This window comes from Zootoca vivipara, chromosome 2 (assembly GCF_963506605.1).
Source record: "Zootoca vivipara chromosome 2, rZooViv1.1, whole genome shotgun sequence".
NCBI lineage: Eukaryota > Metazoa > Chordata > Lepidosauria > Squamata > Lacertidae > Zootoca > Zootoca vivipara.
In genome coordinates, this window is record NC_083277.1 from 98343890 (window position 1) to 98482631 (window position 138742).

Sequence of the window (138742 nt, forward strand, 5' to 3'; positions counted from 1 at the left end):
AAGCAGCAGCCGGGCAGGAATCGGTGGGGCAGCAGCAGAGCTGCAAGCAGATGAAAGCTTCCAAGTCAATTAGTTTACAGTCAGCTTAGGGAGAAGTGCTATGGAAGCAGAGACCCAGGCATTTTCTCTGGGATACTGGGGAACCTCTTCACAGAGCAGGGGCCGGTGGGAGGTTTGGGTACACAGAAGAGCAGGTTCTTCTGGGCCCCGGGTTCCCTGGTTCTTTTGCTAGCATCAACCCAACTAGCTGAACGCCCCAGTTAGCAACTCTCTCCAGTTTGGACACAGGCTGGCAGCGACCAGGACTCACAGGCTTATGGCCGCTTGCTTCATTAAAGCTCCTGCTCTGCTTGTCGCCTTTGCGATTGGAGTGCGGGGAGACAGGACTTCTCCGCAGGACCACAGCCATAGCCCACCCCCTCCTGCTTCCCCAAGCTGCGAGCACCTCTACAAAAGGGCTCCTTGGCTCCGAGCCGGGCTCCCTCCTCCAATCGCAGGAGCAAGTGACGCTGGGCGGCTTTGGCTGCAATCCAATTAGGTTAGCCCTGCAGGGCGACGGAGGAGACCCAAAGACCCAGATCTGTCAGTTCCTCCCTTCAAGACTCGCTGAGCAGGAGCGGGAGGCAGGCGGCAGGCGCGCTCGAGTGCGTAATCGCAACCGACACAGGCACCAGCCGCCGCCTGAGACTTAACCTTTCCAAAGGCGCGCAGGAGGAGGGATGCCGCGCGGCCCCCTCCCCACACCCCCAAAGCGTGGGGCACGCAGCGGCCCCTCCCCACTTGACCCAGGCAGCCGCACTGCAAACCCCTGGCCTGCCTGCATTGGTTCCCAAAAGGAAGGGATGGCTCTGTGTGAACCCATCAACAGGGACCCTTGACCCCCTGCCCTCCCTATTAATTGTGGAAAGGGGGCTGCAGAGGCAGAAGCTCGGCTCAGCTCTCACAAGCAGGGAATAGCACACAGAGAGGCTGGCTTTCCAAGGCCAGGTTTCCCCCTGTGAGCCAGCAGCATGGTGTAGTGGTTAGAGTGCCGGAGGAGCACTTGGGAGACCAGGGTTCAAATCCTCCACCCAAGTTGCCTTGGGGCTGTCAGCTGCTTGGCAGGATTATTGCGAGGACAAAATGGGGAGAGGAGAACCATGCACTCCACCCTTGAGGTCCATGGAGGAAAGGTTGGATTATTATTATTAATAATAATACTGTAATAATAATAGCAGTATAATAGGAGAGGGAGATGTAGTGGGGCTCTGCAAAAAGAAAACAGCTTGTGCCATCTCTGGGGTTCAAAATGCAGGCCCAGGCAAGGAAAAAGAAAACCCAGTGATCTTTTATTTTTGTGACAACAGTCCCCGTCCCCCCCCCCTGTTTTCAGGCTGACCCAGTAGCTTCAGTGGAGGGTGGGGGTGGGGGGAGAGGAAGCAGCCCCATCTGCCTGAAGTGAAGCTCTCAGAGGCTGAAGGTGAAGAGACTCTTACTGGGAGGTCAGAGGGGAGACATGACATCAATTATTCCCGATCAGGCAATGGGAGAGTGCTCGCATCTTTCACCCCCAAGTGTTGGAGCATTTCCTAATGGCCTTTAGTGCCGGCCAGCGAGCGCGCCGAATGGCTTCTCAATTATTCATCGGGAGAAGAGGCAGCTTTTAAAGCGGAAGCTGCATTAGCTCCACGGGGGTGGGGCGAGGGGGGTGGGGGGGCCCCAAGCTGCCAGCAGAGCGGGAGAAAGGAAAAGGGACGCAGACAGGCTGCAGAGCGAAGGGAGGCTGTTGTGCAGCTTTATGAAAACGGGGTGTGTTTTTTTTCTCTTGGACATGTGGCTTTTTGCAAAGGAAGGCTTAAACACACACATGCACAACCCCCTCCCCCACAAAAGACCACCCCACAGACCCCCAGAAAACCCTCCACGCACCCCACATACCCCACAAACAACCCTGCACGAGTCTCCGCCATGGAAATAAGACAAGCAAGTTGTTTATATAGAAAGGACAAATACTGGAAAAAGGAGCAAAACGCTCCATTAGAAAAAGGGGCACCATCCGAACAGCACCCCTGAGTTACTTATGCATGTGGCATCCTGTTTTTTGAGTCTTGTTTTTCCACAGTGTTTCCGAAATACACAACACAGCTAGAGGCATAGCCCTTTTTTCCACTGCCAGCTTGTTCGTTTTGCTCGGAAGGGAACAAAAACTCGGTTAAAATCTGCCCCCTTCCCCTCCCCCCACAACTCAACAGGCCTCCCCCTCCCCCTCCACCCCCAAAACCCGCCTCCCTCCCTCCCCTCCCCCCCAGGCCTGGCACAGCAAAGCCACTTGTCACCAAAAGCGAAAGAAGCTAAACTAGCAACGGTCCAGTGTGATTCCACAACACGGCACCCACACCCACCAACGGCACCTTGTCGGCCATCCAAGTTACACACACACACACACACGTACACACACGCGTGACACACACACCACAGACACGCATCCACAGAGGCCGTCTGCTTGGACGGCTCTGCCTGCGTGCGAGGCTGCCAAGACAAACCGATCAGATCTGCCAGGAATGGGCAGGGATTCAGAACCTGGGGGTGGTGGTGGTGGTGGTGGGAAAAAACACATTGAAATGGGGCAGGGGAAAGGGAGAGGGGAAAAGGAGAATAAATTAAAAAGGGGCCGGGTCTCCATAGAGCAGACCCAGCCAGACACCCCCTCTCCCCAGGGCATGCCCAGCTGGAATCCCCTTCCTCATCCTCCTCCCTGCCATGCCTCTGCTCCAGCCCTCGGTCCGCCTGCAAGGTGTACAGCCAGCTGCTCCCTTCATTCCACCGGCACAGGGCAAAGGTAGTATGCGCAGCCGTCCATGGCGCACTAAAGACGGAGAGCCACGGCACGCGCCCCGCTCACAGGACCACCAGGCTGGGGTTGCGCAGCTGCTGGTAGACGTGCAAGAGCTTCTCCACCGTCGCCTCCGGATCGTTCCCCAGGCACAAGCGGTCGCGCAGGGACTGTGCCTCTTTTAGCAGCACCTTCCGAAAGAAAGAAAGAGGCGAGGAGCGCAGTTGGTGCAAAGGAGTAACAGAATCATAGAGTTGGAAGGATCATCAGCACAGGAAATTGCAGTTGTCCCATATGGGGCTCAAACCTGCAACCTCCAACCTTGGCATTATTACCCTAAACAACTGAGCTGGAAGGCTGGCTTAAACAAGGGGGCAGGCTGATGTCCAACCGGTCTACCACATCCTGTGGCAAGCTCCCTCATTCCTCCCCTAGAGCTAACAGTCCTCTTCTTCCCACGACTCCCCGTTCAGCCCACTATGAACCAGATGTCTATCCCCCCCCCCCCCGGGGCCTTCGGTTATCCCCTTTCTTGCCACTACCCCAAATTACGCAAGCACGGAAGTATTTGCATGAAATTCATTCGGATCGTAGAATCTAATTTGCTTTGCTGCTGAATTTGGGTATGTGTGTGAGAGAGAAGAGAGGAGAGAAGCCCTGAGTGAAAACCTTAGTGCCGAGGATGTTTAACATTTTCAGTTCCTGAAATCATATGGAATGTATTATAAATGTCTGCCTGAAGCCCTGGGCTGAGGGGAGGGTTGAGGGACAGGGAGGGAGGGAGGGAGGAAGAGAGACAGAGAGGAAGAAAGAGGGGGGGGTGCTAATCAAGTCAGGGAAAGCGTAAATAGAACGGAACGCAGCCACTGCCAGATTGGGTCAGCCCAACTGCCTGTCTCAGCCCAGCAATTACAGAACAAGCCATAAATCCATTCGCTGTCATTTAGTCTGTCAACCCGGATTCCACCGTTTGGGTGTCTCTGTGTGGCCTGATGCGGGCGAGAGTCTAAAGAGAAGCCCTGGTTAACTGGTCTGGGCAGAGGCAATTCCAGAGCTCAACGCAAGCAGCTCTGGGGTTGCATGTGATTTGTCTCACCCACCCACCTCCCATGCTGCTGCCGCCGCCACCACTCCACTCTCCAGCCTTCCTGCAACAATCCAGGCACAAGATCTGCTTCTGTGGACCCTGGAACCTAAGGATATCTGGGAGGGGGCTGGTGGTGGTTCAGGGACAGAAATGCCTCTTACCTCGTGGTTGGCTTGGATCTGGTGGAGGTACTGCACACGGACATCTGGGGGAGAAGAGTCCTCGGCTGCTTGCTCCAGAATCAGTGTCTGCATTAAAAAGGGGGGGGGGGCGGACTCATTAAAGCAAGATTAACCAATGCAGAAATCCAGGCTCCTTGCCTTCGAATAAGAGAATCAGAGGACCCACACTTTTCAAAGATGACTGGAATGAGGCAGAACAGGGTTCCTGTTTCTCAAACCCTTTAGAGTGGGGAATAACAATAACAATATTATTATTTATATGCTACCCATCTGACAGCGTTGCCCCATCCACTCTGGGCGGCTCCCAACCAGAATATTAAAAACACAGTCAAACATCAAACAAAAAAAAAACTTCAGACGTTTTCTAAAAGTCAGATAGTTCTTCATTTCTTTGACATCTGATGGGAGGGCGTTCCACAGGGTGGGCGCCACCACCGAGAAGGCCCTCTGCCTGGTTCCCTGTAACCTCATTTCTCGCAGTGAGAGAACCGCCAGAAAACTCTTGGAGGTGGACCTCAGTGTCTGGGCTGAACAAGGGGGATGGAGTCGCTCCTTTGGGTATACTGGGCCAAGGCCATTAAGGGCTTTCAAGGTCAGCAACAACACTTTGAATTGTGCTCGGAAATGTACTAGGAGCCAATGAAGATCCGGTGTTATATGGTCCCAGCAGCCACTCCCGGTCACCAGTTTAGCTGCTGCGTTTTGGATTAGTTGTACAGTAGTTTCTGAGTCACTTTCAAAGGCAGCCCCACGTAGAGTGCCTTGCAGTAGTCCAAGCGGGAGATAACCAGAGCATGTTATCAAGATGTTATTAAAAACATCAAACATTAATAGTAAGCATGTAATCTGTGGCCCGCCATCCCTGACCATGCTGGCCGAAGCTGATGGATGCCAGAACCCCAAAACAGCATCTTCCTCCCTCCCTCCCACTCATCTGAAATCTCAGGTACCTGAATGCGCCTGACTACAGCATGGTGCAGCTGGGACATGTTTTCCATTGGTGAGCTCTGGATTATGATTTCCACCGCTTGGATGGGGCCTGCTGGGTTCAGGTCACTGACAGCCACCTGGAGGATAACGAGGACACACCATTGCCGCAAATTCATCCAAACAGTGCAAATTAAAAAGCCCAGCGACAACACGCCTCAATGGTCTGTTTTCAAAAGAAGCCCACCATCCATTTCCATTTTACAGGGGATGTAAGCAGGTGGCTTGGCACAGCTTGGTGGCGAAGATGCCGTTTTGTCCCCTTGGGTCTAATATTTTGATGCACGCTTCTGCAGATTCTGGGGGGAAATAATCATTTCCCGCCCTACCCTGTTCCACTATTATCTCTCCTCCAACCGTGGCAAGACAGTGCCCAGTAACTTCCCAGAGGGGAGTAGCTTTAACTAACAAGATCCACAGATCGCCCACTTCTCCCCTCTCCTGAATTTACTGAGATGATGCTGAGACCCACCAAACATGGCCATGAATTGGCACCCTGGCCAGCTGAAACGCTGGGACAGAAGCCCCTGCGCCCTGCCAAAACGAGAGGGCTTGTTGTCCGTGCCCCATTGAAATGCACCCTGATGAGCTTAATCCGCAAGGGCCAGCCGGAGCAGAATTAGCACGGCCACTAATCACTGCCGGCGTTATTAACGCTCCCTTGCACAAAGCCAGAGGGGCCGGGTGGTTGCCAGCGCTCCGCCGCTCCTCTCGGGGGGTTTACCGGCCACGGTGGCAGAGCCAGCTAGCAATTAACAGCGGCTATGTGCCGCTGCAAGAGGATTAAAAGGTGGTGGGAGAGGGGGGCAGCCAAAGCTCCTTTCTGATCACCCTCCCCCTTGAAATGCGGCAAAGCTGATGAGCAAGAGAAACCTGTTTATTTAGTGCCCTGGACCAGGCTCCTGCAGTCAAGTGGTAGCAATGTTCATATCTCAGTAACCGAGGGCAAAAAATGGGACCAAACGCTGCTGAGCACTTGGGTTGGGGAAAACTCGGGCCTTTTCCATCTGGCCCCCGGGGGGACTCTGTCCAAACCGGCCCACCCCTTTTCAGACTACCCCTCCCTGGCCCAATGCAGCCTACTCTGCAAAGGTGGGACTCACATTTTCTGCCCTGTCCAGGTTTGCCTCTAGCTGCCCCTGGCATGCAGGCCCTGGAAGTTCTGCCCAAAAGGGCTGCAAAAGGTACCCCTGGACTAGATAGAAGGCTGTTGCACACAGCATGACTTGGTAGAATTTGCCTTTGGGTAAACTAGAGGAGAGGTGGGCAGTCTGTGGCCTTCCAAGTGGTGTTGAGCTGCAACTCCTATCATCCCTGACTGTTGGATAGGGTGGCTGTCACTGGTGGGACTTGGGACTTCAGCAACAATTGGGGAGCCACCGATTCTCATATGCCAGAAACCCATTCAACTTTCCAAGGTTAAACTTGCAAGAGACTTTACTTTGTGAGTGAAGCAACCGAGGAAAAAATGACAGGGGTCAGAAACCAGGGCATTTGCCCCAGCAGTTTCCACTGCTCTTGTTTAACAGGTTGCCTGCCTGCCTGCCTGCCTGCCTGCCTGCCTGCCTGCCTGCCTGCCTCTCTCTCATACACACACACAACTTGCTATAGGGAATTCTCCCTTACCCCTAGTGCTATAGTACTCAGGAAAGGATGCTTTAAGCCCAAACTAGCCACTGTGATTCAGCTACTGCAGTGAGCATGCAGAAATTCCAGCCATGTGCCGGGTTGCTCCATTTCTCTTCTGCACAGACAGCAGCAATTTCCCAACTTGGGAGACGAGAGAAACAGGGTGGGTGGGCAGGACATGCAGAGGTCTACAGGTGTACCAAGGCCTGTGCAGAGCTATGGGTCTCCTCACCCCACACATCATGCAAGGCGTGCAGAAAAGCCTGGCAAAAAGCTGTCATTCACTTGCTTCAAGCTTCCTATCCAGGTACTGTATTCCCAATATTTCTTCTCCCTCTCCCATATCCAGGCTTCTTATAATCTAAGGTCAGGCTCAGGGGTCTTATGAGGCAAGGAGAGACACTACTCCAGGTACCTGAAAGGGGGAATGAAAGACGAGAGCCTAGACCCAAGGGCAGAGGCTGCTGTGCGGAACTTTTCAACATTCTAACCAAAACCCACGCCAGGCTTGGCCAAGGTGCCCACCGGAGGATAACCCTACGCCCGTCTCCCTTAGGCCCAGCCCACGACTCATGCCTTGCCTCTCGGATGTTCAACTGCACTTCGCCTCCATCTGGGGCCAGCCCCCGCACGGCTGCTGCGTCCTGGCTCCGCAGGGCATCCGCCTCGGCGTTATCTGCCAGCAGCCATCGTAGCACGGCGCAGCAGAGCGAGACATCTGAGCAGTGACAGCAGAGAAGAAGAGCAGACACTACCATGAAGCGCGTGTGAATTGTGGGCGGCTCGCGGGTGCAGCCGGCTGCCCCCCCTCCCCAATTTCCACCCTGCGCCAACCACCTGAAGCGCCTGGGAAGCTGCTGGCCGGGATTATTCGCCGCGGCAGCACAAACTAACAAATTAGCAAATTAACAGGGAGCGTGAAAGACCTCATAGCCCCGCCGGTTCTTCTGGTTGTCCCACAGCGCAATATGGCGGCGGCGGGGGGGGGGGCAGAATATTTGCAAGCCAAGCAAAGGGGTGATTTGATACTGGCTGCCAACTTGGTGGGGTGCAAGGAGCGGCCAGTTGCGGCAGATGATCCGAGGCTAGGGCACACACCTGGTTTGTAGACAAAGGACCCAATCCCAAATTTAATGCTTCACAAAAGCACATGTGCCTGCCCCAGGCTGCTCCCCCGGCTGCAGGTGCAGTAGCTCAAAAGGCTGGCGGGAGCTGGATCCACAGTTCCAGCAGATGGATCAAGGGACCCCCCAGATCCTAATCTCACCACCACGGCCATCCTTCTTGGCAAAGGCATTCGAATCTTACTACTACAACAACCCAACCCAATGAGGACAATTATGCAAATTTTTACCCAGCATAATTAACTGTAAATACAGGATTTGATGCTCCTTGGGGAAAATATTTTTGCTTGTTTTGGCAAACCTTGCACGCCAGCCTTGGCTGGAAGTAGGATCTGCAGACTGGGAACTACAGATGAGGAGGGCCATCCTGGTTTTTTTTTGCTAGCGTGTGCCAATGGCGTTATCATTTCTTTACTTCAAAGCCCCCCTTTCTTTCAAATGGGGAGCTGGGTCCAGGTGCAATTCCTCGCCTGGCAGCAGAGTTTTCCTCACCCTGCCCAAGAATTTGGGAATCATTTTCAAGCTTTAGGGTGCTGGTATGCAGCTTTAAATCAGGGAAGAGAGGAAGACCCAAGTTTGCCTCTCTGGTTCGATGTAACTATGGTTCCAGAAAGGATTCTGCAAGGATCGCCTGCCAACAATTTAAAATTTTCACCGCACAGTTGCCTGGCCCTGAAATTAGCCGCCTTCATACTTAGGCGGGGAAAGGTGCTTAGAAAAGTTGTTTGGGGTCCTGCAAGGCCAACAGCTCACAAGCAGAATAATCATCCTCTCCCAGTATCATTCCTAGGCTTGAGCACAGAATACTCAACCTAGGAAAGTTTTTTCTCTCTCAAGGGACACATGCCCCCGGGGATACCATTGCAAGAACATCATTGCTGTGCCACTGATTTCTCTGGAATTCAAAGTAAAGAAAAACATCCAAACTAAGGAATAAACATGGGCACATGCTACTCATTAACAGCCAGAGGACGGGTGTTTTCTGATGTTGTTTTTTTTTAACTAGCCAGGGTCAAGGGGGCTCCTGCAGCAACATCCTTGGGAACGAAAGGATGAGCACAAACATAGCATTTTCCCTACAAGGTTTAGTTGGGGGTAGACAGCCACTGTGAGTTTAAGTCAAACTGTTTCTACATGGTTTGCATTTGGCCTGGAGACAGAGCCGGAGCAAAAGCCCAAGTCGGGCAGCTTGCATTATTCTCATCTGCGCCAGGAGGGGTGAGTTGGCAAACGGAACAGCCCCCAAAGGCAGATATGAATGCTGCTTCCAAAACTGAGGCTAAAGCAGGGGCTGGCCAAGTAAGCTGCCAGGTCTGGGTGAGGACACCCCGAGGAAGCATATGGGAGTTGCTCTGAACTCTTTTCGGAGCACGAGCGGGGTTCTAAACGGGATGCGGTGAAATAAAACGCCAGCTGGCCGGCCGCGGCTTGGATTCAAGCTGCCCAAGGACGGGACAAAAGCAGCCAAATGACAAGGAAGCTCCCCATCTTGAAAACAGCCTCCTCTGCACACAAAACAAGCCACCTCTTTCAGTATGTGTGTGTTTGGGGGTGGGTGGGTGGAGCAAGCATTTAAGAACCGCCAATGCAGGTGGGCTCAGCAGGCACTAAAAACCCTCACCAGGGAGAGGCAGAGAGAAAGGAAGGAGGTCACCTGTGCCCCCAAGCATCACACACCTGCACAGAAGTCCTTCAGGGTGGTTCTCAGCAGCTCAGAGGACACCTTGATCGAGGCCACAGAGGGAGCCAAGTACGCCTCTCCCAGAGGGCCGAGAGCTCTTGGGAGCAGCTCGCCGCCGCCTTCGACGCTCTCGAGGTCAGACTGCATCTGGGACAGCTTCAGGAAGGTGTCGAGCGGGTCCGCAGGGAGGGGGAGGGCAGCTGGAGGAGGGGAGGCTTCAGAGATGCTGCCGTTGGGGCCGCCCAAGCGGAGGCACTGCAAGAGGTCAATGGTGACTTCCTTGAGGGGCAGGCAGATGCCCTCTCTATCCGGGGAGAGGCCCGTGGAGTCGTCGGAGAGCAGGTCATCCAGCAGGTCGGTGGACTCCGAGACCGTGCCCAGGATCTCCCGCAGGCTGTAGTAGAGGGAGCAGGAGACCATGAAGGGCAGCTCCAGCTTGGAGCCCTCAGCAGGGCCCAGCGGGAGGGTCACCTCTGTCTTGTTCCCGGGGAGGAGCTGGTCTATGGGGAAGGTGTAAGTGGTGGCGGAATCGGACGAGTCCTCTTCAAAGTCGCAAGAGCTGGCGAAGAGCTGGACGCAGAAGGTCCAGCCGCGCTCCAGGGTGCACTCGCTGGCGTTCTCCAAAACGCAGGAGACCGCCAAGCTGTCCTGGACCAGGATGTGGCTCCAGTGGGTGGTGATGGTGCAAGAGATGGGCTTCTGGCTGCTCTGGCCGGACAGCAAAGCAGCGCTCACATTCATCACCTGGTTGAGGCACATCAGAGCGCGGTTCTTCTGGTCCACGACCTTCTTCAGCGACGACACTCTGCAGAGACCGGGGGGGGGGGGGGGAGAGGACACACAGTCATGCCGCTGCTGCTAGTGGAGTCTGCACATCCTAATGGATTACAGGGAAGGCCAAGAGCTGGCGTGGATACACAGACAAAAGAGGAATTAACAGGGGGCAAAGGCACTCGCCTGCCAAAAATAAACATGCACAGGAAATCCTGTGCAAGAACACTGGAGAAGACAGGAACCGCCACTCTCCCTTTGCCCAACCCTGCTGCCTTCCATGCCTTTTCTTCGGGGAAATGGGTGAGGTCCGAAAAAGGCTACCTGCTGTACAAGCTGACCCAGGATTCAAAATCATGCAGGGAGCCTGCAAACTCTCTGCTTTAGTCCCCAACTGCGGACAAAGGTGGAGCCCAGCCAACAGAATTAAATGATGGGCCGCATGCCCAAACAGGGCTATAATTGACAGCCTGTGGGCAAGGTACCTGCGGCCAGCTTTTGATCCTCAGATGTTGCCATGAGACTGCCAAAGCTGACCTCCCCATACCAGTTGCTGAGGAAGGAGAATCCCGTTGGCATTGCAAGATATTCATATGAAAACACCCGGTGTGTTGCGGCTGCAAGACTTTTATATGCGCAAAGATGGAAGGACTCATTATTACCAACGATGGAAGAATGGCTGCTAAAACTAACGGACTTAGCTGAGATGGCAAAATCGACATGGTTGATCAGGAAAAAAAAAGTCATTGTTAACATTTGATAGAGGTTGGAATCCTCTCACAAACTTTTTGCGTGAAAAAGAAAATGAAATAACGGCGTTAGGATTTGAGGGTTGAAGATAATGTTTGTTTGTAGAAAATGGCTTCGTTGGGTGTTATATTGGGGTGGATGAAGTGAATATTGTTTATATATAGTGGACAGGCAAAGAATTGGAAGTCCCTTACCTTCTGATCTCTCTCTCTCTCTCTCTCTCTCTCTCTCTCTCTCTCTCTCTCTCTTTTCTAGTTCTTTTTCTTTATTTCTCGGCCTCTTTCTTTATTCCTTTGTCTCCCCCCCCCAACACCGCCTCTTTTTACATTTTTATTGTATTTAGAGTCTTATTGTATTCAAAGTCTTAGCTTGGACCCCCCCCCCCAAAAAAAAAGAGGAAAAAAGATATTTGATGCTAAGTTTTGCATTTTTCTCTATACAGTGGTACCTCGGTTTACAAACACAATTGGTTCCGGAAGTCTGTACTTAACCTGAAGCGTACTTGACCTGAAGCGAACTTTCCCATCGAAAGTAATGGAAAGTGGATTAATCCGTTCCAGACGGGTCCGCGAAGTACATAAACTGAAAATACTCAAACCGAGGCGTACTTAAACCGAGGTATGACTGTATGCTTTAAGTCAAAGGAAAGGGGGAAAAACACACACACAAAGCACCTGGTGTGTGCAATATGTTGTGTGCATGAGGGACAGAGAAGAGGGGGGGGGGAGGCAGAGAGATGCAAAATACCAGACAGCTCCTACCTTTCAGAGACATGGCCTATCCCAGACAGCAGCTCCTTGATCCTCTGCCCAGCTTTGTCAGGGTTCATTTTGAAAGGCTGCGTATCATCCGGGCTGCACAAGCCACAGGTCATGAGGCGGCCTTTAGCAGATAACGCCAGAAGCTCGGACTCACCTGAGGAAAGAAACGCACACAAGAGATGGAGATTGGGGCGGTGGGTGGGGTGCTAGAAGACGGCTTCAGGAGGATGTTGGCCTCACCTCAACCACTCTTTTAAGGTTTTCAGCAGAACCTTGAGATTGACCAATCAGAGAGCCAGATGCAGAGGTCATACACTCCGGATCAAAGCAGGGATGTTGTCGGACTCCCAGCTCCCATCAGCCCCAGCCAGAATGGCCACTGGCAAGGGATTATGGGAGCTGCAGTGCAAGGGCAACACCCACACAGAGGCGGAGCTAGCGGCTCAGGTACCCGGAGGCGGGGCCATGGGGCGGGGTGAGCGTTCCAGGGGGGTGGAGCAAATAGCCCATGGTGGGCTGCTTCCTGGGTGGGGTGGGGGAGCCATGCCGCTTTTCCAGCAGCCTTCCTCCCTTCCCTCTTCCTTTTGACAGCTCAGGGGAGGCTCCCCCCCAAGGAAGCAGCCCGGGAGTAGGGGGCAATGGCCCACCACCCACCTGTGACTCCCAAGCCTCCCCCAAGCTGTCAAAATGAAGGGGGAAGGGGGGGAATGCCGCTGACAAAGCAGAGCAGCTCCACACCTTCCCCCAACGGCTCGGGGTAGGCTGGGGAGTCACGGGCAGGCGGCGGGCCGAATGCCACCCCCCTCAGTGATGACACCCAAGGCAAACCGCCCCCATCACCCCCCTTCCCCCACCCTTGCACCCACAAGTTCTCCTCCTCTGCAGTGAGGAATCCTGAGCCCACCATTTTGTTTTGAGCGTCAGAGCTAAACTGAGATCACAATTCTTCCATACAATAAGCCACTCCCAGCTCTGCCTACTGCTTTCTTTATTTCAGCAGTATATTTCTGGGGTGTGTGTTGAATCCTTGCCATCCTGAGATGCAGCAATAATCCCCCATCTACTTTCTTGCCCGTGCTTGGTCTAGAATTCCAGTACTGGGGCTTCAGGGGAAGGAAGGCAAGTCAGACAAGAATCCTTTCCGAAGCCATATATTTAAAAAAGGGTGTGTGTGTGTGGAGAGGTCTGAGAAACACTGGAGTGCTAATTATGAGGCTGCAGTTTCCTATCTGCACGCAGGAGCAGCTGCAAGGTGTGGTGGGCAGACCATGAACCTTATAAGCCTGTGCTGAAGGTTCGGGAACCGCCATGGCTGCATCGGTGGGAACAAAGCAACTTCGGAAGCTGCCACGCCCCTCACTGGGAAACCGATCGCACCGGGGGTGTGTGTGTGTGTGGAAAGCGATGGCACCTGGAAACAGCACTCCTAGCATAGCTGCCAAGTTTTCCCTTTTCTTGCGAGGAAGCCTATTCAGCATAATGGAATTTCCCTTAAAAAAAGGGATAACTTGGCAGCTATGACTCCTAGGGGGAGTGAGAAAGATGCAGAGCTGCCCTGGGGACCGCGCAAAGGAAAGGGAGCCAGAGGATGGGGAAAAGGATCCTTGCTGCCAGCCAAACTGCGCTCGCTTATCCAGGGGCACAGGCAGGCCCAAGCGGCTTCCCGCTGCTCCGTCCCCACAGAGGATTGCTGTCGGGAGTGGTGCTGAAGTGAAGTGACAGGCAGCCGAAGGGGGGTGGGCTGCGAGGGGACGGAGAACCCGCTTCCGAGAAGAGTTCGGCAGCACTCGGGAGAAGACGTGCAAACTCACACATACATGCTCCCTGCAGAATCCTGTCTCGGCTGAGCACAGGGGCCAGCTGGCCTCTTTTCACTTGGTTCTGTCTGGCCGTGTTGTTCCTCAGTTTTGTTCCCTCTCCTGATTTGCAAGCTCTTGAGATGAGAGAGCTAGCTGAAGAACTAAGCCTGCGGGCAGGGTGGTGTGTGGACAGGACATGGGACAAGGCTATGGGCAAAATCTGCCTCCCTGAGATCTTCAGGATTCAGTTAATAAACCAACAAACCCAAGGTCCTAGTTCTCATGAGCCCACGTGCCTTGTGTCAATGCTATTTTGTCTACCCTCTCAGCCAACGCCATCTTCCTTTCCTGCGCAGTTCAACAGCCAGCACACAAAAGACATTTCCAGCGTTGTAGAAACCCAAATATTCACAATGAAGTAAATGCTGTAATTCTGAGTCTGGGCAACGTCCCTGATGCTGCCCTGATGGGAAGAGTGGGTGCAAAGAGCCCCACGCTTCTTAATCCCATCCTGGCAAGCTAAGCGGCCCCACTCCTGATCTGCTCTGAAGGCAGGAGACAAATGGCAGCTGCTGAGCCTTTATTGATCCTTTTCGAGAGCGAGACGAAGGCTGCTTCCTGCACACAGGATATTAATGCCTCTTGCATGGTGAGCAAGCACAATGCAGCTGTTCCACACAAGGAGGGAAAAAAACCCAAGACTCTGAATGGCTACGCGTTACAGAGCCATTTTGCCAGAGGAGGCAGAGCTCCTGAACTGCCATTCAATTCCGTCTGCTTCTCTTAGCGCCTGGGGTTGCTCTGCGCTGGCCCTAAGCTCCCCTCTGTGCAGGATGCTGAAGAGAGAGAGAGAGAATCGTGGCACCCTGCAGCCAGCACAGGATGGGCACAGCTTCTGCCAGAGGCCTTCATCTCTCTCTCTCTCTCTCAAGAAGAAAGAAGGGCTTGGGATGAGGCTGGAGACATGCAGGCAGGCAAGCTGGCAGGTGGGGGCTCTGCTTCCTTTCCTCCTCTCAGAACAAGAGAGCTCCCCACTCCTTGACTGGCTATGCCCAACTTGGCGGGCTTGGCATGAATGGCTCACAGGGAAATGGGGGCCTTGAGGAGGGATGATAGCAAAGGAGAACTTTGGGGCAGACCCTGAAGATACGGCCCCACACTCGCTCTCAGCAAAGGCCCCACCTTTGGCCAAAGCCTGCTAAGGCTCAGAGTGTGGTGGGGGCTGAAGGAGCTTGCTGACAGGAACTGTGGGTGGGGGCAAGAGTCTCCAGAGCCCTGACCAACAGCTAACGTTGTTGGGGTGGGGAGCACTTGGGAAAAGGAACAGGAAGGTTGGCACAGCAAGGCCCCAAGCTTCCCCCTAGAGCCGCAAGACTGTCTTCCTTTCCTATTTGTGTATTGGCAACTGAAAGGGCTGTGAATGGTACCTCTCTCAGGGCCACATCTGGCCCAGGAGGCTTGTCTGCCAGCGTAAGGACAGATTTAAAATAGTCTGGCCTGTTTTTGGAACCAAATCCCATCCCCATTGGTTCTCTGGCCTGTTTGCGGAACCAAACCCCATCCCCATTGGTTCTCTGGCCTGTTTGTGGAACCAAACCCCATCCCCATTGGTTCTCTGGCCTGTTTGTGGAACCAAACCCCATCCCCATTGGTTCTCTGGCCTGTTTGTGGAACCAAACCCCATCCCCATTGGTTCTCTGGCCTGTTTGTGGAACCAAATCCTGCCCACATGACAGAGAGCCAATAGTGCAGGCCTGATGTAAGGAGTGGGAGGGACTAGAGCCAGGCCCCAGCTAAGGTGCACCCTGGCCACAACTTCCTCCCAACCCGTCCGCCTTCCTCTCGCCATTTACAAGCAGCCATTTTGAAGGTTGCATGTGCGCAACGGCCCCGTGCCCAAGTCACCCCTGACCCTTCCGGCCCACAGAGTAATTCCTTGACCCGTTGCAGTACCTTCCGACTCCCGGGAAGACAAGGAGAGCGCCACCACACTGCAGATGCTCAAGCTGGCGGGAGACAGAGCGGACGGGAGGGTCCCTGCCGCCTCCTCCACCTTCTCGGCCTCCGGGAGGTTGCTGTCCAAGTCGACGGCATAGATGTCGGAATGGGTGCTGTAGTACATGCGGCTCCCCCCGCTACACGCCGCGCACAGGACGGGGCCCTGCAGGCAATACTCGCGGAGCTCTGGGACCTTGACCTCCTCTCCCTGAGCTGCCTTGATGGCCACCATTTTGCCATAGTGACCCAGAGCCACGACACAGTCGCAGCCCAAGTCTCCGTAGGCAGGCAACTCCTCTGCCTCCGGGGACCTCCGCTCTGTCCTCAGGGCCCCGACGAAGACAACCGGCTCCTCCAAGTGGTGGAGGATCTTGACGGGCGAATCTTCGCAGCTGCGGTTGTCAGGAGAGCTCAGGGCCTTCAAGGGCACAGAGCAGAGCTGCCCGTCTGGGAAGCCGCAGAGGATCATGGGAGAATCCAGCATGGCCGCGTCAATGCCAAAGAGGAGGCTGAAGAGAGGCTCTTCCAGCACGAAGCCCCCCGAGTGGCGCAGGCCTTCCTTGTGGTCGGTGGTGCTGGGGGACGAGGCACAACACAGGACGGGGAGGAAGTGCGCCAGAGACAGGTCCCCGTCGTTGTTTGTGCTGGTGGTGATATCCACATGGCTTATTGGTTGGCGTGGCAAGTTCCCCCGGTCCTCAGGGCCCGGGAGGTTGTGTAGATTCATGCACCACCTCCCCTGGACTTGCGAGAGGGTGACCAGGACGTCGTTGAGCAGCGTGAAGGTGCAAAGCGTGGCGTCGGGGAAGGTGCAGGTGTCGGAGCCCATGGGGAGGACGCTGGAGAAGCAGTCGTTTTCCTCGCCATCTGCCCGCTTCGCTAACCTTCAAAGCAAACAAGGGGAAGCTCTCAGCGGAGCCAAAGGGTATAGCTCAGAAACGGAGGTGGAGGTGGCGGTGATTCACAGAGCTGAATTCGGGAGCAGCCAGCTGGATAAAGGAGGGGGAAGCTACTGCTCTGGAGGGAGAGCCCCCCCCCCAGCCACTTAACCCTTTTGCTGCCCCCTGAAGACTCACAAAGCAGATGGGGATCTGTGGCAGAGGCGGCAAGGCGGCACCTCAGACGCAAAGCAGGAGAACCACAAATAAGACAAAGGAGAGTGTTGCACCCAATTGAATCACTGCATGCGAGGAACAACTTCTGCAAGTGGAACAGATCTCCCTCTTCCTCTCCTTGCCGCTGCCAAATCGGCTCCGGAGGGTTGGAGGAACCCCCAGAGTCCGACTGGGGAGGGGCCTGGAGGGGAGATGCAAAGAGGGGAAATTCTGCTCAGGAAAGGTTGTCCTGCACATGCAATGGTTTCGTTGGCTACAACTCAAAAGAGATTCAGACTGGGGCTGCAGCACTGGGGAGGGAGAGGTTTAATATCCACCCCCCTCGCTCTTTTCCCATTTAGAAATCACACATCATGAAACTGTACTATATGGCAAAAGGGACGGGTGGCGATTTTAACTAGGCGAAAAGGTACAGAGGGAGTGGAGAATGCTAAAGACTGGCTTCCCCAGTGCTGCAAACAAACACAAACATGATCATCCCTTTCTCTGACTGCTATTACCATTTTTAAAAATAAAAATAAAAATACTGACTGAGGTTGCTGCTGTGTGGGCCAGTTCTCCGCCTGAAAACTCCAGGTACAGAGTCAGATCCATTGGTCCATCTAGCTCAGTAATAAGAATTATTCTGATTATTTTATTGCCAAGCTGTGCTTCTTCCTTATTATAGAATCATAAAGTTGGAAGGGACCCTGAGGACCATCTAGTCCATCCCCCCTGCAATGCAGGAATATGCAGCAGCCCCATACGGGCATTGAACCTGCATTATCAGCACTACACTCCAACCAACTGAGCTATTCTATTATTATGCTTTATGTTATGTTGTTATAATTATGCTCTGTAAAATGTGTTCTTAACGTTGTACAGCGCCTTGAGATCTTTTGATGGTGGAATAATAATAATAATGTTGCGAAAGCGGCAAACCCAGAAGTGTTTTGCCATGCGCGCATGCGCAGAAGCGCTCTACCATGCCGCACACATGCGCAGAAGTGGTCTGCCGCCGCATGTGCATGCGCACAAGCGGTCCCTCCAGTTGCGGAAACCTCAGGATCCGACCAGAGCTCCAGAACGGATCCTGTCTGCAACCAGAGGTACCACTGTAATAATAATAATAATAATAATAATAATAATAATAATAATAATTCCTACACTGGCTGGCAGCGGCTATCCCGTCAGATAGGACGCTTCTCCCAGCCCTACCTGAACCTTCTGCATGCAAATCAGATGCTCTACCGCTTTATCTTAAAAAGCAGAATGAAGAAACTATAAAAAAGGACAGTTGGCGACAGAGAGAAGTATAAAAACACAATTCTGTACGTGACTACTCAGAACTAAGCCCAACTGAGCCCACTGGGGCTTACCCACAGGTAAAAGGGTACAGGACTGCAATATCAACATGACAAACGAGTGGGTCTGTTTGGATCACGTCAGGGAGGGCACACCGAGATACTGGAGCCATCACTGAAAAAGTTCTAAGCCTGGTAAGGAAGAAGATAGTCTGGTCGCCAACACGGGTGGCAACTTGATAATTAATTCCTAAGAAATCTGGCGCCCCCAGAAACAGGTATGAAACACCTGCCTGATAATGCCCTCTCCTTGTCTCTCACCTGCTTTGGTAGTCCAAGGAAACACAGTAGATACCAACTCCAGCGCACAGGATATAGAGCTGCTGGTGGAGAGGCAGGAGCTCCACGTGCCAAACTTGATCGGGAAACCTGTAGACAGCCTAGGAAGGAAAAAGCCAAGGAAAGGAAAAAGAGAAGGACTTAGAAGGTCTTCAGTAATCCTACAAGGGAAGGAGGGCTATGGGAGCCATCTCCACAACCCCATCCCCTGGTTGAGCCACATTTTGAGCCCACAGGAAGGCCAGGTCTTTGAATACACACCTGGAACAGGCTGTTGATCATCTAAAGCAGTGTTTCCCAAACTTGGGTCTCCAGCTGTTTTTGAACTACAATCCCCATCATCCCTAACCACTGGTCCTGCTGGCTAGGGATGATCCATGGAGACCCAGGTTTGGGTCCAAAGTGACCAGAACAGCATCTTCCCCTAATATAAACCTTCTTCACTCCAAAGAAGCCAAAATGGCAGAACATGAGTCTTGCTTCTTTCTGAGTGCTAAAGCCTAACACATAAGAATGGCCACTAAGAGAAAAATAAAAGATTGGCAATCTCTTACGTTGTTAGCAGCAGCCTGGCATGGTGAAAATTAGGAAGTGGGGCTTTTCCCGTCGTGAAGACACAACGGAAGAAGCTTCACCTTAATTAATTCATTCTGCGGCCAAAGATGTGGGTGCAAAGCCAGTACCAAGTCAGCACCTGCCTGCTTTCAAAGATGCCATGCAGTTCATTTTGAAAATAATCAATAGAATCGCAGATTTGTTAGGGGCCATCTAGTCCAACCCCCTTGCAATGCAGGAATCTTTTGCCCAACGTGGGACTTGAACCCACAACCCTGAGGTTAAGAGTCTCATGCTCTCTACTGACTGAGCTATCCCAGGGCTTCCCCATTGTAATAACACAAGGGGTGGGGTTCACCTAACACACCTCATCAGTTGAAGCCTTGTGCAAGAGGCCACCCCCCCCACTGCTCCCACATGCCCCAAAATTGGAGGAGCCCCAGATCAGGGTGCGGGGGGTGGGTGGTGTCGTCTTTCCATCTGGCAATTCTTGAGCAGACAGAATGTTTGTAAGAGTGCAACGTTGGGTTCCACCCCAAGGGTACCGTGGGAATTTCTCTCCAAAATGCTGTAGCCACATGAAAAATAAGCAGGTTTCCCAAGAGCATCTATTACCTCCTGTATCCTATCCTGAGTCTGGCCAGACACAACATCCTCTGGGTACCATTCCGCATACCCAGTGGCGTGTCATCCGAAGCCGTTATGTCTGCACACACTTTGATTTAACGTAGGCTTCCCTCACATAAATCAGCAGGATCTTATTTTTCCCCTCTGTGCCGAGGATGTACACCTCCTGCCATCTTCTCCGAGGAGCATCCATTGCATTAAGCGGAGTTTATATTATCTAGCAGTCTATATGTAATTCCTCACTTTAAGCTGCTAGCAGTTGCCATTGCTGCTGCGCTCTGCTGATGAACAAGTGACATATTTCATGCAAGATGGGCCTCCATTTCAGGAGCGAAGGAACAGGCAGTAAGTAGCCCCGCGTGTCTGTCTGCAGTAAAAGCTGCAACAGCAACTCGGAGGATTGCGAAGTGAGCCCCTTCTTAAGGATGAGAAATCAGGAAAACGCTAGATGTTCTAGCATCACATGTGATCTGGGGAATCGGCAGCATTAAAAAGAAGAAGTGTTAACCCGTTTGTGACCTACTTCTCTGTGCAAGAGAATGGTGTGGGAGGCTGAGCCAGATATTACCATAATCATGGGTTCCTTAGAAACAATCAAGGGAATAAATTAAAGGGATACATTTAGCACAGTGCTAAGGCTTGTCATGGGCCCAACAGGCAGGAACAGGGGGAAGTGATAGAATCCCTACGAAAAAGACTTCAGTTGCTCATCGACAGGAACGATAGACAGTGCAAATGAACAGAACAAAGAACACCCCATATTTTACAGTTCTAAACTTTGGTTAAACAGAACTACCCCCAGAGGGTAGAAGCAGATTTCTATCTGACAGATGACACACACAAAAACAAGCCCAGACCACCACAGGCAGATGTCAAAAATTGGATGCCATATGTAAGTCGATTATGTAGCACAGACAACCGACCTGCTGCAAGAAAAAAAAGGCTGCTAAGAGTGAGAGAGTGAATTGGAAAGTCGGCAGAAGACCTAATTGAGGATTTAGATGCTTAAGCTCAGGTTGGCACATCGGGGAGCCTTGCCTGTCAATTGCACATGAGACAAACATCCAAAAGCCACAGGTGGTTATGCTGAGATGAGGCGTCCAACAGGTAATAGACAAGATCCTCTGCAGAACCAATCCCCAAATCATTATGTAATCTTATCGCAGAAATAAAGGGAGGGGGAGGGGAGAAACTAGGCTGCTCTGTCTCATGCTACGGTTGCCGAGGCAAGCAGGTGACAAGGCACACCAAATCTGGATGTGTAACTACAGAATCCATTTCACTCTGCTTCTTGCTCTAAATGCCTATGCACATCTTGATGCAGGTACTGCTTGGAAGCTTGCAAAGCAAACCCAGATTTGGTCCCAGAAAAGGTACTGGCTACAATTCAGCAGCTGAATAGATATTCATAGCCTGGCACTCACAGAAGAAGCCCTGTTTTCTTCCATGAGCACATGAATACATATGTGTAAACTCTGTTTACACCAGGCATGGTGAGCATTGTAACCCTTGAGAGGTTGTTGGGACTCTCAGTTCCCATCAGCGCCAACCAGGACAGCTAATAGGAATGATGCGAGCTGTAGTCTGTAGTCCCTGGTTCACACAGCAAAGTTCGTGCAAGTCCAGGGCTCTCAACCGTCTCTCAACCAGATCTCCTAAAGAAATGCCAATTGCTCTGTCACAATACAGCCATAGTCTTCTTCCTCTGAGCACAATGGGGGCAAGCGGGGAGGAGGGAATATAAATGTTCTATTAAAACATAACCGTGCATACAGCGATTACCTTCCCCACCCTCTGGGTTATGTGCTTAAAATGCAATACTTGGGTTTGCTGTTAAGTCACAAAAGGGTGGATCGGTGCAGACACACAAAACACACGCTACATCTTCTGCCCATGCATAGAAGCAGCCAGTAGCTTGTTGTCACCTTCTAAGGGGCGATGAACAAAAAACCGGATCACACAGAAACTGAACTACCAAGACGGTAGGTCAAGCTTTTACTTTGCTGGTGAATTGCCCTCTCACATTCCCAAAACGTTACGTGGCACTCACAATCTGGGTGCCTAAAAAGGTGGGGTGGTGGTGGTGGGGGTTCTGCATGCCGATGGGGCAATTTTAGACGAGGTTAGCAATTAGAAGCAAGGCGAGGATTAGGAAGCAATTCCAGATAAATTCGTGCAGCCTGCAGATGTGTGGCATCCTGTAAAAGTGCCATTAGCGTTTCCAAGAGTTTGCATCAAGCCAAGGGGGGGGGGGGGTGTCCCTGCCTGCCTCACAGCATCTGACCCAGTTTCTCCGCCCGTGCCCCCACTCCCTGTAGCGAAAGGGACCAATCTGGCCGCAGCTTACCTTCATCAACCTCCCCTCTTGGTCGTAAACGTAGACGAACTCGGTGCCATTGGAGAGGTAAATCTGGTTCTCATGGCACAGCACGCGGGGCTTGCCAGCCGCCAGACCCCCCACCGGGCAACAGAAGCCCGCCAGGTAATCCACCCGGTGCCCCACCTGTGCCATGATGGTGCCAGCCTGGAAAAGGGACTCGGAGGAGGACACGCATGCAGCAGGGTCGGGCGAGGAGGCGAGTCTCTTGCCTGGGGCGGCCCCTTCTCTCCTTAAAGCACGTGGGGGGAGGAAGAGGAGGAGGAGGAGGAGAACCAACGATGGAGGCGCCCTCCCCAGCCACACAAAGGGACCAGCCTACCTGGGCGATGCGAGCCCACCCCGACGTGAGCACCCTCCCCTCTTTCTTTCTTTCAAGGGAGGGGGGGGGAGATAAAGGGGGATGAATTAGAAACCCACACGGGGGAGGGAGAGAGGGGAGGGGGCAAACCCCACCAGCACCCCTCCCACGGAGACAACAAAAGCCACTCCCAATACGGTAAAAGGGAGAAGGGGGGGATCTAAGCAACCAGTTCCCACGCAGGCGAGCGATTCAGCCCGCTTTCCCTTTCCTCCCCCCCATCCCGAGCAAAAGGGGCGGGGCTGTTACTGTGGCCCCGCCTCCGCAGCCCACCCCCCACCCCCCGGGGCGCCGCCGCTGCTCTAATGCCCCCAGCAGCTCGCGGACGCGGGCGGCGCCTCCCCTTCCAGGCTCTCGCCGTCTCTCGTCTCCTCGCCCTGCGACTGCCTATAGCAGGCAGGGACGGTTTACGACATGCCGCAAAAAACATATTAAAAAGGGCGGAGTGGGGGGGGGGAGAGGAGAGTAGGCTCTGCGTTGCTAAGGGGGGAGGGCGAAGCTGCGTGCACGGGCAGGTGGGGCTTCTAGAGAACCGTCGGGTTGTGGAAAGGGCACCCCGGGGGTCATCTAGCCCAACCCGCTGCAATGAAGGGGGGTTTCAACTGATCCCCGTGTAATGCAGTGCAGTGCAATGCGTTTCAACTGAAGGGCCTGGATCGCTCTCCAGGGGGAGGACGTAGAGCTGGCCCCGCCGCAAAAGAAGCTGACAGCTGCACTTCTCGTAGTTTTAGGACGGCTTCACGGGCTAGGAGGGGAAACAAGGGCGGGGCGGGGCAGGTGGTAGCGGATGAGAGGTTGGTTCAGATGCCCTGCTCAAACTGCATTTGAGTTATAAATGCAAACGTGGCGGGGAGGGAAATCTGCTTGAAGAAAACTGCCAAGCACGGGAGAGGGATGGAGCGCCCATGTGTAGAGGCAGTCTACCTCTGAATACCAGGCCTGCATGCAGGATCAGACTGCCCCTTGTTCTGGCCCGGCAGATCCCTCTTCTTTGTTCTCTTATAAGCTGCTTAGTTCATTTTCCGGTCGATCCCCAGCTTTCAGGGCTACAGAAAATAGGTGGGTTCTAAGAGCTGGTGGTACAGGCGGGTGCCACTGATTCTTGGCGTAAAAAGAAAAAGGGAGTTATAGCACTGTGGAGCCAGCAGAGAGCATCACTGTCCGCAGTGGGACAGAGCTACCCTTGGGGAAATAAACCAGGATAAAGCGGGAGACTGAGCCATGGGGAGCAGGGAGAAATGTGGAACTAAGGAATCAGGTGCGTTTGGGCCTAATCCAGAGGCTGGCTTCTCCCTTCAGCACAGAATCCAGTCATTAAAATCCTTGTTACTTCTGACCATTATGCCTTCCGTATGCCTTAATAAACTTGTTCATCTCACCACTGTAGCTGCTGCACTTAAAAACCAAAAACAACCATTCAATGCTCTTGCATCAGTCGCAAAAATCGCACAGCCAAAATAAAAAAGTGCAGATTATTATTACTATTATTTGAAGTATTTTTAGTCTGTTCTTAAAAACAAAAAGACAGGTCTCCCAGAATGGCTTGCGAAACAACAATAAGATTGCCAGCCTGAGGGCAGGGACTATTAAAAGGTTAAAGGTAAAGGGACCCCTGACCATTAAGTCCAGTCGCGGACGACTCTGGGGTTGCGGCGCTCATCTCGCATTATTGGCCAAGGGAGCCGGCATACAGCTTCCGGGTCATGTGGCCAGCATGACAAAGCCACTTCTGGAGAACCAGAGCAGCGCACGGAAACACCGTTTACCTTCCTGCCAGTTGTTTAGTCGTTTAGTCGTGTCCGACTCTTCGTGACCCCATGGACCATAGCACGCCAGGCACTCCTGTCTTGCACTGCCTCCCGCAATTTGGTCAAACTCATGTTCGTAGCTTCGAGAACACTGTCCAACCATCTTGTCCTCTGTCGTCCCCTTCTCCTAGTGCCCTCAATCTTTCCCAACATCAGGGTCTTTTCCAAGGATTCTTCTCTTCTCACTTCCTGCCAGAGTGGTACCTATTTATCTACCTGCACTTGATGTGCTTTTGAACTGCTAGGTTGTCAGGAGCTGGGACCGAGCAACGGGAGCTCACCCCGTCGCGGGGATTCGAACTGCCAACCTTCTGATCGGCAAGCCCTAGGCTCTGTGGTTTAACCCACAGCCCCACTCGGGTCCCTATTAAAAGGTTAGATGTACACAAGTGTGGAAGTTTTGTAGCTTTGGGGATTTTTCATGTAGAACTGTTACAGAGAGAGGGAGAGAGCCTGGTATTATAAAAGTTATCAGAGCTAAAGACAGTAATCTGATTTTTTAAAGCCCTATTTAAAACATGTATGCATTTAGAGTAAAAGTACACCATATGAAAAGCTACAGAATGATTCATTCATTCCCAGATTTGGCATTCCACTTCCGACAGGCCATGAGCTGCATCTGTGCAAGTAAAGGACTTCAACACTGTGACATAGTGACTATGACGGATGGCTCCTTGGTGCTTCTGTACGGCCTTAGATTTGTCCATTAGGTCAGGAACAAAGTGGCTTGGGAAGTGTTATATTGAAATAAGGGCAACATTTAAGGAAGCTTCCAATGAAAGCTTTGATAAATGTTCTTAGACGTGATCCATTTGGCAACGAGCAAAGCTTAGACCGATTCTTCATCTTGCTACAAAACACGGGTTGTACTTTGGCTTCTAGCTTAAGATCATAAGCAAAGCAACTGTTATTGGGACAGTGTGTTGCCTCGTTTTGTCTTTATTTAAGGTTACAGTTTAAAAGATAGTGGGGAAAGCATATAAAAATAAAATACGGATACAGGGATTTCAGTGCCAAATGCTTCAGCTGAACTGGAATAGTTGGGAGAGCTTTCCAAATGTTTCATGTTGGTGACACACTGTTTTTAGACATGCATCATTTTGTGGCACGGTAATTCAGTTTTGCTAGCCAGCTGGAGGCTAAATTAACCCCTTCTCAGAGTGTGGGGAAGCGTTTGCACGACACACCTATAGCTACGGTACACACTGCAGCCGACACACGGTTTGGAAAGCTCTGTGTTAACAGCTTGCATCAGGGAAAATGCTGCACTTTCCACTTTGGCCACAGGGCGCCATTTATCGATACCTTGCTGAAAATTCACTCACTTGTACAACTGGAAGAAAATCGCGTGCCCTGCAATGTGGTTGAAAGTTTGGCAACAACAACAGAAAAGCGAGTAGAGACCTTTGTAGACATAGTGCAATATAAAGTGAGACTAAATGTAGCAAAGCTTGGAGGACACCCTTTTCCCCATTTCCATATGGAAACCCTTCCACCATGGAGGCTATCGAGCTGAATCTCTTGCACTTTTATCCCGTATGATTTTTGACCTCTTTTAAGAGTTTACCTGGAGGTGCTTTTGGAGGCCTTAACATGCACGGACCAATGTCTGGCATGAATTGCATAGCTGACATGCTCCAAGCAAACTTTTACCCAACTCTCCAGTGGCGTGCGGTGAAATTTTTCATAAGGGAACATCAAACACCATCTCAGGCCTATTTAATTGCTCATCTTCTAACATTGTGTATGCCATCAAATGCCAGCAGTGCCCTTCAGCTCTCTATATTGGACACACACTGGCTGATACCACTACAGTGGAACCTCGGTTTACGAACACCTCGGTTTACGAATTTTTGGTTTACGAACGCCGCGGACCCATCTGGAACGGATTAATTCACTTTCCATTACTTTCAATGGGAAATTCCGCTTCAGTTTATGAACGCTTCAGTTTATGAACAGACTTCCGGAACCAATTACACCCATGCTTCGGGTTAAGTATGCTTCAGGTTGAGTACTCCGTGGACCCGTCTGGAACGGATTAATCCACTTTCCATTAATTTCAATGGGAAAGTTCTCTTCAGTTTATGAACGCTTCAGTTTATGCACAGACTTCCGGAACCAATTGTGTTCATAAACCGAGGTACCACTGTACCACTTATTTTTTTGGTATGGAGATGTTGTCAGGTATGCTGAATCCCAGGCTTTGACACTTGAAATCCCCTGTGCCTCGCAGCAATTTAAACCTGGTGGGGGGTGGGGGGGTGGGAATGTCAATGATTCTCCACAGCCTTACCTTCCCATCATCCAAATGCTAACATGTTGGCCCTGAGAAGGAGGCTGGGGGGGGGTTAAGATGCAGGGAAATGAAGGCCAAGTGCCCATCAGCCATCCCGAACGTCAAACGTCGAGAGGGAGGAGTGTCTCTTAGCTCCCCAGGGGAATGGGGAGTATTATATAAAACTCAGTTACTCATAACCTGGCTCCAGCGAATCTGTGATGTTTGGCTATCTGGCATTTTGGCACGACATTTCCCATTTCCGAGAAGGGGCCTCGGCTTGTAGAGCCAAGTTGGGGGTGGGCGGCAAGGGAAGACCGATCCTGTTTACAATTCACTCTGCTGGTTTTCTCGTGACACTGGGTGGGAGGTGGATCGTTTATATATTTTTTATTTAAGGGAAAAGCAACATTCCAGGCTAAGAAGCAAATGGCAGTCAGGGGAGCCGACTACCTAATTCAAATGGCATGACTTCGCTTTCCAAGCATGACTAGGTTTCCATCCAAGGTGCCATTTGGGCATAACGTGGCTGAGATTTTCAGTGCGCTGTCACCAAGTATGGCATGTGTACACACGCCTTCGCATAACCTGCATAGGGTCCGCATGCGCGTTTATGGCGCCTGCCACTTTTAATAAACCTACATCTATGAAAAGCAAAGCTGCTCCTGGTTGAACACTCTTTCCGGTATGCGAGAAGAGATTGAGTTTGCACTTAAAAATGGACACACAGGGGAGAAAAAAACTTAATTTGGAGTCTGAATTCAGAGTTATCTGCTTGCTTCTGCAATATGTGCAAGTACAGTTCCGTTGCTATTTATCATCTGCCTTCATTTGCTCCCACTAGCAAGAGGGGGGGGAACAGATGTGATTATTCCTCAGTTGCGTTCAGTTGAGGCTGTACATGTTAATGCTTACGTGAAACTCTAGACCACAACATCTGGAAGGCAAGAGCCTATGCACTGGCATCCTCTGTAAGATTCTGCACCCTGAAAGTCTAGGCATTACTACTTCCTACGACGAAATGTACGGCGTCGGCTGCAGCTGTCAGAAATGGACAGTTTCCTACGCAACTGCCAGACACTTCCTTTGACTGTGCTCAACTACAACGATTACCTTTGACACCGGTGCTGTGGCCACTGCAATATTTCTTCTCAAGGTTCTACGACACTGGAAATGTGCCAAGTGGCAGGACATCACCTTTTCTGAGATGTTCTGTACAATTCTGATAATGCTGAGAAGTGGACTGTGTGCCTCGCTCTTTGGCAGTTCAGGACATGTTCTCAACTTACCGATTGGGTCAAGCTGTGTGAGAGGATTTTAAGGAACAAGCCCGCTTGAGAATCAAACCAGATGGAACCATGCAGCTAAATTCTACAGTCCACAGAATCCATCCTCCCAATACCTTTTGCAATGCAAGCACAGAGTGAAATTGTTGCTGCAGACCCACTAGCCAAGGAAAGGCTTCTATCTAGGCCTCTCTCTCTCTCACTGAATCCAGTCTTTCAGAGGGGAAAAAAAGAGAAGGATAGACAAGACAGATACATTCGGCCTCTAAAGCAATCGGTAAGATCCAGAACTCTCCGGAACAGAGGAGAGGACACCTCAGCAAAGTTTCTACTGTGTTCCACCTGTCAGTGACTCTGTGGGCTTTCTCCCATTCCGGATCAGGACTCTCCGGCGCTTGGCTGGCAAAGGGGCACTTGCTTTCGCCACCTCTGGTTGGGCGACCCCAATGGATCTCTTAGCAGCAGGCTGACTCTGGCCTTTTTTGTTCATCTCATCCACAAAAGACTCCACTCCCTCAAAGCGCGTGGTCAGTTCTCCGAGCCGTTCCTTGAGGGCGTTGAATTCTAGGTATAGGTCATTGAGGGCGTCGGAAAGTGGCTTGATCCTCGAAAGGAAAGAAGCAAGGAAAGGTGTAAAACAGGCATCCCCAAACTTTGGCCCTCCAGATGTTTTGGACTACAATTCCCATCTTCCCCGGCCACTGGTCCTGTTAGCTAGGGATCATGGGAGTTGTAGGCCAAAACATCTGGAGGGCCGCAGTTTGGGGATGCCTGGTGTAAAACAAACAAGAGAAATTCCTCTATAGTGGGCTACATGGAGACAGTTCTGCCCAAAGCAAGGAGCACTTCCACAGCAACCAATAACATACCCTGCAACATTTCTCCAACGAAAACAGGGATGTCCTATTCCATCTTCATTATCTGTGCTATTTTTCTAGAAAAAGAGGTGCTGCAACTCACCACGAATGCCTCCCATGTTCTCTTATAATGATAATGGTGGCCACCTGAGCAGTGGCGGAGGAAGCGCGACCCGCCCATAGGAAGGGATGGGACGGGGAGCGCAGCGCCCATAGGGAGGGATGGGACGGGGAGCGCAGCGCTCATAGGGAGGGATGGGACGGGGCACGTGGCACCCATTCCCGCCCCCTCCATTTTTGCTTGCCTGCCTGCTTCCCGTCCTCTTCCCTGCCTGTCTGCCTCCTCCAGCCAGGAGCACGGGGAAATGGTACGCCAACCCCCACGACTCCCCGGCCAGGTGTGCTCCAGCATGGTGGCCAGGTCGGGGTGTGTGTGCGCGCTCCACTGTGGCTGCGATTGGGCCCGGCTGGGATTTTGTCACCCCACCCCCACCCCCAGGATGACACCCAGGGCGGACCGCACCCATCTTGCTCCACCTCTGATGGACTTCCAACTCCCATGAGCCTTAGCCAACATGGCCAACGCTCAGGGGTGATGGGAGTTGTAGTCCTACAACACCTGGAGGGTAACAGGTGCAACCTCCAAGCTTAAGACTGAGCCTTCACAACAGTGTTTCCCCCCGCCCCACCAAACTTGGGTCTCCAGCTGTTTTTGGACTACAACTCCCATCACTGGTTCCGCTAGCGAGGGATGATGGGATTTGTAGTCCAAAAACAGTTGCAGACCCAAGTTTGGAAGACACTGCTTTTACAACTTGTTGCCCACAAAACTGAAAACAGCCCCTTGGCCCTGCACTTCCAAGATTGCTGCCAAATAGGCTGCTTTATTGAGTCCCAAGTAGGCGGATGTACATGACTGGCTGAACCCAAGATGGCGACTCTACAGCAGGTATGCACAGATCACAGCAGAAGTCCATTTTGTTGCCACCTTTACTACCCTGGCTCACCTTCCATAGTCAGGCAACACAGACTGGTGATCAAAGAGGAGAAGATTCTTCATTTGAGACACAATAGCAAACTTCCAGTTGTCCAGAACCACAGTGAGATTGGCACATCCCCTCATGTTAACTTTTTCAGCTGGAAGAGAGAACTGGGAGTATGAGAGAATATCATAGCAGTAATCCAGTCGTACCTTGGAAGTCAAACAGAATCCGTTCCAGAAATCCGTTCGACTTCCAAATCATTTGGCAACCAAGACACTGCTTCTGATTGGCTGCAGGAAAGCGTTCACAAGAACGTTTGCAAACCGGAACACTCATTCTGGGTTTGCGGCGTTCAGGAGCCAAAACGTCCCAGTACCAAGGCGTTCAGGATCCACGGTATGGCTGTAATAATATAGAAGAACATACACCTTTCTCTGAACTATAGCACTTCTGCAGTTCCATTTCCTGGCTCGGAAAGGGAGGGCTCCCCTGCCATTTACATCAGACCAGAATTTGAATCATTTGTCAGACTAAATAATTGCAAACAAAAAGCACACATATGAAATCCATCCTAAGACAGATGGAATTAGAATAAACTTGGTTTATCAGCTGCATTTTTAAACTATGTAGCCCACCTTGTTCACATCTGTTGATGGATTAAGAAGTTTATATAAAAACCAAAAATACATTCTAATACAAAACATACACAACTGAGAACATGGAAGCCACTTTAGAAACGGAGGTGTTATTATATTCGATGTCAAGACTGCATATGCCAAGGGAGGGAGGGGAATATACAGAACTGCCATTCTTTAAACATTTAATTTTAGGGAACTTGTTTCCCTAGGAGTATATCCCTGGAAGTATATCCTCAAGTATATTGTGGTGACAAGATATGGAGAGTGGGAATGGATTTATGGGTAAATCAAAAAATGGTCAAACAGGATTAAAGCTCTACAGGATAGGGGGGAGGGGAGGTTTAATCTTCTGTCTACGGTTTCAAAAGCATTGCGGATGTATGCAGGGGAGATTTGGGTCTTGTGTTCAAAACCTTCACAGAAGTGGGTTTTTATGCCAACAGTGCAGAAACCAAGCTTACTTTCTCACCTGTCCACTGCGCATTGGCTGGCTAGAGCCCATGTATCCTATCAGTTTTGTGTTAGCCTTGCAAAACCAAGAAGGCAGGACCTGGGCAAGGATAGTAAAACCGGGATATTTGCAGCCCCTAATGCACATTTGCAAATGCAAATGAAACAAAAGACAAAACAAGCTTTGCTTGACATCAGCCCACTCTTTGGCACCCAGCAAATTTGGAACCTTACCTTCAGATCTGTAGTCCCATTCTGACGTTGCCTGCTGCCTCTTTGGTTTGGCGGCGCAACAGATTGCCACCAAAAGCAGTAGGGAGAAGATCTGTCTCATGGTGCTTTTGCAGAGGGACAGGAGAAGGAAAAAAATGCATCAGGGAAGCCTCCCTTCCCCAAATACTAGTTCCGCAACAAAAGTCCCCTTTCCCCACCCCGATCGCTTTGACAGCTCCCATATGGACATTTCCCAGCCGGGATGGTCACAAGCTGTTCATACCAAATGGAAAAGGGGGAAAAGGGCCTCTCTGGCTCTACAGCCATAGCAACGTCACATTCACATGTGTCCACTTATAGGTCAGATCCTGGCAAGTCTGTGTGCATCAGGCACAAAGGGAATGTGGCCCAGTGGTTTGAACCGGTGACGCAAGAATCTGGACCCAGGGTTTTCCTGAGTTGCTTCCATGCCCCCTTGGACAAAACATGCCAATGCTGTGTACCCACAAATATGGCATTAAACCTTCGAGGAGAGAGAAAGGCATGCCCTCCAACATTTCTCCAATGAAAATAGGGACGGCTTACCTATTCCATAATAATAATTTTATTATTTATACCCTGCCCACCTGACTGGGTTGCCCCAGCCACTCTGGGCGGTTTCTACCATATATATAAACATAACATAATTCTGTGTCCAGGGCAGCTGTCTATCAGCTCCATCTGGTACGCAGGCTGAGACCCTACCTGCCTGCAGACTGTCTCGCCAGAGTGGTGCATGCTCTAGTTATCTCCCACTTGGACTACTGCAATGCGCTCTACGTGGGGCTACCTTTGAAGGTGGCCCGGAAACTACAACTAATTCAGAATGTGGCAGCTAGACTGGTGACTGGGAGCGCCCGCCGAGGCCACATAACACCGCTCTTGAAAGATCTCCATTGCCTCCCAGTACGTTTCCGAACACAATTCAAAGTGTTGGTGCTGACCTTTAAAGCCCTAAACGGCCTCGGTCCACTATACCTGAAGGAGCGTCTCCACCCCTATCGTTCTGCCCGGTGACTGAGGTCCAGTGCTGAGGGCCTTCTGGCGGTTCCCTCGCTGTGAGAAGCCAAGTTGCAGGGAACCAGGCAGAGGGCCTTCTCGGTAGTGGCGCCCGCCCTGTGGAACGCCCTCCCACCAGATGTCAAAGAGAAAAACAGCTACCAGATTTTTAGAAGACATCTGAAGGCAGCCCTGTTTAGATAGGCTTTTAATCTTTAATCGATTATTTTATTCTTCTGATGGAAGCCGCCCAGAGTGGCTGGGGAAACCCAGCCAGATGGGCGGGGTATAAATAATAATAATGATAATAATAATAATTACTACCGTACTACTACTACTACAGAACATTTAAAAACACTTTAAAAACTTCCCTATGCAGGGCTGCCTTCAGATGTCTTCTGAAAGTTGTATGGGGTGGCTTCTGTAAATCTGGGGCTGTCCCTGGAAAATAGGGACACTTGGAGGGTCTGGAGCAGCCAGAAAAGCATTTGCTACATCCTTGTAGTGGAGAAAGAGCTGAGAAGGGCTGGCAGCATTGGACAGGAGACATAGCAAACCAGCATCTACAGTAGCGACTGCAGACAAGGAGCAAGGCAGAATTTCTAATCTGTAGCCTTGGGACCAGAAACAGAAGGCTCTCTTCATTTTGACGGGCCCAACAATAATTCTCTGCGTAGTCAGGCTGTTTATCTGGGTTGCTTTACATGATTTTGCTTGGTTGCTGGAAAACGTTGGCTTATCCTTCGCTTGCATCTGCTTCCTACCCGTGATCTCAAGGGTGACCCCACCATTTTAATCCAAAACATGAAGAAATAGCAGATACTTCGCAGGACTGGGCACACTAGAATCTTCTTGGATTTTAACTCAATTCTTTCCTGTTATTTTTGTGCTGACAAGCTGCTTGGATGAAAGGCGAAGAACAGCCGGTACGACAGCTCAGAACGTTTGCATGCTGTCTTCATCCTCAGACCCTTGCTTGCCTCCTCTATTAATTCTCTTCCAAGACATCAGAGCCACTGCAATGGGCCCCAAGAGCATACAGGAGACACTGCTGGGAACTGTGTCCGAATAGGAGGCAGCGATTTGGCACTAGCAAAGGGTACCCCAAGGGACACAGGTGGTGCTGTGGTCTAAGCCACTGAGCCTAGGGCTTGCCGATCAGAAGGTCAGTGGTTTGAATCCCCGTGAGGGGATAAACTCCTGTTGTTCGGGCCCAGCTCCTGCCCACCTAGCAGTTCGAAAGCATGTCAAGTAAATAAATATGTACCGCTCTGGTGGGAAGGTAAACGGTGTTCCACATGACCCAGAAGCTGTACGCCGGCTCCCTTGGCCAGTAAAGCGAGATAAGTGCTGCAACCCCAGAGTCATCCGTGACTGGACTTAATGGTCAGGGGTCCCTTTACCATTTAAAGGGCACCCCACAAACACGGCAACCCCTTTAGAGAACGTTCTCCCCAAATAGCTTGAGAGCCAACAAGGCTCACTGCAAAAAAAGGAGATACTCCTTACCTGTTGAACAGAGAATCAGAGATGGTAAATTGTGGCAGTTGCTCTTTCAAGACCAAGGGTTTTCTTCTCTCTCTCTCTGGCCAAGGTCTGCCTCTCTTCGCCTTATAGCGAAAGCTGCTCTGGAATTCTGCCAAGCCACACAGCAGTCTTCTAATTGCAAACAGATCCTTTGGGCCTATTGAGAGGCCCCCAGGCCATGGGTTTGTTTCCTTCAAAAGGGCGGGGGGGGAGGAAGGAGGAAGCCTACAGGACAGTGGAACAACTCCCAGAAATTGCAAAAGTACAAGTCAGGACACAGACACGTGGAGAAAGAGGGTAAGAGAGGTCTCTCCTTCCCAACTGAACTGCCTTTGGTTTGTTACGGAGCTTCAGTGAGTTTGCAATCCAATCCCACTGCACACGTAGGATTTGGGAGCCCAAGGTCACTGTTGATGCGAAGGCAGAGGCAGGAACCCCTCCCAGAACTTGCTTTCTTTTGGATGGAGTGAAATATTACTTGGAAGAGGCTCTGACCTCTCTTTTAAACTTCATCTCTTTCACTCAGGGTATGGTGGGTCTTCATAGGAGCTGTGAAGTGCCAATATGTGGGTTTTCTACCTGCCTCAAGTTCTCTCCAGCTCCAAGAATTGATTTAGTCAATGCTTTGGTGGATATCCCAGAATTCAGCTGTCATCTTGAATGCTGGCCTTCCTTTATGGAACAGAAATCGTCAGCTCATTTCCATGTCATTTCCTTTTCTGCCAAGTGAGAGTCTTTGAGGGCGGCAACATCATTTATTGCTAGGGCTCTGTCAGCATTAAGACCCTTTCCCATCTAAGAACCTAAAATTTGGACAGGGCCAGGTCACAATTTTCCTAGGAAGCTGGCACTGCAAACTGGCTAGGGCAAAAGCAGGAATCCAGTATCTTGCTGGAGGGGGATTTAGTGCATGTATGGAAACAGGGGAGTTTTCTTCAAAGCCAGTTGACATGTGTACAAGGAAGGCAACTTTCAAAAGCTAATGGGCTTCGGGTGAAGGGATAAAGTGTTGGGACACTTCATAGAAATCCAGAAAACCCATGGCTGCCTATAGAATTCTTTCAGCTTCATATTGAGCAGCTTCCAAGTCCATATCATCTTCAAAAGGATTTCATAAGCTGGACCTAACCTTACACCCCATTGCTAGTGCAATTTTTCAGAATTATGGAAAGTTGCCACTTTGCAATTTGCGAACAAACTTGATGTGCAATTGTCCATGCTGGAGGCTGCAAGGGATCCCTACCAATCGGTGTGTGTATTGGGCACTCTTATTTCCATTGTGTAAGCTTTGAATAGCCAGAAATCTGGCTCTTTAGAATGCACACTCTGAAAAATAAGCATTAAAGCTGCTCACAGTCCCTGCTAGTACCAAATTAGCCCACTCCAACTTTCAGCCCAAACTCACTACCTCCCCTTGTAAACATTCAAAATTAAAAGCCTGACTCCTAAAAAAAGATGGTCAAATGAGAGTTGAAAACCCAAGAATCCTGCAAGCCTAGATTGTTCCTTGAAGCCAGTTAACAAAACTGTACCTTGGAAGAAGTGACTCACTCATTCACCTGCTTCTGCTGTAACCAGGAAAACTGATGTTGGGCAGCATGCATGTAAGGTTCAGGGAGCCTAACAAATTTTGAGTTGCAAGTCTGAGGAATATTGAGTGTTTTACAATAGAACCATCCCTTTTAAAATTTAAAATGTTTTGCTGCCACTTTGTTGTATGGGCAGAAACAAAGCCAAAACAAGGGAGACTGGCTTGCGAAGCACTTTCAGCGAGATCCTTCTAAGCTTCTCCCTCCTAGACTACTCAAGTGAGCTCTTCATCTAAAACAACACTATAAACACCTAAGTGAAAACTTTATGCTTTGCTTGGTAGAGCTCTGAAGAAATGGAGATGAGATACTAAAGCTTTGCCTAGTACAGTGGTACCTTGGTTGTCAAACGGCTTGGCTCCCGAACAAATCATCTCCCAAACGCCGCAAACCAAGAAGTGAGTGTTTCGGTTTGCAAAAATTTTCCGGAAGCCAAACCTCTGGCATGGCTTCTGCTTAAGTGCAGGAAGTTCCTGCAGCCAATCGGAAGCTGCGCCTTGGTTTTTGAACAGTTTCAGGTGTCGAACTGACTTCTGGAACGGATTACATTTGACAACCAAGGTACCACTGTACTGTGTTTTTCTCTAGACAAAGCTTCGCCATCTTCAACAGAAGGGCTGCTGAAATGCCACATTTTGCTCCCCTCCTCCAGTTGCCTAAGTCCCTAGCAAGCATTTTGGGCAGGCAAAGACTACAAGGTTTGAAGTGGGGATTCTCACTGGGGCAGGGCCCTGAAGAATATCCAAAGCCTTGTCTGGGGAAAGCTCTGTTAACCTAAGAGCACAAGTTCAAAACGGATGGGAAGAAAAGCAAACACAAGAGGACAAGGCGGGCAAAATAACAGACCAGGAGGCTTCCATTTCAGATGCTTTTAATATATTTTTTTATTTGCAGGGCTGTTATTCAGTCAACTCCAGTCCAAACCAAACACACACCTCTGCAACCCATAGAATGAAAAGGAATAGCAAGAGTAGCTACAGCCCGGTGAGCTCAAGGAATCTAGTCAAAACACAAACCCAGGAAAGAAGAGAGTAGCACGTCCTGTCAGCAATAACAAGGGCCGGGTGAATTGTTGGTTCAAACACCTGACGGACAAAGCCCAAGCTATTTCCAGCCATGGAAAGGCAGAGACTGCATCACTCATGGCGGCTGTCTGGGAGCCAGGCCTATAGGCCCATAAAGAAAACTGGTAGTTCGGGTGGAGGCACATTTTGTCGGGGGTGGGCATCTAACAAGATAAAAATTACGGGATGCCCTCTGTTCCCATAACCCAATGGATGGCATGAATGTCTTGCTTCTCTGCTATAAAACTGATGGGAGTTGCCTGGGTGATGAGCAGGCTATTTAGTTGTAGAAATACTGCTGTGCAGAAGGAACCGAATGTGCCCTAACACTGCTGGCAGAGATGCTGGGAATTTTTGGACAATGAAAGCACATCTCTGTGTGGCAATGGAGGAGCTCACACATCAGAAGACATGAGGAACTCGAGGGCGTTGCTAAAAATGTGGTCATGGGAAGAGGAGGCAGGTAAGTGTTCTGGAGGCAGGAGAATTTCCAGCGCCTCGGCTGCAATTTGCCTGGATCGCGCTGCAGCAAGACAAAGCTCCTTTCAAGATGCCGACAAATGTTCCATTTAGCTTTCCCTGCTGGGATGCTATTTAAGTCACTAACAGGCACGAGGAAAGGTACTTGTGAGGTTTGCCTGCTCACAGCTACAAAGACCAGGAATCGGCTTTAAATGCAAAGGGATGACAGCATATGGAAATCTGGGGCAAGCAAACTGCTTGCAAACTGCCTGCCCAACCTGAAACAGCCAGGATGATGCTGCCAAATTACGATCTGCTTCCAGTTCGGGAAGCCAGCTGGTCCCCACTGCTTGATTTGGGCAAGAATGGCCCTCTGTTACCTAGCTCTAGCTGAGAAGCACCAGGAGACGGCTGCTAGAGCTCTTTAAATCTGTGGCCATTGTGGCTGAGCTGGACAACTGTAGACACCCTACCAAGTTGAGAAGGCTGTTCTCTCCTCTTCCTCTCTAGCTGAAATAGTCAGTCTGGGACTTAACCCGGGGGGCTACAAAGCAACTGTATGTTCTGCCAGTGCAGGTCACTCAATTTGGAAGCTCTAATCAGAGGCTGGACCGAAGTGATGCAGGCACCAGGGACCCAGCGATTCTGGGGCTAAATGCAAAAAGCATGTCAAGGGAGCAACATTAGGCAAGCTAGCCTGGGGACCCAACTGACCCCTTCAACACAGCTGCCTAGCCCCACTGTGACTGGCTTAAGGCTGGGGGAAGCTTGTGGCATGCAAGCTGACGGGGACAGGGGGGCGCAGCATGACCACATTGCCATGTCCCCACGGGGCTGCTTGACGGCAGCTCCAGGGAAACATGACCACTGGCTGGCTTTCTACAATACTGAGAGCAAAGAAAAGACAAGGCAGCAGCGCTAGGCAGAGGGGCTATGCTGTATCCCTCCCCCTAAAACATCCAGTTCCACCTGCAAGCTGTCACCCGCTGGATGGCACCGAGTGCCCACGACGTGGGTCACTCCCCGCCCCACCCCCACCTGCCCCGACCCTCAAGGGGCATCACCCCAGGAGGAAGAACAGTCCCCCGCCTGGCTAAGGGTTTGCCTCTGTATTTCTGCCAGTTGGTCTGTAAGGGCCGCCCCGAATGCTAAGCCAAGAGGGGGCCTAGCTACGTGGGAGGCTGCACATCTCGCAATGATCTGTGCCCGGCTGGTTCATGAAGGTGCAGTGTTGGCAGCCCCACATGGCAGAGGTTGTGGCGTGTGTCGAACCACCCATGGCACCGTATTCTGGGAGTCCTGGAACCTGAACTCCAACTGTGCCTAGAAAAAAAGATTTTTAAAAAAAACAGGAATCAGGAGGGGGCTTAAGGAAGCTCTGACAAAGGGGAATTTTCAGTTGAACATTACAGAAAAGCGTAGCTTTCTCTAGTTTGTGCAGAGCTATATACCAACCCTATTTTCTCCTCTTCTGCAAGGTCTGTACAGCTTTGAATCCCCTCATAGTATTTGTGAGAGACTTTATTTGCTCTCCTGCACAAGATCAAGTTTGCCGTGTGATTCATCCACAAGGATTACACCCTTGCCCGCAGACCGTTTCACAAATGTTTCTTTCCTTTGGCCAGGGAGACTGCTATCCTTGCTCAAGCCCCTTCCTTCCTACTGAGATCTCTCCCCCACCCACCCCTCCAAGTGACTGAGGGAACTCAGACACCAAATCACAACCCTGGGCGATCTGATAACAGATAAAACCAAAGCTCTCCAGCATCTCTGCAGAGGTGCCCAAATCCTAGTATCAAAGGGAAAAGACATGAGACGTACTGCAAAGCTGTTCAATGGTGGCCCATTGCTCAGATTTCTTCCAAGTCTGTGCAAGCTCTTCATTCCGAGTTCTGACTGCCTCCAGCAACAAGCTGATGCTATCCTGGAAGAGAGATGGTGGGTCAGGTCACAGCTAATCCCATTTACCTCAAGGATACGTGAAGTAGTGGGGCTGTTCAGGAAGAATCTCTTTTCTCCAGAGCTGCCCCACCCCCAACTGTAGTAGTAACATGACTACTTATTTAACAATAAGGCAAGCAGAAAAGCTTGAGTTGACTGGCGGTAAAGATGCACTTCAGTTTCCAACAATCTAACAGCATCCCAGTGCCATCTCAGGTGTGCTCTCTACCTCCCTTCCATCTTAAAGGGCCAGCAACCCTATAAAACAGGGGTCAGCAAACTTTTTCAGCAGGGGGCTGGGTCCACTGTCCTTCAGACCTTGTGGGGGGGCCAGACTATATTTTTTTTTGGGGGGGTGAATTAATTCCTATGCCCCACAAATAACCCAAAGATGCATTTTAAATAAAAGGACACATTCTACTCATGTAAGAACATGCTGATTCTCGGACCATCCACAGGCCAGATTTAGAAGGCAACTGGGCTGGATCTGGCCCCCGGGCCTTTTGCCTACCCATGCTACAAAACAAGAAGATGAACCGCACGCACATCAAACACAACCCTGGATGGTACAGTGTTGTACTAGGGGGAAAGGAACTGTCAGTGTGAACTCCTTCAACCAGCCAGGACAGCACCAGAAGAACCAGACCGCAGTGGTGGCAGCAGCAGCGAGTGAGTTTGAATGGTGAGTCGCAGTACAGCTGCAGTCTTTCATGCACTCGTTTTTCGGCAACCGCTACTTGCTACATGCAAGTAGCAAACTTGCATGGCTGTATGAAGATGACTTAGCTGAAGGGGACAACTTGTGCTCCAAACAGCAGAGGGCACTAGAGGCCACTTCAGAGGTGCAGACTTGAAGAGTTTTGAGTGTGTATACTGTACATGTCTCTCACTAATATACATCAGCTCAATTCAGAAACTGGCAAATGACCCCAAAAGACAAAATGCAGTGAAAGTATCTCTCTCTTTTTATGGGCTACATGCCTATCTTGTCACCACACTTGCTCCACCTTTTTTGCACTAAATGTAAGTATTCAGGTGTTTTATTAAAAAAGAAGAAGTAATAATAAGGGAGGAAATACATTGTTCGGTGTTTGTCTTGTTATCTAACAAAAAGCATATCTGACTGGTCCTGCTCTCCAGTTGCCTACTGGTAGACCCAGCTGTTCTGCAAATGCTGAATGGTAGCAGTTCTTGATACATGGCACAAGGCTTGGGTCGCCGCCGCCCCCTCCCTCGCTTTTAGTGGGTTTTTTTGGGGGGGGGATGAAGAGCATTCCAGATGTTATAATCGCCAGCTGCCCAGCCAATAAAAAGAGGGCGGAGGCATGGGAGGAGATGCAAACACAGGAAGTTGCTGGTCTTGGTAAGACTGGGCAACTGATCATGCAGTGATTTACCGCAGGAATTTCTGATTCAGAGAAATTAAATGAAGTGCTTCCAGTTGTTCCGTGTAGCATCCAAATTGGCTCTTGTATTGTCCAAGAACATACCAATACGAACAACCCAAAGGCCAAGCTGAGACCTGCCACACTTAAATCCCACGAGCTTCTTTGCTACCAACCTTGAAGAGGCACTTCAAGAGATAGGGCAGCCTGTGGTGTCTGAGAAAAGATGCTTTGCCAAACTACCTGAAGGTGAATGTAAAGAGAAGCATGTAGCTTTCTGCCTTCAAGCCATCAAGCAAGCAAGGTACACTGTGTGGAGGCCAGAGGTGCCCATCCCCTTAAATATACAAAACTCTCTTTGCAAGAACTTGCACCCTTCACTAGAATTAACTTCCTTCTCATTACATACCCTTAAAGGCATCACTTCGTTGGTGACCAAGAAGAGAAGCAGATGGAAATCGGAGATGATGTCGAGGAACACCGAGGAAGTGTTCTGGGACAAGTAAGTTGCCAGACTGTGGAAGTCCTGTAGAAATTGTAAAGAGGATAAACATTTCAGTGTTCTTAGGATTTGTCGTAAGAGGCAGCACTACAGGGAATAACTGTTTTGCGTGGGGAGGAGTGTGCGTTCCTGACCTCCCAGCGCAGCAACGGAGCGCATGCCAGCCCACTCTGCCCTGCCTCCTTTTCTGACCATTTCCAGGTTGTGGTGATGCTCGTGTGCATGGCTGCGCATGTTGCCTGTACTATCTACCCATATCTAATACGATACATTGTTTTACATTTTCCGATTTTAATTGTTTTTAACTGCTGCATTTTATCACGTTAAGTCACTCAGAGTTTTTTTCTGTAAAAAAAGTTGCAAACAAATAACAACGATAGTAATAAAAACCTGTCAGATTAATCACTCTGGTCAATGAAGCTCTACCAGGACACATTCTCAAATCAAGAGAGCAATTATTTTTATTCAGATGTAGCCATAAGGGGATATGAAATGACACCAGATCTCTCATCGACAGGAGTGAATAAATGGCCGATACTGTCCTAGCAAGTCAAAACAGTGCATTGGGGAAAAGACACCAAGTTCTGTAATATCCCCAACCCAACCAGAATACACCTGCAATTCCTTTCTGTACTAAGCTACTTGTTCTCTCTCTGATATGAAAACAATCAGAAAAACAACAACGAATGGACGGAGCAACAGAGAAAGTTTAGACAATTCTTGATCTTGCTCAGTATTCTTCAAAAGCATCTGCCATTAGCTACTTGAAACAGTCACCAAGGGCAACTAGGGACAGACACACAACTTTTCACTTGCATTCACTGTTTCTAACCAGAGGTTTAAACTAACGACATTCCATGCACAAGGCTGTACTTAGGGGACCGCCTCCCCTGGTATGCCCCCCCCCCGGAGGACCTTACAGTCCGCAAATAATAATATCTTGGAGGTCCTGGGCCTCAAGGAGGTTAAACTGGCCTCAACCAGGGCCAAGGCCTTTTCAGCTTTGGCCCCAGTCTGGTGGAACACTCTATCGCAGGAGACCAGGACTCTGCGGGACTTGACATCTTTCCGCAGGGCCTGCAAGATGGGAGTTGTTCCACCTAGCCTTCGGCCAGTTTCGCCCCCCTCTATGGGACCCTGTAAGTTACCAAACTTTGGCCCTTTTATCGGACCAACATGGATATCTGGCCCTGATGAATACTTGAGGTTCCTGACCCCGATGGTTGTAATTCATGGGCAGTTATTTAATTTGATCCTGATTCTAATTTCTAAGCTGTATTTTAATTAATTGTTTGATTGATTGTGTTTTAATGTATTTGATATGTGATGTTAGCTGCCCTGAGCCCGGTCTTGGCCGAGGAGGGCGGGGTATGAATAAAAATTTACTTAAATACTTATATGTGGACCTTGCTGGCTGAGAGGAGTCGCCAGGATAACTAGAATGAAAAGCTGAGCTAGGCTTAATTGTTTCTAGACCCAGCAGTTCTACAGACACAAGCTCAAATTGTGTCAGCAGCAGGAATAGAAAGGGCAAGGCAGATTTGGGTGTCCTCTCTCCCAAGAGCAGCTTTCCCCCCACAGTGTTCATGCTTTTCCTTCTGCCATATACTGCAGGGGACCTTTTGCCCAAGCAGTAGTAGGCAAGAGGATAGCTGAAGGGGCATACACCTACAAATACTTGTGTGCATTGGGGAGACACATTACTGGGATGCAAAATGCAACATTTCTGTTTCTAAGGGGAAAAAATGAGGAATGGTGCAAGAACGTTTCTCTTACAATCATCTATGCAAGCCACGTCCTGACTTTTTAATGTACACACTTCACAGTTAAGAGTACATTTTACGTGATTACGTGCAATTTCTCCCCACAGAACTGCTACTCCCACACACAAATTCAGCACAATAACCAACTGCAAATGGGTGCTTTTTAGACTACTTACCACCTGCAACTAACCATTGTTGTTGGGTTTTTTTTTTGCACAACATCCTATGATCTTTAAACATTAAAGACAGTTAAATTGTTTAAAGCTCCCTCCCCCATCCCAACCTGGCACCCCAAATACGATGTGCACATACCTGAGTTTCTCCCAGAACATCACGATTCTCAATAGGGAATGGATTTTGAGAAATAGAAAATGTGTAAACTGGATCTTTGGGGAACGTAGTAGTAATCTTAAATTTAAAAGAAGAAGAAAAAGGTTGAGATGATGACTGCCTTATTTATTGCATTGGGTTCCATGCTTAGGCCTCAATCTAACGCCCACCTTATTTCCCAAGGAGATACTTCAGCATGCATGGCTAAACAAGCAGAGTGCAACAAGGAATTCAATTTCAAAAAGCACAGCTGATTCAGGAACATGCAAGCTTAAATTGTCTGTTCTAGAGTAGGTCCATCTTCTGATACAGAAAAGGTAGGAATACTGGGCTGAAGTCTTCAGCAGTTCAAACTATCAATGCCCTTCCTGAAACTGCGTATTTTTAATAAGGGGTTACTATAATAAAATCACATCATCTTCTGGAGGGCTTGAAAACTTTGCTAATGTGAGGTGTCTGTGATTTTTGGATCTACACTCTTTCAGCAGGGAGGAGACCATGTTTGCTTGCTCTCCCACTCGTTGCCCAAGGTGGACTCATATTACGAGCTGTTATATCTGAAAGTGAAGAGCTATCATATCCCAACTGCAATTCTATGGAGCCTTACCGATAAAGGACTTTTCAATTGGGGATCGGCAAAATTTGCAACCCAAACCAAAGGTGCAGAAATAGCTCAAGTCATTAGAGAATAACAAAAAAGCAGAACCGTAAAGTGAGGCTTCAGAAATTCGGTTTCGTCTCTTTTTTTCAGACGCCCCCTAAGTGCATGTTCTGTCAATCTCTTTTCATCTTAATTATACCCCAGGTAGTAAAAAAAAAAAAACCACATACAGATGCCTTTGCTGCTTGGGTAATAAATATGTTTCTGGGCTGTCAATTGGAATACAAAGTTTGCAGGCTCAACACAATGGCCATCCCTGTGGCATGAATCAGGCATTAAATGCCTGTATCCCAACGCTTGAGCAGCTATGTAAATACATGGACAAGGAGGAGGACCATGTTCAAGTTTCCAGCCTATATTACAGGCTGCTGCAGTGAATCAGACCGGTGCCTGCACTATCATATCGTCTGCTGATGACTCATCACTGTACTACTACAGTACATGCTTCCATCTGGTAGAATAGTTTCCTCCCATCATTTCAATGCTAAATCCAAGCTCCGTGGCCATTTATTGCTCCTTGATACCATACACACATATCCTCCTGCACATCAGAAAGCCACCCATTTTCCAGCCAGGCAGTCAAGCCATGTCTGGCTCGGTCACTATAAGCAACAGACTGCTTAATCACTCCAGTGAAAGGTACAGCCGACACTAGCTAACAAGCTCCTGGTGATGTAATCACCAGCATCTCTGTGGGGGTGTGTGTGTGTGACAGTTTCTACTCATCTAATGAATAAATGTCATTTTGCAAGAGCAGTGAGGTGCTCCGAGCAGCACCTAACAAGGAGGCTAAAAGCTTTCCTGGCTAACAAGGAGGCCAAAAGGTTTCACCACTAGTCCAAAATGAAACCATGTTGACTTACGAGCTGCTTGCTAACATTTAGCTTCCTAACAAAGGCAGGGCGGCCAAAGAAAGGAACAAAGTGAAAAATTTCAACTTCAGTGTTGGGGTGAGGTTAGCCCGTTTTTATTTCCCTCTGCAAAAGAAAAAAGAAAAGCGTAACGGATACTTACATCTATGATTAGGTACTCCACAGGGAGTGGACGAGCTAGCTGAGTAATCTCATTGCCAAACTTGTCTATATCCTGAAACAACAGAAGTCTACTGGTTAGATTGAACGATCAATGCAAAATTGCTAAGGAGAAATAGATCAGGGGTTGGGTCAAAAGAGAAAACTGAGTGCTGCTACATGTGGGCTACTGGCCAGTTCTCAGCGGATCACAGCAATCTGGTTAACTGGATTCTTGCAAAGAAAGCTGCGTGAGTAGATCTTGATCTGGTCCAGCAAGGAACCAGATCTTATATTCTTATATTCTTAAGCAAGGCTACATATATTTAAGATCATTTAGCACAGATCAATTACACCCTAGCTATATATACAGACACTTGCTTTAGAAATTTACACACATATCAAGTGGAACGTGGGAATTCTAGGCTGTGGCTGCATTTCTTTATTTTTCAATGTAGACTATGAAAGACAAAAGCCACTCATCCCTGCAGCAAATGCATGTCTAACCAAGTAAGATTAACAGTTTTATAGTAATATGAAATAACTTAAGTCTAGAACAATTAAAGATGCCTTATTACAAACAAAAAAAGTAGGTGTGATGCCAAGCCTGATTTAACAGGATCTCCCAATTCACTCCTCATGGAGTCACACAGATGTCCCATCTAGCACAATTATTCCATCCTAGGTTTGGACAATTGTACTGCCCAAGCGCTGGGCTCTCTCAGGGCAGTTTGCACATGTGCAAACCAAGTGCTTCCCCCCCCCATCCCTCAGACATCCTTTGTACAATATAGCAGGGAGAAATCTCTATGTGAACTAGGCTTACTGAAACGGTTTATTAGTGTTAACGAGGCAGCAATGTTTGAAGGCTCTTTAAAAGGCGGGGGGGGGTGTTTGGGGAGTGCACAGGGAAGAGAGCTTCTGGTTCTCATATACAAACTGACCTTTCGGGACTTGTTCCACATTGCACTGTACTGTATAACAGATTGTACTGTTGATCACATATTTTAAATAGAACATGGGAATCCTCCCACACCTGTATAGATTTTACGCCCAGGACCACTGGTCAGGGATGATGGGAATTGTAGTCCAAAACCAGCTGGAGACCCAAATTTGGGAAACCCCGGTCTAGCAACACAGCCTGCTGCACTGTGTTGCCTTTGCATTCCAAGACTTCGCCAATCCAGCTGACATTTTGACAAGCTGCCCTGTTGAATCCAAAAACCTTAGCTTTCAAATAAAGCCTCATTTTCCCTCTGCAGTTTTTAAAAAAGGCAAAGCCCCGAGCCATCCTGAGATCAGGGGCTAGAAAAGGCACACAATCTGACAAAGCCTAAACCTGTTGCGCTCTGTCTGATGAATTGAACACAAGTTCAATTATGGGGGGGAGGGGGGAAGATGACTAGCACATGTTCATTAATCACAAACTGACAATTAGACCTGATTTATGTCAAACACAGAGCTCAAACACTGCTTCAGAAATAAATTCGTAAGAACAGACACTTTTCATTAAAGATTCTGCAAGTGGGGGTTCTTTTTTTCCACCTAAATCACCACTTAACAGGATATAAATCATTCACTCAGACCTATATAAATTATACATTTGTAATTTCCAATCAGAGACCTTACATAAAAGTTTACATTTGCTAAGCTTCCAAAAGCAAAATGTGACTATGAGGCAGATCCCAAGGACAAGTACTCGGACAAAGCTGTCAATCTGCATGTTTGATTTATTGCCAGGAAGATTGAGGGCGGGTGTAGCACACACACACACACACACACACACACACACACACACACACACACACACACACACACTTCTTCCATTGCAAGCAGTCAGATAGGGAGACAAAGTCTTAAGATTGACATTTCTGATGAGCACTGCTATTCAATACAGTACTTCAAGATGCAGGCAAGCGCTTTGGTCATCACTACAATTCTGAAAGCTACAGGTTCAAATCTTGATCTTTTTCTTATTTAAGACGGTTGCCTTCTTACACAGAGAACTAAGAAAAATCCAGATCACACTGAATTTCTATGTACGGTGGTACCTTCGTTTTCGAACTTAATCCGTTCCGCAAGTCCGTTCAACTCCTGAAACTGTTCAAAAACCAAGGTGCAACTTCCGATTGGCTGCAGGAGCTTCTTGCACTCAAACAGAAGCCGCGTTGGACGTTCAGCTTCCGGAAAACGTTCACAAACCGGAACACTCACTTCCAGGTTGGCAGCGTTCGGGAGCCAAGCCATTCGAGTACCAAGGTACCACTGTATTCGTTTTTTGCACAGAACATTTCTGATCTTCAACAAAAGGGGTGGCCAGGAGCACACTGTGCTATGCATGTATGAAAAAGCCATTTCTCGCTCTGCAGGTAACCAAGGGGTTCCATGAACAAGAGGTGAGCACCATTTCAGCCCCACTGCCAAGCCAAGGTAACAAGCGAGCTAAGTAGTTGAGTTTGGCAGCATGGCAAGGAGCCAAGGGCCGACTACTACCCCCTGCCAATATTTTCCCCTAACAAATCCCAACCTCCTAAGTAAGCTTACTTAATAAAGGCAGCAGAGTGGGACTGGGGGCTACCTAGTGTGTTACACAAAATGTCACACTTATGCCTATCTGCCTGCTGAACAGAAGTTGTGGGTGTGAGCTTGGTGTGAGCTCATTCCTTCGGGGCCAAGGTAGCTGACCCAGAGAGAGGCAGAGAAGTTGCTAGATGAGGCCTCTCGGGGTGTGTGAGATAGCTCTGTCCAAGATGACCATTTCCCTACTATCATGGAGAATGAGGGTCTTCTTAGGGAAGTTTTTCATGCAAATTGTGATTTAAAAAAAATCCATTTCAGAGCAACACATTTTGGGCAATCGGGAAAACCCTCTCCTAGATTCGCCATGTTTTGCTCCTCACCTTTACTGATATGGGGTGCTCTTTGGTGAATTTTCACTGTGTTCCCAAATGGGGGGGGGGAGGTGGTAACGCTTCTCAAAATTAAAAAATTCCAAAGAACAAGCAACAATGAACATGCCAAGTTTCATCAACCCAGTTTGTGTGTAAAGACGACTAGAAAGATTCATGGGGAAAAAGCAGCTGTTTATACCTAAGTGGAAACACGCAGCATATTATTAATTATCGCCAACCTCTCTCACCGTAGGAAAATCCATGGCATTTCCAATCAGACACCTGCCCAAAACATGATATGCCTGTAGGCATTTCTTTTTTTCTTTTTTTAAAATGCTGATTATAGAGGAAAAACTCACAGATACTTTTCATTTCTCAAATAAGACAGACTGTTTGGTGTTGTAATATCTTCAGCAACAAGCCCAGGGGCTTGAACCTTTAGATATCTTGAGCTCTAGCAGGAGATATGGGAGGGGTGTGTGTGGAATTTTTCTGATGGAATTTACTAGCTTAAAAGACCATTTCTTTTTTTATGGGCATGTCTTCACAGCATTTATTTGGGGAATCTTACGCTTTTCCACAGGAGCAGTCAAATACTCATAGTGCTCCACAGGATTTCATCCCATGCCTCTATAAAGAGAGGAAAAGGTGCCTATGCCTTTTCTAGGGGCACTTCCCATACTTCTAAGCTCTACATTGCAGCATTCAGCCAGCAGAACGTGAGCAGCTGTTCTACGGGGCTGCCCCTCATCTTGAAAAGGCTGCAAAGAGCAAGATCAAATCCAATGAAACCAACTTGTAGATCTGCCCGTGCAAGAAACAACCTGCTATACCACCCATATAATTAGCCCACCTGGAACGCATCTTCAAATCCAATTAAGTTCTAATATGCAGAGACATTTTCCCCCAGCACCTGTTGACTTTCATATTTCCCTCCAGGGATTTAAATGAAAAACACTTTTTACATTTTTTTCTTTTAAAGTCCAGTTACTAAAATCTGAATGGCATCCCCCATCGATAAAACAGAACCTTCTATCTTCTCCACTGCACATAGCATTTGTAAACCCTGTCCCTCAAAAAAAAAAAAAAGGTAGGGACACATGACCCTCACTACATGCACACAAACTACTGTATTAGCAATTTACATTTTTTTTATAGACTTTAACAAACTTCGGTTGGGAGACAGTGAGGGAAACAATGCCTTCCTTGGAAATATTTATTTGGGGACTGATGGAATGAAATGTGCAGGGTGCTACAGACCTGGTTTCCAAAGAGAGCTATTTGCCACCAGAGATAGTACCCTCATATAGGGGCTCTAACATCTACCCTTGATTTGCTTTCCAACCACACCTGAATAGCAAGGAGAAACGTCCTATTTTAACCCCTCTCTTGAGGAAGAGCTCTGGTACAAATTCAGCAGTTGGTCTGCAACACTTCTTCTCTCTATTGCTGATGGGATATTTTTGCCTCTTGCAGAATCTTTTTAAGCAAAAAGTGAGCAGGCAGAAGCAGCGGGATGGAATGCTTCAAGGTACAGGTACTGTTTGATATGGTACCCTGGTGCCTCATACCTGCTACTTCAACTGAAGTAGAACAGTACAGTGGAAAGAACAAATACAGACAAAGCAAGGACTTGTGTAGGGTTTAAGTATATTTTTTCAAGATCCAGCATTGCACAAATGGGTGGATTGTTCTGAAGATACAGTGCTTATAGCTGATCACTCATAACCAAAATGTGTATGCAGAGCCGGTCAATCTTTTCAACGTTATAAAGATTGCCAATACGTGGCCACTAGCATACCTGGGAAAGGAGTAAATGACAGCAGCAAGCAGCTGCTACAAGAGAACTTCCCCTACCCAACAAGCCGAGGCAGGAAATCTCTGAACGTCAAGGATGCATCTATGACTAAGGCCCTTGGCAAACTCTTAAATGCAGGAGTGATACTGTCAAAACTATTGGTGGGGGCAGGAAAGAGAAATGCTCTATGAAAGCACACTGTCAGGAGGTAACACTTCATATGAAAAAAACAATTAAGATTTAGAGATTAGAGGATCTATGGCTGCAGGAAAGGGGGGAAACCTGCCTTGCTGGGTCATATCAAGGCCCAGATTTCCTCCCTCAACAGCTAAATGGCTTTGGTTGCTCACAAGCAACATAATATGGTTGCAGCCACTTCACTGTCTCCAGCATCTGGTAAGCAGAGATGTCATTCAGCTAGCATGGCTCACAGCTGTGAACAGACCCCATTTCAGACCTACATTTGGACTTGAATTATACTAAATTGTGGGCAGGATGGGTCTCCTTTAAGCTTTTGTGCCATGTTTTGTTCCCAAGGGTGTCATAAATTAATTTTTTTATTATAATCCATGAGTTTGTCTAACAAATGTTTAAAAGCCCAGTGAGTTGCCATCACATCATTCTGCAACAATGCATTTCATAAGCTAAAATTATGCATTGTGCAAACTAATGGGTTGGCATTGTGATACTTCCTGTTTTATTTACTTTCTTAATGAATTGCATGTGTCGCAGCTGCAGCACTCTATGGCGATGAAAGGCAAAAATGGGGTAATCAGGATTATAGATGTCTTAACACTGGGACTTTGTTGGGCTCCCAGATATTCCCAATATGTAAGTGATTGAGGCTATAACCCTATACAAACTTATTTGTGGGGGAAGTCCTATTAAATTCAGTGGGGCTTACTTCTGAGTAGACATGCAAAGGGTTACATTCCTAGAGTCTTAACCTTGCTATATGTACCTTATCCTGAATTAATATGCACACACACAAACCTCAGCTACACCTTTGGTCTGGAAGCAGCATGCTTCTGCCACCCTGCTGCTTCAGCTGGGAGACGTTTTCATAGACCCCAGCGAGAAGTGGCAGGGCTGCTTGTTACCTGGCTGAGAATGGTTGCAACTGATTTGAAAAGACAAAAAACATCTGCCCATGATTGAGGAAGCCTTGAAAATAGCAATGTGGTTTCAGTCTCCGACTCTCAGAGAGCCTGGAGTTTTAGCAGGGATTGGGGCTACCTAATAGCACACATGCAGGAAAGTGGGCAGGGGTCCTTAGCCATAGAAAGGAGACTCAAATTATGCTTAATATATCAGAAATTGTTTCCTTTAAGTCAACAGTCACAGCAACTACTAAACGAAACCTTTTTTTGAACTTTATCAACATACACCATTCTGTACTTATATGCAATTTGTTGCAAAACATTTTTTTTAAATCCAGCTGCGGGAGTAACAATGCATTGTCCAGTCCTGTCTGGGACCACCATGCTGTCCGCAGTGCTTTGACACAATTACATGACAACTTTCTGAGCTGATGAAACTACCTATCCCCAGCACAATTAAATGTGCAAGTACAAATAGGCAGTACAGGTCGGTAGACAGTAGCACTGCAGAGAAGGATGGATAGGTACGTGGAATGACAAACTGAAATATGAGTCACCAGGGTCACTCTTCCATATCAGAGAGGAGTTATACTGAGAATAAATGTGGGGAATAAATAGCCCCATTCTAGTGCCGGCTGAACGGGCAAGCCTGGTGTTGGCTAGTTTTCTGCTTTCCTCTTAAAAATGGAATAAGAAAGTAGTGAAGTGTATAAATGGGTTATATTGGGGCCAGAGAAAGCAGGCAGGGGGCGGAAAACTAGTCTGTAGCAATAGGGTACAACAGGCTATTTGGAGCTAGAAAGTAGATGTTTCATAAGCAAAAGGCAAGCTGGGAACTAGAAAAGTTTATGAGAATATTTCAGTAGATATATCACTGGCAATCTGGTATAAAGAACCCTGTACAGCTCTATAAATATGGGGGAGTGGGAAGAGGTTGGACAAATATCATAAGTATTTGCTGGGCAAAGGAATCCTGAGTATTCTGAATGATTCCAACAACCAAGAAGGTATGTACTTAGCATCTCATGTCCCTGTCTCAAGGCAACATCAACAGAACATCAGGATTCTCAATTTATCCCCAGACTGAATTAAAGGTCTCGTACATATCAAGTGCTCATAACTCAACAATACCCAGGAATACTGGTTTTTAGAAGAAAACAAGTACCAGGCAGCTCTTAATAAAGAGTGCTTGGCCTTCCAGTATTGCCACTTGACAAGAAGAAACCTGCTGTATCATACTAAAATCTAGCAGCTAGCAACTCTTTAGACCAGTGTACCATACAAAACTGAAGCAACAGCCTAAATGTAAAACTGTATCCAGTTTTTCAATCTGTAAAAGAATGATGCAAGGGGCAAATGTCTCTCGGTAACACAAGTGTCCTCAAGTGCCTTTCATCTTTTACCAGCCCCAAACATTTCCTGGACATTAGAACATCAATAGCAACATAACTCACTGTAAAAGATGACTTCTTTGCATTGGTCCTAAGATCATATGTATTTTTCAAAAGTCAACAAGAGAGCAGAGTCCTGCAAAAGCACTAAACCTTTGCTACTTTGCTTCAAAGGATCCATAAAATTCAGATTCCCCTTTGGATCCCCCCCCCCTTTTAGTTTTTTGGCATGCTGCATTTGATGGAATGTTGAGACATCCATGAAATAAGTCTAGAGCTGGAGTCCTGCGGTGCAGCAACCAACTTCAAGAGCAAGAGACTCACAGGGGTGCCCAATAAGATGACAGCCAGATAATGGAAAGTCAAACTTAGCAGACTGGCTGAATGCTGCTTCAGGAAGAGGAGGAGGTGTTTGCAACACCCAGAAACATAAAATCGGAGAACTGCTCTCCATTAATGCAAATTGCAAATGGATGAAAATGCCAAATTTAAAGAGTGTTCAGCTCTCATGGATTCCAGTGATTTCATCTGCCTATGCTATGATAACTAATGCCAATATATTTTAGGAAAGGAGATCTAAAATTTATAGACATCTAGTGTTATGCGAAATGTAAGTCAAACAACATCTGCTTGTCAGAAGTTCTCCCACCCCCCATAAAACCTCTAGGCTTGGTCTCTGTTGACATTCGATAAAGACCTATGAAAGGAACACAGCGTTTTATTCGGCCTGGAAATTCTCTTATTCAGACTCGCAAAGGCAAAATACATTCCAAGCTTAAGTGAAAAAGGAAACTGGTTGAGATGGGAAAGAATTGTCTTCTAAGACAGCATACTCACGTCTCCTACATTCTTGAAAATAATGCAATTAGCCCTTTCTCCATTATAAATTGTTAACCTAGCAACTCTTATTTCCGGTGCTACATGAAGTCACAAATACCCTGCCTGTCCACATCCAACTGAAAAGCAGAGAAATGTACTTTTATCAACTAATTGATATACTACATGATGCCAAACTGCTTCTAAGCAGTTTATAAAGCATAAAAAACCCATTACAGATTACTCAGGTGTTGGATGCATGATAATGATATAAAGGCTGCCTTAATTCTTAATTAGCTATCCGACTACTTAAGTTCAAGGTGCTGGAATTGGTGACAAAGCCCTATACAACTTGGGACTATGATACCTAAAAGACAGCCTTAGCCATTATATACCAAAGCAATCACTATGCTCTGCAGAAGAGGGCCTCCTGCAGATGCCATCTTATCAGGAAGTCCATTTCACACGGTATCTGAATCGGGCATTTAGTGTGGCAGCACCTGCCCCTTGGAATGCTCTCCTGTTACATATCAAACAGGCACAATCTCTGTTGCCTTTTTAACACTGGTTGAAGACTTCTTGCTTTGAGCAAGGCCTCCTCAGTGGAAATTTTTTTTTCAGTCAGTCTCTGTACTGGATTTTAAATTGTTTTTATATGTGCAATTGTTTTATACATGTTTGTATTGTATTGTATTGAGATGCTTCATAGGAAGCGATTAATGCATGAAATAAGTAACACAGGGAATCAGACTTTCCGTTCCAGACACGCTCTCCATTGGTGGGTGAGGGGAGGAGGTGTTCTTCAACAGTGAGAACAGCTATTTAAACAGCTTTTTTTTTGTTCTGGTTCTCAAAACTCCTAATGTTCACACCAGCATAAGCCTCAAGCCCTTCACACCAGTCAAATTTCAGCATCCAGATGCAGTTAAAAGCATTGCTGCCAGTGCTGATTTAGTCTTTAAGGGGCCAAAATAAAGAGAGTGGTAAAGACATAAAAGTCTTGCACGGCCAGAGGAGTCAGAAAAATGCCTGGCTCCATAAAGCTGGAGCAAACCTGGTGCTGTTGGTTTTCCTGTTTTGGTGCTTTTTGAGATATGGGTGAGTCATACTTGTTCTCATGGGAACAAGCAATGGCTGGAACATGCCGTCATGGGTGCAACAGCCTCCGGCCCTGTTCCACAAACACGCACTGATGCGCACCGCCCAAGGATGGCTCAAGAGAGAAGAAGCCTGTTATTTGCTCTTTAAGCCCCTCTATGCTCACTGAGGCCCTGCAGCCAGTAACACTCTCAGCCATTTCCCCTAGACGTGTTGTGGCTTTGATCCTAACATGGGCTTCTTTTGTGCAGCAAGCAATTGAGACAACTTTGTGAAAAAAACGTTTTCCAAAAGTATAGAAACAATATACCAGGACCGTATACTTTATGCAACAAGCAAAGTTTCACATAGGCACCGCTTCAAGTCTCTCTGATTTTACATACATCACCTCTTCTCTGCCTGCAGGAGTTTAAAGAGCATCTGTTCTCCTACCCAGCTAGACGACACAGGGGTTCAATAGCTTCTGCTGTATTTAAACTGCTGCTAACCTTGCGAGATAAATGTACTCCACATTACACAAACATTGGCTTCTTGGGGCGGATCCAACAAATTTCTAAAAGCTCTTTCATGTGAGTTCTTAACCCATATATACATTCTCCAAAAACCTCCAATGCAGATCTCTCCTAATTTTCTGGAAGGGTAGTTGTGCTGGTTTGTAGTAGCTGGCTGCCAAGAGACCAACCTCTAAAAAGCTTTTACCCCAATAAATAATTTAGTCCAAGTAGCTCATTAACGTCTTCCTGTTCTGGGCATGCTATAAACCAACACTGCAGGACAACAGCCTCCCTTAGCTAAACCCCTAGCCTGGATCAAAATATATTCCTTCATCTCCCAAGAATGGGGCGTTGAGTGTTAAGTGCTCCTAATACGATGGTAAGGACAGAATATGGAGAAAATAAGGCAACCCTTTGTTATGAACCACAGGCGCAAAGGAGGGTCTGTGCAAAAAATGGTTTCCTGCAGGGATAGCAAAGGAGGATGTCAAGAATGCCAGAATGGCCAGTTTTAGTGCTATATTAAGCCTGCAAAACCCTCAAAGCCACTGCAGGTGTGGGTCGGACACCACAGCAGTGAGGTGTTGTCATGACTTGTCTGCACCCAGAAAAATATTCATTCATTACTTATACAAATGATAGCATGCATCAGTTTGGCCATAACCTCCCATCAATCCACCTGGCGCCATGAGGGCACAGGTGGCAACTATCCAAGGCTTACAGATAGCTTCCCTCTCTGGGCCAACAGCCCAGCACCCCAGATAAGCACTGCATCAAAGCGAGCCAATTAGCGTATATTAAAGGAAGGGAATCTATAAACATATGTGAGCTCATCCTTGCAGCAACTCCCCATTAAATGGCATTTGCAAGCCTTCTGAGACAGTCTCGCCTTTGGTTCAACACACCTGCCTTTTATGAAAGGAACGGTAAAATAACATTGACAGAGTGAAAAGTTCAAAATGCACTGAATGGACTTCAAAAAAAGAAAGCATTTTATTCACAGAACCTTTGCATTCTTTTGCTCCTGCTTTCTGAATATGTAAAAGGCGACCACAATTTGTGCCCACTAAGTTGTCATAAAGTCATATGGCATATTTATACAATAACTCTCCCCTACTGTACAAGGCAGGAACTGAAAATTATAGAACCATAACTAGCCAAATAAAATAAGAAAAGCCGTACTTGATGACTAAGGCCGTGGATTCTTAGCCTGCTTCGTATTCTAACAGGGCCAGAGCCTACCAGAAATAATCTGACACCAAGACAATGTCTCAATGATCCTTTATGATGCTGTCACTCACAAAATCTGTGATAAAGTATTGTCTAAAGAGCCAGGTCTTCCACATTTATCAAGGCCCAAGTGGTCCTTAAACACAGAATTTACTAAACATTCCAGTGATTTCATTACGTTGCATCTGGCTCAAGGATTACTGAAACACTTGCCTAAATTCCAGAGTACATTTCCGAGCAGACTGAATTTTAAAGGCTCAGTGATCAATTCAAGTGACAGCTATATAGCCAGGTAAGGTTGTATTCAAAGAAAGGAGAACATCTGAGAAGCAATGTAATTTTCAGTCACAAGCCATAGCTGGAAATTTCTGTACTGCAGGATTGAAAAGTGCAAGTGAGAACCCTACACAAAATGGCTTCACACTGTACAAGTAAACAGAAGTGGGACTGATAGCGGAGGCCTTGGTAAATTCCCATTCCAGAGTGCCACCGTCAACACTTTGTGCATTGGGTGTCGGCTGCACATACTAATTACTGCTTACAAAATGCTGCCATCTTAGGGAGACTTTTGCTGAGAGGATAAAAAAAACCACAATACTAAAAGAAGAAGAGAGTAGTCAGATTTCAGTCTTCTAAAGTCTGCTTCAGAATTTTCTGGTTTGGAAAGCACACATACACACAGAGTGAAGTACTGAAAATATCTCAATTTTTTTGTTTCTTGAATCGCAACATATAAAGCAGACATAAGGGGGGGGGGGAGAAAAATGCTGTCTGCTTGTAGTAACAGAAAAGAGGAATTATTTATATCCTACCTGCTGCCCAATCTTCTGGATCTACCTATGCCTTTTCTTACACCATTCTCCACTCAAAGTTCTCATCCTCCCTCTTTCCCCACCACAAAATTCACCTTCTCTGAATCCACATTTTCTATTTTGCTACTTGTCACTATGCAGCAACTGATGCTGCTCACCAGGTGTCTTATAAGTATATCCTACGTAACAAAAACTATTCTCGCTGACTGTCAGAAACCTGCAGCTTTTATTGCTGTATCGTTTTGCTTCACTGAGCATCTCCCCTAAGCATAATTGGGCAAAGGAAACAGCAAACATTAGTCAGGAATCTGAAGTCAACAAGAGGGGTGGCAGTCACAGCCAAACACAAGTGGCATCATTAATTCAGAGGGCTCGACAGGGGGCACAAAGTAGCATACCTCTGACTGAAACTGAACAGGATCTGGAGTATGATAGGAGGATATTCAAGAAAAGGGATATTGAGCTTATTTATGCAAGAAACTATTGCAAATCTGTATTTCCATACATATTGCTGAACTACTGTTTGTAAGCTCAATCAATACAATAGCTTACTGTTCTGATGATCCCCTAAAACATGCATAGGCAAACTCGGCCCTCCAGATGTTTTGAGACTACAATTCCCATCATCCCTGACCACTGGTCCTGTCCACACCCCATGGATGATGGGTGTTGTAGTCCCAAAACATATGGAGGGCCTATGCCTGCCCTATAACTTCAAGGTTCAGAGGTTTCGTTGTGGATCCGATAGAGACAACATCAAAAGGAACAACTGCGGAGCCATGGCAGAATCTTGACTTAGGTGGCTCCCGAACGCTGATGCACTGCTCTGAACAACATAGGCCAAATGTGCCAATGTAGACAGGAGATATGGCTCAGTGGCAACATCTTCCAATACACAGGGCAGACAAGACAAATTGTCTCCAGAGCTAGGGAGGAGAGGAAGCAAGCGGGTACCAGGAGAACTGCGGCCCATGCAGCCATCAACCCAGAGAAAGATGATCGAACAGCTAGTGTACCTTTTTCTTTGACAGCTAGCTTAGGCATGAAAAACCCTTAGCCTAGGCTTTCAAAAGCCTTTCAGGAGAAGGCTAAGCACCTTCCCAAGGGCAGAAGGAAATTCCAGACGTTAAGTATTGGGAAAGGGCTACCCTCCATGGCTTGCCACCACTGTTTAGTTACCTTACAGAAAAGAAGAGAGGGAACCATACCCCTTTCCCAGAAATGTGAAAGGACCACCTGTTGATGGAGGTTATCCACACTTGCCTTATAGAACACATCAGGCACATATTGTTCACTGCTGGATTCCTTTGCATAGCCGAGCTCTGGAGCATCACGGCATGGCAACAAGCACTCGTCACGTACTAGAGCCATGCACTGGTTGGATACCTGGTAGCCCTCGAAGTGGACTTGGTTGTCAGGACCACCTGGGGGGAAAAGGTACTTTTAAGCCACTCGAGAAGGAGAAGGTGAAGGTACACAGGTTGTAGCACACTCAAAATGGATATAAGATGTCATTGAGCCAATAAATGTTAAGTGCATCAAATCCACATTTTCTGCCTTAAGTACAAAGAACTCTTTTTCTGAGCCCGTATTGGCTTAAGAGCTTCAAATGGCAAATAGTACACAACTTTCCAAGAGAGGTATCCAGATAGAGGAGACTTTTAAGAAATCATATAACATATAATGAAGAGATCACACGTATTTGTGAAGTTTTATGCATTTACAAGGGTAAAACTATCTGCAAGTTGTTTTATGTTTTACTGGGTTTCCACCATTTTCACAGCACGGCACGGTGCGTGCCAGGCCAGGCCACTGTGATTTTTATGTTGTGCTGTAGACTTTTCTTGTGCGTGCAGCGCTGAGCAACACTTTCTCATACAATTAGGAGAATTCAGCTTCATCTCACACAGTCCTTGTCTTAGCAAAAGGTATCACTGAAAAGCTTTATTCAATACTGCACATGGAGGGCATTTGTCAAGGAAATTTTTAAACCAAAGGAAAGGAAAGATGTATATTGTTTATCAGCAGCAGCACCTCCCACCCCAGCATAAGACGAAATGGGAAGGCAGAATGACTGGCTTTAATTTGTGTGCACAAAAATCATACGGTTTTAACATTATTAACATAAGCATTTCCAAATAACCAAACTCCCATTTTGGGGAGGGGAAGGAGGTTTCCTCTTCAACTAAAGTTGAAAACACTCAGGCTTAAAAGCAGAGAATAGGGGCAAGGGCACACATGCAAGCCCCAATGCTCCTGGGTTTGCAGGCTCTCTCTTTTTAGCCTGCAGAGGGTTCCTAAGCACATGCAGTTAAGACACCACCTCATGGCCCAAAACTGTTTTCTTTTACTGGTCTCAATTTCTGAAAAGCTTGCTGCTTTACTGGGGTGGGGGTGGAGGGTTATGGAATCTTTCAGGTGTCTGCAAAAGAGGCTGCATTTTGTTTTTTACCTGTAGCCACCACAGTGAAAAACTTGGATCCAAAGTGACCATCTGGGGACAGGCGGCATATGTTTGGGTGCTGATTCTGAAAATGCCCAGCTGTGATGCACTCTTCTGCACTTAAGAAATAAGCATCCTAAAGAAGGCGAGAAGGTGAGGCTGTTAAAGAGACGGAGCCATTGCATGAGCGGCATTTAAGGTAACCCAGGAGTGCGTTCTAAAATGAAGCATGGATTAGTAATTTCTAAATCTAGCACAGATGACCATCTTGGAAAATCATCACGAAGCATAGGCACTACAACCTGCAAAGCTTTAGTTTCAGCAAACAATTCCTATCACACTAGGAAAAGCAAGCTTTTTAAAGGAGATTTTTAAAATGAGAAATAAATCAGGCAAGTTTATTTGGCTTCTGGTCACTGAACTTTTAGGACACGGGTTTTATGAGCTCTCTTTAGAACTATGACAACTAAAAATTTACTGGTTTTCAGATTCGCGGAAGTTAAGATTGCCTAACGAAAGTCCACAAGCTGAGGTGAAAAACATCTTGAGCCTGACATATGGTCCAAGGTCTTCATGCTCACATCTGGTTGATGTAAAGAACGGAGGTGGCAAAATTAGGGCAGAAGGAGAACCCAGACAATAACTTCCCCATGAAAGGTTAATTTCCCCAATGTGTGATCAAACTATTAAATGAATAATGCAACGGGTGTACTTCATCATGAGCAGGCAGGCTGTTTTAGATTTCTGCCTGATTTTCACTATAGTGGAAGTAGGCAAATCCTACTATTAGCTTATGCTACTTGGTTATGGTCATAGAATAGTGGTTGGTTGAGATAATTCACTATAGAAGGTCCAAGTAAGGGCAGCAAATGTGTTAAAACTGTCTAGAAAGAGGATTCAGAAGGATAGGAGGAAAGCTAGACAGATATTATCCAGCAGAGGGAAGCATTAACAATAATCAGGTATGTGGGGCATTGCTATGTGCTGAGTTGAAACAAACTGCAGAATAAGAGCTTGCTTCCTGTAACCACAGCTCCAGGAGACTTGGAAGATCGAGGAAGGTATACAAAAGCACTCTTGTAAGTTTAGATAGATACAAGAATAAGTTACAATGGGATCTTATGGTATTGGCGCTGCTGAAACATTTTAAAAACAAGCAAGATGAAGTGAAGTCGTAATTAAGGGAAAAGGAAGTAGGATTTTGTGTTTGTAGTGCACCTTTGCCAGGTATCCAAGAATCCAGACAGATTTCAAACCATCCCAACATCCTATCCGTACAAAGCTCCTTTCTAAATCATTCATGGCTCCTCTAAATTCCCACCAAACTCATGCATTATTCTAATTTTAATAAACAAGGCCCACCCTTAAAAGCAAGGCATCAATCTACACACATAGTTCTCTGCATAAAGTGTTTTTTTCCCCATCAAAGCCTGCAAATAAAAGAGTGCAAGGACAAAAAAGAAAACTCGCTTCTCACCTTGTTCCGGCTATACCGGACAGTCCCCTTCCGTGTATCCTCTGAGACCAGATCTGTGAATATCCAGCCAACCTTAAAACACAAATGCTCATTATATTCTTCTACCTCGTTTTTTTTAAAAGGTGACCTTCCCAAATTGGTACAAAATGTTCTTGGCTAGAGGAAGCTCTTTGAGAAAGCCTGCTCAACAGCAGCCTGAAGGAAATTACTCCCCTAGCTACGCGGACCACATTTGAATACAATTCACACATTTGCAGTGACAACTGGTGAGACCGGCAGTTTTATGTCCCCTTACGGAAAGATCTGGAGACTGCAGGGATTCTCCTCCGCACCTCGCCTATAAAAATACATTTACTTTTCTGTGTCCACACTGTAGAGCAGTTCACAGAAGTGCTCTCAAGATATCAAGTTTCTATGCTGGCTAATCTAAAAGGGAACCCTCTCAAATTTCCCATTTCCCGAATCCCACTTGATCATGCTAAATAAGTGCAAGCCTTTCTGAAATGTAGATCCATACAGTATTCATATCCACCATTGCTCACTGTTCAAGCACTCAGTTGTTGTTCAGATGTTGCTGTTATACTTGCAACAAATATCAAGAGCTAAACCTGATATGCTTTGTAGATGTTATTAGTGATGATCTGTAGAGCAAAATAACCATAAAACTAGGATAAAACAAAGGCTAGATTAAAAAAAAAACCCAAATTGTTTTATATCTTAAACACAGGTGCCTTATATAAACCCAAATTTAATGACTAATCTGCCCTATATGACCCACTCATTCAAAGTTTGAAAATATTCAACCCTTTTTGGGAGGTAAGGAAGCAATGTATTTTATCCTTTATTTTCGCAACACAAGCAGTATCTTCATAAAGGCAAGAAAACTAAGTATGGATCTGAAAGGCATCTGCGTAAGGGTGGTGTCAGAATTTATTAAAAAGCTGACAGTTTGCAGATTAAGGAGAAGATTTCCAAGAGGTGAAATCTTCTCTACCCCAGTCATATCAGAAAAGCACAGCTGGGGTACTGTTTAACGTGCTCTGCCAAGATTCCTCCTGCTTCCCTTCCCTTCATAATAAACAGCTGATAAGCAGGAGGAGCCTGATCAGCAGACTGAGGAATTCAAAACTATGTGACCACATCTATATGTCCTTTGTGCTACTGGCAACACAGATATGCTTAACTACACCACTTTCCACTCAGTTTCGTGTTGGCTCAGGAATATGCAGCAGAAAAAAGCTGCACAGTTCACAAAACCTCCAGTACTGCCAGCATGCTGAAGCAACACTAGCCCAATTAGCTTCCAACAAACCAGATTCCGTGCATTTGCCAACCTTCCAACTCCTTACAAAAGGTTTCCCCCTATATGCTGGCCCACACATGTTTTTATTACCTTCCTCAGGCCCAGCTTGTTCGCAATCTCATCCACAATCTCTGCCTTTGGGTCTTCGAGGAGTTCCAGGCTGTTTTGTGTACCAATCTGAAAACAAAGAGAAAAGCAACAGAGAACCAGTTTGCAAACAGGGGTGGACATTTAGCATCCCAAGGAGACAAAATGTTTCGTTCTCGAGAATGAAATGATGGGAAATGTCAGGAGAATGAATATTGACAAGCTGCTGTGTCTCGCTGCAGTTACATTGATACGTGTCATACCAGGCTATTTATTGCTGGTTCTATTGAACATTACTGTAATTTGAACAAACCATGTGCTATGCTTCTCTACGAAAACCAGTCATTTCCCAACACATAACTGTAAAGAAACCTACGTTCCTTCACCAGTAAAAATCTAAGAAAAGGCCTGAAGGATCAGGCCATGACCCATCTAGTTCAATATCCTGTTCTCACTGGTCAAGCAGATGCCCATAGGAAGATCAGAAGCAGGATCCGAGCTCAGCAGCACTCTCCCCAGCTGTGGTTCCCCATTGGGGTTCCATCAAATCTTCTTAAGCAAGGAACAAATGAAGTATTTTTTTAAAAAGCCTCTTACAAATTGTGTTTAAAGTCTGTGATCTAGAAATCCTTCTAGTATCTCATGCATTGGCAATTTTACCCTCGGCATCACTGTTTGCTTAACATTGGATTCCTTACCTATATAGGGCACCCAGCAACACTTTTTGGTGGATGGGCATAAATGTGTCATAAGGTATTAATTAATTTTAAGTTAAGCCACCTGACCCACAACCTTTTATTCTCTTGTCTCTAATTTACAGATTTCTTATCTTCTAGTCTCTCCTCCCTTTCCCACTTCGACACTCTAATTCTGCCTTGCTCCTTAGCTTCCTACTTATCTGACTGAAAACAGAAGGCTGGATTTTCAATAATTCTATATAGTTATTAGAAGCCTCTTTTCTTTCCAAATACTTATGAACCACCCTATGGTACAATTATGTGTTTCCTAAGACTAAACTTTTAATTACGATTCTTCCCCTTACCGTAATTTTGATTCATTATTAGCATTATATGAATGCTGATATGAAAATTTAACAGGCAGCTAACAGTGATAATTTCCTTCCACATGCTATAAAAATCTGCCATAAGCACCTCACATTCAAGCTAGTCTCAATCTCCAAAGTCAAATCCTGTGCCATATGGAAGCATAAAATATGGAAACACACTCAGGAATGTATCTCAAGAGTGCAGACTTCTCTCTAGATTGGGGATTCTCTCTCAAACATGCTTTGAGAGTCAGAGTTTTTCTCTAAGTATTTTGCCTAATGTGGGGTTTGAACCCATGACCTTGAGATTAAGAGTCTCATGCTCTACAGACAGAGTACCACTTCAGACTGAATACTGGGAGGTGCTGTTTTGAATGCGTTCCCATGTGAAAGTTTATCGGCAAGTAAATAATTAACTTATCAGGGGAAAAGCCCAGCTGACTTTTTGCTGTGGCACTGTTCTACTTGCAAATATATCTTCTTTTTTAATGTAGGGGAACAATCAAAAGTCTTATCCTCCATCAATATTTTGAATTGACGCCTCCCATTCTTCCTCCTTAGAACTCTACTACCATATTCTGTTACATACTTGACAAGCCGGCTTTTCTCTTTCAGAAAGCTTGTCTTTAACTGACAGGCAACATCCGCTGTTTTTACACCTTCCACCCAAAGTTTTCTTGTTGGGGAAACAGATGCATTAAATCAGGTGGTATCTCAACTAACAGGGCGACTGAACTGGACCAAGGATGTCTCAGATCTACTGTCCTCTTGTCTGCCTTTGACCAAGCCAGCAGAGATCTTGAAAGGTTGCCAGGATACCAAGGAACACAGCCTCTCTTGCAAATCACAGTAATACTGTTTGCATCAATTCCAAACTCAATGCTTTTAATTCACATGGTTCCAGCGACATTATAACTGCCAATCATCACAACTCTAAAATGGGAACTGTAGGTGCTATCTATTTATCTAGGGCTGAACAAGCATTAGTGCAGCTCTGATATATCACAGGAGCTACAAAACCAGAGAAGAAACCCCTCTAGCACGGCTGCTTCTTGGTTTCTACACATTGTACCATGATGCAATACCAAAACACACAAACTGGCAAGCGAACAAACTGCTCAACACTTAGCTTCATGGTGTGCAGAGGATTCAAGGGCGCTGATGTAAGTTTATTTTGCAACTTAACAGAAACTCATGAATCTTGCCACTGAACAGTGCACCAATGAATTATTACTGCTTGCATGTCTCAAATCACCCGACAGACATATATTTTATGCATAAGCAAGGAGCTCCCCACCAACACTCCCAAGGTCGCTATGTGTTGAGAAAGCATTTTATAAAAAGGCCAAAGGAGGATCATAGGACAACAGACTGTCCTCTTTCCTCAAACTACAACCTGATATACTAGTAAGTACTCTGAAAACTACTTGGTCCTAGTATCCTCACTTGCTGCTCCCTGGTCGCTATGTTAAAGTTGCATGGTGGAAAATGCTATATATTTTGATGCTAATAATGGGCAGAAGAACTATAAAGACAAGTGGCCTTCTTGGTAGTTGTGCCCACCCTGTGGAACACCCTCCCAGCTTAGAGTGCCTGGGGCAACCAAGTCAGATGGGTGGAGTAGTGGTAGTCGTAGTAGTAGTAAAGGGACCCCTGAGCATTAGGTCCAGTCATGGACGACTCTGGAGTTGCGCCGCTCATCTCACTTTATTAGCCGAGGGAGCCAGGGTACAGCTTCCGGGTCATGTGGCCAGCATGACAAAGCTGCTTCTGGCAAACAAGAGCAGTGCACGGAAACGCTGTTTACCTTCCCGCTGGAGCGGTACCTATTTATCTACTTGCACTTTGACGTGCTTTCAAACTGCTAGGTGGGCAGGAGCAGGGACCGAGCAATGGGATTCAAACCGTTGACCTTCTGATCGGCAAGCCCTAGGCTCAGTGGTTTAACCCACAGCGCCACCTGTGTCCCTAGTAGTAGTAGTAGTAGTAGTAGTAGTTATGAACAAGGATGATAATCATAGTAACCTCTTTTAATAGCTGATCAAAATTCTCCATCACTTTCAGCTTTCAGCGAACACTTCAGCTGGGTTAAGTTTGATGCAAAATCAGTTGAAAGGAGTTCAGTCAATAATAATATAATAATAATAATTTTATTATTTATACCCCACCCTTCTGGCTGAGTTTCCCCAGCCACTCTGGGTGGCTCCCAACCGAACACTAAAAACAGAATAAAACTTCAAACATTAAAAACTTCCCTAAGCAGAGCTGCCTTTAGATGTCTTCTAAAAGTCAGGTGTTTATTTCCTTGACACCTGATAGGAGGGCGTTCCACAGGGCAGGCACCACTACCGAGAAGGCCCTCTGCCTGGTTTCCTGCAATCTCACTTCTCACAATGAGGGAGCCACCAGAATGCCCTTGGTGCTGTGAAAAGTGGGCTTTTGCATAAAGTGCCAGTGGTTTTTTTGCTCCTACCTCCTGAAAAATCCATATAAGCAGAGAAATAAATGGCTCCTACTTTTTTTTTTTGCAAGGGAGTCTCTCTCTCTCTCTGTGTGTGTGTGTGTGTGTGTGTGTGTGTGTGTGTGTGATGGCAGTAGGATAGTTTCTTTCCCTTCACATTGGCAGAAGCCATAGCATGCAAATAGTGCTTTCTGCAAAAGTCCAGCTTATAGGAGAAAAACGTTTCCCTCACCTCAGTGAAGAGGAAGATAAAGGTAATTGTTATTAGTTCCTGTTGAGATTTTGCAGGAGGGAGAAGTAGAAAGGTGCTGCCTGCACTTTTTGCCAAGGCCCAGCCGCAAACACCCTTTCATGAGTTCTCCGCTCATGTCACAAGAAAGGGTGTCATCAAGGAGGATTGAGCTTGGCTAGTAAACCAAACAAAAATTCATGAACCACTGATCCAATCAGATCTCTATCATCACAATTAAATTTATATACAGCTCTTCATTCAAGGATCGGAGGGCAGTTGACCAAAAAAACCACACAAAATACATAACATAATAATAAAAAGTCCAATAACACACACCCATATTGAAAAGGCTACAGATAGTTTAACAGCAAAATGACTAGTTAAAGAGGAATGTTTTCACTTGGCACCCGTAGACACTCCCTTACCTTAATTTAGAAAATTATATATTTACCCTGTTTCTCATATTTTAAGACATACCCATAAAATAAGCCATAGCAGGATTTTTAAGCATTCAAGGAATATAAGCCATACCCCGAAAATAAGACATAGTGATAGGTGCAGCAGCAATGCCGGCCGCAGCAGGAGAAGGAAGAAAAAAATAAGACATCCCTTGAAAATAAGCCATAGTGTGTTTTTTTGAGGAAAAAATAAATATAAGACATGTCTTATAATATGAGAAACACGGTATACAAATTTATTCTACTAGAAGGGACGTGGGTGGCACTGTGGTCTAAACCACAGAGCCTAGGGCTTGCCGATCAGAAGGTCGGCAGTTCAAATCCCTGCGACGGGGTGAGCACCTGTTGCTTGGTCCCTGCTCCTGTCAACCTAGCAGTTCAAAAGCATGTCAAAGTGCAAGTAGATAAATAGGTACCGCTACAGCGGGAAGGTAAATGGTGTTTCCTTGCGGTGCTCTGGTTTCGCCAGAAGCGGCTTAGTCATGTTGGCCACATGACCCAGAAGCTGTCTGTGGACAAAGGCTGGCTCCCTTGGCCAGTAAAGCGAGATGAGTGCCGCAACCCCAGAGTCGTCCACAACTGGACTTAACAGTCAGGGGTCCCTTTACCTTTACTAGAAATTTCCATTCCGTTGTGAAGTTGTAGTTTCCCCTTAACAATCATCTGAACCACACTACTCAACTTCATCTTGCAGCTATGAGACCCAGCGGCTAGTGCCACCTAGTGACTTAATACGACCTTACAGCTTCAAAAATTTCCAGTCCACCATAAGCTGCTATACTGTAGTTCAATAGCGGCTGGTGCAGCAAGGCAAAGCATTAGAGCTCCCTGCCACCTTTTTGTCTGTGGGCATCCAGAAGGCACTGGGGCCAAACACTGCACCACAATAAGGCTGAGGATATGGGGGTGGCCCTGCAAGGCTAAGGGTGTGTGTGTGTCAATTAGCATTGCTCCCCAAGGCTGCAAAATGAACCCCACTTATCTGGGAGTTAAGTCCCATTGAATTCAACAGGACTTCTGAGTAAACATGGTTAGGATTGCACTCTAAATCCCATCAATTTCAATTGTACTTCCTGCAATATTCATAAGATCAGAGCCTCTTTCAATTACCCTTTTCTGCCATCTAGAGCTCTGTTGAGATGCGGAAAAGAAGAGGTTGTTGCTGCCCCCTTGCCCCAGTCAATCTGTCTAGTCCACAGCAGTCGCAGCCATATTTGCAAGGAATCTGTTTGTTGTTTGCTCTGGCAGTAGCTTCTCTCAAGGTGGCCAAAGCAAACAATAAATGGGTTCTTTGCAGAGACGGCTACAAATGCTGTGGGCAAGACAGGTTCTCCATGGGGTATGAAGCAGTGCCTCCCCCCCGCCCAAGATACAGTGAGTCATAATCCCATGCACAATTACATAGAAATAGACCCCACTGAGCTCAGTGAGAACTTATTTGCATATATAAATGCACAGTATCAGGACTATAAAGTCACAAAGCTGACACATGTGCCATTTGTGGAGAGGCGTCATCACCACAAAATAGCTGCATGCTTTAAAGTTGACAGTTTTACTCCAGTGTTAGCAAGTGCTAAGGACTATTTTGTTTCCCAGGCAACTTTCCAAATGGAGCAAACAAAGACATTTTACAGTGGAGTATCTGTTACCTGTGGAGGTTCATAAATGGCAGCAACCTCAGCTCGGATACCTAGAGGGATGTCCTTGTGCTCTGTATACTTCCCGTATAAGTACCCAAAATGCTGGTTTCCTGTTTTTCTCCAGAAGTCCAAGAAACGATCTGCAATTGTATGGTTCTCAAACATGATGTTATCCACATGCCTGTATTTCTGCCATTTGAAAAGCATAATAATGTATCAAGCAAAGCCCTTTGATAAGGATCAATGATGTTCAACACAGTCATCCAGGATACATAAGATTTGAGCTTGCTATATTCTAATTCAATTCTGTCTTACAGACTGACACCTCTTGATTCTCAACAGACTTGCCTAGGCTGTATCAGTGAGGAAAACAGTGGATAGAATTATTTGCCTCTACTATTCTACCACTTTTTCAAAACAAAAAACAAAAAAAACCCACCACCACAATAGTTCTCGCATGGCAAATCAGCAATCTAGTTCAGCTGTTAATGCTCAACCATGGTTTAGTGCTATACACGAGCCTTAGACCAGGGGTCACCAACCTAAGGCCCATGGGCCGGAAGCGGCCCGTGGAGGTCGTTTGACCAGCCCACAAGCCGCCCCCTGAATCGAGCTGCCTGCTCGTGTGCTGCGCTAAACCGGCACAGCGCAGAAATTGAGTCTGCGCATGTGCAGACGCCGAAAATCACTGGCGCGCACGCGATCCAGCCCACAGAGGGATCTCCGTGGGACTGATCTGGCCCAGGCAAGATAAACCTTGCTGACCCCTGCTTTAGACTCACATATTATAATTGTCTTCCTTCTCCGATGGAGCCATGAGAAACAAGATAGAAGCTTTCATTTATATTTTCAGTTCCCCATGGATGACTGTGATAGTCAAAGCTAAAACCGTGGTTAGCATTAACTACAGTTTACAGAAACAAGCCAGGGTCATTAACCTTGGTTAAGTTGGCTTGTTCTCCCAAATCAACTAACCAGTATGCCTGGCTTGGGACATAATGAATCAGTTAGTTGAAAATGGAAGCAAAAGCTTCCAAACTCCCTTGCTGTGGCTGACCCAGAGGAGCAGGAAGCAAAACTCATAAGCCTGAGGTTCCTTCACGTTAAATCTAAATCACAGTTGAGAATTATGACTGAACAGAGCCAGTATACATTACAGGAATTCAAAGAAAATAGATCTCTTTTCACCAACCCCTTACTCCATTCTTACAAGTCCACAGCTTTTTGTGATCGTATTAAGAAATCTGAGCAGGTGGTTCTCAAATCCACTAAAGGGTCCTTTCCTATCTCATGTCAAGAACACGAGTCCTCCAGTTACAAGGAATAAGAACATGTCCCTGTCACATAGCTGCCAAGTTTTCCCTTTTCTCGCGAGGAAGCCTATTCAGCATAAGGGAAAATCCCTTAAAAAAAGGGATAACTTGGCAGCTATGCCCTGTCACCCTGTACAAAAGCTAACCAACCATGTTTACACCAAGGGAAAAACACACCCAAATCTAAGCTGGACATTAATTTCCAAAAAGAAAAACAGCAGACATAAGAAATGCCTCTGCTGTTCTGATCTTACCTGCCTGTTGAGTGTGATGGCACTTGGCTGGCACTTAGTGCAAATGCCTTCTGGCCACGGGGGATGGCCCTCACACCCAGATTTAATCTTGCAGCTAATGTTTTCAAGGGCAACAAACTTCCCCCTAAACAGGGGAAAAAGGACATACTTACCACCCAAGTATTTATAAAAACTCAGCAACACATGGACTAAAGTCTGTGTGTAAAAGATCAACATCAGCTAGAGCATCTACAGGTTGCTTTCATTGTGATGGAAAGACAAGATGCTTAGCAAGCAATTGATGTTTCACACCTCTTTTGCACATGTACAGAGTCCTTGCAGTGTTCTTGCAGTGTTTATGAGATCATAATTCATTGACTTAAATAAATGCAACCTCCCTTCACAAAACTATGCCAATGACATCAATCTGTTTTCCTGGTTTAGGAAAATATCTGCTGATCAAGGGAGGAAAATAACTACGAAGTTCTCAATCTTTCCTCCCCTCTGCAAAACTGTTTTGAAAATTACCTTTTTGTCACTGCTTGAAGTGAATTAAGTTTTCCCGGCTATCAATAATCTTAAGGATTTTCACATTCTGTTTTATCATCTATAAATAGTTTTCTCTGAAGAAAAGGTGCAAGTTTCTTACTTGTCTGCGCCTCCGGTCAGTTTCCTGATGTAGGCATGGAATGACATATGCTTCACAGGGGGTTCCAGATGGTTTAAATAATCCTCATCAAAAGGCTGCCAAAAAAAAACAAAACCACAAATGCATAAAGGAAAACCAGGTCAGACACCTACTTGATAACACATTGATCACTGAACAAATGGATGTTTTTGTCTGAATCCTTTGCTAGCATTCAATGTGGAAACAATCAGAAAGCTTTGTGCTTCTTTTCCACAGCTGTTACTAGCCTGACAATAATGGTGGAGGCCTTTCTCCAGACAGTAGAAGTGTTAGGCCCACTCAAAATGTCTTCAGAAACCCAACTTGTCTCATGGGTAGAATAGTCTTCTTTTTAACTGGCAGAGCTAAAGGCTAACTGATCAAGCATGCCTGGAGAACTCTGGCACAGGTGAATGTGTCCCCGTTTGTCTCTATCAGAACATCGCTACACAACTGAGAAAGGAAATAATAATCAGAACTGTTTCAGAATACAAGAGTACAGCACAAGTTGTTCTGAGGTACACCTCTGCAAACGAATGGAAAATTCATAATGCCATGAAAGCAGAGAATGTACAAACTGCACACCAATTTGGTGAGGGCAGGGGGAGAGAGAGCTTTGCTTGAGCATTTAGTGATATAACCTGCTTAATCCACTACTGCAGAAAAACAGATGTCAAAAGCCTGATAAATGCAGGTACTGCCCAGACAGATATATCCAAGGGACTTGTTTAGCCTCTTTGGCCATTATCAGCACAGACAGGACACATTAATGTTTCAGCAACGTCCTCTCAATTGCTGCCATTAAAGCAACTATATTGAGAGGGGGGGGATGGACATTTTAACAAGTAAAATATTACCATAGCAGCTATAGTTTATCTCCTTACCTCTAATGGTACACAGTGCACACATTTGCCCAGCGGGCCATGTCGACATCTGTGTAAAGAGAAACAAAAGTCAACAACCATGTTCCCTAGCAGCCGAAAAGCACTCTGAAGTTTTCATACATTTTTTAGACTTAACAAATTTAATAGAAGTAACTGGAAAAACCAGCAGCAAGTCTGCTTTAAAAATAATCATAATGGTCAGACATTAACATATCAGAGAAGCCTACATCTGCTAATTAAAATACTGTATCATCTAGCTTTGATTTTCACCACCAGGTATCAGAAACTAATTATGTGGAGCACTGAATTAAGACACCATAGTTTTTTTGCAATACACAGATTGGCTATTTTTGTAGGACAGGTGCAGTGTATACCAGCTGATAAAGGATAATAAGAAACACTAGGCAGTGCATCCTCATTCAATGAAATAAAGCTCTAAGAATCACTTTCTTGGCTCACTGTTGGTTTCTTCCTTAATAAATGTTAGTCTGTCACTATTGCTAGCAACAACATAATACATTCTCCAGGAATATATGTAGGAAAAGTTAGGCATAGCCTCTTAACAAAAGAGCAGAGAATTTTGCCTTTGAAGGTTTTATGAGCACAATTTTTATCACTGAACTGCTGTTAAAAATGTCTAGACAAAAGTTCACTATTCAAGGGCTTCCACTTTTTGATCTTCACCAAAGCAATGATTCACATGTACGGAAGGTCATATAAAGGGGCAAAACGGAGCTATTAGATTTTAAATTGAACCATGCCATTTTTAAATTTTAAGTCCAACTCTTTTGCGAGTTACTACCAATAGAATGATCGTTACAGGGAACAAGTGGCCAACAGGTAGTCACAATGTCCCTTCCCAGTCACAGGTCAAACCACAGGACATCTTCAATATTCCTCCTGAGAGCTGAGTGTTTCAAGCTTCTTTAAAGCTTCCATAAAGGAAATACATGGCAACTCTAAGCTGGAGTCTCAACATAATTGACGAAACCTTTTGACATTTCTGTAGGTATGTGGCTATTTCAACTCAAAGAAAAAGAGGCAGCATAAAGACAAAGACATAAAACCAGGCAGAGACTCTAGAATCATGACGCCTGTGCACTGGGTTCCATTTTCACAGCTTCTTTGAAACAACAACTAAATATACACACAGCCTTTCTGTAATGCGAGTTTTCTTGTTTTTCGTATTTATAGGAACATCAACATTTGAACCAACTTCAAATGAGTGTGACGGCAACTAGCAAGGATAGTCATCTCATTGTACTCCAAAACACTAACGCTTTTAGTGCAAGAGTAATTGGCTGTCACAGCACCATGCGCATTACCTTACAGATGATTTACTTTTTAATGGGGTGGGACGGGGGTCGTCCATTAACAAACTACATGATATAACTTTTGCAAATTCTGTATCTACTGGGTAACAGTATGTATTGAAACAGCTCAGGGCCACAATACCTGAAGGACCACCCCTCCCCAGATAAAATTGTCCTGGACTCTGCGTTCATCATCCGAGGCCCTTCTTCATGTGCCTCCTCCATGTGAGTCCGGAGGGTGGCAACACGAGAACGGGCCTTCTCTGTAGTGGCTCCCCGTCTGTGGAATGCTCTCCCCAGGGAGGTTCACCTAGTGACTTCGTTATATATTTTGAGGTGCCAGGCGACAGTGTTCCTCTTCAACTAGGCCTTTGGATGATTAATATTCTATAGCCTTTTAAATGCAGTTGTGGGAAGGGGGGTTATTGTTTTGCTGTTTTGTTTTACTTATTTGCTTGTTTTTATCCTGTATTTTATTCTGTGAACCGCCCTGAGATCTTATGATGAAGGGCGGTATATCAATCTAATAAATAAAATAAATATTACTGAGTCAAGTCATACAACCACTGTGGTATAAACTACTAATTTACAGCTTGGACAGCACAGAGACAGAACTGGTAGATTTTTCATAAGGGTTCTCGAACTGCAAGGCTGGCTTTCTTAAGGATGTCCCTACCACTATCTGAGCTAGATATCACTGCAGCAATCCTCATCTTTAAAAAAAACAAAACATTCCCCAAGTTCTGTCTCCTGACAAAGAACCTTGAAATAGATCCACATAGCCCCTTCCCGAACCCCCTTTCATATGTGGCCTGCTTGCCAGCAGTCTGAAAAAGTGAGTGCTGCAAGGTGAATCACATGGATTGGCATTAATTAGGTTTGGGAAAGCTTATAACAGTAAATGTCCCCCTGTAATATTATGGAACTTTGAGAACTGCTCTATAAAGTCCAGAGAGAAAGTGCAATGGTATTTACTGTTGCTGATCTTTGTTCCTGTAAATCTTCCCATCTTGTTTTATTAGGTACTGGTCAATTTCATCTTCTACCACCTGGGGAACACCTAGAGGGCGAACTCCTTGAGACATTGATGATGTATCCATGTTCTCAGAGGAAGAGCCAGCTGGACTCGAGGGAAAGAGAAACAGCATATCCCCATGCCTATAGTTGGAGACAAAAATGTGACAAAACCGTTACCAAATGAACACCACTTTCATAATTAGGTACCACACCACCCCAGTGCCACAGTGTCTAATTCACAAGCACTTACATGAACCTTACACATTCGCCATATTGGCTCCAAGGGCTGCATTTGGTGGGAAATGATGGGCCACATATACAGAAGCCAGACACTCACATGGGCAGATGGGAGGGAGGCATGCAGTGGATTTCAGTGATCCCATCATGTATCTGCTTAGGCTCCCTACCTTTTGGGTGCTGGCAATCACAATGTACAGAAGGCAAAGGAACACAGGTAGAATTACTCCCATGGACCTTCTTCCCCATATTTGCAGACAGACAGGAATGCAGCTGGGGTGAACTAGGTGCGGGGAGGCTGGGTAACTCATAGCAGGGTGTGGAATCCTTTTCACACACTGGCAAAGCAGGGTTTTCTTGGGGGAAAGTGGGCAGGACCAAATCACATATACATTCCATTCTTCTAGCACGCATGTGCACACACACACTATTCACTATCATTTCTTAGCTTGGCTTTCTTACTGAGCTTTGAGAAAGGGGCTCAGCAAAAGGCTCTGTGCACAGCAACAAACCAAACGGGCCTTACAGGAAGCTATTTTTTTCCTGCGTGGCCACTCATCATGGAACAGGACTGGTGGGGTAAAGCCTAGGTGTAAGAGGGTTTGGCTTACGTGAAAACAGGAGCCCAGATTCAGATGCCTGGGGGACCACCTGCCTGTTCTACAGTCTTAACATTATCACTATACATTATGGGTTGGATCTAGACGAGTGTCCCTTCTGCAAAGGGAAGGGCTTTTTCTGTTCCAGAAGGAATACGGTCTTATGAAGGCTCCTACTGGAGGAAGAAGGGAGACATTTTTTACCCATTCCCATCCCCTTGTAGTCCCCTGTAGGAGGGTCCTTCTAACCCAGGCATCCCCAAACTGCGGCCCTCCAGATGTTTTGGCCTACAACTCCCATGATCCCTAGCTAACAGGACCAGTGGTCAGGGATGATGGGAATTGTAGTCCAAAACATCTGGAGGGCTGAAGTTTGGGGATGCCTGTTCTAACCCTTCAGAGCAACTTTTCGGGGGGCATAGGGGGCTGAAGGGGGGGTGGAATGCTCCTACCTTTCCTCAAGCAGGAGCTCCGAATCCCGCCTAAATCCATATCAGTTACAGAGCATTAATGTGCATGCTAACTTGGAAGTTAAATCTAGTTGTGTTAAAGTACCTGTGCAGAGGCCTGCAATCTTAAAGAATCTCTGGTTCTCTGCATCATTTCTTTCTAATTCACGGCAATCAATGATGCTCCTTTTTTAAATACACGGTTTTCGGTGATGCAGTTTCCTCAAGATGAGCCAACAGAGTGCAATCACTCAACTTCTGTCCTGTGCTACATTTTAAAGATGTTTCCATCTCTCCTCCTCAATCAGGGATGGAACAACTGAGAAGCCATGGAAAACATAAAAGCTTTTCCAGATTCTAGTTCTAAACAGCACATTCCCTTCTATCGTTATTGATAGGCTACCAAAAACAGCAGACAGGGGGAAGGCTATTCGCCAGGGTAGGGGCAGCACATCTCATCTTGCTGCCTGAGGCAAAACGGGAAGTGTCATCTTTGCCCTGCCCTTCTGCTGCCAACACCATACCTACTGCTGCTAGTGCTGCTTCTCTGCCTGCCCTGCCACCTTCACTGCTGGCAGATAAACAGCGCCAATTTCAGGCAAGATCTTGCTGAAATCTTGCACGCTCAACAAGATCTCGCACAATTTCAGCTGCTACCAGTGTCTCTTCTGTTCCAGTGTCTCTTCTGCCTTGTGGGCTTCTGCCACCTAAGGCAGTTGCCTCAGTCTGCCCAATAGCTGAGCCGGCTCTGTGCCAGGGTTCTGGAAAGAACCTTGCTACACCAAGCCTAACTTTTCTTCTCCTAACAGAAACATCCAAGCTTAGCAGACTCAGACCACAACTTTTAAGAACTGGAGAAGGAGTGTTCTATTTAGATAAAATTACTTTATTTAAAATAATAAAAAATAAGAACCTACATGTACTTGGAAAGCGCTACTATCCAGAATATATCAACTGTTTTTGAGCAAGTGAACTAATGTGCTTGGGTTAGTGGAGCAAGGTATTGGCAGCAATATCTCTGTGAGAGTCTGGGAGAATCTCTGGATCAAGTTTGGAAATTCATTTTAATGTCAAAATTGACGCATTTTCTGAGATTTGATGAGATGGGTTAAAGACAAAATTAATTTACTGCAAACACTTTCTTTGAATGCAGTCGAAATTACTCCTGCCTCTAAGGTAATAGTAGTTTGGAATTCCTTTAATGACACTGAAATTACTTTATTAATTACTTTTCTGGGTTTATTTTTAATTCTTTATTCTATTAACTGTAATGAAGACAGTTACAGTCAGGAAGTCCGAGATGCTACAATAGGATTGTTTTATTACTAAAAACAATGTTTTCTGGTGTTCTGCTTTTATCTGTAAAATGGTTTACCTACTTGACAATATCATTCCAGGATGATGGTAAAATATTACTGCTGTTGCTGCTTCTACTACATTCTAAACAAAAAATGGGTAAGCACAGATTTCCAATGGGCTCATTATTCAACCCATGTAAACCTGAATGCATGAGGCGTCAGACTGGATGTAATGTTAAGTGAAAAAACATGAAGACTGCATGCCATACTCTGCAAACCACCAGGATTAGCTAGGAAACTTATTGCTAAGCCACAAATTAGCCAACAAGCAGGAGGCTTATCCATTAGAGTTCATGCAATTAAAGAAAACATAGGTGCATCTGGCTGCTGTTCAGCTGCTTTTTCGTTCCAAAGCAAAAGGCAATTAAAAAAGAAAAAGAAAACTAACAGAGGAGCTAATTAGTCACCTGCCCTTAAATAGAACATCCATCCAAGGGAAATGGAACAGCTTCCTCCCTGCTGGCTTTTTACAAACAAGTGAGAACTGACTTGTTTTGCTGAGAATTAGCTACTGCTCTACCCCATTTTAATTTTATCAGAATAATAATTATTACTATTTTAATTGTTTATCAGAATAATAATTATTACTATTTTAATTGTTGTCAATTGCTAACGTGACTGGCAACAACATGTGTGTACCTTTTAGATCTGGAAGAGGGCAAAACGGGGCAGGGCCTATGCATGCTCCGCCAACACACACAGGGGCCAGGAATGGGACCCCCGCATCTGTATGCAAATTTATAGATCCAATAAATCCAGCATTGCCATTAGAGGGCAAGCAACATACCTTCCAAATTTGGTTCTTATGATATCGAGCATATAGTACTCTAAAATCCTTTCTTTTAAAAAACTAGTACAGTGGTACCTTGGTTTTCGAACGTAATCCATTCCAGAAGACCGTTCGAGTTCTGAAATGTTCAAAAACTGAAAACACAATATGGAAAACTAAATATGGAAGCCATGTGGCATGTTCCACTTCCAAGGTAAGTTCAAAAACCGAAGTATTTGCTTCTGAGTTTACGGCGTTCGAAAACCGAAATGTTCATCAATGGAGACCTTCGAAAATCAAGGTACCACTGTATCATGAAATTAGGTGCCCAAGGAAAATTTGTGCAGCAGAAGCAGCCCAGCCCTCCCATCTCCTTTCTAGACCAAGCGCATGTAAACAAAGAAAGAAATGGATTAAAACAATATTTGGGGTCAAAAAAAGAATTAATGCACTGTAACATATTAGAATAGGCTACTAAGTAGTACCTCATAATCCTTTTAAAATCTCGATTCAAGAGATCTGCTTCATCTAAACCCATAGACATAGATAAGACAGATGACACCACATAGGGAATACTAGAGTGGGTATTTTTGTTCAGTTGTCAAGACAGGCACTGTCAAGAAATCTGACCAGCCTTGCCCAAACAGAAACAGAGCCTACTATAGTCCAACAGTTGCTCCATGTCTTTTGCAAAGTACTTACTTGATTTTTAATAAGTTGAGGGACTTATTGGGAGATGATGTGATCTCACCAGTCCTGTTTCTATTGATGTACACAGAAAATCCATTATTTCTAAAGCCAAATTCTTTTGCAACCTAGAAAAAAAGGGAATAGAATGTCTACAGCAGAAATTTCATACAGTTACTGTATGTTTATCCCTACAACACAAGTCTCAGATGTTATCTCCACATGGAGTTCATGACACAAAAGTGGAAGCAGAAATATCTGAAATGCACACTCAAAGAATCCACAATACATATTATGTAGACATTGTATGGGTGGAAATTTCAAATTAAGCTACACTTGTCAGCAATTAATGTTGACGTCAATGCTGAAACAGGGTTAGGCCCATTTCAGGGAATAATTTTCACTCCGGAAAACAGGGAGCAGGCAAGCCCAATTGGTGAACTCCCAATTGTTTAAACCTGGTTAAGGAAATTTCTAAATGCAAGTGGAATACAGATTAGAAGAGGAAAATGTCACCAAGATCTTTCAACTCTTCCTTTTTTTTTTTTTTTTTTTTTTTAATTTTTTTTTTTTTAGTTTAAAATACTTTATTAAATATTACACATATTAACAATAAAATCCAAATAATTCAACACAACATAACATAACATGAATCAACACAAATAAATACATTAATACAAACATAAATCAGAATTGTACAAAAAAAAAAAAAAACCAAAGCTTATTAGAAACTTATTAAGAAAGGAAGAGGAAAAGAAAAAAAAAAAAAAAAAAAAAATTTAGGAAAAAAAAAAATGAAAAAAAAAAGAAAAAAAAAAAGAAAAAGGAAAATACAAAAAGTTAACTTCCCAGCATTTACATATCGGTTTCCTATTATACTGAACGTTACTATGCTTTCCTTTATAAAACACATCATTTACATTTATCTCATTTTCTTCACCCATTCTTACAATTCCCATAACCTTGTGTGAATTTATTCAAAGCAAATTACCCATCTAGCACTAATACCTTCAGCTCTCAAGTAATCCTCTACGTACTTCCATTCTTTTATCCATTTCTGTTTGGGGACTTTCCTAATTATCGCGGTTAATTTAGCTAAATTCATAAATTCCACTAATTTAATGCGCCAATCCTGAATAGTCGGTACTTTCTCTCCCTTCCAATTTTGTGCTATTAATAATCTGGCCGCGGCACAGGCGTAAAGCAAGATGTTCTTTCTATCTGCAGGCACATCCTCCGGGATCAGGCTTAACAATAAGATCTCGGGTTTTTTCTCTAATGTCCATTTTAATATTTTTTTAACATTCTCATAAACTTCTGTCCAAAATTTATTTATTTTTTTACAACCCCACCAACAGTGGAAATAATCCCCTTTAATTTCCTTGCACTTCCAGCATTTATCGGCATCGTTTTTATATATTTTTGCTAACTTTCCAGGTGTTAGATGCCACCTATAGATTATTTTCCAGATGTTTTCCCTGATTCCCATGCAGGCTGTGAAGTTAATGTCAATTCTCCATAGCCTTTCCCACTGTTCACTATATATTGTTCTTCCCACATCCTGTGCCCATTTAATCATCACATGCTTCACCGCCTCGTCCTTCATCTCCCATTCTAATAAAAATTTATATATTCTTGCCAATGGTTTTTTTGGGTTATCAATTAATAGATCTTGTAACTTTGATTTGTTCTCCAAAAAACCTATCATTTTATGTTTATTAAATGCACTTTGTACTTGACAATATTGAAACCAACTTTGACAGAAGCACTCAACCTGTTGATATGATTTTAATCTATATTCACCATCTACTTTTTCCACAAGATCTTTATACGTCTGCCACTTCCCTCCCTTCGGATTACTATCCATTGCCACCATTTCGAAAGGTGATGCCCACCATGGGGTTTTGGGTTCTAATAGATTCTTATATTCTTCCCATATATATAATAGTGATTTTTTAATTATATGATTTGTAAATAGATTATAATCCCCCTTTCTTTCTTTCAACAGGTATGCATGCCATCCTCCACAATTCCTGAATCCTTCTAGTCTCAATAAATCTCTGTCTTCTAGAGTGAACCATTCTTTCATCCAACATAAGCAGGCTGCCGCATGATACAGCTTTAAATCAGGGACCCCCCACCCTCCTCTCTCTTTAGCATCCGTCAACAATCTAAACTGAACCCTCGCTTTCTTTTTTTGCCAAATAAACTTACTAAGGTCTTTTTTCCACCTCTCAAACGTCTCTTTTTTAATTTTTATGGGCAACATTTGAAATAGAAAAAGCATTTTAGGCAAGACCATCATTTTAATCGCCGAAATTCTACTTGCTAACGTCAAATTAAGCCCGGTCCACCTTTCCAAATCTTCTCTAATTTTGATCCATATTTTGGCATAATTATCCTTGAATAAATTTATATTATTTGGTGTTAATATTACCCCTAGATATTTTATTTTATTCGTCACTTCCCAATCCTTTATTTGGCTTAAATCCTCTATATCTGTCCTCCTCATATTTTTTGTCATTATTTTAGTTTTCCCTCCATTTGTTTTAAATCCTGCCAATTCCCCATACACCGCCAATTTCTTATCCAAATTTTTTATTGTCTCTATCGGATCTTCCATCATAACTACCAAATCGTCAGCAAAAGCTCTGATTTTATACTCGCTTCCTCCCACTCTAATCCCTTTAAATTCTTTATCCTCCCTGATATCTCGAATCATGAATTCTAGAGACCAAATAAACAATAATGGGGACAGCGGGCATCCTTGACGCGTCCCTTTAGTTACCTCAAATTCTTCAGTTATCCTTCCATTGATTATTAGCCTTGCCACCTGTTTATTATAAATTGCATTAATTCCCTTCATGAATTTATTCCCTACCCCTAATTTTTCCAAAGCCTCTTTCATAAATTCCCAATTTAGGTTATCGAATGCTTTCTCAGCATCTAAAAATATAAATGCTATCTTTTTACCTGGGTTCCAGTCGGCATACTCTAATAAATCCAAAACAATTCTTATATTACTATTCATTTTCCTTTTAGGTAAGAATCCCTGCTGTTCACCTCCTATTACTCTATTTAGTATCCCTTTGATTCTGCTTGCCAGTATCTCTGCGAATATTTTATAGTCAATATTCAACAGGGAAATCGGTCTGAAATTCCCCATCTCTTCTTTCCCGCCTTTTTCTTTCGGTATTAATGTTATGTATGTCTCCTGCCAAGTCTTTGGTATCACCCCTCTTCCTAAAATTTCATTTGTTATTCTTTGGTAAATGTCACCAAGATCTTTCAACTCTTCCTGTTCATGGGTAAAAGTAGATGAGAATTACTGTGGAAACATAATCTGTTGTTTAGTTGTATAGGTAATTAGGCAAACTATCTTATTGCAACTCTGGCAAATGCACAAAATAAACCCCATTAGAGCTGATAATATGGTTATAAATTAAACAGTTGTCCGAATCAGAAGTTCTACTTTGAAAATGGAGCTCAGTGTAAGAAAGCCAGTCTTGGATTATGGAATTTGCTCTCAATGGGGTTTCACCTAGCCACTTCCCATAAAAAGAACTTGTTCCATTGGCAGTGGGTAACAAAGTTTAGTACAATGGGGGTGGGGAAGAGCCCCTGCTGAAAAAGGGCTAAGAGCTTAACCCCACTGCAGTAAGCCTCAGGTGCTGAAAATTCAGTGTTTTCCAAGTATCACTGTGGTTCAGGGCAGTCTCAGAAAGAGCCTCTGCCATTCTTCCATGCTTCTGAGTCAACCAGGGACTGTCCTCAAAGTTCTCCAAGAACAGTGGAGACCCTCCTCCAACGTCATCCTCTTGATAGAGCAAAAATAAATAAAAATGGGAAACTTGCAAGTGTATTTGTGGGTCCTTGTCTACTGGAAGATCTTTCCTGCATTTTGACATATGCCACTGTACAGGTTCTATAGGTGAAAATTTGAATTACAGTACTTATGGTTTTGGTTTCAGCTGCATTGCAATTTTAGGCCGTTTTTATGAAGTTATTGTTTATGTTGCATACCACTTTGGTTATATTTCAGTTAAAAAGGCAGCCATACAGTAAGTTATAATAACACAGTCCAATTTGAAACCATTTTTTCTTAAGTTCCACTGGATTCAATATAACTCAATTCCTGGACTACAGACTCAGGCTGCATAAAGACATCTGATTTATTTTGCTTGGCAACTAAATTATGGAAGAGGTTCCCAACTAACAGATGAATATTGCACTACAGTCACTGTTTCGGCTTATGAGCATACAAATCAATCCCACTAGTCCCCAAAGAAGCAAGCATAAACACAGAGGCCACCACACTACTTGTAAAGCTTGCAAGTGCCTGGTGTATTGAACCACTACATCTGGTTCTCTGCCATCAAAAGCTTTTTATATATAAAAAATACACTTCTAATTGAAACAGCACTGGTGACATTTTACAATGTACTAAAAAGTTAGGCTTTGATAAAGGTTTCAAATGTGGGTTTACAACCAAAGGGTGTTGGAGTTTAATTTTGGAAATATTAGCTTCTTGTGTGATGTGTGTTGAACCACAAAGCCATCACTACTCTCTTCTAATTATGTTAAATCATCGTCAAAGAAAGCTTCTGGGTAAATCCAACCAAATCCAAAAGAGCAGGTGCACAAACTGGCTGTGATGGGGAAACAGAGGTTACCTATTGTTGCTTCCTTAGAAGAACAGCAAAGAATATGCCAAGCTAGAATACCTTTTTCAAAAACGTTGCAGCAGTTTCCCGTTTTGTTGCTGTGATGCGTTTCACTCCATCGGGTGATTGGACACGAATTATCTATTAAGAAAGGCAAAGGTTTTTGAAGAAAATTAGAAATAAAACAAAACTGTGAAGTTCTGAGTTTTGTGGCAAGAGGGGCCAAACATAGAGAACTAGCTTTTGAATGTAGGAAATAAAGCAGCACAAATGCAGCCTGTAAGTTCTTAGGAGGACAGTGATACAAAATTTAATGCAGGAACATATAACTGGCAGGAAGAGGAGTAAGTGGAATAGTAAAATATAAAGCATTTTCATATTATCCTTTTTAAAAGAATCAAAGACACACAATAATAGGTTTCTAAGTTCTTTTCCTGATAAGAGACTGAGTTTACAAATCACAAACAGCAGGAATTATATACAAGCTTAGCAATAAACATTCATGAGTTTTCAGACTGTTCTCTTAGGAGGAAAAAAATTACATCAAGTAGCATCATTAACTGCCAGTGGCTTTCATTTTAGCATAGGTAGCAGGGCCAATCGCACCTAGAGTTCAAACACCACAGCAGTACAGTGCATTACAACAGTGGAGCAATCTCTTGAGATGGAAAAAGAAAGGCAGCTATCTACTCTGGGAAAACAACAGTTCAAGGTAATTGTCCCTAGGAAGGTAATCTTGGGCCTGAAGCACTGCTGCCTTGTTTTACACTTCTGAAGCTTTCATACATAGAGGTCAAGAAAAATAATCTGATACCCCTTTGCAACTTTGCCCTGTGAAAAAATGAAGGGCAACCTCAGCAGGAGAGCTATCCTTAAGTCCCTAGAAGGTAACCTAGGGGCCACAGGATTTTGTGGATCTCCCTCTCCATGGGTGGAACAAAAGGCCTGCCTCTTGGTGGGTGGAGTATGGATGCCTCCCCCCCATCATGTAGGAGGAGAGCATGTTGAGGGAGGCGCTGGATCCAAATTCCTCCTGTTCCCAACACACACAGAACAGGGACAGTGCGAGTGCATTGGCTCTGGTTCCAACATACCATATTGCCCTGAATTTAAGCCTCACTTTTCCCCCACATTCCAACCGTGAAAAGTTAAAGTGTGGCTTATATTCACGACCTTACAGTATGCAGCCAGGAGCGCAGGGCAAACAGCTCCAGGAGTGTGGCAAAGCGGCGCCCGACCCGTGTGTCCTCTCCTCCAAGGCCGGGAAGGGAGAGAACGAGGAAGGAAGGGGAAAGGCCACCAGCAACACAGCGCGGGAAGGGAGCAGCTTATATTTGGGTATTTCTTCTTTTTTCACCTACAATTTTAAAGGTGCAGCTTATATTTGGGTGCAGCTTATATTCGGGCTAATACGGTACTTATTTTCCCATCTACTGGGAACCATGGAAGGGATTTGTCTTTTAAAAGACTGCAGAAAGGGAAAGAGGAAAGGAAACAAACTTTACTTTTTATACTGTTGGCATAGTGTTTTATGTTTTATTGTACCGGCATATACTGTTTTGCACCACCTTGATACTTTCTATAAGTTTTAAGTAAATAAACATAATGTGGTTTTGTAACAACACTGTTTTAACATTCACTTTTTCTGATGTTTGCTTTTATTACCTAACAAAATCCAACATGACAAAGCAGCATGTTGCCCCTGGGAGCAAGTCCCACTGAATTCAATAGAACTTACTTGACAGTAAACATGCAGTGGCTCTCTGTAGTATTCCACTCTGGAGTGAAAGCAGAATGACTAATACTAAGACCAAGTCACCTATTAATTCCAGGCCCAACCCCTTTGAATTTCAACATCATGTAATAGGTCTTTTCTTTGCCATTTGAAAAATCTCCTTAAAACTTGTGGGTGTTTCCAGATGGGAATTTACTGGGGGAATTGGTGCACATACACACACCTTTTCACAGCTTCCCCATGTCACTGCTACCATCAAAAAGCCAGCCTATACATTTTCTTTGTTGAATCCAGATTTTCCCTTACCATGGAAAATTCAGTAAGTAAAAATAGCCAGTTATAAAAACTGCAGTCATTGCTGGTGTGAAAGCTCACTGGTGCATTTTTGGACAGGTGGTTTGTCATGTGTCTAGCAACATTTCAGTCCATGGTCACCAAACCCATATTTTCCATTTGCTCATTGGAACACAACTTACTGGTAACTGTTATGCTTCCACCAGCCTAAATGAAATACCTCTGTTCCCTCAGACTGCAACATGCTGAAGGCACACACAGTTGGCAGGATCAATTCACTCAGTATTTTCACACAGTAAATGTGGGGATTACTTTTGAGATCATGGTAATACACTGGGATCTTTTTTTTTAAAAAAAAATAGTAACTATTGAGTCAGCCTGCTCCATCCCACTGATGCACCTACCATATGTAAACATTGTTAATGGATGTTAGCTTGTATTTTCTTTTTTGTACATCTAAAATCAATAACTTATTTTTTTTAAAAAAAATACACAGAATTAGGTAAGACCTCTTTATCAGAATGTCCAATATTCCATGCTGCAGTACTTTTTCTGGAGGGGAGTAATGGAGAGGAGGGACGTGGGTGGCGCTGTGGTCTAAACCACAGAGCCTAGAGCTTGCGGATCAGAAGGTCGGCGGTTTGAATCCACATGATGGGGTGAGCTCCCGTTGCTCGGACCCTGCTCCTGCCCACCTAGCAGTTCTAAAGCACATCAAAGTGCAAGTAGATAAATAGGTACCGCTCCGACGAGAAGGTAAATGGCGTTTCCATGCGCTGCTCTGGTTCGCCAGAAGCTGCTTAGTCATCCTGGCCACATGACCCGGAAGCTCCCTTGGCCAGTAAAGCGAGATGAGTGGCGCAACCCCAGAGTCGTCTGCGACTGGACCTTACGGTCAGGGGTCCCTTTACCTTTAATGTGCAGTTGTGCACCTTATGGATATGGGATTTTGTTTTGTTTTTTATTGACACACCCCATCTTGTTCCTCAAATCAATTAGCAGTTTGACATAGCTAAATGCCACTTATGTTCAAGGCCTCCCTATATTTTTAAATTAAAACCAAATGGGAATGTATAATCCTGCATCCTACCTTCCAAAAAAGTGAAAGCCCATATTTAATTCATTGGGACATATGACAACTAAGAGCTAGTAATGTTTGTTTCGGTGCACTTCCATGATTATTTTCCCCCCTCCCGAAGTGTGCACATGCAGTACAGAAATACCTGTGTGCACGCCCAAATTATAAACAAGTAGCAGAGGGCAGGCAAATAATGATTTGAGTGGAAAGCCCCTTTCCAAAAGGAAGGATACATTCCCCAAAACTCCACCCATTGGCACATAGAATAGCAACTAGCACTCATGCCTGGGGGGGGGGACACACAACTTGTGGGTGTTAACATGCCAATCACACATAGAGAGAAAAATAGATCTGAATAATACAGTATATAGCACTTGTCCATAATTACTCTGAAACTGTAGTACTGTAATCCTCTATTGCGGTAACAAACAAAAAAGACTGTTAGAAGACACTTTTAAAATGCTGGCTATGTGGCTTTAGAAAAGAAACCTTCAAGGTTTTTGAAACTGAAAGGTTGCAGATGATAGGCAGATAAGCTGCCTCAGCAGATGGCGCAAAGCACAGAGAATATCAACCAAGAAACCTGCCAATATTAAATCCCACCTGTAAGTCAGAATCTTGTAATAGTGACATGCATTAGAATCCTTCACAAGCTGGGAAACTACCATGTTTCCTAGACAGGCAAGGACAGATAATTTTGAGAGAAGCCCCAACAAGAGCATTTCCCCAAAACTATCGTCTGTCAAATTTTTCATGGGATTTGCACTTCCTACTGAAAACCATGCTGACTCAGCTCTACTGATAAAACTTGGTTTACACTGAAAACCAGGTGTCAGCAACCAAGTGGGGCATTTAATTGCCACAAAGAATACTACATAAACAACCTACCTTTTAAGCAGGTTAAACAGTGGCACTTACATTCTGTTTAGCTACAATCAAAGTGGATGATCTAACCCTACCAAAAACAGGTTTAACTAGAATGCCATTAAAACAATACCACAGTCTCGCTCTGGAGACTAAAGGCTCTGACTGCATGCCAGAAATGCCCAAATAAGGCCCTGCCTCATTTACTTGTATGGACAATTAATGAATATTGATACATATGGTCAAGACTATCACAGATACTGGCAACAATTTGTTAACATTGGCATAAGCTATGTCTAGTTAACACACACACACACACACATACATTACTATAACTTGTGCTATCTGATCCTATGCAGTTACATACACCTGAATCTTCACAGAACCAGGCTGTTGAGAAAACTGAGTACTAATTACCTAATAATTCAAAAGACAGCATTTCAAGCTGCCCATGGTTTCTCATGATTATGTGTTCATGCCTATGTGCTATTAATCTGTATGCACTATAGGGAGGGATACACCCACACTATACAGTCAAACCTCGGTTTACACCTACCTCCGTTTACGACCGCTTCGGCGAGTGACCGCTGCGGACCCGGAAGTGTTTACATCCGGGTTCTGCAGCAACAGATGCGCATAAGCGATTTGCGCAGCGTGTGCATGCGCAGAAGTGCTCTATTGGCGCTTAGTGCACGTGCAGAAACGTGCCTTCGGGGAGCGACCGCCTCCGCGGAACGGATTGGGGTCGCAAACCGAGGTACCACTGTATGTAGTTCAACCTTTAGAAGTGTGTGCTCTTATGGCACATTCAGAGCGTCTTCAAACATCTTCTATAGGAAGGGGATGGAGCACACAAGTAGAGCACACGCTTTGCACACAGGATGTCCTGCATTCTGTCTGTAGTATCTCCAGTTAAAAAAAGGGTCAAGCAGCAAGTAACATGAGAGGTTTTTGTCTAAGATGCTGCAAAGCTGCTGGCAATTAAGAGTAGATTATACTTGGCTAGTATTGACTGTCCTGGTGCAAGACAGCTTCCTACGGTATGTTGCATATGGTATTATAATAAATCTGTTCTTTCCCAAATGCCTCAAATAATACCCTAAATTTTCTTCCTTCATCCCATTAAAAAGTGCCTTAACACAACTTATATTTGAAGGGATTAATTTCTCACCTTGTCCACATGGACATAGGAAAACAATGTGAAGGCTTCTTCATAAAAACAACTTAATGTAAGGCAACCGCTGGAGTATTCCCACACTCTAGCCTGAACTAAGTTTCCCTTATTCAGTAAGGAACATAATCCTCTGACATTCTACAACTGGAGCTAAGCCAAAAACACTTATGAATTTTCTACAAGTTAAATCCAGGGTTTGGGTTTTTTTGCCTTGTACCCAACCTAACTGGGTATTGTCAGATGGATATAAATGCATCTAAAGCTTCAAGTGGAAAATAACTGAGCTATTTATGACCGTACATTGAGTTACTGATCTCATGAGGCACAAAATTACAATTACAGCCTGTGAGCTAGCCTCCTACTTAATTCTGAAACATATTAAGGATCCAATGCCACTTGCCCCACTCACCTCTATGCCCACACTTGCACACATGCACAAACACAAGACATAATGAATTTTGGGCAGGCTGCCAAATAGCCCAACAGCACATCGATCTTGAAAAAATTGCAAAAAGTACTGTAACTGAACCTGGATGCGGGTTGCACATTGGCCACACATGCTCCCTGCTTCAATGGGTTTTTGACAGAAGTTAAAGGAGACTAACTAGGCACATGTACACTGTATTTTTTTAGTTTTATGCTAGCTGAAGTGTCATGGTTTCACCTGGAGGATTCTGGGAATTGTAGTTTGGTGCTCTGCTGGGATTTCTTACCGGTAGTTCGCGGCCCCTCCCCCCAACACTGTACTCTCTTTGGGGGGGGGCGGAGGAAGAGAGAAGAAATTGTGATTAAAGCGGCTTAGCCCTGGAGTGCCTCGTCTTTTCCGCGGATGCTGCACTCTTCCTCCCTTTGGTGAAAGCTTCATACTCTCAAGTTTTTGGGGGGTGGGGGTGGGGAGGTCGGACGCAAGCGACCGCCAGTGCCAGTATCCCCAGGCCGATACACTCTCTCTCTCTCCCTCTGAAAGAAGGTGGGCCGAGGAATCTCCGGCCTCCAGCCCCCTCGGAGAAATCATTCTTCCGCCTCCTTCACAGGACCTGCATGGAGAGGCTGGAAGGGAATCAGACCCAGTTGGCCAATGCCACCCACCCACTGGGGTGGAGAGGGGATCCAGGGGCAGGGCGAGGCAGTCGGGGGGGGGCGCTCCGAAGACTCGCCGACTCCCTCACCACGACAAAGTGAGGGGGGGAGGGAGCGGCGGCGCCTCCTGTTCCCTCACAGGCCTCACGCCGGGGGAACCCAGGGCAACCCAGGGCTGGCTGTGGGGGTGGGGAGGACGACGACAGATGACCCCATGTGCTCTCTTCTCTTCTCCCCCCCCTCCAAGCCCAACTTACAATAGTCTCCGCCATGTCCTCGCAACCGCTCCCGACCCTGCGTCCTGTCCCGGCACCGGTAGCGCCGCCTCCTGCCTGCCAGCCAGCTTGTGCACCGCCAATAGTGCCGCGTCACCGTTCCCGGCCCGGTAACGCAAGCGGAGGCAATAAGGTTCCGGGAGAGAAACGGTCCGGCGTCGAATGCGGGCGCTGCACTCCCCGCCCCTTCTTCTTCTTTTGGGCTTAGGCTCCGCCCACTCAGGACTCTGTCTCTGTTCATAGGCTCCACGGGGATTCTACGCCAAGCACGTGACACGCCTCGACAGAAGGATTTATTTATTTATTTATTTATTTATTTATTTATTTATTTATTTATTTATTTATTTATTTATTTATTTAGATAAGTTTCTTAGAAAGGTAGCAACTTTTCTTTCGTCATAACTTGCAATGCAGTTGTGGTTCCCCCAAGTCTTGTAATGCGCTGAGTTTCTCCAAAATGTCCTCCTCTGGAAGCTGCTCTCTCCAGTCGCAATTCATTCATGCTTTCCCTTCTCCTGCCTGAGCATGTCTTATGGCAGACAGGGAAACCGTTTTTACTAGGGTTAGCAATCCCAGTGCTTGTTCTAGGATTTTTGTTACACATAAATATAACGTGTCATATAACACGCACACACGTGTGTGCGTGTGTTAATATAATATAATATGATATAATATAATAACATTGGTTCTACTGACAGACCGGCATTACATGAACCAAAGCGATCATACACACACAAACACTAATTTTTATTAGTTTTCAATTACAATCCAACAATAGCCTCATTATAGCAATACCAATTTATAATACAATTACTAATACCGTGTTTCTCATATTATAAGACATGTCTTATATTTATTTTTTCCTCAAAAAAACATACTATGGCTTATTTTCAAGGGATGTCTTATTTTTTTCCTCCTCCTCCTGCCGCAGCCGGCATTGCTGCTGTGCCTATCACTATGTCTTATTTTCGGGGTATGGCTTATATTCCTTGAATGCTTAAAAATCCTGCTATGGCTTATTTTATGGGTATGTCTTAAAATATGAGAAACAGGGTACCAATCATTCAAATACCGAATTTAGATGTCCCCGCCCCCTGCGTGTTAGAAGAATGGATGGTTTGGGGTTTTTCTTTATTTCTGCATTCCAATATCTTACTAATTTCAATTGAATCCCGGTCGTAATAATAATCCCTTCTACAACAGCTGCAATATTAATAACTTCTATTCGTGTTGACACGTTAAATGGCATTTGGAACCACAAGTGAGGCACTCAAACTATATCCTTGCTCTTCCTGTGTGTGGACATTATTCTGTCCCTTGTGTTTCTTCCTGTCCTTGTAAAATGTTATGTCTATCTTTTCCAAAGGGATCTATTGTTGTCTATGTTGACCCATGCAAAAAAGAAAGGGGGGCGGGCAAACTTGAAAATAGTCCAATCTGAATAAGGGAGAAATACTTTTTTTATAAAAAAAGAATAAAAATAATGCCTTATAGCCATTGCCTCACAATCTGTGCTGAGAGGAAGGGCCTTACTGTTTGGGCAGTCCAGGACCTCCATACACACAGCACAGATTTGCACCCAAGGAAGGGTACATTGGTGCTGTATTTTGACTTCACCCCTGGAGGTTCACTCCATTGTCTCTCAAGACAGATGGATGTCAGCAGCAGCAGCAACAATAATATCCTGGATAATAGCTCTGTAGGGTAGGTAGAGGATTTTGGGAGATTATCTGCCTTCCTATTGATGCAACATACCCTTGCAGAGATCATTTTAAACATTCAGCTATGTTTTAAAAGTACAGGATATTTCCTCCCGTTAGGAATATTTTACACAATGCCTACTTTACACACTGGTGCATTGGATCCTTAGCATAGGAGTCAACTCCTAGGGGCTGAGGGGGCTTTGCCCCTTCAATAAAATATTTGACACCCCCCCCCCACCAGTTCATGGGCATTGGTATTCAAATGGCGAGTGTGCACCGTGTCATGTGATGGATTATGTACGGTGGGGCTTATTAGCTTGGCCCCCCCCCATATTTTATTTTATTTGGCACCCCTGATCTGTCACATTTCTCTTTTGCAGATGGGAAGCCAGAGCTTGGAATTTCTTTATGGCCACTCAGCAAATCCATTACTGAATTGGAACTTGAATTCATATGTTACAAATCAGAAGTTTTGCAGAATGTACGGTAAAACTGTGATGCTTTGATGCTCTTCCGGATGTTCAGTGTGTCTCCTGTTTGGCGGTACAGTTAAGAGTTTAGGCCAAATAAGGACATAGCTAATTTTCAGGGTAAGGTGAATCTCATTTTGATCTTGCAATTTTATCTGTCGTGGAAGGCTACAGTGCAGCAGAACCCTTATCATTGTAAGTCTGAATATTATATATATGTGTGTGTGTGTATGAAATGCATTCAGTTGTGTGGTATTAATTATAGCACAGAACATATAACTACTTAGTGGATAATTCATAAGCAAGACAAAGGTGGCCTCTTTGAGCCAAGAAATGTGATTTCTCACATGATACAAGTATGACTGCAGCGGGGTCTGCCCTGAAACTCCCTCCCCCTGTGCAGTGCATAACATTTGCAGCTTTCTCGCTTGGTAAGCAAGGAGAAGGGCAGAATGATATCCAACTAATTGCTTTTACGGCCTTAGAAATATGAAAGAGAAACTTGCTGCATTTTTAAATCCTTTTTTGCCAGGACTATCTTTGCAGGACAGCAAGATGGAAGATGATGAAACCAGTGCATTGCTACCAAAGGTAATTATTTTCATTTGCATATTGTTTCTGAGTTTACCCTTGTCTTTGGAGAGCTTTAGTCCTCTGTATATGGCATCGTTTCCCCATTTGTGTGGAGGGGAAATCCAGTGAGATTTTCTAATAGCATGTGCAGAGAGAGAGAGAGAGAGAGAGAGAGAGAGAGAGAGAGAAGAAAGAAAGAAAGAAAGAAAGAAAGAAAGAAAGAAAGAAAGAAAGAAAGAAAGAAAGAAACTGACGACCTTTTTCCCTAGCCCATCATGTTGCACGGTCATCAATATGAAAATATTAAGAATAATCCTAAATAAGTTTACTTCGAAGTAAGTCCCCTGAGTTCTATCAGACTTTCTTCCAATGAAATATACTTAAGACTGTGTATTAGCCTGTCCACTAAGAAGAATGCCTTAAAATGACGTTCCTTGGACTTACATACGTCCCTTTTGTTCTATTCCAAGTTCAATCACACCATCCATCACTTTGCCTGCCACTTCCCTCAATCATTTTAAGCGGTCTCTTCTCCCTCTTGAATGGATCACAAATGCCTTGTCCTTCCCATCAGACTTCTCCATAATGTTGCCCTCTGCCCACTATATCTCAGCAGTGATACATCAGAAACTTCTGTCATCACTACGCATAGGGCAGATCCCCGTCATAATTTTAAAACAAATGGTTCCTTCCCCCCCCCAAAGAATCTTGGGAACTGTAGATTATTACATTGCAGCTCTGTAAGGGGTAAACTACAGTTCCCAGGATTCTCTGAGGGGAGTCATGTATATTAAATGTTCGTTGAATGTACTTTAAATGTATGTCGTGGATCTTCCCTTAATCTATGCTTCTGCCTCCAGCTGATTTATAAAGTGGAGCCACAGGGGAACAAGTCTTCACTGACTAGATGATAATCCAGCCGTAATGGATTATACCCCCCTGCCATATAAGTCGATCAAAAATCTCCTTTCTGCCCTGTCCTCTGCTTTCTACCCTACTGTTATGCCAAAGGCCTCCAGTTAAACAACAGGATATTCCGGGAGGAATTAATGTACCTCCCTTTTTGGTTTTGTTCCTCATCTCTGACACTTGGTCTACGTTTTCTTTGGTTCTCTTCTTTGTTTAGGCGGACAAAGTGGACATATTTTGCCCCTCTAATGCACAGGGCTCCCTGCTGAACCCCAGCAGAGAAAGAGAATCATGGCATCTTAGGAAACAGACAAGAAAATGGCACCTCTGCCCCTCTTCCCATCACCCCCTGGATTCTCTTAGCCACTGTGTTAAATACTTGACCTTTGTTTGGAATCTGGCCTTCTCCATTACAGGATTGCTCATTTTGGCCATCGGGATCTGGGGTCTCTCCGACAAAGAGTCACTGGCAAGTGAGCGGATCACTTATTTGGGCAGCGACCCCATGCTCTTTTTTGTATTAGCGGGTCTTGTAGCCAGCACGATCTCTCTCTTGGGCTGTCTAGGAGCCCTCTTTGAAAACACCTGCCTCTTGAAGCTTTTTACGGGAGGAATCATGGTGTTTGTGGTCCTGGAAACTCTGGGTGGCATCGTTCTCTTTTCTCTGAGACACCAAATCAAGACCTCCTTGCAAGAGTCCCTTACGGTGGCCGTGCTACGATACCAGGATGACCCAGATCTCAAATTCATCATGGATGAAATTCAGGTGGGCCTGCAGTGCTGTGGGGTGGAATCCTACCTAGACTGGAAAACAAATTTGTGAGTATAAGCCTACTTGGAGAATTCCCCTTGCCCTGTTCTGTTAACACCTAGGAACCACGTCGTCATCACCCATCAATCAAAATTGCTAATAATGCCATCGGTTTTCTTTTCATCCACGCTTTATGTGATTGAAAGAAAACTATGTTGTTGTTCTCCTCACATGATGCCTGCAAGAAGCCTGGGAAGCCCAGGGGGACAGTGTGTGATGTGACCGACGCCCATCTTGTTTCACCATCATGGTCTTCACATTTGGGGGGGGGGTTTCACCTGAGCTACTAACCTGGGCTACTAACCTGGGTTGATCCTCTTGCTTGCTTTCATTTTAAGAGACCTAACCGAGTTCATTTCTTACCAGAAACATGCTGAGAGAGGCCCTAGTCCAGGCCATAGCTGCCAAGTTATCCCTTTTTTAAAGGGATTTTCCCTTATGCTGAATAGGCTTCCTCGCGAGAAAAGGGAAAACTTGGCAGCTATGGTCCAGGCACCCCCAAACTTTGGCCCTCCAGTTGCTTTGGACTACAATTCCCATCATCCCTGACCACTGGTCCTGTTAGCTAGGGATCATGGGAGTTGTAGGCCAAAACATCTGGAGGGCTGCAGTTTGGGAATGCCTGCCCTAGTCCATAAGCAGTTTAGCCACACTAAAATCAGTGGGACATGTTGCTTGTGAATAACTTAAGCATGACTAATTTTCTCTGGATTGGCTCCAGAATATCCAAGGAAACCTCACAGCCACAGACAATTTTCTCAATGGTTTCTGTGCTGCATCTCCTTAATGTTTCCACACACACATTCTTTATTGAAAAAGGAATTGTACCTAGTATAAAATTATAAGTGCACAAGGTAAAATAAGATGTGGAAAGAAATAACAGTTGTTAAGATACTCCCATGTAAAAAGACAACAGAAAAAAACCTTATAAACATTGAGGTATCAGGTTAAGGTATTAGGATAAGTACAATAACAAGCTGTAAGTTTTTTGTGGGTTTTTTGCCCTTTATAAAAGCATATTGTGCCATGTTACTGTCTGTAAATGCAAGAAGTGCTGGATAATTTTTAAGGCTGTGTCAGTTTAGTCTCATCTTTTGTTCAAAGATTTGTACAGATTTATCATTTTACTCAGGACCTGCATGTGCACACCCACTGACAATTGGCGCAATTGGCTTTTAACACTGGCAGGAAGTAGTGTATGAGCTGCTGCGGCTCGTTCTTGTTAAGAGGCTTCCTTAGCTGCTGCATCTGGTCTGTCTCTGTGCTCCCATCCTTTGGAGTGAGCTGGTAAGTGGTGCACAGCTTGAATCCACACCTGCCACCTCTCCCTGTGAACTCAAACCCTAACAGGCAGTGTCAAACCTGCTGCCTCCGTCCATTCATTCAGCAATGCATGCATAAAGTCAATTACGCATGGATCACACTGTGCACACAATTTCAGTTGCCGGGTGTGTAGTTTCCCTTTCCAAAGTACGCCTCTGCATGCATTGGTCCTGGTCAAGTTAGCGAATCCATGTGCAGACTATCCTTACCAGCAGGAATGTCCTCCTTTGCCTGGGTATCTTCTGCATTCACATGCAGAAAACGGAGTGGGTGTGCTGGAAGAGGCGGAGAGCCTCTGTGCCTTAGCAGCAGGTGAAATGATTCTTCCTGTTCTTACATTCCAGATATTTTAACTGTAGTTCTCCAGGCGTGCAAGCCTGCGGCGTCCCATCTTCCTGCTGCCTGGATCCGCTGGAAAACGGCACCATCCCGAATTCCCAGTGCGGCTTTGGCACCCTGGCCCTGGAGGAGTTTGTGGCTCAAAGCATTGTGTATCTCGGAGGCTGCGTTCCCCAGCTGAGCAGATGGCTCAATAATCATGCAGGAGCAATTGGCTTGTATTGTGTGCTTCTGATTGTGATTGAAGTAGGAAGCTTATTACTGACCACTAAGCTCCTGGCAGGCATTGCCCTTGCTAGGGCTCGGTATTCCAGTGAGAGGGAGGAAACATATTTGCTCTCCTATCATCAGAGACAAAAGGGATTTTTCTCATGATCTGCTGCAAACGTAAGAATCCAGTTACAGGTAGGTAGCCGTGTTGGTCTGAGTCGAAACAAAATAAAAAAATTCCTTCAGTAGCACCTTAAAGACCAACTAAGTTTTGAAGTGTTTCTCCTACTGGTTTCTCCGTCTTGTGGTTCCTGATATCAGATTTATGTCCATTTATCCTTTGGCGTAGGGTTTGGCCTGTTTGTCCAATATAGAGAGCTGAAGGGCCCTTAAATGGACATAAATCTGACATCAGGAACCACACGACAGAGAAACCAGTAGGAGAACACTTCAATCTCCCAGGACATTCTATACAATATCTCAAAGCAGCTGTTTTATTACAGAATAATTTCAGAAACAGACTGGAAAGAGAAGTTGCTGAATTGCAACTCATTAGCAAGCTTAAAACCATGGAGCCACCTGGAATGAACAAAGACATAGGATTCTTATCTCATTATACATGATCAAGCTTTCCTTAGCATCTCAGCCCTTGCTTACCCCCCCCCCCAGACCAATTGCAGTCATTAACAGTCGTTAACAGTCATCAACAGGTTTACCACAGGTTTACCACCCATCACCCCCACCCCCACCCTCTGAATATACATAAGGGTCTGGCTGCTTCTGTTTCAGTGTATCTGACGAAGTGTGCATGCACACGAAAGCTCATACCAAAATAAAAACTTAGTTGGTCTTTAAGGTACTACTGAAGGATTTTTTTTAATTTTGTTAAGAATTCAGAATACTGTAGAAGCGCTGTTATGCCCCACCAGGTCCAGTATACTATTTAATTCCTCAGAGCAGGGTTTGCACCTTGTATGAGGAACAGGGAGATCCTTTGTGCTTGGAGTTCTCTTGCTTACGTCATACCCTTCCTCCTTATTCTCACTGTCCCCGATTCTCCTCCGGCTGCATCCCGTTCCATCAGTACTGCCTCTCTTCCTCCGACACACCCTCCAAATATGCATAGAGAAAGAAGAAGAGTGTTGCAGCAGAACAGCTCCCTTTCAGGATCTGGTCTCCATGTGTTGTGGAAAGTTCTTGTGGAAACCCATCCATTAGTTTCCTGTGGCCCTTTCTCAAAGCCGCTTTCTGAAATGTGCCTGGGAAGCATTTTCGGCCCAACAACCGACTTCCCCCACCATTCCCAAAACCAACACTCCCAAGGTATGTTCCTCTGCGGTGGCAAGATTTAGGGAACATGCTCCTGTAGGAATCTTACTTATCCCCTCTCTGTATGCCTTTCAGCAGGCAGTGAAAACAGAGATTACAAACCAGCAAACCTTTTATGGCTACCCTACAACCTCTCTGGAGAAACTATATCCTATTCTATATGTGCAGAATCCATATTTTTCAACCTAACTCCTTTCCACTGCAGTATTCCACTCACATCACACTGCATCTTAAAGGTTCCCTGTTGCAATTAAAGTCTCTCTCCCTGCCCTCATGCTTCCTTGTTTGAGCCCAACAAGTAGTGCTGCAATAGCTTTCATTGCATGAGTTCATCTGCACACAGGAGGCTGATCACTCCAGTATTTTTTTTTGCTCGGTCTTTGATTAAGTGTCCACAACATCTTCACAAGGGAGGAGGGAGAGAAAACCGGAACAAATCTGCCCTCCTTCTGGTGAACTCCTTGGCTGCCCCACCAGGTCCAGTGGTTGCTAGCCACATTGCATCCACTGCTTTAAACCTCCCCACCACCACCACTGCCCCACTTCCAGGAAATAGATAAGAAGGAAGAGAATGTCACAGACCCTCCAAGTGTCCCTATTTTCCAGGGATAGTCCCTGATTTACAGAATCAGGGTTTCTGATTTGATCCTGGAATGTCCTGCTTTTCCTTAGGACGTCCCTATTTTCATCGGAGGAACATTGGAGGGTATGGAGTTATCCAACTCCCGAGCCACCTGAAGGCAATCCTGTATAGTGTATAGGGATTCATTTTTTTTAATGTTTAACATTTTATTATGTTTTTATATGTGTTGGAAGCTGCCCAAAGTGGCTGGGGCAACCCAGTGTGGAGTAGTAAAATTATCATAATGGAATGGGACATCCCTATTTTCATTGGATAAATGTTGGGAGGGTATGCTGTCATAGTAAAATGGAGAAACTAGTATACAGTACATGTAAAGATGTCTATTTTTGCAAACTATAGCTGCGATGGGGGGGAGGTTCATTGCAGATAGAGACAATAGCATAAAGTCAAGCGTAATACTTGCCCACTTGGGTTTTATTTTGGTTTTATCAATTGCTGGAGGCCAAGGGCTGATTTCTGCAAAGTTGGTTCATTTGAAGAGGCTAGGAGCACAGATGAAAGGAAGGTCACAGAATCTGCCTCCTCAACTGGAGGGAAGGCAAATATCCATGCAGCCCCACTTTTCTGGCCTCTGTGTGTTTATATGATGCCATATTGGGCCAGCTCGTGTAGCTCCAAGTGGCTGAAGGCTTCCCAGGGGCAGATCACAGTAATATCTGAAAGAAAGAGAGAAGCATCAGGGCAACCTACGTACAGTACATGCTCATTGCCAAAGGTCATCGCGCTTCTAGGCTGAAATCTGCCCCAAAGGCCTATGGTGACAACTGGTCGAGGAAGCAATTGTGGGGGTTCATAATCATAAATTCAGCTCATGCTAAGTGAGCACTTCAGCTTCTGTGCAGTGATGTTTAGAGAGAAGGGACCCTGACTACCAAACACTGCGTGGTATGGTGGCATGGCCTTGGCCAGGATGCCAAGACGAGCGATAAAAACAGTCTTCAACCAATGTATGGAAGGAGGTAGCACTAGCAGACATGCAAAGAAAGCTCTGCAGGTGCTGTGGAGGTAGTGGGTTGCACCAAGGCCTTCTGGGAATGAGTTCTAGACATACAAACACAAGCTGGTTCCCAGGTCTGTCTCCATCCGTAGGCAAAAAACGCAGATTCCTTGGTAGGTGGGAAATGTCAATAAAGAGAAACGAGGCAGTTTTTATACTAACAAAGGTGCAGATTAATGTTGTGTGGTGCACTAAAAATAGGAATCATTGGTACCTGTTCCCAAGCCCTCCATTCCAGGGATGTCATCGCCAAATCTGCAAAAGAAGAGAGAAAGAGCAGTCTACCATGCAATTGGCTTTTTCACCCAACCCGGATCATTCCTCCACATTATATAATTCATGGATGGTCAATGTGATGCCCTCCAGATGTTGGACTACAACTCCCATCAGCCCCAGCTAACCTGACCAACAACCAGGGATGGTGAGAGTTGTCCAATAAAATCTGGAGGGCAACATGTTGTCTATCCCTGATATAATTTCTTTATAGGGCTCCACGTGAAGCGGTTTAAGGCGGAATGCTGGTTTTTTTTTCCATGCAAGAGCTTAAGTCTCAGGACAGCCATTGATTCAATAATTCCATACATGGCAGAACCTTCCCCAGCTTTGGGCAAAGTTGCCGCAGGTTCCTTGCAGGACACAATCGAAACACAGTCTAAAGGGCACATAAATGCTATTGCCATGGTGCCTGACATATTAATCATATTCTAAATATCTTTTTGCTCAGAACCTGCATTTGCACAAATCAAGAAAGAAAAGAAGAAGAAAACCAGCTCCACGTGGAGCCCTATAAAGTCTCAGACTGGCAAACCTTGCCCTTTTGAAACCTTAAACAAAAGCAATGGAGCATGCCACCATTGATTTCTATCTGCTGCAGTACCAACAAGACAAGATGGGTGAATATTAAAGTAAATTGCAGATCCAAAGGAACATAGGAAGCGAGGCCAGTGATTTGTCTAGCTTAGTATTTTCTATACATGTTAATTGTTACATCATTGTCAAATATCTAGACCAACCATTTCCCCAGAATAACAATTTGCACCACATCACCAACTTAGTGCCCCATCTCCCAGTTTGGCGGTGAGAAAGTGAGTTTCTTAATTGAGAAAGAATGCACTTCCCCATGATAGTGGAAGAGGCACTGTGAAGGATATTTGTTCCTGGATAGGCAAATGACTAGATTCACTGATGGGAAAGGTTCCAACATGCTGCTTGTAAAGGAATCGTTCCCAGCCAGAAAAACTGCTGGCAGAGAGAAGAATGCTACAAGCAGCAGGATTGCACCCGTTCTCTCCGTTACCAGCAGATTGATTAATGAGTCAGCATTCTGGCTTGCTGTTCCACATAGCAGGCTGGCATGCTGACTCATAAGTATTCCTTGTGGGTGCAAACTGGATAGCTTCACTAGTTTAAATCCTAATACTATCAAATCCAAAGTGTGTATGGATGGCAATTGTTATCCCAGGGCAGGATTAAAGGTGTTGCGTGTTTATTTAATTGCAACATCCCATGTATAAGACAACCCCCAATATTAAACTTTAAAAAATTGGGGGGGGGGAATACAGTCTTATACATGGAAAAATACAGTATTTATGTGTGAGCAGACCTTGTCCCTTGTTTGCATATCCCACTTAGCATTGCATTGAATTCTACTCACAGAAAATTTCTCCTTTATTTTGGGGGACCCTAAACCATGGTTTGTCCAAATCCCCCAAAATTATTAGCGTTGTGGCAAATATAGAAATTCCCATTTCTAGTCATCTGGGAGCAGGAGAGGAGAAACAGGAATGTTATTGAAACCTGCTGTGAAGACTGGAACTAAATGTGTGACCTATAGACTGAATGTGTTCTCTAAAGCTGGCCCACCCATGAAACAGGGTGAGGCGGTTACCTCAGGCGGCACCTACCCAAGGGGTGGCAGCTGTGTTCTGTCACCCAGCTTTGCTGCTGGTCTCCCCAGCCTCCAGGGGCAGAGAAGGACCAGTGTCAAAGCTCTGCAGAATGCCCCCCCTCCTGTCACGAGGAAAAGCCCTTCTGAAGAAGAAGAAGAAGAGTTTGGATTTGATATCCCGCTTTATCACTACCCGAAGGAGTCCCAAAGCAGCTAACATTCTCCTTTCCCTTCCTCTCCCGCAACAAACACTCTGTGAGGTGAGTGAGGCTGAGAGACTTCAGAGAAGTGTGACTAGCCCAAGGTCACCCAGCAGCTGCATGTGGAGGAGCAGAGACGCGAACCTGGTACCCCAGATTACGAGTCTACCGCTCTTAACCACTACACACTGGCTCTGGAGTTTGTGCCCCTCATCACAGGGGTAGCAGCAGCAGACCCTCCAGGTGTCCCTATTTTCCAGGGACGTCCCTGATTTAGAGAAGCCGTCCCAGTTTCTAGTTTGATCCTGGAATGTCCCGCTTTTCCTTAGGACGTCCCTATTTTCATTGGAGAAACGTTGGAGGGTATGGAGTTATTACAACTCCTGAGCCATTGGAAGGCAATCCTGTATGGGGAATATTTTTTAAAAATAAATAAAATGTTTTATTATGTTTTAATATATGTTGGAAGCTGCCCGGAGTGGCTGGGGCAACCCAGTAAGATGTGTGGGATGTAAATAATAAAATTATCATTATGGAATGGGACGTCGCTATTTTCACTGGAGAAATGTTGGAGGGTACGCAGCAGGACATTTCACCTCAGGTAGCCCCTGCTTCCTATACACCAAACAATGATTTTAAAACTGCTCCTGGACTGGTAGGGATGCTAGCTGTTGACAGCGGTGGGTAAGGAGGCCTATGGCTGTTTTTGGAGGAAAGTGAAATCAGTCCTCTTCACCCAAGGAATGTCTCCATCTCTCACCCTTGGACACCCTTCTTTGGTGGCTTGCTTTTGAACTGCCTGGTTTGCCTCTGCTTGAATTTGGGGGGGCCTTTTCTGGGGGTGGCAGGACCTCCAGTCACTCTGGTGGCCGATTTGATTTCCGGCTTGGGAGGTTCGAGGCTCATGGTTGCCGTGAAGAGAAAACGCCGTGGCACACAAAATGGCTTCCGATTCCTGCGGTTTAATCTGTTGTGAAGAAAGGAAGAAGGGAAAAGAATTACACTCCCGTGTCTAGTGTTTCTGTGGACAGCTAACTGAACTTCCATCACATCTTGAGTTCGTGTTCCAAAGCAGAGAAACAAATGAGGTGTAACATATTTAATTCCAGAATATAGAGAGTCAGACCATTAACTCATCTAGTCCAGTAACGTCAATGCTAACTGGTAGTGGCTCTGCAAGGTTTCAGGCGGGGGGCACCCCCAACCCCACCTAAATATGCCAGGGTAAAGCTTTTACCTTCTAAAACACACCTCCTCACAGATATTTCATAGAATCATAGAGTTGGAAGAGACCACAAGGACCATCCAGTCCAACCCCCTGCCAAGCAGGAAACACCATCAAAGCATTCCTGACAGATGGCCGTCAAGCCTCTGCTTTAAAGACCTCCAAAGAAGGAGACTCCACCACGCTCCTTGGCAGCAAATTCCACTGCCGAACAGCTCTTACTGGAAGTTCTTCCTAATGTTTAGGTGGAATCTTCTTTCTTGTAGTTTGAATCCATTGCGCCGTGTCCGCTTCTCTGGAGCAGCAGAAAACAACCTTTCTCCCTCCTCTATATGACATCCTTTTATATATTTGAACATGGCTATCATATCACCCCTTAACCTTCTCTTCTCCAGGCTAAACATACCCAGCTCCCTAAGCCGTTCCTCATAAGGCATTGTTTCCAGGCCTTTGACCATTTTGGTTGCCCTCTTCTGCACACGTTCCAGCTTGTCAGTATCCTTCTTGAATTGTGGTGCCCAGAACTGGACACAGTACTCCAGGTGAGGTCTGACCAGAGCAGAATACAGTGATACGAATATTTCCCTTGATCTAGATGCTATACTCCTATTGGTGCAGCCCAGAATTGCATTGGCTTTTTTAGCTGCTGCATCACACTGTTGACTCCTGTCAAGTTTGTGGTCTACCAAGACTCCTAGATCCTTTTCACATGTACTGCTCTCAAGCCAGGTGTCTCCCATCCTGTATTTGTGCCTTTCATTTTTTTTTTTGCCCAAGTGTAGTACTTTACATTTCTCCCTGTTAAAATTCATCTTGTTTGCTTTGGTCCAGTTGTCTAATCTGTTAAGGTCATTTTGAAGTGTGATCCTGTCCTCTGGGGTATTAGCCACCCCTCCCAATTTGGTGTCATCTGCAAACTTGCTCAGGATGCCCTCAAGCCCATCATCCAAGTCATTGATAAAGATGTTGAATAAGACTGGGCCCAAGACAGAACCCTGTGGCACCCCACTAGTCACTACTCTCCAGGATGAGGAGGAGCCTTTGGGTTCAGTCAGTCAGCCAGTTACAAATCCACTAAATGGTAGCATTGTCTAGCCCACATTTTATTTCCATACAGAACAGTACCAGGTTCATCACCATTTCAATCTTTGAGTAGAACAGAGCGTAATAACATTTAGTTCGTGGGATAACTCTCCCATTAGCCTACTATCGCAGTGCTGTACTTAATGCCATTACATCTGCCTGAGGTACGCATTCTCTCCAGCTTTAGTTCATGTGACTTGACTATCTCTATACTTGGACTGGAACCCATGTGTGGGCCAAGCTTTGATGTTGAAACACTAATTATTCCACCTGAAACTTCAGATTATAATGTTCAGAGCCACGCAAAAAGTAGCTGGCTAGGACCCAGGAAATACCTGATTTATCTTGGCCTTGTCTGGGTGTGGCCTTGTACAAGCCGCACTTCCTGTTCAACTCACCTGATGTTTTCTATTTCACTTTCTTCCCTAGGAATGAGGGCAAGAAGAAGACACTGGAAAGGGGTTGCACAGGAGAGTGCCATGTGAAATTTATTCTGTGAATGATGCGTGCAAAATGCAACTGGCATGGCAATGGGCTTGACACACAGCAGTGCAGATAGAATGTGCCCAGTGCATTTAGTTGCCCAATGGGCAACTAAACTCCAAATTTGGTTTGGTGCTTTGTGTGCCCTCAACAGATTGCACAGCCTAGCTAACGAAAAGCTGCAGCTGTCAATGGGTGTTGTCGTTGGGACACTAGGATAAATGGGCCACTGATCTGGTACAGTGTTGTGTTTATTTTGTTCATAGTTAAATCCCTAAACAAATGCTAATCTGATTAAACCTTTTCTCTCCCTCTCCAGTAAACAAGCTTGCTAATATCTGCACTTGTTTGCATGATTATTATTTCAGGGGGAGGGAGAGGGGATTTTATTTTTGTTCATCAGTTATTACCAACCATCTCTGAAAACTCCTGCATATCCTGCGTAGTCCTGCTACTCCCCGTTTCGGTAATGTTAATTTTTCCAGATCACACAGATCATGATATTTATTCCAAAGCTATTCTAGCAAATGAGGGAAGACTTGGCAGCTGAATTGCTGTTCTGAGGATTCCCACGCCTTGTAACTAAAAAGCCAAACCGTTAAAATAGATATGATTCTGATATGCAGCCAATCAAATAAATGCGTACATTCACCCTGTTAACTGTTTAATTATACTGTACAAAATTAGCCACAACTCTCACATCTACTTTTATGCTCCCGTATCCATTAACTTCATTATTTGTCAATACCAAGCTGTCTCGTCAAGCTACAAAAAGCTATTCATTTTTTAATTTTAATTTTTGCTGCCTTGCTATTCCTTGGAAGTCTCACTTCCTCCCATGTCAGTATGCATAGCACTGCAGGATCAGTCAGTTTTATGATGCTTTTATATTTGTTGGAAGCCGCCGAGAGAGGCTGGGGCAACCCAGTTAGACAGGTAGGGTACAAAGAATAAAATGATTAATATTATGCATGCTAATAGCCACCCTATGGCAGAAAGTCAGTATTTGCCCAAAGCTACCCAGGGACGCGGGTGGCGCTGTGGGTTAAACCACTGAGCCTAGGGCTTGCCGATCAGAAGGTCGGCGGTTCGAATCCCTGTGACGGGGTGAGCTCCCGTTGCTCGGTCCCAGCTCCTGCCAACCTAGCAGTTCGAAAGCACGTCAAAGTGCAAGTAGATAAATAGGTACCACTTCAGCGGGAAGGTAAACGGCATTTCCGTGTGCTGCTCTGGTTTGCCAGAAGCGGCTGTGTCATGCTGGCCACATGACCTGGAAGCTGTATGCCAGCTCCCTCGGCCAATAGAGCGAGATGAGCGCCGCAACCCCAGAGTCGGTCACGACTGGACCTAATGGTCAGGGGTCCCTTTACCTTTACCCAGTCAGATCCCATGCTGAGGAAGCATTAGAATGAAATTCAACACACAGTCTGTTGCACCCATGGGCCACCCCTTCTATAGCTGGGTCTACCCTCCCAGGAATACAACCACAACGGGACCCACATTAAAGCAGAAGCTGCAAGTTGGCTGGACTACACAGGTCAGTAACTAGGAGCCAAATAAAAACATAAGGGGGCTGCTACTCACCAGTGTTATGTTTGCTTGAACCACTGCAGCAAGACTTTAGAGTTGCTAGTGAGTGTATCTCTAGCTTTCAAACACTCTGGAGAGGTTTCAAAGGGGTTTGCTAGATTTATTCTGCTCCTCCTAATAGGATTATATCTCTTCTTTCTAATCCGGTATCAACCTCAATGACAGGTACATTGTAGGCTGAATGTACAGGGGGAGTGGAGGAAATGTATGGAAAAAATTCCAAATCAATTGTGATAGGCTCAGCGTCTGTCCGTTGCTTCTAGAGCCAGTAGACAAATGCACGCGCAATGTTCTGTGTCGTTTGAAGGCTCATATATACTCCTATGCCAGCAGACACTGGTGCCATATGAAATCAAAATATCCTATTTGGGCCTGCAAACACCCACTTCTGTTTTATATGGTTTGGGCAGGAATGGCAAGGCTTAGTGAGAGGAGGGTGGAGGCATCCAGCAGAACAACTCAAATTACCGGTAGTCTAATACAGGTGTTATCTATGTTTAGCCAGAAGTTGTGGAATATTTGTAAAAACAAGATCTGCAATAACCAAGTGCTGAGTGACTGTGGGAGACGATGGCTGCAGGCAAGGCTTCTCAATGAATTGCACTCAGGGCAGAGAAGGGTGCAAGAGGATGCACAGAGGTTCCCTTTCATGACCAGCTGTTCAGCAGAGCAGTAGGAAACCGCAGGTTGCAGGGAGCCAAGGCCATTTTCACCCTAATGGTCTATATTGCTTGCAAAATGTTCCTCCACACCACACCCCCATTAGGAAAGAAGAGATCGTTACAAAGCAAAATGTCCTGAAAGGAAGCTTGCCATCTGGCTAGAAAACCAAACCAAACCTGTTCTGACCTGTTTTTGCACCTTAAAATATATGCCCATCAGGTTGCTGTTGGGAGGCACTGCCACAGGAACTGGTTTAAAAAAGAGTTGGTGATCTTAAAGTAAGAAGCTATACTCCGTGCAATAATCATGAACAAAGGGCTGTCTGTGTAAACATAAGGTGGCATGATGAATTCAAGGCTTCTGATGTTCTTCTTTCTCACAGGCAAGAATTCCCACCAATGAATTTCAGTACAATGAGTTCCACGCCACTTGCACCAAATTAAGCATTTTTTAAAAATGTTGATACACAAAGTGATCCAGCTGTGTTCACTTAACAGAATGTAGCTTAATCCTATTTACTAAAGTCTAGCTAGCTGTACTTCGTGGAAGGTTCAGCAGTTCCATTAAAGTGACCTGTGGTTAGGCTGTCTTGAGAAATCCTTTAGCGCAAGGGGGTTAGGAAAGGATCGTAAGTGATATTATCCTGGTAGGCAAACCAAGGACAAGGGCGGTGGTTTGCTTTTCTAGAAGGGGCAAGAGGAAATGCAAAGCTTTGCATAAGATCCTTCTCTGTTTTGAAATGGGGTTTGTGGCTTTTTACCAATGAGGCAAGGCTGGTCTGAATTAAGTGGAATTAACACAGCCAAATGGAAATTTCTCTCTTTTAGGAATGCCATCTTTTTAATTGGCTCCTTTAACAGCAGGCACAATGTTAATCCATTCTGCAAAAAAGGTTCACTGGCAGATTTGTGCCAGTTAACAGTGATCTTAAAGGTACAAAGCCAGTTTTGCCAGTTGTTTTGTGGTCAGTTCGCAATCATAGGCAGTGCTGTATATGCATGTATCACATGGCTAGGCAGCTCCCCAATAATAATACTGTATTACACAGAAATAGATGCCTCTGATACATTGGGTTTCCAGTTGGTTGCCCCTTTTGGCCTAGAAGGGGCATGCACTTTTGTGGGTGCTAGTTCTCTTCTACAAAAGCCTAGAAAAGCTCTTCCTATCATTGAGGGGGGAAAGTAAGTGCTACAATTGGCAGCACTGCTGGAAACGGAGACAAAATCTGCCAAGCCCTCATCCCTGACCAATATTGTTTTGCTGTATGCTTAGCAGCATTGCTGATTGTAGGCCCTTTGTGGGGAAAAGTAGAGGACAATGGAAACCATTCACTTTTATGGCTCATCCTCAATCTATGTAACAGGGCAGCGATAAGGATTACTGAAATAATGTAGGCTAAGCACTTTGAACAGTCATAATAAATAACATTATCATCCTACTGAGTGGCACTCTTGTTATATCATCAGCCAACCTGAGGTAGCCTTAACTCCAATCTTAAACCAGCATTTTTTCCATCATTAAATAATAAATACAGTTAAACATAATCATCATCATAGGATACAGGATAAGGACATCTTTTTAAGAGCAGGTAGTTTAATTTTACCAGAATATTATCATCCCGATAGGCTTAATAATGCTGGGACTCCTGTATAAAATTAGACTTGCCCCTTCTACTTCAGAAGGGAGAATAAACAATCAGGATATATTTTTCCTTCAGAATTTGTTATGGCCCAAGACCAGGTGTGAGGTATGCAGCTATGCCAGTGTTGTTGTTTTTCTTTTTAAAAAGTTTCAGTCTTTCTTCATGCGGAATCTGATCTCCATCTTTAAGATTATTTTTATATTCTCATCCTGTATGTGTTTGTCCACAGCTGCTAATGCCTGTTCTCCACCGTCCTGGTAATACTTCAGAAGCTCTTCAGTGTATGCAATCCACACACAGTTGTGGCATCCACTCATGCAACAGTTTGTGGGGGGGAGAAGTGTTGGAGGGATGGCAAAAGCAGAATCTTTGTCCTCTGAAGAAGCAGCCTCTTCCTTGGAGCTAGGCTCCTTGCCCATCAGGGAAGTAGCATTTTCGGAACCATTGCCCTGTGCATCTGCGTGCATGTACCGCCGTCCATCGACTATCAGCACTGCAGGGAACCTCCACATGTTAACTAAGCACTTGTGATGGGATCTGTACAAAGGCACTGTAGTACCACTATTGTGCGGGTGCCTGAATAGATAGATGCATTCCTAGCAAGAACAAAAACATAAAGAAATGGATCAAACCCTTTCTATATCCCCACCGCTTATTTCCAGTACTTCCCATCCATCCCAGGGTGTGACCTGCCAGTTTTCATTCAGGTATGTCCAACAGGTAGATCGTGATCTACCAGTAGATCATTGGATGTCTGTGGTAGATCACTGGCTCCCCCCAAAGAAGCTCAACAACTTTGGCTCCCTTAAAAAAGCTCAACATTTTAGCCCTGCACCCCCCAAAACAGTGCTCTCCTCCTCCTTAAAAAAAGCTCAACAACTTTGACATGAACTTCCAAAAAGGGGGTAGATCACTGCCGGTTTTTTAACTCTGTGAGTAGATCGCAGCCTCTTGGGAGTTGGCCACCCTGTTATTCATAGAATTTGTAACATGTGCCATGCCGTATATCCCAATTGCAGTATCAGTAATGACAAATTCAAACTCCGAACGGTTTAAAAATCTGCGACATATTAAACTCGTACGTCTTGCCTCTAGGGCAAGCAGCCATCCTCTTTGAATCTGCCCAACCTCCTGTTAAGGCCATCTCAGTCAGCAGCTATCACATTTTGAGGCAACAAGTCCTGTAAATAAAGTGTGTGTTGTGGGAAGTCTGAACAGAAATGGAGCGTCAACAAATGCATGTCTACTAAATGCCACACAGGGAGATGCAAACCTGTGGTCCTCTAGGTGTTGTTACTGGCCTTCCAACTCCCACCACCCCTGATCCATGGACCCTGAGGGTTGGGGGATGCTGAGGACTTGGGAGAAACAAGTGGAAAACCCTCCCATCAAGTGTTAAGGAGATAAAGAACTACACAACCTTCAGAAGACATCTGAAGACAGCCCTGTATTGGAAAGTTCTTAATGTTTACTGTTTCAAAATGTTTTTGTATATGTTGGAAGCTGCCCAGAGTGGCTGGGGAAACCCAGTCAGGTGGGCAGGGTGAGTGCTTTTTTATGGGGGTATGCAGTACCCGCACTTTTTTTTCCCCTAGAAGAAAAACACTGGTTAAAAATGTGCTGCTTACCGTAACAACTTCATGGCAAGTACCGCCCCCACTTTTTTAGAAGAAAAACACTGGACAAATGAAATACAGTCAAACCTTGGTTGATGAACGTAATCCGTTCTGGAAGACTGTTCAGCTTCCGAAACATTCGACAACTGAGGCGCGGCCTCTGATCGGTTGCGAGAGCTTCTTGCACTCAAGTGGAAGCCACGTCAGACATTCGGGTTCCGAAAAATGTTCAAAAACCGGAGCATTTACTTCCGGGTTTTCGGCATCCGGGAATCAAAACGTACTATAACGGAGGTGTTTGGGAACCAAGGTTTGACTGTAATGATAATGAAAGCTGCCTGGAGCTGCTATGGCAACCCAGTCAGATAGTTTAAAATGTGGCAGTAACTGTAACAACTTCATGGTGAGGACCGACCCCTTTTTTCTAGAAGAAAAACACTGGGCAAGGTACAAAAAATAATGATAATGATGACGATAATGACGATAATAATAATAATAATAATAATAATAATAATAGGGGTAATAATAATTGTGATCAGAGTCTTTCATGGTGGAGCAGCACACAAATTCCCTTCTAGAAACAGTCGCCACAACATTATTGCTATTTGTTATGGTGCCTTATAAACAAACCACAAGCCATCTCCTGAGGCTTGTAACTCTAAAAAAAAAGGGAAAAGGAAAAGGAAAAGGGAGACTCCGGGGTGCCTCTTCAAGCGGGCATTTTAGGCACAGTTGCTCTCTCCCTTTGCCTCCTCCCAGCAGCTCCTCCGTCTGCGGGCAAGAGCGACCGGCTGCCCAGTGAACGCGCTGAGGACCAGGCATGCAATTCTGCCCTTCAGCAGCTTCGCCCTCCGATCCGCCCCGTCGCTGGACCCCCTCACCTTCCCCAGCGAGCGCCCGGCCTCTGCTGCAGCCTGAGACCCGGCCAGCCGCCGGCTGCAGCGGAGGGCACCCACTAACAGCAGCAGCAGCATCTCCGGATTGCCTGGGAAGAAGCCACGCCCCGTCCCTGCACCGGGCGCCGGGACTGGCATCTCTCTCGACCAATGGCTTCAGCGGCTTCGAGGGAGGCTGTGGGAGGGGAACGACGAGATGTCAAACGGTGGGCGTATGAAAAAAAAAGATCAACCAATGGGGAGCGGGCGAAGGGGGGCACCGGAAGTAGAGCAGGCGCACGTGGGTGAAGCGGAAAGGAAAGAAGAGGCGCGATGGGCAAAAGGAAGGTGCGGACGCAGGCGGCGCCTGCAGCCGCCTCGCGGGAAGGGGCTGCTCCAAGGGACAGGTGAGTGTTTATCCCGCTGGTGATGTTTCGGGGTGCAAAGCGCTTCCTTTGCGTTGTCCCTGGGGGTGCTTGCAAGCAACAGCCCTGTAAGGTAGGCCCGCGGGATGCTCATCACCCTCATTATGGCAGACGCGGGGCTGAGGATGAAAGGTCAGCGGCTTGCTTAAAAAGCAATGTCGGGTTTCGGTTTGGCGCTTCCCGGTTGTGGGGTAAGCGTGCCTTTCGGGTTTCTTTATGTCTCTTTTTGGCACTGGGAATGTCAGCTGTGTCTGGAACCCGGCTTAAGAAGACCAAAACTCACGCAACAAATAATAATAATAATAATAATAATAATAATAATAATAATAATAGTGTAATAATAATAGTAATAGTAATTTATTATTTATACCCGGCGGCTTCCAACAGAATACAGTATTAAAATACAATAATCTATTAAACATTAAAAGCTTCTCTAATAAGGGCTGCCTTCAGATGTCTTCTAAAAGTCTGGTAGTCTTTCTTTGACATCTGGTGGGAGGGCATTCCACAGGGCGGGTGCCACTACCGAGTGTAATACTCAAGCTTGAGGTTCATTGTTTTTTATTCAGATGATTAGTAGTAGTGGACTCAGTGTTGGATATTCTGCTGTTTCTCAGGTGTTCATCCTAATCTTGTGTTGCTTTTGGGTAAATATAATCAATTGCCACTTTATACCAGGCGTGTTTAAGCTGTTTCCCATCAGGTCTTAGCTTCCCAATTCCTGTTGCTGGTCAGAGATTATGGGAGTTTTAGCCCTGCAACATCTGGACGGGCATATACTAGGTACCCTTGCTTAAAACATTGATGTCACAGTGTAATAAATGATGCTGTTGCAGCTGTCCTGTATGTGGGTAATGTTGTAGCAGCCCCGTACAGATGGTGTAACCTTGACATTCTAATAAGTCCCTACCTGTACTCATTGTACACATATGACTGCATATACTGCATCCACAGTAATTATTAAGTTTGCAGATGATACTACCATAATGGGTCTAATTGCAGGCGCAGATGAAACAGCATACAGGGGGGAGGTTCAAAAAGTATCTACATGGTGGTTGGAGAATAACTTGCACCTAAATCTTAGTAAGACAAAATAGATGGTGTTGGACATCCAGAGAAAGAGAGGGGAACCTGCCCCGTTGTATATGGGGGGGGGAGCTGTGTGGCCTCCTTTAAATTCCTGGGAGTTTACCTTAGTGAAGACCTCACTTGGAAAATCAACATAACTCAGGTGGTCAGAAAGGCCCAACAGAGACTCCATTTCCTCAGGGTCTTGCGGAAGAATTACGGTATGTTAAACAGCAACTGATGAACTCCTTTTATCCGTCCACAGTAGAAAGTGTCCTTTCATATCGTATCACAGTGTGGTATGCTGGCCTGACAGCCACGGACAGAAAGTCTCTACAGAGGGTGGTGAATACAGCACATGATATCATGGGCTGTCCCTTGAGTCCGCTAGATGACATCGCAAGGGATCGTTGCCTTAGGAGAGCGAGAAAAATTCTCAGGGATGACTCACACCCCAGCCATCACCTCTTTAATATTCTATTCTCGGGCAGGAGATATAGAAGTATAATCAGCCGTACCAACAGGCTAAAAAATAGCGATGACAATAAAGGTATTATTAGTATCAGTATTAGCCTGTGAAATTGTGAGCACAAGCTTTTGCCTGCTAGTTGCCTGTGCGATGGACAGCTGCTCTAAACCTGTCATTTGAGCGGGTCTTCAGGTCGTACTTACCAAAGGTATTTTGAAATTTTAATTGGTGGTAGCTGTTGTTGAAACAAGCTTTACAACATTGCCAATAACCCCCCCCCTTTAAAAACCCTGTAGACAAATGAAGAAGAAAAAAACTCAGTGCCTGGATGAGCAAGAAATTCCTTTTCGCCTGCGGGAAATAATGAGGAGCCGTGATGAATTAAAGAACCCCAAGAGCAAGAAGAAAAAGAAAAAGGGTAAAAAAAGCAGTCTTCATATTTTTCCAACATACGCTATGGACCCAACTCTGATAGCTCAGTTGGTGAGAGCATGGTTCTAATAACACCAAGGTTGCAGGTTCGATCCCCATATGGGACAGCTGCATATTTGTGCATTGTAGGGGATTGGACTAGATAAGGCATCCCCAACCTTCAGCTCTCCAGATATTTTGGACTACAATTCCCATCATCCCTGACCACTGGTCCTGTTAGCTAGGGATCATGGGAGTTGTAGGCCAAAACACCTGGAGGGCCGCAGGTTGGGTATGCCTGGACTAGATGATCCTCAGGGTCCCTTCCAGCTCTACAATTCTAGGATTACTGTCTCTTGACCATAATAGCACATGTGTGCATACACACATACACCCCTCTGCAACTTTCAGTTCATTAAGCTTTGGCATGGGGAATTGATCGGTTGTGGATTTGTTTTCATGAAAACTGGGTGTAAACTTATTAAGGAAATAAATAACCCATTGCAAATCCATTTGTCTTTTGGCAACAACATCAGTTGCCTGCTTATGGCAGAGGGCCAGCAGCTATCTGCTGTAAGGAGCTCTGTAATAATAAACACAATCAATGCAAAAAATGCATGCTATATTGGGAAGTTAATGGATTCCAATGTAATTTGATCCTATATTCAGTTGCAGAGCCAGTCCTCCTAGCTAGCACCAGGGCTGTGACATTTTGGGGGTGGGGAAATCTAGGGTGGTTGGACATGATGCGACACCCATTTATGCCCCACAGAAGTATGTTAGACCGCTCTAGCTTGGACCATTGTCAGACACTGTGCTTGTCAATTTTTGTTTTGCAGAGGGCCAGGGTAAATAAAGGTATTTTTGTCTTCATCTTGCTTTATTTCTCTGGGGGCTATTAGGCACAGTAAGACTGTAATAGTCTGTGTTTCTGTCTCAGAGAAGCAACCAGCGCATATACTGGAGGGCGACATACCTGTGCCGAAATTCAAGCAGCGCAAAGGAGAGGGAGACTCTACCTACATCGGGCGCATTGAGCGGGAAACTCAGCGTGTGATGTTCCTTACCAAATACCAGCTGCAGCGTGAACCCGAAAAAGAAGAGCCAGCCCCAGAAAAGTCCCAGAGGAAGAAAGAGTAAGCTTGATCCCTTAATTTGCAGCTAATGTTAGAAACTCAGATATACAGTTTAAGTACACAGTTGGTTCCGGAAGTCTGTACTTAACCTGAAGCGTACTTAACCTGAAGCGAACTTTCCCATTGTTAGTAATGGAAAATGGATTAATCCGTGCCAGACAGGTCCATGGAGTACTCAACCTGAAGCGTACTTAACCTGAAGCGAACTTTCCCATTGAAAGTAATAGACGGGGGATTAATCCGTTCCAGACGGGTCCGTGGAGTACTTAAACTGAAAGTACTCAAACCGAAGCGTACTTAAACCGAGGTATGACTGTATCTGTATAAGCTAGGTTAAAGGTGCCAGACGTCCCTGTTTCCTGGGGACAGTCCCCGGATTTACAAACCAGTCCCCTGACAAAATCAATCTATTTAGTAGGAAGTTGAAAAGTGTCCCCGGATTAATTGAAAAAATCTGGTAAACTTAAGCTAGGTGCCAAATGGCTCCTTAAACCAAGCTTACTGTCACCAAAATGAAATGTCTCATTGCCATTTTGGGGCAAGGTGGCTCTAAAGTCTTATTTTTCAAATGATGGGCTGACTGTGATTGATTCTCAGTTAAACATCTGGCTGGTTCAGATGACAACCTTGAGCTAGGGTAAGAACTTTGAGAACTTAAAGAAGAAATGTCACTTGATCCAGGGACAGTCCATATCTATACTGGCCTATTCCTACCTCTTTTTCTTAATGGTGGCACAGAATATCCTTCACAACTGTGAGCAAGGCAGTGGGGTGGGGTAAGTGAAGACAAGCCACAACAACAAACTCTTAACATTCTTCACTGCTCCTGCACAAACTCTTAACATTCTTCACTGCTCCTGCTCAGGCAGCACAGAAAAAGCATTTTGGTTCTTGAAATTCATTCCAATTGTGCAGATAAAATATGATTGATAGAATTATACAGGTTGTGGTATTAGTGTGTGCAAACATTTCAGATCCAAGGATCTCCAGGCATGCATCTCAGGGTGGTGGAGATGTCAGGCACCATTCTGGCACCCAGGCATCTTCACTTGACCCCAGGTGGCCAATAACCAGGTACACAATGCCTTTTATTGACACAGTATTTTTGTAGCCCTCTTTGCTCTGATTGGGGCTCTGAATTGTATTCCATTCTTCCTTTGTTGAAATTCATGTGCGTCCTTTCTTTAACAAAACTTGCTTTCTAGATTTCAGAAGAAGAAGCTGGATAAAATCCGTAGGAAGAAAGAGGAGAAAAAAGCAGCATTGCTGGAGAAAGACTTTCTCAAAGGTAGAAGAAGTATTTTTCAACGTATGACTCTTCGGCTTTCTTCAGAGTTCCAGAACACCCCAAATCTCTGCCACAGAATTCCAAGGATTTGAAAACCACCACATCTTTCTGGATAATTCCTGCATGTATATTTTTTTCAAGGGGTGCTTTGAGTGTGCATTTATTTTTGTGGTGGTAGTTCTATCTAGATAATGAGAATTTCATACTGAGAAGAATTGTGATGTTGACTTATGTTACAATAGTAAAGGTAAAGGTACCCCTGACCATAGGGACCCAGGCCTAGGGCTTGCTGATCAGAAGGTCAGCGGTTCGAATCCCTGCGACGGGGTGAGCTCCCGTTGCCAACCTAGCAGTTCGAAAGCACGTCAAAAATGCAAGTAGATAAATAGGAACTGCTACAGCGGGAAGGTAAACGGTGTTTCCGTATGCTGCTCTGGTTCGCCAGAAGTGGCTTTGTCATGCTGGCCATATGACCTGGAAGCTCTACGTCGGCTCCCTCGGCCAATAATGCAAGATGAGCGCGCAACCCCAGAGTCGGTCACAACTGGACCTAATGGTCAGGGGTCCCTTTACCTTTACCCCTGATCATTAGGTCCAATCACGGACGACTGGGGTTGCAGCGCTCATCTCACTTTACTGGCCGAGGGAGCCAGCTTACAGCTTCCGGGTTATGTGGCCAGCATGACAAAGCCACTTCCGGCGAACCAGAGCAGCGCACGGAAACGCCGTTTACCTTCCCGCTGGAGCGGTACCTATTTATCTACTTGCACTTTGACGTGCTTTCAAACTGCTAGGTGGGCAGGAGCTGGGACCGAGCAACAGGAGCTCACTCCATTGCAGGGATTCATTGCGGGGATTCGAACCACCACAGAAAATTGGTTTAGCATACCACTGTTTACAGTGATCTGTTAAATCAGTTGCCTATTATTTATTATCCTGCTATTCTGGTGCAAAATTTCCACTTAAAAACTTCTAACATTATAGTTTTATTTTATTTTAAATATTCTAACACAGCCAAGCAGGATTGGAAGAATGAATGCACCCTTAAGCTACAGGCCATCTGCCGTAGCATCCAGCCATGGAGAGCTGGTGTTAGGAGTTTTCAGCACTGCAAACACTTTCATCAAATGAACCACCAGTCTCTCTGTCAGTTGTTGTTGTTGTTGTTGTTACTTATTAGTTGCTTTTTTAAAACAAATGTAACAACAACGAATAAATAAATAAATAAATAACACTTGGAGTAAAACCAACACAAAGCTGAAACAGAATAAAAACGAAAACTTGTTTGTATTTTTAAAAGGCAGGACTAAAACATCCTAAATATTGAAGAAACCAGATAATTAAAAACCAAAGCCTGGTGGTCTTTGATATCAAGCAGATCTATTGTCAAGAGGAAGCTGGGTTCTAGCTCCACTTCCAAAGTTTGGACACCTGCTTTTTAGGGCACACCTTTATGTCCAAAGCAACAAATTCCCAGCTGGAAATAGATAAAAGTGCATAGCTGTCAAGTTTTCCCTTTTCTCGCGAGGAAGCCTATTCAGCATAAGGGAATTTCCCTTAAAAAAAAGGAAAAACTTGACAGCTATGAAAGTGTAGTTGCATTGTGCTGAATTTTGTAATAGGGACAGGTACATTTGAATGGGAGCTGAACAGTAGTCTCTTGCTGAGTACTGTGGTGATTAACGTACAGGACGGAAAGGCACTTGTTCTTTGCTGTGACGTGACAAATGGGAGTGGCTGTGTTGGCCTCTAGACTGCACTTCAGGCTGCTAAATGGGATATTACGGGAGGAGAATATACAGTACATAGCTGCCAAGTTCTCCCTTTTTTTAAGGGAAATTCCCTTATGCTGAATAGGCTTCCTCGTGAGAAAAGGGCTATGATACAGTATCTATTTTAGTGCTATCTCCATCTCAATTCAGTCACTTGGAGCTTACCTCTTTGCCATTCCTTTCAGACTCGGTGAAGTTTGGAGAGGTTGCTGAACAGCCCCCAACAATTACAGCAAAACCTAGAAAGAGTGTTGTCAAAGACAAGGTAAGTTATGTAGCTGCATGAAATTCTATCTCTGTCTTATAACTTTGCCCTGCTACCTATACAGGAAATAATTTTACACAATCGGTAGCAAAGCTTGGGGAAGAACACTGACTTGGTGTTAGCAATACTATTATCAAACTAGCTGTATCAGAGTTTCAGGTATTTCAGGGTTGGTTTGTTTGTTTTCTGTAAGCTGGTTCTGTGTTCATGATCATACTCAATCTATAACCTCTTTCCTCTGTGTGCTTCTTTAACTTCAGCCAATCTCTTACATTCCAGGCCGGCAAGAAGCAGCTTCTGCTGACATCTCTCTTGGGCTCCGGTGGGACACCCTCCACTCCAAAAGTGTTCCACGCATCCCTTGCTCGCCAGAGGATCATGCAGGAGGAAAGAGAAAGGGTTGTCCAAGCTTACCGGGACATAAAGAAACGCAAGCAGCAGCAAATGGCCGAAAATCAGCTTGCTATTGACAAACTAAAGAAGCCCTTCTGAGATGTCGGAATGCTTCCACTGGGCCAGAAAACAGGAAGAAACATTTTAGTACAAGGACAAGATGGCGGTGTATTTAAATGGTCCTCTTTTTGGATGACCGCATCAAGCCATCTGGACGAGCAGATTGACTAGTGTTGTACGCATTGGGCAATATGGCAGTCGTCTGCTACTTTCCAGAAGCAGAGTGAAGTGTATACAGTGGACTTTTTCTAGACTCAACCTTGGAACTTCACACCTTAGCAACTTGGGTCTTCTGTAATCTTCTCTTAACTTTCCTCTGGGATTCAGAGTAGAAGGACTAGTATGGGAATGGTCTCGGAGGCAATTACACCGAATAAATATATTTATATTATCCACTGGTGCAGCCATTTGGCAGAGGAATGCGGAATGAAAATAGCACCCTGAAAATGACCACAAAGCAAAGTGGTCTCATTTTATTTTAAAGGTTATGAAAGGCCCAATGCTCAGTTACTCCCGCTCTTTCCCGCAAGTTCTGTTTCTTGCCGCTAACTGTCCAGGGCAACTCTGCATCTGTTTATTCCCCAATTCAGTTGGAGAAACACAATTTGCTCCCACTCTCAATGCACTGGCACAAAGATAAATAAGATGTGAAAGGAGAAAGAGGATTGCCAAGCAAAGCTATTTAGGGTTAAGATACATTTCTTCCCAGCTTGGTCTTCCTCTTGTGGCTGGAAGGTGGTCAGAAATCATTCTTCTGTTTAATATTACATTGGTATTTCTAGAGAGATGCACATTTTCCCTATCTACTTCTCTGATGTGCCAGAAAAAAAGGCAAAAAATCCAAGCTGGACCCCCTCCTTTATTATTGGCAGCTTCAAACACAAATGATGCTAGAGATGATTGGACTGCCTGCTCTTGTCTCATACAAGCAGATACTATTGAGACCAGTTTGGATGATGTGGTCCCTGTTCAGCCTGCAAATGAGTTTTGGAGCAGAAATAGAGGAAATGCTGCTTCCCACTGTAGTGGTAGGAAAGCTGGGGGGAAATTCACATCTGACAACCCATGTGCCCCTTTGGTTTCAGATAGTACATGGGTAGACGAGTCTAAAAAGCCCAGGACACAAATTTTCACAGCCATCTTGCGGCTATGGTGGCTCATTTACCAGCAGCAATGTATTTAGCATCAACTCTGGAAGTGTATACAGTGGTACCTTGGTTCCCGAACGGCTTGGCTCCCGAATGCCGCAGTTGTTCTGGTTTGCGAACGTTTTTTGGAAGCTGAGCGTCCGACTCGGCTTCCGTGGCTTATGATTGAGTGCAGGAAGCTCTTGCAGCCAATCGGGAACTGCGCCTTGGTTTTCAAATGGTTTCGGGAGTCGAACGGACTTCTGGAACAGATTAAATTTGAGAACCAAGTTGCTACTGTACTCAACGTTGAATACATTCCTTCTGGAAAATGAGCCACCGTAGCTGCAAGAGGGCTGTGAAAAATTATGTCCTGGGCTTTTTAGACTCCTCTACCCTATGTGCTATCTGAAAGCCAAGGAGCACATGAGTTTCCACCTTTGAAATATCTTGGGATTATTTTTAGCTCTCCTACTCCACTACCAGATCTGTTGCCTCTTCTCTCCCCGCAGCTAGGAGGCATTGTTGTGTCTCTTCTCTGCTGTCCTGTTCTAGAGGGTTATTTTCCCTGCAGTGGGATGAGGCTTCAGAGCAGATAGTCCTCCCTTGGGACTTCCATCCAGTATTGGGATAGGTCAAAGTAGGCAAGATCTAAAATGCAAAGATCTAAAATGCAAAGAGGAGGGTTGTTAATTGGCACGAGAGATTCAACAGTCAGCACCGGGTATACCTCTCTTTGGGGGAAGGCATTTCAAAACCGGGACGCCATTACGGAAAAGGCTAAAATACTTAATTCCATCCTGGAATGTGGGGCTGGTGAAGCTAAGAGGGGAGAAAGACCTATGTCATTTCTCTCTTCTCTCCCCTGCCCCCCCCAATATTCTTCAAGGCTTCTAGCTTCTTCAGTCACTGCCAAGAGTTAATTGAAAACAGCCAGCAATTTACTTCCCCCTAACAAGATTTGCATTAAATCAGCAACAACCCAGATTGATGTTCTAGACCAGGCATCCCCAAACTTTGGCCCTCCAGATGTTTTAGACTACAATTCCCATCTTCCCCGACCACTGGTCCTGTTAGCTAGGGATCATGGGAGTTGTAGGCCAAAACATCTGGGGGGCTGCAGTTGGGGATGCCTGGTCTAGTCAGTGGGATGTCCCATAAGTGCAAACAAAGGAGGTTGGGAAAGAGTGGCAGCAGCGTCTTAAAATGTCTAGCACGGGTCTTGTCAGTAGGTGGCAGGATGTGCCCATAAGCAACAGGGAATCCTCTCGTTTTTTTTATAATATGGTGTGTTACAATTAGTATCCTGTGGGCTGGGAAGACGTAGCACCTCTTCTTGTCACAGCCAAACAGCAGGAAACATTGTCCTTGATGATTCATCAGTAGTGAGGGATGCTCACACAGCTTCTCTTTGCATCTCCTGACGCCTCCATGCAGAACTGGGCTGTAGTTGCTGGTTTGAACCTTTATGTTCACTATCTGTGTTCTGGCTGAATCTAAGGCAGGAGTCCCCAAACTAAGGCCCGGGGGCCGGATGCGGCCCAATCACCTTCTAAACCCGGCCCGCGGACGGTTCGGGAATCAGCATGTTTTTACATGAGTAGAATGTGTCCTTTTCTTTAAAATGCATCTCTGGGTTATTTGTGGGGCCTGCCTGCTGTTTTTATATGAGTAGAAGGTGTCCTTTTATTTAAAATGCCTCTCTGGGTTATTTGTGGGGCATAGGAATTTGTTCATATTTTTTTTCAAAATATAGTCCGGCCCCCCACAAGGTCTGAGGGACACTGGACCAGCCCCCTGCTGAAAAAGTTTGCTGACCCCTGTAAGGGGTTGCAATCTGTAAGAGAGCTATTTACTACACCGCATGGTGCTGGTTTAGGCTCTAGGAGTATGGTAATTTTCTGTCAAAGCACCTAATCTACATCCACCACCACTTTTAGCTACCTGTTGCTTGAATCATTTTGTTTTACTAGCTTTTCACAGCTTATCCCTTGGCTTCTAAAACTCTGGATACTACTAGACTGCTGGGAATGTTGCGGTTGCATGTCCTATACAGTCGTATTCAAACTGATGAACACCTTGAGTTTGTTGTGCCTATCACATTTGCTTGAAAGGCAAGTATTGCACTGACTTCACTGGGAATCGCTAGAGAGAAAGTGTGCAATAAGAGCATTCAGGATTGCAGTTCTGTCGGAAGATGTCGCACAATGTTTAGAGCTGGGTGTATTGAACTGCAAGGTGCGTGTTGCCTTAAAAGCACAAGAATGGGTGCTCGGCTTGTCCCAAAGTATTGCAAGGTCCAGAAATGCTAAGACTTTGCTTTTGGGTGGGTGGGCTGCGATAGTAAAATATATTGGCAAGCTTTTGATTTGCACAGAAGAACTCCTCTTGTTCAATGGGACGCAGGTGGCGCTGTGGGTTAAACCACAGAGCCTAGGGCTTGCTGATCAGAAGGTCGGCGGTTCAAATCCCTGCGACGGGGTGAGCTCCCGTTGCTCGGTCCCAGCTCCTGCCAACCTAGCAGTTCGAAAGCACATCAAAGTGCAAGTAGATAAATAGGTACCACTCCAGCGGGAAGGTAAACGGCGTTTCCGTGCGCTGCTCTGGTTCGCCGGAAGCGGCTTAGTCATGCTGGCCACATGACCTGGAAGCTGTACGCCGGCTCCCTCGGCCAGTAAAGCGAGATGAGCGCCGCAACCCCAAAGTCGGTCACGACTGGACCTAATGGTCAGGGGTCCCTTTACCTTTACCTCTTGTTCCACGAGATGCTATGCAGTCTCGAGGTCTGCTGTGTAGCAGCTTTTGAGGAGCACCATGTTGACTTTCCCCATCCAACACATACAGAGGACACCATCAAGGACGGTGTCCCAAGCATGGAGTCTCGGGGACAGTCCTATTGCTGCAGTCATTTGCGTTCAATTATCCCACAAAGGAGGAGGAAAGGAAAGGTAAACTGTCCCCAGAAGAAAGAAAAATGATCAGGAGCATGTTCTGAAGCTGCTGAGGATGGGACAGATGTCGCTGGTTCAAACTACTTGGCTGAGATTTAATTAAAACCAATTTGAGCCTGATTGCACAAACGATGACATGGTGGGTGTGCTGTGCTCAATTAGGAGGACTCATATACAGCTTCTCGGATGTACAGCCCGCCTTTCCCTCTCTATGGCCTTACCTAATTCCTGTTGAACAATGACAGGATGCCCCAGGGGAGAGCTCTCTCTAGATTTTAGCAGTATTGCATTCATGTGGGGGCACCAGCTCTATGTATTTTTCTTAAAGTCAAAAGTAGCTGTGTTGGCCCATGAGAAGAAGAAAAAAACCATCAGCTTTCTTTCTTTTTAATTTTTTTCAAATCTTTATTGCATTTTTAAAAAATTACAGAGAAAGCATAAATTAAAGATTACATCCCTATATTCCAAAAAAAGGTTAATAAAAAAATGAAAAAGAATTGATCAAGTACACAAAATTATTCAAAGGATACAAACAGAAGTCTGAATATTCTAGACACCAGGTTCTCAGAAAGAAACACATTTGTAGTTTTTCTTCTCTTTACAGTCACTTTATTTCTGTAAAATAAATCCCTGCTATATTAGTTGACTTCCCTCTGTCTCTTCGCGGCTTCAACTTCTCTTAAGTGACAAATATTCTGTATTCATTTATTAAAATCAGTTTTTTTTCCATTATGGAAAAAACCTGTTATCTTGAACCTGCTCCTTGATCTCAGGAGTTCCCATGCAGAATTTGGTTACAATATCTTAAGAAGTGCCCAGATTCATAGTGAACAACTAACTTACCAAGATGAAGACACATTTAATCAGAGAATGGGGGCAGTGAGATCTTCAGGCCACTGAGTTGTGGACGGAGGATGTTTGTCTTTCCAGTTTTGGAATATTTGCCACCATAACAGGTCTCGGGTTCCGTGTTTGTTCTCCCATCTGTTGGTCCCCACACAACAGGAATATAACCGAAGATTGCATGACCATCCACAAATATCAAGGATTTTTCCAAAACAAAGTTAATAGGAACAAGAACTTCTGGCCAGGAAGAACATGCCACAAGACATGCCCACACCATATTCATCAAAGGGGCTGTTGTTTTAAAGTTGTCCTCTTTTCCTGTATGTCATGCTTCAATAGAGCCTAATAAACGCACGTGCAGGTTTTTGAACATCTGGCTCCAAGACGCCCTTCGTTGCCACTCGTGAGAAGACACCCCACAGCTTCCAGGGCAGCGTGCATTATTATATTTCGTAAAACCCTTCAGCTGCACCTGGTCATCTCATTTGGGGTGAGAGGAGAAAAGGATGCTGGTTTTCTTGAGCACCTTTGGCAGTGGTCGGACAGGTCTCCTCAGCAGTTCTCCTTCCCCTCCTCCCCTTGGCTGTGCTGCCACTGTTCTTCCCTCCACCTTACCAGTGGTAGATGAACGGAGGACCACTGAGCCTCTTGGGCTTCCTGATCAGAAGGTCGGCGGTTCACATCCATGCGACGGAGTGAGCTTTCGTTGCCCTATCCCAGCTCCTGCCAACCTAGCAGTTCAAAAGCACACCAGCGGAAGTAGATAAATAGGTACAGCTGTGGCCGGAAGGTAAACAGCGTTTCCGTGTGCTCTGGCTTCCATCACGGTGTTCCATTGCGCCAGAAGCGGTTTAGTCACGTTGGCCACATGACCCAGAAAGCTGTCTGTGGACAAATGCCAGCTTCCTTGGCCTGAAGCGATAAGAGCGCCACAATCCCATAGTTGCCTTTGACTGGACTTAATCGCCCAGGGGTCCTTTACCTTTTACCCTATTGCACACACTCTTAACTGATCTCCTGAAATGTCTGATTTGCACGAATCATTTCCCTCAGAGACAAAGGCAAGACAGTTCAAACACTCCAGTACACGCAGGGTGTATTTTAGATAATAAGCTGACTTATTAGTATGATTTTTTTTGTGTGGGGGAGTAAGTCCCATTGAAGGGACCCAGGTGGCGCTGTGGTTAAACCACAGAGCCTAGGGCTTGCTGATCAGAAGGTCGGCGGTTCGAATCCCTGTGACGGGGTGAGCTCCCGTTGCTTGGTCCCAGCTCCTGCCAACCTAGCAGTTCGAAAGCACGTCAAAAAGCAAGTAGATAAATAGGAACCGCTACAGCGGGAAGGTAAACGGCGTTTCCATGTGCTGCTCTGGTTTGCCAGAAGTGGCTTTGTCATGCTGGCCACATGACCTGGAAGCTGTACGCCGGCTCCCTCGGCCAATAATGCAAGATGAGCACACAACCCCAGAGTCTGTCACGACTGGACCTAATGGTCAGGGGTACCTTTACCTTTACCTTTTAAGTCCCATTGAGTTCTTTCTTTGGGGCTTACCGTTTTTCCAAATGTGCTTAGAACTGAAGGCTGTATGCCTAAAGCAGGGGCCCTAAGCATGTGTACACAAGCCCAGTGCTTTTTTTTCTCTTATAAAATGTTTAGGGGTGCTCTCATTTTGACTCAAGAAAATCACCATTTCATGGTTCAAATCAGAGGAAATAAATACAGTAAATGGACAAAAGTACAAAGATTCACAAAATGTTTAGGGTTATGCATACCCCTGCCTACCCCCAGGAAAAAAAATAAAATCACTGTGCAAGCCTGAGTCCCATTGCCCTCAGTGAGGCTTCTACATAAATGAAGTTATAGGCTACTGCTTTAAGATGGTGGTGCTTATTATTTATTCCTACGTATAGCCTGCTTTTTGGAACTTCACAGGGTGCGTAAGGAGGGCAGGGGTTTCAAAGCTAGCCCACCCATGGGAGTTGCTTTCAGATATGTGGTTCCATCATGTGACTCCTGAAGTTGAATCATTCACCCAATTATATTTCAGGAACACATTTCCCCCTAAGGATTAGAAGATTTGGGGGCATGTATTTCAGTGCTGAGTTCCGTTGTCCTTTTTGTTACATTATTATTCAAGCCAAGGAATTTCCTGGATCTGAACAGGGGGAGCTATTCCTTCTTTGTCCCTCTATTGCCTGAGACATGTCTAAGAGGTTAGGGCAGAAATAAGAGGTGCTTTTCAAGGCAGCTGCTTCCTAACAATGTGTGTTGTTTGCATATCGGGTCTCTGTTTGCACACGCCACAGAAATGTTCTGTTTGCTGTTTTCCAGCCTGGATTACTGAATTGTGCTTTGATGTATCTGGAGTAAGCTTTTTCCAAAGAGTTGTTGTCTTAAGCTTAATTTGTGCAATAGCAACCCCTTATTCTTTCAGCTGAGGTTGTGATTTGGGAGTATTACGGCACAACCACAAGAGCGCAGTAAAGATTGGTGTCATATGACATGTTATATGTAATTTTTAAAATTATATCAGCTCATGTCTAATGAAATGGACAAGAGGCATAGAAGGGTAAATTATGTTGGTTTCCTTTTAAGAAAAAAAATGCTCCTTTCCCCTTGTGGGGTACCCAAGAGCCGTATAGAGTCCTTATGTAGGTTCTCTATCAGTAGGAGAAAATAACAGAGGCTAACCAGATAATATCAAGAAGCAAAGCAGCTAGTAAGCCGTTTCCGAGCACAATTCAAAGTGTTGGTGCTGACCTTTAAAGCCCTAAACGGCCTCGGTCCAGTATACCTGAAGGAGTGTCTCCACCCCCATCATTCTGCCCGGACATTGAGGTCCAGCGCCGAGGGCCTTCTGGCGGTTCCCTCACTGCGAGAAGCAAAGCTACAGGGAACCAGGCAGAGGGCCTTCTCGGTAGTGGCACCTGCCATGTAGAACGCCCTCCCAACAGATGTCAAAAAGAAAAACAACTACCAGACTTTTTGAGGACATCTGAAGGCAGCCCTGTTTAGGGAAGCTTTTAATCTCTATGAAATTAGTGTATTTTAATATTTCTGTTGGAAGCCGCCCAGAGTGGCTGGGGAATAAATAATAAATTATTATTATGATCTTTATTAACTCTTGCAACAGGGTGCTCACCCCCCACACACGCAGGAGGGAGGAGGAACCCAGAACAATGGTGTGCAAGCCCTTATATAGACATATGAAATTGCCACCCTGTAGCTCAAGGCAGTGAGAGATTTTACTTTCTTGGGTTCTATGATCACTGCAGATGGTGACAGCAGTCATGAAATTAAAAGACGCCTACTTCTTGGGAGAAAAGCAATGACAAACCTAGACAGCATCTTAAAAAGCAGAGGCATAACCTTGCCGACAAAGGTCTGTATAGTTAAAGCTATGGTTTCCCCACCAGTGATGTATGGAAGTGAGAGCTGGACCATAATGAAGGCTTCCATAAGCAATCGCCAAAGAATTGATGTTTTTGAATTATGGTGCTGGAGGAGACTGTTGAGAGTCCCATGGACTGCAAGAAGATCAAACCTATCCATTCTGAAGGAAATCAGCCCTGAGTGCTCACTGGAAGGACAGATCATGAAGCTGAGGCTCCAATACTTTGGCCACCTCATGAGAAGAGAAGACTCCCTGGAAAAGACCCTGATGTTGGGAAAGATGGAAGTCACAAGGAGGAGGGGACAACAGAGGACGAGATGGTTGGACAGTATTCTTGAAGCTACCAACATGAGTCTGACCAAACTGTGGGAGGCAGTGGAAGACAGGAATGCTTGGCGTGCTCTGGTCCATGGGGTCACTAAGAGTCGGACATGACTAAACAACAACAGCTCAAGGCCGCCCCCCCCCAATACATCATACAAACATCACAGAAGGGGCGGTCTACAGCAGAATCCTGTCTGGCAGGAAACCTGTTAATTGGTTTACCTGGAGAGCCTGGCCATTCTTTTGTGATGATAAATACTTAATTCCTGAGTCCAGGTCACAGGCTCACCCTACGGTATTCATACACCAATGTGCCCTTAAGGCAGGATTTGTGAGCACAGAGGCAATGGGGAGGCTTTTTCCCATTTCCATCCAAACTGCAGACGAATATTTGAGGTCACTGAAAGAGTCAAAATGGCTTTAGGACTGTTTTCCTGTACTGTTTCAGACATGTGGTTTATATACTTATGTACAGTATGTGTTTGCCTGGTACATTTATGAACATTTTAGACCAGGGGTCCACAAACTAAAGCCCGGGGGCCGGATGTGGCCCAATCACCTTCTAAATCCAGCCCACGGACGGTCCGGGAATCAGCATGTTTTTACATGAGTAGAATGTGTCATTTTATTTAAAATGCATTTCTGGGTCATTTGTGGGGCCTGCCTGGTGTTTTTACATGAGTAGAATGTGTCCTTTTATTTAAAATGCATCTCTGGGTTATTTGTGGGGCATAGGAATTCATTCATTCCCCCCCCCCCAAAAAAATATAGTCCGGCTCCCCACAAGGTCTGAGGGACAGTGGACTGGCCCCCTGCTGAAAAAGTTTGCTGATCCCTGTTTTAGACCTTATACTTCTCATAACACTTTTACTAGTATAACACTATCAACATTTCAAAAAAAAAAATGTGGTTCACAAGAGGAGATGTTCCCATGCACTCATATGCACATGCCAAGGAGAGCCTAGTTGCCCCGGAGTAAACTAATATGCAATTGTGAGGTGTGCTTCCAATGCAAAAAGCACAGGAAGGATCGGAAGGTGAGCTGCAAATATGCAGCAAGCAATGGGAAGGAAAAAACGTGAAGCAGAAAGCCAGCTTCAGGTTTCACCGAGCGCTTAGTTCTCTGTTGCAGGAGGGAGACTCTGAACTCTCACTTCCCAAGGAGCCCAGCTAGAATGGAGTTGGCATTAGGAAGAACTTCCTGACAGTAAGAGCTGTTCGGCAGTGGAATTTGCTACCAAGGAGTGTGGTGGAGTCTCCTTCTTTGGAGGTCTTTAAGCAGAGGCTTGACAGGCATATGTCAAGAATGCTTTGATGGTGTTTCTTGCTTGGCAGGGGGTTGGACTGGATGGCCCTAGTGGTCTCTTCCAACTCTACGATTCTATGACATGCTGGGAACAACCTGACCGGCTGTGAGTGAGCCCACTCCAGAACTTAACCTGTACCAGGATTCAATTGGGAATCCAGTTGTCAGTAGCCTTTAGTCTTTTTGCCACACAAGCAGGCTGGCTGTAGACAAAGTGTTTCTGAGCATGTGCAGAGTTGCATCACTATGTAACTACACATCTAGGCTCTTAAGCAGCATGATACCTAGGGTGATGTGGGCTCTGGAGCATCTTGTTTTAGAAATGATTAGAAGAGTTGATCAGGAAGTCTTTAAAAAAAACAGCAACACCCGAAACATCCATGCAGTTTTGAAACCAGTGGGCAAAATCAGTGCAGCTTTGAAAGGATCAGCTGGCCATCTTGATTCAAAATAGTGTCCAGTTTTATCCAAACATTGGCAAACATCTGCTCCTCAATCTCAGGAACTGCTATGCAAAATTCAGTTACCATATTTTAAGAGGTGTCCAACTTCCCCAAATGTATAGAAACTTTGGACTCAGGCACAACCCGCCTACCATTTAGCATCTTTAAGCCCCATTTCTTCCCATAGCAGAGCTAAGCATGTGTCTAAACCCCTCCCACTAAAATCAATGGGGCTTGAAATCCAGCCTGAACTAAGCACCTCGGACATGCCTAGCATTTCCTTTGGGTGAGAGCAGGCTATAAATAAACAAATCTTTGCTTATGGAACACATTTCCATGGGGACGTTGAGAAGGCCAAAGTCACGTAGCTGGAAGTGGTGGTTTTCTTTTTTCTTTTTTAAATCGGGAACTGTTTTGTAGCAACACCAATGCTGCTTTTGTTATTGGAACCTATTGCCCATTTCGTGGCTGTGCTACCCTCTCCTACTTTTCCATCCGTGTCTTTATTGTGCAATCTCTAGCTGGCTGCATAATGGCATGTGGATCTGCTGGAGACTTTGTTTGTTTTCCCTTGCAGTTGCCCCCTTCCCCTCTCCTTCAGCGTGTTCAGCAAACAGGCCTCTCGGTGAGGATGTGCTGCTGTTTAATTAAGCCTGAAGATAGAGCATGTGCGGCTGGCTGGTTGCTGTGCCGCCCCCCTGGTTCTACCTTGGCGACAGAAGATTTGGAAGGAGGCAGCTGCCTGGAGACCCTGACTCAGAAATACAAGCTTCAACAAGATCTAGAGCTGACCACCCTGGGAAAAGACTTATGTTCAGGGCCGTCTCAAGGATACCTGGCGCCCTGACGCCGTGGTTCAAAAATCCCTCTGGCAGCCCCCCCCCCACATTCAAAGATCCCTCCTGCGCACGCACACACACACACACACACCGTTTCACCTTTTTATAGCGGGGAAGAGGCAGAGGCTCTGGGGCTCGCTCTCAGCGGCCGGCCGCCTCTTGGCAGCCCTCAAGCACTGCAAGGGTTTGGCGAAGCACATGCACGTCGTGGTGGGCCTTGGCGCTTCGGCAGCTCCTGCCGCCATGCCCTGAGGGCCCCTCCGGGCAGGCAGCACTCCGATGGGATGGAGGCTCCGGGCGCCGCTCGGTATGGCGGAGGCGGGCGAGGGCAGCAAGCTGATGCGGGGAGGTGCCGTGTCCGGGCACAGCGCCGCTGTCTGGCGGGTGCCGCAGCACGGCGTCCCGGGCGCCCTGGCGCATTGCGCCACCCAGCCTTGCCTTGGGGCCGGCCCTGCTTATGTTCCTGCTTCTTGAAGCATGGGGCAAAGCATTGCACTTGAATGCACTCCGGCCCACACTCACACGTGCTGCTTTCTGATATCCTGGCAACAGTCATCCTAGTGAATCGTTTCCATCCTCCCAAAATCCTGCCCCATTTTAACAGGCTAACAAGTGTCATCACGTAGCGTGAGCGTCTTTCAGGTAGGAGAGATCTGCTTCCCTGCAAATGCAGCATAAAGGACCGCATCCGTCGTTAGTCACACACAAGTGTGTGAAATCAGACTTAAAAGGTAAAGGGACCCCTGACCATTAGGTCCAGTCGTGACCGACTCTGGTGTTGCGGCGCTCATCTCGCATTATTGACCGAGGGAGCTGGCGTACAGCTTCCAGGTCATGAAATCAGGGCGTCCACTCTGAGCACAGCTTGGTCGGCAACTTCCCAATAGCTGCATGTGCCCTCAAAAAATTACAACCCTGCAAGAGGGAAACCCCAGTTCTGGCTCAAGAATTTCTGTGGGATGTACAAATTTGAGACATTGAGATGAGCTGCGGTTTTACGCCCCCCCAAAACACACACTGCGCATTTGCACAAAGCACCCCCCCTCCCCTAACTCCCCAGCTTGTCTCAACCTCCCCCTGAATGCAAGTGCTTGACGGGCTCAGTGTCCCACTTTTTCAAGCCTAAATCCCCTTTTAAGAATCTTATTGTAATCTGGTTGAATAATCCTCCAAACCCAGACCAGGCTTTCCCACTGTTAATTCTCCATTAAACCATGTTTTTCTGCACCCCTAGAGAACTTGCGGAACAGACGGATTTAGCCTCTTTGGCGGCTTTTCGTATTGATTCAGCTTCACAATGCGGGACTGGCAGACGAGAACTGAACACAGAGTAAATGGAAAACCCAAGGGTTGCTTGTACTTGTCTTGCAGTCCTGTTGTGGCATTGAGGGTGTAAACCTCTGTGCAGAATAGTTTTGCAGTGAAGTAGGTTAAGGATAGGCATCCCCAAACTTCGGCCCTCCAGATGTTTTGGACTACAATTCCCATCATCCCTGACCACTGGTCCACTTAGCTAGGGATCATGGGAGTTGTAGGCCAAAAAATCTGGAGGGCTGCAGTTTGGGGGTGAGCAGTAAAGAAGGAAGCAGAGACTAAGTCAGACGAGGCGTGAGTGATTAAATATGCCGAAGACAGAGAAATGTTCAAGCAAATAGCGATGGAGCAGCAAGCCATTGTAGAAAACAACACATCTACGACATACATTAATGGTCACAATCTACTGGAACTTCCCACTTAATGCCATTGGTAAAGGAAACCCCTGCCCCATCAGATTTATTAGGGAATATAACTGGGATGGCTGCTGCTATGTAGATTTCACTGCTCCTTAATCCATGAAACAGACAGATTTATGCCTAGAGCAGTGGCATGCTCTGTTCAAGATTGTGACACACACTCTTGGTCAGGGATTGATCACACTGCTTTGGGCACACACACACTGCTGGTACCCAGACCCAGGAGAATGGGCCAAGATGGAAAATACTTCCTTTGGGCTGCAAAAGGGTCCCCACTGCTGCTCTGTGGATGACTTGAATTGGCAGGACATCTGGGTGTGCAGTCAGTCAAAGCGTCCCATGATGATAGTTCTCCGTTGTTGTGTTAATTCTTTTGCATTCTTTGTGCAACATCCAAAACAAATTGAACAGTCCCCCCCTCAGATAGGGGTAAAGGTAAAGGTAAAGGGACCCCTGACCATTAGGTCCAGTCGTGACCGACTCTGGGGTTGCGGCGCTCATCTCGCATTATTGGCCGAGGGAGCCGGCGTACAGCTTCCAGGTCATGTGGCCAGCATGACAAAGCCGCCTTCTGGCGAACCAGAGCAGCACACGGAAACGCCGTTTACCTTCCCGCTGCAGCGGTACCTATTTTGATGTGCTTTCAAACTGCTAGGTTGGCAGGAGCTGGGACCGAGCAACTGGAGCTCACCCCGCCACGGGGATTTGAACCGCCAACCTTCTGATCAACAAGCCCTAGGTTCAGTGGTTTAACCCACAGCGCCACCCGCGTCCCAGCTTTTGGCAAATCCCTGTGTTACCCTGATCTACTTCAAGGGGTGTGGGGCGGTTCAGACAACCTATTTCTCAAACTTTCATCCTGATTTGTTTGCAGGGAGATGAGATGACGCTGGCTATTTAATGAGCTTTCATTCCGATTTGTTTGTGGGGTGGTTAGATGACACAGGATCAAAGCACGTGTTAGCCCACACTTTTCAATGCATCTCCCATCACTTTCCTTATCACGAAAGGTCCTATCTTTTGGGGTGATGGATTAGTTGTGCAAGACGTCCCATTCGACTATAATTTTATAACGTGAATTTGAGCATGCGCTATTGACTCTGACCTGAAAAGGACGGCAGTCTGGAAGCACCCAAGGATGTTCTGAAGCACTGTGGCTTCCCAAGTTACTTGGAAGATAGGTAAGGAATAAATGTGGATGCACAGCTGCGGTTTGGTATGCTCTGTACGTAGAAGTAAAAGGAAAATACATCTTTCAAGAAGTGTTGTCCATTTGTTGCTAAAAGAGCCCCTACACTTTTACTACTGTGTGGCAAGCTGAAATTTATAGGTGAAACTTTGGCCTAAACCTCACACAGTTAAGCAAGCTCAGCAATGATACCTAACTGTGTTGGATTAAGCCAGGCATAGGCAAACTCGGCCCTCCAGATGTTTTAAGACTACAACTCCTATCATCCCTGGCCACTGGTCCTGTTAGCTAGGGATGATGGGAGTTGTAGTCCCAAAACATCTGGAGGGCTGAGTTTGCCTTTTCTGGATCAAACCCTTTGCCTGGCCTGGAGATGCAATGATAAAAGCTTCATCTGTTGAATTTCTTTTTGGCACGCAGCCTTTTAAAGGTACCAAAATCTTGCCAGGAAAGCACACACCCAACAACTGATTTTTCTGAGGCGGTCCCCAAAAATGTGGGGCAAGTAGTGCATATGCTCTCTTCATCCCACACCTGCAGAATAATGGACATTTTCCTAGCAGATATGGTGGTGACGCAAGCGACGGGCGTTGGTTTACCACCCAGCAAGTGACATATTGCAGTGCAACACCAGCAACAAAAAGGACATATTTCATTATATACACAGAGCTTGACGTCTGTTTTCTACTCATTTGCAAGAGGTAGATTAAATCGTACTCAGGGCTTTTTGTTTGCACAAATGGGGTGGTTTCTTGAGAGCCTTGGCTTGGACAAGAACCATTCAGAATGGAACAGCTTGCAATGGAAGTGGTAATTAGCCCACACGATTAGCTCAGCTCAGTCTCACTCCCAGGTAGTGCTATTTTTCTAGGAAAAAAAAGAGGTGCCCAGACTCGCCGTGAACGCCTCCCTTCTTCTCCTCGAATGGCAATGGCGTCCACCTGAGAGATACCGAGAGTGAGTTTTGGTGAGTTCCGGCTGGGAAAAAAAAAGCCCTGCCCAGGTACAAGAAGTTCCCAACCTCATCACAAAGGTGATGCTCTCCGTGTACTGAAAAACAACAACAAATAAACAGACATTGTTAAGCCACAACAGAATTGTAGTGCTAAACTGAGCCAAGAAAGGAAATGGGGATGTTGGCTAATTTTGGCTTTAGAAGGGCGTCACGCCAGCAGACAGCTGTGAAACATCTAAAAGGAGAGATGGAAAAACGTGCTGCCGAAGAAGGGCATCAGGATGGTGCAATATGTCCTCTCCTACAATCCATCTCTCTTTCCCATAGCTTCTCTTTTTGGGGGGTCACCAGCATGCCCAAGGTCATGGCTGGAGGATACTCCTCAAAAACAGCAGTAGTATCAAGTAGTCTGGAAATGAGGAGCACAGCCCTCTAGGGTAATAAATTACCTTATGGCAGAGATGGGGAAGCTTTGGTCCTCCAGATATTGCTGGACTTCAACTCCCATTGCCCCTGACTACTGGCAATGCTGACTGGGGCTGATGGGAGTTGGAGTCCAAAGGGCCACTGGTTTCTCATTCCGGTTCTGCAGAAAGGAGATGGCCAAGCAGGGTTTTGGATGGTTGTCTCAAAGGACCTGGCACAACTTACAATGCCAGTGGGTTCTCAAATGCATTTTGGCCATTAGGGGAAACTGTTATATCATAGCATTATAGCAATGTGCTGGAGATCATTTTCTGAACATTTTGTCTCTGCCTGTTTAGCAAAAAATTGTGCTGTCTCTTAAATACCTTCAAAATATCACAGTTACTAAAATGCTGAAGTATTTGAGCAGCTTAATTGATGTCATTGACTGATTGGAGGCTGAGGAATGATGGGAGGCACCAGGTGGGGATCCCCCAGGGGAAGAAGGCTCAGAGCCTGGGGATTGGTGCTGGGATGATGATGGGTGGCCAGAGGGAGAAGAGGGAGAAGACTGGGAGGCAAATGAGGTGATGGAAGCTGAAGAGAGGTAACAGGGCTTAGTGAGTGGGGAGAGTCTGTGGCAGAGAGAAGTCCAGAATGTGAGGCACAGGCTGAAGCAGGAGAGGAGGGAGGCCAAAAGGCAAAAATGGATCAGGCTGGTGAAGAGTCACAGGTGTGTCACCCTCCTGCTGTGACAGGCTTTCCTCCCCACCCTCGGTCTCCCAGAACCAGGAGAGGCATGAAGTGGGAGAAGCAAAGGCAGGAATGTAGGCACAGTCTCCGAATGCTTGGAAAAAAAACCTGGAGAGGAAGAGACATAGATGGCTGTGGGGAGGTGGGAACCTTTAGTCCAGGCATAGCCAACCTTGGCTCTCCAGATGTTTTGGAACTACAACTCCCATGATCCCTAGCTAACAGGGCCAGTGGTCAGGGGTCATGGGAGTTGAAGTTTCAAAACATCTGGAGAGCCAACGTTGCCTATGCCTGCTTTAGTCTTGGCAACTGCTTCCTGGGGAGCAAGACCTGAATTGTTGTGCTCATTAGACCACCTGACACAGATCTCGCTTTGCTAATAAAGAGTTAACTCGAGCTTGCTTGGTGTGCTTTGCTCCTGCCAACTGATTACACTGGAAGTGAGACACTGATGAGAAATAAATCCTTTGACATTTTAGGCTCCGAGGAACCACCACATTCCCGATGAAACGGTACCCTTGAGTTTCTCAGTGCATAAGGTCCCAGGTTGCCCCCACAGCATCTCTGGCTAAAAGGCTAGCGATTTAGCAAGTGTGAAAGACCTCTACTTGAGGCCATGAAGAGTCAGTGCTGTCAGAACAGGGTCCGAGGGGCCAATAATCTGATCAGAATATCGCAGCTTCCTGTGCTCATTTGTGTGCTGTGTGACAAGGGGCTCTGGAAACGGCCACGTAGCAAATGCTCCCTTGCCATTCCAAGGGTCCAGTTGGAGGCAGAGAACTCCTGGCACAGCGGCCCAGGCCCACGATGGCATTTGTGGAACTCTCCTGGAATTTGCAAGCTGGTGCCAATGTGTTTAGGTGCAAGCCAGGGTCAGGCTCTTAGAAAATAAACCTGAGCCGTGGAAAGAAATAATCTCAAGGAAACAGCATGTGTCCTGGTCGCCTTTGGTGATGATTCAGCATATATTGCTGGCAGAAGCTGCAGCCCATGGCCAGATGCCTCTGTTGTTGTTGTTGTTAGTCAAGGACAAATTTTCCCATAGCAGCAGCTGCTGCTGCCAGGCTGGTTGGAATCCCCTCTCAGCTAAGCTTTTAGCATGGGAAGTCTTCTAGCACAAAGTGGAGGAAGGGCCAAGGAGGCAGGGAGCAGGTATCCATCGAGGAAAGGTATTTTAGTAGACCTCCCTCTCCACGCCCTCCAGCGCTTATAATGAAAATGTGTACCTATAGAACACCCCTGCCTTCGCACTGCCTGCCTTCCTCTCTCCCTCCTGCCCCTCCACCCTGCCAAAGGACCTTCTCTGTTTGCTCAGTGCCGTGAATTCATTTCGCCTGCCAGGCACTGACTTAAAGAAGAGGAGGGTGTTCTTCTTTCAGCTGCAGATAAATGGCAAAAGTGTAATTGCACTGGCAAATAAACTTTGTCAGCTGCAGTGGCAGAAATAGCACATGATGGGGACTGTAGGACTGTAAGATGTGATATCTATCTATCTATCTATCTATCTATCTATCTATCTATCTATCATCTATCTATCTATCTATCTATCTATCTATCTATCTATCCATCCATCCATCTACAATAATAATAATAATAATAATAATAATAATAATAATAATAATAGTAATAATAATAGTAATAATAATAATTTATACCCCACCCATCTGGCTTGGTTTCCCCAGCCACTCTGGGTGGCTGCCAACAGAAATATTAGAATACACTAATTTCTTAAAGATTGAAAGCTTCCCTAAACAGGGCTGCCTTCAGGTGTCCTCTAAAAGTCTGCTGGTTGTTTTTCTTTTTGACATCTGGTGGGAGGGCGTTCCACAGGGCGGGCGCCACTACCGAGAAGGCCCTCTGCCTGGTTCCCTGTAACTTGGCTTCTCACAGCGAGGGAACCGCCAGAAGGCCCTCGGCACTGGACCTCAGTGTCCGGGCAGAGCGATGGAGGTGGAGACACTCCTTCAGGTATGCTGGACCGAGGCCGTTTAGGACTTTAAAGGTCAGCACCAGCGCTTTGAATTGTGCTCGGAAACGTACTGTCTGTTTGTTTGTTTATCTGTCTGTCTGTCTGTCTATCTATCCCCCCCCTCATATCTGTCTGTCTATATCTATCTATCATCTATCTATCTATCTATCTATCTATCTATCTATCTATCTATCTATCTACACACACATACTGTATATATGCACATACTAGCTCAGGTTCCCCCCCCCCAGGCAGTTAAACAGAGGTGTGTACATTTGACTCAACTCTTTCATGTGGGCAGATGACTGCACATATGCAGGTGACAACTTCAGGAATAGGAGTTGGGGGTGGGGTAGGTTGTAGGGATGGGGAAGCCGAACAGGTAATGTGCATTGGATGAAGACATCTCCGCCCTTTTTCTGGTGTGTGTACAGCAACATGCAAATGCAACTTGAAATGCAGTGGGGTGGGTTTTAAGCTGCTGACTTGTCCACGGCCTTAGGCTGTTTCTAAGCCTGGAATGGAATACTGTAGGCCAGAGCTGCCCTTTGGACCAGTCAGACTCCCAACTCCCTGACCCTTTGGCCTCTCCAGTATTTCACAACAGCTGCCGTGTTCCCTCCAGGAGCTCACTGCCAGCCGCTCAGCTATTTTGAGCGAAAGAGGCACCTAGAAGGGGAGGATCTCGCTGGAATTTCAACCCAACAGGAGCCGAGAGCCCACTTGCTTCTCTTTCCCACCGCCACCTCGACAAACACAACTCACAACAAAACTAAACGCAATGCATGGCAGCCAACCTGCAGCAGGACTTAGGAAAATGAGCATGCAGGCCAACCTCTTGTAGCATTATAAGCCACTGGAGCCCCAGCCAGAGGCTGCGACTGTTCCCCCAGAGATCTTTTAATCCTCGATACTGCTGCGTCAGATGGTGAAATACCTTTTTCTGCTCACCTGCTGCGCAGTTTGTGCAATGCATTTCCGAGGCAACCTATTCCAACTTTTAAATAAGAATGTTTGGGGGAAATCAAGCAGCAGCCCCCAGAGCTGCTGGGAAGAAAGTTTAGCGAGGTATTGGTGAGGAATGCTTCCTGCTTGATAAACTCGCAGGGAAAACAGCCGATGGGCAGACTGCCGGACACAGATGGGCTTGCCAACTCACTTCCAAAAAGATAATGCACTGATAACGAAGGGAGCTCTATGGATGAGAGCAGGGGTAGGCAACCTAAGGCCCGTGGGCTGGATGCGGCCCAATCGCCTTCTCAATCTGGCCTGCGGACGGTCCGGGAATCAGCGTGTTTTTACATGAGTAGAATGTGTCCTTTTATTTAAAATGCACCTCTGGGTTATTTGTGGGGCCTGCCTGGTGTTTTTACATGAGTAGAATGTGTGCATTTCAAATGCATCTCTGGGTTATTTGTGGGGCATAGAAATTCGTTCATTATTTTTTTCAAAATATAGTCCAGCCCACCACATCGTCTGAGGGACATGGACTGGCCCACGGCTAAAAAAGGTTGCTGACCCCTGGATGAGAGAGTATGTGAGTTGCATCTGAAGAAAAGAATAGGATTGTATGTCTGTAGATCTAAATCTATAGGTAGGGTGATATCCAATGTTTGTCATACAGAGAATTAGATAGCGGTTTTTCAAGGAACATTGGAAACTTCCCTGAGTCAGGCCCTGAGTCTAGCTCAGTACTGCCTACTCCAGGCATCCCCAAACTGCAGCCCTCCAGATGTTTTGGCCTACAACTCCCATGATCCCTAGCTAACAGGACCAGTGTTTGGGGAAGATGGGAATTGTAGTCCAAAACATCTGGAGGGCCGAAGTTTGGGGATGCCTGGCCTACTCGAATTGGCAGCTGCTCTCCAGGGTTTCAGACAAAGAAGTCCTTTCTCTACCTAGAGATGCCATGGATTGAACCTGGGAGCTTTGGGCATGCAAAGCAGTTGCTCCACCATTGAGCAATAATTAATAATAATAATAATAATAATAATAATAATAATAATAATAATACCCCACCTATCTGACTGGGTTGCCCCAGCCACTCTGGGCGGCTTCCAATGCACATACACATATACAAATATAGTAAAACGTCAAACATTAAAAACTTCCTGATACAGGGCTGCCTTCAGATGTATTCTAAAAGTTGTGTACTTCTTTATTTCCTTGATATCTGACAGGAGGGTGTTCCACAGGGAGGGCGCCACTACAGTCATACCTCGGTTTAAGTATGCTTCGGTTTGAGTACTTTTAGTTTAAGTACTCCGTGGACCCATCTGGAACGGATTAATCCACTTTCCATTACTTTCAATGGGAAAGTTCGCTTCAGGTTAAGTACGGACTTCCAGAACCAATTACACTCATACCTCGGGTTAAGTACGCTTCAGGTTGAGTACTCCGCGGACCCGTCTGGAACGGATTAATCCACTTTCAATGGGAAAGTTTGCTTCAGGTTAAGTACACTTCGGTTTAAGTACTCCGCCAACCGTCTGGAACAGATTAATCCACTTTTCATTACTTTCAATGGGAAAGTTACAGGTAGGTAGCTGTGTTGGTCTGATGTAGTCGAAACAAAAAAATAAAAAAATTCCTTCCAGTAGCACTTTAGAGACCAACTAAGTTTGTCATAGGTATGAGCTTTCGTGTGCATCTGAAGAAGTGTGCATGCACACCTATGACAAACTTAGTTGGTCTCTAAGCTGCTACTGGAAGGATTTTTTTAATATTTTTTGTTTCAATGGGAAAGTTCGCTTCAGGTTAAGTACGCTTCAGGTTAAGTACAGACTTCCAGAACCAATTGTGTACTTAAACCGAGGTACCACTGTACTGAGAAGGTCCTCTGCCTGGTTCCCTGTATCTTTACTTTTTGCAGTGTCCAGGCTGAACAATGGAGTTCATGGCTTTGCATATTCCGTTGCAGAAAGGGGATTGTTTAAATTTTGCATACAACAGCCTTCCCCACAACAACCAACAGACCATTAGCCATACTGGCTGGAGGCTGATGAGAGTTGTAGCCCAAAAACATCTGGAGGCACCAGTTTGGGGAAAGCTGAATTGGGGATGTGTTGGGGTGGGAGAGGTGATTTTAATTCCTCTGGATTCTCTACCTCTGACTTTTGGGTGAATAGCCATTTCAAGGGCCAATTGCCATGAAAGATGGCAGAGCTGGGAATGATTAACAGAGCAGACTGCATTTCCCAGCTCTAGAATGAAGCTTATGGATGATTCTTGCAAATTGGCTCCCATTTGGATGATTATCGTGCTCATATATTGTGTGCAGGGTTGATTGCCTTTTATTTTCTGGCAGGGCCCCTCTCTCTCCGAGAAGCTATCCCATGTTCAACACACAACGGGCAATTTCTATTGTTAATAATGCAAGGGCAATAAACTCTATATGATGACGCAGCCCCAGAAGCTAGTGTGTTGATGTTTCAGGCAGCAGCCGGTTAATTTCTTGCTACACTGGGCCTTAGACTTAAGGGAGCGTACACTTTGCGGCGTTTAGAGGGAAGTGTGTTTTGTTTTCCAGCTTCCACAGCCAGCCGTGTGCTGATTGGGCCATAAAGACTCGCATCATGTGACCCACCATTTGGGAAAACTCCGCTCTGCGACGCTACACTTACCCACACTTCTTTGAGCTCATAAGGGGCTGCTTCTGTCCACAGCGATGTGCCCCCAGAGACCGGTTCGTGGGTTTGCCAACACTGAAGATCCCCACAGACTTTTTGTGCAAGAACCAGCCTGGCTTTCCCCCAGCTCCCAGTTCGCTGGTTACACTTTTCAGAAGAAGAGCATTGTCAAATAAGAGGCATGCTCAGTAAAAACAACAACGTTGCCCCTATGATTAGCGGCAAGCGAGCGAAGCAGCACTTTTAACAGAGCCACCTGGTATTTAAAATTCTAAAAAGAAGCTTTCATGTCTCGCCGGTTCTTAGGATGAATGGGGGGGGGGATACAGACAGATAGATGTCACTGTGCTAGGCTGCTGTACATTCAGCAACGCCTGCATTGCAGTCTTTGGGTACCAAAGTGCAGGAAGTGGGTTAAAGCAGATCCTTCATTGATGCTGGTGATGCTGGTGGAGGTTCAAGTTACACAAAAGCCTGGAGGGACAAAGTAAGGTGTGTGTGTGTGTGTGTGTGTACGCGTGCGTAACAGCCAATAATAAGCTATGTCTGCGTCTCCAATGCCATCTGGCCATCGCAGAGCTCTTAGAAAGCACAAAACCAGCAGAGCAATCGTTCCTATTAGTAAAGCTAGAGATACTTGCTGAAGGCACAGGCATTAAGATGCTGATAAATCTCAAATGTGGTAGGACTTCCTAGTGGTTGGAAGGCATGGGGGATGCCATGCCCTCCCCTTAGAAGAAAGTCCCGCTCCCAAAATTATGGGAAATTTCAATGGCACATCCTCCCTATCTTTCTACCTGCTGCAGAATTGTCTTATCAGTGCTTGGATCTCTTCATGGTCTTGAATCAATTCGTACCCGTGCTCTGCTGATCACAGGATGAAGACATCCCTTTTGCCTCCCCTAAGCAACCTAAGGCCCATGGGCCGGAAGTGGCTCACAGAGGTTTTTTGACTGCCCCCCGAGCTGCGCCTGAACCAAGCTGCCTGCTTGCGCGCTGCGCTAAACCGGCGCAGGGACGCAGGCGCTGGAAAGTGTGTGTGCATGCCCGTGTGATCCGGCCCACAGAGGGATCTCCGCAGGACCAATCCGGCCCAGGCAAGATAATAAACCTTGCCAACACCTGGTCTAGTACCTACAGTTCTCAGCTCAGGCTTCTGACCAACCCAAGGAGGACCTTTGTGCCAAATGTTTTGCAGAGATGGGAAAATTGACAGCACCGATAAAAGATACAAATTTAGAATCTTTTAAAGAAGACTGGAAACTCTTTCTGGTCTATACAAAAAGTTATTTCCCACATGCAAAGATCACAGTGGGGCTTGAATAGCAGAATATTTTAAAAAACATGTTAGAGAGGACGAAATTAGAAAAGACGGAACCTTAAAACGCAATTGTACGTAATTTGGGTTATAAACATCGGCGTTGGGTGAGCAGGAAGCCACTAGAAGGTTCTCCAGATGTTCTGATATTTCCTCTGCATCCCGCACGTGTGCCCAAGCTGCTCCCTTGCCTGATCTTCACCTCCACACTTTGCT

General features: G+C 45.9%; 6 protein-coding genes across 7 annotated transcripts; 2 read left to right on the forward strand and 4 right to left on the reverse strand.

Moving 5' to 3' along the window:
• Nucleotides 1-2287: 2287 nt before the first annotated feature.
• FAAP100 (FA core complex associated protein 100) lies at nt 2288-22622 on the reverse strand. 2 transcript variants are annotated; one of them, XM_035104112.2, is made up of 9 exons: nt 21848-22619; nt 18301-18419; nt 15537-16465; nt 11785-11938; nt 9499-10307; nt 7279-7415; nt 5032-5148; nt 4061-4147; nt 2288-3003 (listed from the first exon to the last, which is right to left on the reverse strand). In XM_035104112.2, exons 1-9 carry the CDS (start codon nt 22010-22012, stop codon nt 2878-2880), a joined length of 2643 nt encoding a protein of 880 aa, XP_034960003.1. In that variant the 5' UTR covers nt 22013-22619; the 3' UTR covers nt 2288-2877. The 2 variants fall into 2 exon arrangements, 1 of the variants encoding a protein (XP_034960003.1); XR_004691865.2 differs by lacking the exons at nt 2288-3003; nt 7279-7415 and having other exon boundaries at nt 21848-22622.
• A 10956-nt stretch (nt 22623-33578) lies between these two features.
• NPLOC4 (NPL4 homolog, ubiquitin recognition factor) lies at nt 33579-87654 on the reverse strand. Its single transcript, XM_035104110.2, has 17 exons — nt 87469-87654; nt 81047-81127; nt 76338-76450; nt 72182-72364; nt 69894-69942; nt 68992-69086; nt 68364-68487; nt 66806-66985; nt 60964-61050; nt 59571-59642; nt 58103-58229; nt 56914-57074; nt 44025-44096; nt 42332-42427; nt 40164-40280; nt 38250-38352; nt 33579-37751 (listed from the first exon to the last, which is right to left on the reverse strand). Exons 1-17 carry the CDS (start codon nt 87481-87483, stop codon nt 37594-37596), a joined length of 1833 nt encoding a protein of 610 aa, XP_034960001.2. The 5' UTR covers nt 87484-87654; the 3' UTR covers nt 33579-37593.
• A 2348-nt stretch (nt 87655-90002) lies between these two features.
• On the forward strand, nt 90003-94052 carry TSPAN10 (tetraspanin 10). Its single transcript, XM_035098928.2, has 3 exons — nt 90003-90250; nt 91359-91960; nt 93620-94052. The coding sequence occupies exons 1-3, from the start codon at nt 90149-90151 to the stop codon at nt 93987-93989; spliced, it is 1074 nt and encodes a 357-aa protein (XP_034954819.2). The 5' UTR covers nt 90003-90148; the 3' UTR covers nt 93990-94052.
• A 2172-nt stretch (nt 94053-96224) lies between these two features.
• Nucleotides 96225-99916, reverse strand: PDE6G (phosphodiesterase 6G). The gene is made up of 3 exons (XM_035104108.2): nt 99642-99916; nt 97008-97048; nt 96225-96452 (listed from the first exon to the last, which is right to left on the reverse strand). Exons 1-3 carry the CDS (start codon nt 99785-99787, stop codon nt 96376-96378), a joined length of 264 nt encoding a protein of 87 aa, XP_034959999.2. The 5' UTR covers nt 99788-99916; the 3' UTR covers nt 96225-96375.
• A 4281-nt stretch (nt 99917-104197) lies between these two features.
• On the reverse strand, nt 104198-108217 carry OXLD1 (oxidoreductase like domain containing 1). Its single transcript, XM_035104107.2, has 2 exons — nt 108065-108217; nt 104198-106163 (listed from the first exon to the last, which is right to left on the reverse strand). The coding sequence occupies exons 1-2, from the start codon at nt 108215-108217 to the stop codon at nt 105717-105719; spliced, it is 600 nt and encodes a 199-aa protein (XP_034959998.2). The 3' UTR covers nt 104198-105716.
• A 161-nt stretch (nt 108218-108378) lies between these two features.
• On the forward strand, nt 108379-115736 carry CCDC137 (coiled-coil domain containing 137). Its single transcript, XM_035104106.2, has 6 exons — nt 108379-108465; nt 110317-110438; nt 111372-111567; nt 112773-112855; nt 114813-114892; nt 115172-115736. The coding sequence occupies exons 1-6, from the start codon at nt 108392-108394 to the stop codon at nt 115382-115384; spliced, it is 768 nt and encodes a 255-aa protein (XP_034959997.2). The 5' UTR covers nt 108379-108391; the 3' UTR covers nt 115385-115736.
• Nucleotides 115737-138742: the final 23006 nt, after the last annotated feature.

What these genes read in the sequence shown, in the direction of transcription:
- FAAP100 (XM_035104112.2), bottom strand. Translation starts at nt 22,012, where the DNA reads ATGGCACAGGTGGGGCACCGGGTGGATTACCTGGCGGGCTTCTGTTGC. An exon ending in AAGAGGGGAGGTTGATGAAG is followed by an intron (nt 18,420 to 21,847) that starts GTAAGCTGCGGC and finishes TTTCCTTCCTAG; the next exon opens with GCTGTCTACAGGTTTCCCGA. An exon ending in ATAGGCCATGTCTCTGAAAG is followed by an intron (nt 10,308 to 11,784) that starts GTAGGAGCTGTC and finishes CGGTCTCTGCAG; the next exon opens with AGTGTCGTCGCTGAAGAAGG.
- NPLOC4 (XM_035104110.2), bottom strand. An exon ending in AGGAACAAAGATCAGCAACA is followed by an intron (nt 69,943 to 72,181) that starts GTAAATACCATT and finishes CTCTTTACACAG; the next exon opens with ATGTCGACATGGCCCGCTGG. An exon ending in TGCACTGTGTACCATTAGAG is followed by an intron (nt 69,087 to 69,893) that starts GTAAGGAGATAA and finishes TTTTTTTGGCAG; the next exon opens with CCTTTTGATGAGGATTATTT.
- TSPAN10 (XM_035098928.2), top strand. Translation starts at nt 90,149, where the DNA reads ATGAAAGAGAAACTTGCTGCATTTTTAAATCCTTTTTTGCCAGGACTA. An exon ending in CCAGTGCATTGCTACCAAAG is followed by an intron (nt 90,251 to 91,358) that starts GTAATTATTTTC and finishes TTCTTTGTTTAG; the next exon opens with GCGGACAAAGTGGACATATT. An exon ending in CTAGACTGGAAAACAAATTT is followed by an intron (nt 91,961 to 93,619) that starts GTGAGTATAAGC and finishes CTTACATTCCAG; the next exon opens with ATATTTTAACTGTAGTTCTC.
- PDE6G (XM_035104108.2), bottom strand. Translation starts at nt 99,787, where the DNA reads ATGAGCCTCGAACCTCCCAAGCCGGAAATCAAATCGGCCACCAGAGTG. An exon ending in CCAAAGAAGGGTGTCCAAGG is followed by an intron (nt 97,049 to 99,641) that starts GTGAGAGATGGA and finishes CTTCTTTTGCAG; the next exon opens with ATTTGGCGATGACATCCCTG. An exon ending in AATGGAGGGCTTGGGAACAG is followed by an intron (nt 96,453 to 97,007) that starts GTACCAATGATT and finishes TCTTTCTTTCAG; the next exon opens with ATATTACTGTGATCTGCCCC.
- OXLD1 (XM_035104107.2), bottom strand. Translation starts at nt 108,217, where the DNA reads ATGCCAGTCCCGGCGCCCGGTGCAGGGACGGGGCGTGGCTTCTTCCCA. An exon ending in CCGGGCGCTCGCTGGGGAAG is followed by an intron (nt 106,164 to 108,064) that starts GTGAGGGGGTCC and finishes TGTTCTTGCTAG; the next exon opens with GAATGCATCTATCTATTCAG.
- CCDC137 (XM_035104106.2), top strand. Translation starts at nt 108,392, where the DNA reads ATGGGCAAAAGGAAGGTGCGGACGCAGGCGGCGCCTGCAGCCGCCTCG. An exon ending in GGGGCTGCTCCAAGGGACAG is followed by an intron (nt 108,466 to 110,316) that starts GTGAGTGTTTAT and finishes AAAACCCTGTAG; the next exon opens with ACAAATGAAGAAGAAAAAAA. An exon ending in GGAGAAAGACTTTCTCAAAG is followed by an intron (nt 112,856 to 114,812) that starts GTAGAAGAAGTA and finishes CATTCCTTTCAG; the next exon opens with ACTCGGTGAAGTTTGGAGAG.